The 144,179-nt window shown below is 45.9% G+C and overlaps 1 long non-coding RNA gene across 1 annotated transcript; it reads left to right on the top strand.

Moving 5' to 3' along the window:
• The first annotated feature begins 50,719 nt into the window (after positions 1-50,719).
• Positions 50,720-131,582, top strand: LOC146871570 (uncharacterized). Its single transcript, XR_014981022.1, has 2 exons — positions 50,720-50,771; positions 130,486-131,582. It is a non-coding gene; the product is annotated as an uncharacterized LOC146871570 (long non-coding RNA).
• The last annotated feature ends 12,597 nt before the right edge of the window (positions 131,583-144,179 follow it).

Here is a 144,179-nt window from a genome sequence, read left to right as displayed (position 1 = left end):
GCTGCTCAGGAAGTAAAATATAGCAATTATCAGGGTTCAATGGGCCCCTGAGGGTTTTGGGTCTCAGTACCACTGTACTTGCTGAACCAATGGTAACTATGCCCCTAGTATGGACAGAGAAGGCTGCTTCACCAATTGCAAACTGAGGACTAGTTAAACTAGTTTTCTCTGCTAGTCACATGACAAGCACTGGAATGTAATTAAAGAAATGATCAAGAAGCCAGTCTCCTACCAAGGTCTCTGCAAAAGGTCATTAGATTGAGTTAACATGGGTAGGCACTGCCATTCTATTCCAGGCTTCCATCCATAGGTGCTTGCATTTCATGTCTGCCTCAACACCATATAAACAGACATAACCAAATGCCAAGTACATTCGAACACTCGATGTTTTAAAAGATTTGTGCAGGCAGATCCACTCATTAGATCACAAGTATCAGCTTCATACTCTGTTTTCATGATTGTAATTGTAATCATTTTAATGAATCCTTAACATTACGTCTAACACCTCGTACCCTGCTCTCCTCTTCCCCCAAATACGACCGTGCCTCCCAAGTTACACCTCCAAAAGTCACCATGCCTCCCTTCAGCCACAAGTAAACACCGCCCCTGCACTCCTGACTCACTCTTCCCTCAACATACAGCGCCGATCTGTACCACTCCCTACCCCTGGCACACGGTGACCACCTCTCTGACCCGCGCCCTTTCAGAGATGAATCGTGAGAGAGAGGCTCTCTCTCACGATTCATCATGCCCTCCCTTCCCATGACCACCAGAATACCTCCAGCTCGCCACCTCACATGGCTTACCTCCACCCAGACCCAAAGCACACACCATCTACAATAACATCCTCACCCAACCTTCCCCACGCCCCCGGCTCCTCACCCCCACGGGCTGGGATACATTCCTACGCCTGATCTGCCCTCCTCCCCAGGGCTCCCCACACCCTCGTCCAATGGCTCACCTTCCCTCGGGTTCACTCTGCAGTGGCACACGCTGACCTCCTCACTCCCCCTCCCCATGCCCTGACCCTCGGGCTGCTCACCTCGCAGCTGGATGTATGACGTTACAACGCACACTATTACAACGCATGCACTTACAACGCATTTTTTACAACGCATAATACATTACAACGCATGACATTACAACGCATGACACTACAACGCATTTTTAAAAAATACCTTTACAACGCACTACCATTACAACGCATACTACCTTTACAACGCATACCATTACAACGCATAATATTAAATTACATTTAAGGTAAGTATTAGATAGTATAAGGGTAAAAATTACTATTCTAACTCCAGGGGGTGCAACAGTAGGGTAAGTGTTGGATAGTGTAGGGGTAAAAATTACTATTCTAACTCCAGGGGGTGCAACAGTAGGGTAAGTGTTGGATAGTGTAGGGGTAAAAATTACTATTCTAACTCCAGGGGGTGCAACAGTAGGGTAAGTGTTGGATAGTGTAGGGGTAAAAATTACTATTCTAACTCCAGGGGGTGCAACAGTAGGGAAAGTGTTGGATAGTATAGGGGTAAAAATTACTATTCTAACTCCAGGGGGTGCAACAGTAGGGTAAGTGTTGGATAGTATAGGGGTAAAAATTACTATTCTAACTCCAGGGGGTGCATCAGTAGGGTAAGTGTTGGATAGTATAGGGGTAAAAATTACTATTCTAACTCCAGGGGGTGCATCAGTAGGGTAAGTGTTGGATAGTATAGGGGTAAAAATTACTATTCTAACTCCAGGGGGTGCATCAGTAGGGTAAGTGTTGGATAGTATAGGGGTAAAAATTACTATTCTAACTCCAGGGGGTGCATCAGTAGGGTAAGTGTTGGATAGTATAGGGGTAAAAATTACTATTCTAACTCCAGGGGGTGCATCAGTAGGGTAAGTGTTGGATAGTATAGTGTAATATTATGCGTTGTAATGGTATGCGTTGTAATGGTAGTATGCGTTGTAATGGAATGCGTTGTAAAGGTAGTTTTTAAAAATGCGTTGTAGTGTCATGCGTTGTAATATCATGCGTTGTAATGGATTATGCGTTGTAAAAAATGCGTTGTAATGGTAGTGCGTTGTAAAAGTTGCGTTGTAAAGGTTGTTCCCCCTCGCAGCTGGCACCAAAGGTTGCACACTGGCATGCTATCCTCTGCAAGGCGGCCTTTCTTGCCCAGGGTCTCTAGGCGCGCCGGTGCATGGACTCGGCCGGTCTCGGTGCTGCTCGCTGCACGCCGGGCACGGGTGCTGCCACCCCTCCTGCCGCCAGTGATGCGTGGTGCTTCTGTAACCCCTTCGCTGCAGGACTCGCGGGCACTGCGCATGTGCGCGCATGCGAACCTCCGGAGGTGCCAGATCTGGACTATTAAAACAAGCTCGATTCTCCTGGAAAAAAAGTACTAAACAAGCACAAGACCTACCAGAAGAGCTTGAAACAAGGCCCACCCCACACAAAGACGAGACTGGGTTAGAAAGGAAAAGAGTATAAGAACAACCATTCAGCGTGCATCACATTGGATTTAGCACGCCTCAGTCGTTCATGCGCCAAATCCCTGCCAGGGGCCGCCACGAATATGTATTGTATCCGATTCCTCGTGGTGGCCCCTGGGGTTTGGTGGCCCTGTGCAGGTGCACAGCTTGCACATGCCTAAGGCCGCCCCTGTTGATTGAGGCGATACAGCTGCCTAAACAATTGGCTGTGGTGAAATGTGCTGCCCATAACCAAGGGGAGGATTATGTTACTGTCGGCAACCGTTATGCCAATGACATGGCACAGTACTGTGCCAGAAATCATTATTCAGTCAATCGGGCAAAGGAGAAAGAAATGACTTCCTATTCCTTAATGTTTACTAACATTGTAGGGACATGGGAAGAAGTGAGGCAATTGCAGGAGGAAGCAGGAGATGAGGAAACAAGGCAGTGGGTAAAAGCAGGATGTGCACCAAGGGAAAAGGATCATGTGTGGGTCTATCGAGATGGAAGACCAGTCATGTCTGATAGCATGTTGTCTACCATGGCACGGATGTATCATGGCCAGGGACACATAGGGAGAGATGCTATGATCAGGTCGTTTAAGCAGACCTGGTACAACCCAAAATTCAGAATTATATCAGAGAGTCTATGTCAGAGATGTCTAATTTGTCAGCAATACAATCCTGGGAGAAAGACAGTAGTGAGCCTAGGAACTATAGGCCGAGAAGGAGGGCCTTTTACCATAATGCAAATAGATTTCATTGAGATGCCAACATGTAACAGATTGAGGTACGTTCTGGTCATAGTCTGCCTATTCTCCAGGTGGGTAGAAGCATACCCGACAAGGAGAAATGATGGATTAACAGTAGCAAAGCTGCTTTTGAGAGAATTCATCCCCAGGTTTGGGTTCCCAGTGACCCTTGAATCAGACAGAGGAGGGCATTTCTATAATGAGATTGTGAAATTGGTCAGTGAAGCATTAAATGTACAACAGAAACTGCACTGTGCCTACCGACCTGAGGCTTCTGGTGTGGTTGAGCAAATGAATGGTACAATCAAAAACAGAATTGGGAAAATGTGTTTGGCTACTGGAATGAAATGGCCTGATGTCTTGCCTCTAGTTTTGATGACCATACGTGCAACCCCAGATAGAACTACAAGGTTAAGTCCTCATGAAATAATCATGGGACGTGCGATGAGGCATGCTTACATACCAGTCAACAAACTGATGACGATTTCTGATGACCTGGTGTTGGAGTACTGTAAGGGGCTGGCTGACGCAGTTCATTCTGTGTTTCATCAGGTTGGAGCGGATGCCACCACCCTTGAAAAGAAGCCAGCCCATGATCTAAGCCCAGGAGATTGGGTGAGGATAAAGGTCCACAGAAGAAGAAACTGTTTGGTTCCCAGGTGGGGAAAACCAAGACAAGTCAAGAACAGCCAACGCTTTCGCCATAGCAGGGTGGGGGCTCTGCTTCTGTGATAGCATGCTACATTCAGCGAATCCCTTTTGACGGAAAGATGGACGTTTGACTGGCTGGCTTACAGCTGCTGCAAATGTATCATGGTTTTGATGCCAGGACTGCTTGAGCAATGAACAACTGTGTGCGTACATACAGGTACACTGTGATATTAAAGACAATGACTTACCATTTGATGGATTTTCACGAATGAAGTCTTGGGAAATGCAAGATGGGTCATTACATTGATGCCTTGCAGCTCTGTTAAATTTGGCTTCTCCAAAGTAGCATATTTATCACCCTTTGCAGGCCTTCAGTTTTCTACAGCTAAACAGCTGTCCATAGGAATGCTACAAGCTTCACACAAAAAGCAGAAACTTCGCCAAATCACGTTTAGCTCAGATACTATACACCACCAAGAAATCAGTATTTCTATATATGTCTTTATTGAGCATAGCCAATAGGTCTCGCCTTTGGGACCTTATAAGTGTTTAGCCATACAACAGTTGTTGTTGCACCAAGGATATTGTGCTGCATAACTAAATACGTATAAGGTCCCAAAAGCGAGAACTATTGGCTATGCCAATGCTTGTTTCTTTTGCTTTTATGGCACTGACCTGATTTCATTGAAACCTTGGCTCATGTTTCTTTTAAGTGCATGCGGCGTTAAGCTTTTAACATGCTTTGCTTTCCATCTTAAGAAATCCCACAGAACGTTAAGCAAGCTGTGACAGCACATGCGTGCTGACGTAAACTCTGCATTGTATTGTAAAGTCAGTTTTGTAGAGTGCTCAGTAAGTTGTGACATTAGAGGCGTAATTACCATCTGAATGTAAAGATGTATTTAAAGAATTTTGTACAGCTCTGGAGCGCCACCTTGCGGCCACTGCGTCGTGTAGTACGTCGCGGTTCGCTTAGGGAGAGCCTCAATCATTAGATGGTGTGCGGGGGTCTAGACAGATTTTTCAACTTCTATAAACGTTGCAGCAATAAAAATCGCATTCTCTAGGCGCTGTTCATCGGCCGGAAGTGTCTACATTTAGCGGTATGCGCAAGTCTGCGCATTCCTAGAGCACACCAGATGGCATAGGTGCATACAAGCCAACATTTTAGAAGAGAAAAAAAGTGTGCGATTTGAAAAAAAAAAACATCAGAATGATGTATTTTATTAATTGACCTCTGTTGAAGCAGAGGCAATGTCAGGCGGGAGGCAGCCTAAATAAAGCCGTTTTTGGCTTCATGCATCGCGAGTCTTTCGCCTGAATCGGGTCTATTGGCATCATGTCTGTAGGGGGTCTGCGTCTTTGCGAGAAATGTGCCGCTTTTGTTGATTTCAAGTACATTTGAGCCTGAATATTTTCCCTGTAATACAAATAACTTCCATCAACATGCAATGGGTCTGGCGGGTGCCCCCCCTTTCTGTTCATTGCCGAGGCCTTGATTTCGTGCCATGCTCAACTTGCTTTCAGCCAAGGCTGGGGTGAAAATCTGTGTACAGCTGCATGATTTCACCAGCTTCCTGAACACTCAGGTGCCCAAGAGAAGGGTGGAGGAGTGGTGGTGGAGGGTGGCATGCCAAGAGTAAGTTAATGACTCCTGCAGTGCACAAATCGTTCCCCCACACCCCAAGAGCCGGAAGTGTCAAGAGGGGTAATGAGAGGGCTCCACAGCTCGCAACCCCCCCCCCCCCCCCCACCAAGAGCCGGAAGTGTCACAGGGTTTAATAAGGGGGCTGCACAGACCGTCTCCCCACGAGCCGGAAGTGAGACCCCAGAATAAGGTTAGCGTAGAGTGGCTTCCAGCACCAGTGATCGCCCCGGGGGTCCAGCATTGACGTCTGGTGATATTAATGGGGGTAGACAGTATGGGGACTGTTTTTTAAAAGAAAAGAGGCACTCGGTATAGCGCCTAGAAGTCTAATACATTTAATGCAAAAATAGCTTGCATGCATCGAAATAGGTAACGGCAAAATGACAAACCGGCCCGAGCTTCCCCCGTCAGCTGGAGTAATGCAGCGCTAAAATCTATATATTTCCATGCTACTTGCATGAACTTTCTGTCAGTGTGAGTAAATGGAAGCAGCGCGCTGCGCAGGCGGGAATCCACAGGTAGGCGCTAGTGAGCAGGTGCTGGGCTTCCCTCTGGGAAGTAAGCAAGAAGACCTTGGACAGCTTTGATGTTTCTCGAGTTACGGGCTGTTTCTACTACTTACTGTGATTAATAAAGAATGTATGTATTTATCCATTTTTATACAGCGCAAACTGTACCCTAAGGTGTCAGAGCGCTTTACGTTATAACCAGTTTCATTATATAAGGACTTCAGAGGACATGGATTACATAACAGATACGACACAGATAAACTAAAAATTCGCATAAGAATGGTAGCTGCCCGCGATAGCACATGAGGTTAAAGCTCTAAAGTGTACACATTTGAAAACCAGTTAAAGACTTGTGCGCGAGGCACAGTGCATCAGGTCAGGTCGTGTTACAACCATGTTCAGTTGTGCCATATTATAAACTATTCCTACGTGTATTTCTTGACCCGGATGTGTTGTACTTCTTGACCCAGATGTGCCGCGAGATTATCGCGGATCTGCAACCAGAGATCAGATGCGTGCATGCATGAGAAATCTGACTTTATTTTCCCCACTGTTAAGCATCACAGTAATGGCTCATGGGAGGGGAGTGGGCGAAATTGCTCCGAAAGGCATCGGGCATCAGAGCGCTGCGCATGAGAACCACCTGTGTTACACCAGGAGACACTCACTTCCGCCAGGCATAGAGAGATCAAGTGATTTGCCCAGAAACACTGGACGCTGTGCATCGTTTCCGTGACTCGAAACCGACCTCCCAGACCCGAGGACGACTGCCCCAGCCACTAGGCCACATCCCCACCACTACATTGTCTCCGAATCACTTCCTGTCCCCATGCCCACCTTTCCTCACCTTTCCGCAACCCCAGCCCCAAACGTAGATGCACATCGGTCTCACTAGACATCCCGTGCTATGACATCCCGCAGCAGAAGATGCTGACGCCATCACCAGCCAGGATGCCATGTCCATGGCTGCTGAACCCGGGGGCCGGCCAGCTGGATTCCTATCCCCTGGGGGCAGCGGGTGCCAAACGTAATCTCGCCTCACTCAGCCAGCTCCTTGCACTGCGCACGAAGCCATGGATCCATTGTCCACAAAATAAAAGAAAATGCGGGGCCTCCGACCAAGGCCCGGCCCCCAGGAACAGTACTTCTAAAGCTGGGCGGTACCGCAAAGGCAGCCGCATGTTTACTTTCGCATCGCGCTTTCACTTAAAGTGAAAGCGCGATGCGAAACTAAACACGCGGCTGCCTTTGCCAAAGCTGAGTGAGAAGAAAAAAGTGCTTGGGGACAAATGAAGCAGAGAGTGTCACGCCGCCGGTAAAAGATCAACTCTCAGTGGGCGTGGCCAAAAGGAGACAAGGCAGCAACAAGGAGGGACTAAGAAGCCTCCTTTACAATGAGAAGCTTTAACTGTTATTAGTGGGGGGAGCTGCAAGGACCTGCCAACCCCATGGGCCGCCACCTCCCTGTGGCTGCACGTATTTGAATGCGGGTGCTGTGCGGCCCTCCACAGCCCCGGGGACCACCACTTTCCCGGGGAAACCTCTAACAAAGTAGGGGGGGTGGCGCATGGCCCACCTCATGGAGCCATAGATGGCCCTGGGAAACGCCACCCCTCAGGGCCAGCTCCTGCATAGTCCTAGGGTGCCCACACCCGTGAGATTGCTGTCTGCTAGGGCCATAGCATACACTGCGCCGTTTCTTGTAAGCAAGAGCAGAAAATGCTTTTGCTTACTAGAAGTGGAGCAGAATTGCTTTTGGACAGAGGGAGCTGCATGTTTAGCAGCTCCCTCTGTCCAAAAGCAATGCTTGCTCCTGCACGATGTGGGGAGCCGGCAGGGACCGCAGGGGCCTTCAGGCTCTCCCGCGGTGCATTTGGTGAGTGTGTGCCCTGGAGAATGGGGTCCCCAGGGCCAAATTGGGCCCAGGGAGGGGGGCCGTGCAACCCCCTCCCTCAACCAGTAGTGTGCCAGGAGCCGCGTTTGTAGAGTGGTGGAGAAAGGGGGTATGGCCACTGAAAACCTCTCAGTAATCCCACTGCGTGGGACTTACTGGAGAAAACAGATGGGGTAGTTGTTCCCCAAGGACCCTCAAGAGCCAAGCGGGCTTCATTCTGCAACTAGTAGTGTGCCAGGAACCACTTTTGTAAAGTGGTGGAGAAAGGGGGTGTGGCCTCTGACAACTTCTCAGCAATCCTACTGTGTGGGAGGGGTAGTTGGTCCTTAAGGACATCCTTGGGGGCAACTACCGCTCCTGTTACACCCAGTAAGTGCCACACAGCGTGATTGCTAAGAGGTCTTTGGTGGCCACGTCCTCTTTCTCCACCACTCTGCAAATGCAGCTCCTGGTGTACTACAGGTTGGGGGATGAAGTCCACTTTGCTTCAGAAGGACTTTGGGGGCCAAGAAGCCCTTCTGGTACCTCCTGTAAGTCCTACACAGCAGATTCCTGAGAGCCGGTTGGAGGCCCGCCCCATTTCTCCACCACTCTGCAAACACGACTACTACTTAAAATACTATAGAAATTCATAACAACAAAAAAACAAAGGTTAAAGGGACGTTGTAGTTAGGAATTCACATTTAAAAAAATCTTAGAAATTTGCTGAAAAAAACAATGTTTACAAGGACGTTATGTTAGGCTCAGATTTCACTTGAACAAAACCAGTGAAATTCAGCAGTTAGAGTTAGCTGAGATAGGTATAACTCGTGCCCCCCTCAATGCTCTGCTGATGAGCTCACATATTACATTACTCATGACACTCACTTTTATTGACATCACTGATGACATTTCAAAGTGGCGGGGCGTAAAGCCAGTCAATGAATTGTAGCACGAGCGAGGCCAATGTTTATCGGGCAAGGATTCAGGGGGTTCTCCCAAAGAAAAGGTTTGAAAATGTGTATATTTTGGTATAATTTTCAGCAATATTTCAGTTCTGAATGGACAAAAAATAGAGGGCCTGATTCACAAAGGGCCTCCTCACTCATGGCTGAGGCCCCGCAGTTGTGTAGAAGTCTTCACACTCAGGCAGAATCTCTGTAATGAGAATTCTCATTGCGGAGATTCCACCCGAGTGCGAAGATTCCTCCCATGAGTGCGGGTCCTCCACCATGAGTGCGGAGGCCCTTGGTAAATCAGGTCCAGAGTTCTTATACTGACTTCAGCCTGCCACCTTCCCTATATCCAGGATGTGGTGTTACAGCCAGAGCGGCCTATTTAGGAACTGGGGAACCAGGTTTAATTCTCTGCTTGAATATTTTGTGATTCTGGACAAATCACTTAATCTCACATGTGCCTATAAAATGAATGTGACCTTGTGTAATGTAACTGGTGCATATGAAAGTGCAAAATTACTTCCATTTGAGTTTGCACTATATAAAAACTGCAAAAACAGGTTAAAAACAAAGCCTTAACATAATGAAAGACAAATAAATACTCATTTAGTGTCTGATTTGAGCAAAGTGAAAGCAGTAAATATTGATAAATCATTGCTACCCCACTTAAATTGTGTGATTTAGGCAAATATTTTATTTTAACAAAACTTCATTTTCTTAATTATCGTGTATGAAAGCACTTTTTAAATATGTGAGTTCAGAATATCAGTTGTACAATAGGTGTGGCTAAAAAAAACCAAAATATTCTGTAAGTTTCACTGTCAGGTAGCTACATACAAAATAATGCACAGCTTAAATGAAAAATAAATTTAAAAAGTTGATAATCAGTTGCAACTGCACTATAGTACATTATGAAAGCCTATTACGTAATGCATTGCAGAGGTCTGTGTGTAACCAGAGAGCCACAGAAGTAAATCTTGGTTGGTGCAGTGGAGAATAGGGACTTGTGTATTTTTAGTGCTACGAGGTCACAGCCTGTGACAGAAAGCACTGTGAATATGGAAGTCACTATTTAAAACTTGTATTACACACAATATACGAAAGACTGCTACAAAATTCACAATCATTTTGAGATAAAATGGTGCTTCCAAAATATATATTTCATATATAATAAAGTGACTGTATATATGATTTTTTTTTTTTTACAAAACTGTCCCCTCAACACCTAGTTAGTGGAGTAAGTGCTATATAAATACAATTAAAATTAAAAGTATTCACTTTATAGCTCAGTTGTTAACTATTTGCACTATCACTCAAAAAGAATAACTCTCTTCCATCAAAACCCTTCGATCAATTAAAGCCAGTACCGGCACCCAAAAATCCTTTGAATTTGTAGATTTTACCCTTAACCTTCGCAGATTAACTGGTTGCGCAAATTTATATTTTTTTCAGGCCAGCAGGCACCATGAGGAAGGCTTGTTTAGCTGTCTGTCCGGCTTCAGTTTCACAGCACACGAGAAACACTGAATGACACTTCAGATTGATTAAATAAACCATTGGAATTAACCGCCACCGCTGCAGCTACTTGGTGAGAAGGAGAGGAAATAGCAGGAAAAGGAGAGAGCGACAGGCCAAGTACAATTGGGAAAATGAAGAGGGAAGAGAGAAAGGGCTAAAGGATGGCAAAGGGAACCTAACAGTGAAGGAAAGATAAGAGCACTCCCCCCAGTAGTCATGTTGTCCGGTGTCGCAGTAGAACAGTCCAAGGCACTTCCAATGAGGCCCAGCTGCCAATCGTAAAATAGCCTCTCCAGCGGTGCTGGAATGCTCTTAACAGAATACACGAGGTGCAGAAGCATGTGCAGTGTAACTATTTAGAGCACATGACATGCCATCTTGCTAATGCTGCTACCCCCTCCCTTTCACTGTGACGACTTGGAAAGGGAGGAGTCAGTGGTAAAAGGTAGTTAATGGTAGACAAGCAGCCCCGGGAGTACAGGGCTGATACTGTATACCGTACAACACAACAAGACCTACCCCGAAAAGAAATTCTAATTAAAATTTATATAGTATCTAGGTACTCAATATCTGTAGTGCCTGTCTCACTGTCACTCACTGGTGTTTCTGCCACATAAAAATGAAAAGGTTGCTGTTAAGCACTACCTGCGCATAAATTCACGGGTGTAACAACAACAACACGACCCTAAGTGTCAAAGTGTTTCCCTACACTGTGGTGCTGTAAAAACCTGCTAGTGATCAGGCCAAAACCGAAAAAAGTAAAAAAGGTGTGATAGGACGACAGCGCCTCACGGAAGCAGCCCCAACGAGGTTTATGTAGACAGGTGCTCGCCTACTACCTCCTGTTGTCATCATCGGTCACTGCCGCCCAAACAGAAACAGAAAAGTAGGAAAATGATAAAGAACGCTGGAACCCTCGTGTTAGTCCTAATGACTGGTGTCTACGGGGCAAACTATATAGTGAAATGTGTCTGGTAATCTAAGGAAAAGAGGAAGTGTCGACCCAACTGTTGGTGAACTGAGTCTGATCAGGACTCAAGTCACTCCAATTAAAACCGAGCAGCACTACACTGGCTATATGGTACTTTATTCTAAGCTGTGTCGCTGCTCATTAAAACCAACATGTTTCGTTACCCGTTCAATTTACCGACAACTTCATCAGGGCTTGGGTCGACTGGTCTCTCTGCAACGCTAGTGTAGACCAGCGATTACTTTTAGTCAGCACCTGGGGGAAACACAATTAAAAACACATACTCAGTATCTCACCCATCCGGTCACAACTAGTCCTTCCGAGCATCTGCTCGTCATCCAAGTTACCAGCTTCACGCCTGACATGTGCATTTACCGTCAAAGTGGCTGTCTTTCAGCATACCTGCACCTTCAGTGTGTAAGTATCTGTAAAGTTTTGCAAAGACCCTTTGGCTGTTTCTTCCAAGGCTGCGGAACTGCGTTTCTATAAGTGCACACATAAAAAATGTAACAGTTAATGAAATGGCATGGTGTATATAGTGTATAGTCACCTCTGCTCAAGTATCGTGTATCGACTCCTTTACTAATGACTACATCCCAGTGATAGCAGAGCCCTGCCGTGATGCCTTTGTTCGAAAATCACCCTGGATTGATGCTGTTTATTTTCATGAATGGTCAGATGTAAAATTGTAATTGACACACTGCGCTGCGAAACGCTGTTGCCGCGGCTGCCTGAAGTTTGAAAACCCATGACTGCCCTGATGTTACGCGGCTAATCAGCGTGCGCTTGTCATGCGCTGGCACAGTGCTAAACAAACTGCCCTCGTCAGCCTATATGAGGAAATTACACTGCTCAGCCCGCTACACCGGGTCTTACCTCGTTAGTCTGTGCGCCGGGACTTGACTAATCCTCGATCACTGGGAAGTGGCCTGCTTCCTGTTTAAATGTGTCATTCGCGCGGCAACCGCGCATGCGCACTGAATTGCTGAGGGGATTGGCGGCCATCTTGTGTAAACCGCCGCTGTTGATTACACTATGACTACTGACTCCCTGATTGTTTTTAAATGTTTTTGAATGTTGTTTCAAAAAGGGGGCATGATGTGGTGTGCCAACAACCTCCCTAGTTCATAAATATGTAGTTTACACAATTCATTATGAAAATACGGAAAATAGATGTATTTATATATTTAAACTGGTATATTCCTATGGATGTCTTTATATATTTAAACTGGTAAATTCCTTATCTGCATGGTGCAGATTGTGGGGGCGGTTATAGATGTGCTGGGATCCTACACCTAAGCTCGGCCCCAGTCAGTGAGTTTATAGGTATACCTGACTCCGCTGAATTCTGTGGTCGATGGTGCGGGGTCAGCAGCCTCATGTGTTGATGCCTAACCCTGGCGATTGAGACCTTGTATCACAGTACCACCTTACCTCACGCAAGGTAAAAATCAGAATACAGGAACACCTCAGTACTATCAGGGTGGGCAAATTAACAACGAAGCTGGTACAGCATTTTTTGACAACTGGACATAACCCTAGAGATGTACAATGGGTAGTACTAGAACGGGTGGTGGGCGACTCCCACAATATGGAAGCAAGGCTCTCGACCAAAGAGGCCCGTTGGATTTACCAGGAGAAGGCAGACCAACAGGGCCTTAATGACTTCATTGAATGGGGTAAGGTGGTACTGTGATACAAGGTCTCAATCGCCAGGGTTAGGCATCAACACATGAGGCTGCTGACCCCGCACCATCGACCACAGAATTCAGCGGAGTCAGGTACACCTATAAACTCACTGACCGGGGCCGAGCTTAGGTGTAGGATCCCAGCACATCTATAACCGCCCCCACAATCTGCACCATGCAGATAAGGAATTTACCAGTTTAAATATATAAAGACATCCATAGGAATATACCAGTTTAAATATATAAATACATCTATTTTCCGTATTTTCATAATGAATTGTGTAAACTACATATTTATGAACTAGGGAGGTTGTTGGCACACCACATCATGCCCCCTTTTTGAAAAAACATTCAAAAACATTTAAAAACAATCAGGGAGTCAGTAGTCATAGTGTAATCAACAGCGGCGGTTTACACAAGATGGCCGCCAATCCCCTCAGCAATTCAGTGCGCATGCGCGGTTGCCGCGCGAATGACACATTTAAACAGGAAGCAGGCCACTTCCCAGTGATCGAGGATTAGTCAAGTCCCGGCGCACAGGCTAACGAGGTAAGACCCGGTGTAGCGGGCTGAGCAGTGTAATTTCCTCATATAGGCTGACGAGGGCAGTTTGTTTAGCACTGTGCCAGCGCATGACAAGCGCACGCTGATTAGCCGCGTAACATCAGGGCAGTCATGGGTTTTCAAACTTCAGGCAGCCGCGGCAACAGCGTTTCGCAGCGCAGTGTGTCAATTACAATTTTACATCTGACCATTCATGAAAATAAACAGCATCAATCCAGGGTGATTTTCGAACAAAGGCATCACGGCAGGGCTCTGCTATCACTGGGATGTAGTCATTAGTAAAGGAGTCGATACACGATACTTGAGCAGAGGTGACTATACACTATATACACCATGCCATTTCATTAACTGTTACATTTTTTATGTGTGCACTTATAGAAACGCAGTTCCGCAGCCTTGGAAGAAACAGCCAAAGGGTCTTTGCAAAACTTTACAGATACTTACACACTGAAGGTGCAGGTATGCTGAAAGACAGCCACTTTGACGGTAAATGCACATGTCAGGCGTGAAGCTGGTAACTTGGATGACGAGCAGATGCTCGGAAGGACTAGTTGTGACCGGATGGGTGAGATACTGAGTGTGTGTGTTTTTAATTGTGTTTCCCCCAGGTGCTGACTAAAAGTAATCGCTGGTCTACACTAGCGTTGCAGAGAGACCAGTCGACCCAAGCCCTGATGAAGTTGCCGGTAAATTGAATGGGCAACGAAACATGTTGGTTTTAATGAGCAGCGACACAGCTTAGAATAAAGTACCATATAGCCAGTGTAGTGCTGCTCGGTTTTAATTGGAGTGACTTGAGTCCTGATCAGACTCAGTTCACCAACAGTTGGGTCGACACTTCCTCTTTTCCTTAGATTACCAGACACATTTCACTATATAGTTTGCCCCGTAGACACCAGTCATTAGGACTAACACGAGGGTTCCAGCGTTCTTTATCATTTTCCTACTTTTCTGTTTCTGTTTGGGCGGCAGTGACCGATGATGACAACAGGAGGTAGGAGGCGAGCACCTGTCTACATAAACCTCGTTGGGGCTGCTTCCGTGAGGCGCTGTCGTCCTATCACACCTTTTTTATTTTTTTCGGTTTTGGCCTGATCACTAGCAGGTTTTTACAGCACCACAGTGTAGGGAAACACTTTGACACTTAGGGTCGTGTTGTTGTTGTTACACCCCGTGAATTTATGCGCAGGTAGTGCTTAACAGCAACCTTTTCATTTTTATGTGGCAGAAACACCAGTGAGTGACAGTGAGACAGGCACTACAGATATTGAGTACCTAGATACTATATAAATTTTAATTAGAATTTCTTTTCGGGGTAGGTCTTGTTGTGTTGTACGGTCTTGAGAGGGGGGCTTCCTACCCTTTAACCCCCTAGGCTCCTTTGTTTGAGAGATAAGCGAACGGCAGCTTAGCCGTGAGAGCATTTTTAATTCACAATTTTCTAGGTACACATACCAGATTATTCCCCACAATCTGTGGGAACACTGACTCAGTATTTCTCGTCCCTAGTCATTCCTGTTCTTCTAGCATAGTGTAGCTGAGCCACTGTCTTCTCCCGCTTGGCTGCCCTCACGTGGACAGTCCCGGCCTTCACCATGGACCGCTTCTGTCTGGCTTTTACAGACGACCACATTGCCTCTATTCTAGCAGGCCCATCACTCCTTCCTAATGCACCCTTGAGCGGCATAGGTTCAGCCAGGGAAGAATGGGAAAAACTGTCCAACATCAAAAAACGACAAATCAGGATAGCCCTACATGGCGCCCTCATGACTGAATACCTTAGAGCGGGGGCAGCACCAGCCAGTCTACTGGTCCGCATAGAACCAAAGATCTTCTTAGAGGATAAGCGGTTCCGAGTAGACTGGAGCTATATAGCAAATAAATGCACCCGTGACTGGTTGGTATTGATTATCAACACTGCAAAAAGGCTAAGTGAGGAGTTGCTCAAGGAAATCTTAGAACTAGAAACAGCTCTGAAAGCCGATACCACCATAAAAGATCTTAAGGAGCAACTTACAATCATTCAGAATGATGTGGCGGAATATCAGATCTACATGGTGAACCAAAAGATCAAGGGACTCAAAAGGAATCTCGAAAGGTTCAGCCATGAATGGGCTTTCCCGTATGTTGAGGACAGCCATTACCAGCAACCTCAAGAAGTACCACTCTATTCACGAGGGTCCAGGGGTGGCAGACGCCAAGGTAGACGCACGTTCAACAACTGGACGTTTGATAACACGAGCAGTGAGGACGATGATACCACCGAACAACCCTCTACCTCAAGCTCTATTCCAGTTACCAACCAAAGAGTGAGGTTCAACACCACAGACAGGTCCAATGAAGACCTCGGAGTCTTACTGAGGAATTTTTTAGAACAGCGCCCCCCGGACCAGAGAGGGATCAGCCACAGGGGCAGGGGCAGAGGCAGAGCACGCCACAACAACAACGTACAATGGCAGAATTCCTCACCCAGGATCACACGCAGCAGGGGCAGAACACCGCTCTAACAAAAAAGGAAAATAACATTGTGGTCAACCTATCATCACATGTATTAACAACTGATGAACATAGGGTTTTGAACAAGGGCCTGGGATATGTTCCTACACCCAAACATGACAGCTTCAAGCTCAGGGGTGAACTACATGGCCTAATGAGGAAAATCAAACTCAAACATTTTTTTGAGGGAAAGGAGGCCGAAGCCCCGTCGGTCTTTGCAACCAACCTTAGACGCCCTTCACTGTTCTGTCCCCCCATGCACTCTATAGGTCCAGAGGTCTTGGTTTTCGAACAGAAGGTGATACAGGATATCACCGCCCTCGAGGAACAGCAACACAGTTACAGCCGCAGCAATATGACACACGCTGACTGGCTAGCTATACAATCTCTTCAGCAGAATAATACCATCACCATCAAGCCTGCAGATAAGGGCGGGGCAGTGGTAGTGCTTAACACAGCCGATTACGAAACCGAGGTGTCCAGGCTACTGGGTGTTCGCCAAAATTACCAACCCTTGATGAGGGACCCCACCAAGAACCTCCAGACGACTATCCACACAATGGTCGCAGAGGCCAAAGAAAAGAAGTGGTTGACGGCCAAGGAGGCTGATTTCCTTATCAACGAGAAGCCTCGGGTCCCGGCGTTCTACATTGTCCCGAAGATTCACAAAGCACAAAGGCCCCCTCCGGGGCGGCCGATAGTCTCTGGCATTCAATCAATACTGGAACCATTGTCCCAGTACGCCGACTTCTTCCTCAGGGAATGTGTGATCACGCAACCATCATACGTCCAGGACACCACCGACGTCCTGAGGATTCTCCATGACATCGAGTATGACCCGCAACATCAATTCCTGGTGACAATCGATATAGAATCATTATACACGAGCATTCCCCAGGCAGCCACGCTGGTGGCAGCAGCACGTGCCCTGGGGACGTGTGAATGGTTCTACGATGTCCCTCAATCATTCGTGCTCCAGTGTGTTGAATTGGCTCTCACAAAAAACTTCTTTGCTTACAAAGACCAGCTATATTTGCAAGTGTCCGGGACATCCATGGGAGCTACATTTGCTCCAAGCTTAGCTTGTATCTATGTGGGGCAATTCGAAACTGGGTACGTCCTACATCACGACAATCCCTTCCAGAGGAACATTGCCCTCTGGAAGCGATATATAGATGATGTCCTGTGTATATGGACGGGACCCAGGACCGACTTGGATGAGTTCCTCGTGTGGCTTAACAACTTGGATGAATGCCTGAAATTCACTTGGACCATCAGTGATGTGACAGCCACATACTTGGATTTGGACATCAGGGCAGAAAATCGTAAACTTGTCATCAATGTCCAGCAAAAGCCAACCGACAAGAATTCCCTGCTGCACTACAGATCCTACCACCCCAGGGCCTTGAGAGACAATCTGCCCGTGGGACAGTTCTTACGGTATCGCAGGAACTGTTCCTCCACAGAGGAATTCATCACACAAGCTGAAGCCTTATCCAACAAACTGGAGGAAAGATCATATCCCACAAAGATAATTAAACAAGCACGGAAACGAGCCCTCAACACCCCCAGAGCTGCTCTACTAGAAAGAACACCCAAAATCAAGGGTGATTGCATTCCGGTTGTCACCACCTTTGGCCCCCTGTCTACCAAAATCAGACAGGTAATTAGAAGACACTGGCCCCTGCTCAACACTCCGACCATGACGATGCCACATCCGCGATTTGCCTTCAAGCGGTCCACTAATCTGCGTGACCGTTTAGTGCACTCACGACCCCAGTCTAAGTCCACGGACACTGGCATCCCGCCGGGGCATTACCAATGTGGTGGGTGTACAGTGTGTGAGCTTACCACCCCCACTAAAAATGTCACCTTGAGAAATGGGAAGACCTGGTACCTGAACTCATTTAGTAACTGCAACACACAAAATGTCATCTATAGGCCCATGGTTTGCACTACATTGGTCTTACCTCACGCAAGGTAAAAATAAGAATACAGGAACACCTCAGTACTATCAGGGTGGGCAAATTAACAACGAAGCTGGTACAGCATTTTTTGACAACTGGACATAACCCTAGAGATGTACAATGGGTAGTACTAGAACGGGTGGTGGGCGACTCCCACAATATGGAAGCAAGGCTCTCGACCAAAGAGGCCCATTGGATTTACCAGGAGAAGGCAGACCAACAGGGCCTTAATGACTTCATTGAATGGGGTAAGGTGGTACTGTGATACAAGGTCTCAATCGCCAGGGTTAGGCATCAACACATGAGGCTGCTGACCCCGCACCATCGACCACAGAATTCAGCGGAGTCAGGTATACCTATAAACTCACTGACCGGGGCCGAGCTTAGGTGTAGGATCCCAGCACATCTATAACCGCCCCCACAATCTGCACCATGCAGATAAGGAATTTACCAGTTTAAATATATAAAGACATCCATAGGAATATACCAGTTTAAATATATAAATACATCTATTTTCCGTATTTTCATAATGAATTGTGTAAACTACATATTTATGAACTAGGGAGGTTGTTGGCACACCACATCATGCCCCCTTTTTGAAAAAACATTCAAAAGCATTTAAAAACAATCAGGGAGTCAGTAGTCATAGTGTAATCAACAGCGGCGGTTTACACAAGATGGCCGCCAATCCCCTCAGCAATTCAGTGCGCATGCGCGGTTGCCGCGCGAATGACACATTTAAACAGGAAGCAGGCCACTTCCCAGTGATCGAGGATTAGTCAAGTCCCGGCGCACAGGCTAACGAGGTAAGACCCGGTGTAGCGGGCTGAGCAGTGTAATTTCCTCATATAGGCTGACGAGGGCAGTTTGTTTAGCACTGTGCCAGCGCATGACAAGCGCACGCTGATTAGCCGCGTAACATCAGGGCAGTCATGGGTTTTCAAACTTCAGGCAGCCGCGGCAACAGCGTTTCGCAGCGCAGTGTGTCAATTACAATTTTACATCTGACCATTCATGAAAATAAACAGCATCAATCCAGGGTGATTTTCGAACAAAGGCATCACGGCAGGGCTCTGCTATCACTGGGATGTAGTCATTAGTAAAGGAGTCGATACACGATACTTGAGCAGAGGTGACTATACAGTATATACACCATGCCATTTCATTAACTGTTACATTTTTTATGTGTGTACTTATAGAAACGCAGTTCCGCAGCCTTGGAAGAAACAGCCAAAGCGTCTTTGCAAAACTTTACAGATACTTACACACTGAAGGTGCAGGTATGCTGAAAGACAGCCACTTTGACGGTAAATGCACATGTCAGGCGTGAAGCTGGTAACTTGGATGACGAGCAGATGCTCGGAAGGACTAGTTGTGGCCGGATGGGTGAGATACTGAGTATGTGTGTTTTTAATTGTGTTTCCCCCAGGTGCTGACTAAAAGTAATCGCTGGTCTACACTAGCGTTGCAGAGAGACCAGTCGACCCAAGCCCTGATGAAGTTGCCGGTAAATTGAACGGGCAACGAAACATGTTGGTTTTAATGAGCAGCGACACAGCTTAGAATAAAGTACCATATAGCCAGTGTAGTGCTGCTCGGTTTTAATTGGAGTGACTTGAGTCCTGATCAGACTCAGTTCACCAACAGTTGGGTCGACACTTCCTCTTTTCCTTAGATTACTAGACACATTTCACTATATAGTTTGCCCCGTAGACACCAGTCATTAGGACTAACACGAGGGTTCCAGCGTTCTTTATCATTTTCCTACTTTTCTGTTTCTGTTTGGGCGGCAGTGACCGATGATGACAACAGGAGGTAGTAGGCGAGCACCTGTCTACATAAACCTCGTTGGGGCTGCTTCCGTGAGGCGCTGTCGTCCTATCACACCTTTTTTACTTTTTTCGGTTTTGGCCTGATCACTAGCAGGTTTTTACAGCACCACAGTGTAGGGAAACACTTTGACACTTAGGGTCGTGTTGTTGTTGTTACACCCCGTGAATTTATGCGCAGGTAGTGCTTAACAGCAACCTTTTCATTTTTATGTGGCAGAAACACCAGTGAGTGACAGTGAGACAGGCACTACAGATATTGAGTACCTAGATACTATATAAATTTTAATTAGAATTTCATTTCGGGGTAGGTCTTGTTGTGTTGTACGGTCTTGAGAGGGGGGCTTCCTACCCTTTAACCCCCTAGGCTCCTTTGTTTGACGGATACTGTATACACCTGGGGCTGTTGAGAATGTAATGCTTTTAAGCGTAGTTTGAGGGTGGGTCCACAGGACCCCAATTATTGCAGAATTTGGCTGGCATCATGTCAGCCCATACTGCTTAACTTTCCCTGATGTCAACTGGCACATGCGCAGTAGCGCATGTGTCTAATTGAAACTGTCTGACGTTTGATTTGCAGCATGGACTAGGTGGGCCAAGGCAGTAGATGCTTTTAACATAATTTAAATAGGATGGTAAATGCTTTTTGCAATTACTATCCATAGCACAATTAACTACATGGACGTAGCTCCTCTGCTCAACCCCAGACACCGCCGCTGCTCCACTGTACTCCACTCCACTCTATGCCACTCTACTATACGACACTCTACACACTACTCTTTATGCCACTCTATGCCACTCTATGACACTCCACTCCATGACACTTCACTCTACGACACTCTGCGTCACTCGACTCCACTCCAATCTATTCCACTCTACTCTATGACAGTCTACTCCACTCTAAGACACCACACTCTACTATACTCTACATTCTCAACTCTATGCCCTTCAACTCTACGACATTCCACTCTATGACATTTGACTCTATGACACTCCACTCTATGACATTCCACTCTACAGTACTCTACTCCATTCTACGTCACCCTACTCCATTCTACTCTGCTCCACTCTATACCACTCTACTTTACACTACTCCACTCTACTCCAATCTACACCACCTCACTCTACTCCACGCTACTCCACTCTACGCTACTCCACTCTGCTCCTCTCTACTTCAGTCCATGACACTCTATGAACCTCCACTCTATGAGCCCCCCCTCTACGAGCCTCCACTCCACAACCCTCCACTCCACAGTACAACACTCTACAGCCCTCTACTCTATGACACTCCACTCCACTCTAGTCCACTCTATACCACTCTACACCACTCCTTTCTATGACACTCCCCTCTGCGACACTCCACTCTACAACACTCCACTCTACTTCACAACACTCTATTCTGCGGCACTCCACTCTATGTAACTTCACTCTACAACTCTATGCCACTCCATAGCACTCTACAACACTGCACTCAACAACACTCTACTACACTTTGTACTGCTCCACTCTATGATAGTCCACTCCAGGTGACTCTCCTCTATGGCACTAACTTTCAGCCATGCTAGTATACAACTTTGCCAATGCTTGTTTTCTGTGGAAACACACACAGAGTTTTCCACAAATGAAAAGCTGTACTCAGCTGAACCAACATCGGGGTAGAGCCGAAGTTCCCTCTATTTAATACCACTAAAGCCGCCTATAAGCCCCCCCCCCCCCCCAAGGAGTGTGCTCTTTAGGTTACAGCTGCTCAAGGACACGCGTTTAAAGTACAGCATGATTTCAGACAGGCATGTCCTGTCACTGTTTTGAAGTTCATTGTCGGTGGAACCATTCCAAACAGCAAAGCATGCCTTTAAATCTTATGATCACATATCTGTTTATACGTGTATGTAATGTGATAAGTCTATTTCTTGAATTCTATATACTAACAATAATCGTATAACTGTATACTGAACTAATAATTGAATATCCGAACACAAGGACAGACTTTTGGTGTTAAACGGATGAGAGAGGATGTAACTCTATGTTCTCCGAACCGCCTTCCACACATGACCAAATTGTGTGATGCACAGCCCATCACTATGCTGCATTTTGTACCATTTCACTAACCATTCAATTTGAGAGCACACTGAAGTAACTCAGTGCAGGATCTGACCTCAACAAAAACCCTCAGATCTATGGTTAATATAAAATAATCTTGCCTCACATTTAATAATATAGGCTACATAAACAAAGAACATGACAGGCTGACACATTTTACGTAACACGTGGCAACATGGTCTGAGCATGGGGAGACGTTTCATGTTTAGAAGATATTAATTTTAACAAATGCCACTCAATTCAGTGATATAATTGTATTTACTTAATTGAGACACAGAGAAATAATATTTTTTTTCATTATAAAGTCTTTAGCATATTTTTTCATGTATGTGTTGCCTGTTTTACATATTGTGATGTCTCAGAGAATATAAGCCGTGCGATACCTTTACAACGCAGGCATTACAGAGCAAGTCGTTACAACAACTTGTGCTGGAGGGCGCTGGACTTAGGAATAGTATGATTTACTATTCCAACTCCAGTCTACGTTACAGTAGGGAAGGTGTTGGAATAGTAAATCATACTATTCCTTACCTTAGAGCGACCATCCAGTGCAAGTTATTGTATTGACTTGCGTTGTAATATCCGCATTGTAAAGGTATTGCGATGTAAACACTGCGATGTAACCAATGTTTCCCGTCTCAGATCATGCTTTTGCTGTCCAAGCCAGAACTCTGGCTTTGCTCTCCTCAAGGCTATTCGTGTTCACCTCCATGCTTTTAGGGGCATATGTACAAGCCCCTAACGTCACTTTTACGGACGCTGTGTTGGCGATAGGGGCTGCGCCTTATGTACAAGGCAGCTTCAAGCCACTTAACGTGGCATAACGCTGCCTTGTACATAAAGCCCCCTTTCACCCTATGGTTAGCATGAAAGGGCCATGCAGTGGGTGTTGTGGTGGATGTTCCACCACAACATCCATTGTATTTGACGCTACCCCCTATGTACAAGGGTGGCGTACATAGGAGGCAGAGCCAAAAATAAGACCAGGAAAACCCTGGTCTTAAGTTGGTGAAACAAGGAGAAATGCATTATTTCTCCTCGTTTTTGCTTTTTCATGTGTGCTGTCCTGTGCAGCACACATGGAAAAAGGAAAATACCATGGTTTGTTTATGTGTAGGAAGGTGTCCCTTCCTGCACATAAACAAACCTTTACAAAAAATTCAATTTTGTCACTTTAACGTGTGCTGCATGAAGCAGCACACATGAAAGTAACACAATGGCATTTTAGGATTGTTTATGTGCAGGAAGAGACACCTTCCTACACATAAACAATCCTCCCCTGCACGCAGACACCCTTGCACTCTGGTGCAAGGGTGCCTGCGTTGGCGCTAAGTTGTTAAACTTCCCTCGCAGGGGGAAACGCAAGGCTGCACTACATTCTTGTATATATAGTGCAGCCTTGCGGTTCAGAAGTGGCGGAATGTGTCGTTAAACCAAGGAGGCTAACGACACGCTCCGCCACTTCCTTATACATATCCCCCTGAGTGTCTCCTACATCCTGCCCCCCAAACGTTCCTGCTTACATGACACATGCTTAGCTAGATTATGCATTTTCTTGATGTCACAAGCTTCCAGACTTTTTCTCAACCACAAAGGATTCAGCTCAGTGTTAGCTTTTCTCCCCGTAAGCACCTCCAACAGAGGTGTAAATCCAGTTATATTGTGTGCGGTACAATGGTATGGCCTTATCTTCTGTTTGACAAACCCCATCACATTTTTTTCTTCCAAAGTCAATTGTACAGCTTTCACCTGATTAAATCCCTCTACCAGTCCATTCATGTGTGACAAGTGCAAAGCAGTCCTTTCTTTTGTGAAGAATACACTCGATGCTTAAAAAGCTTCTTTATCTTTTCTGATGAAGATTTAACACCATTATCTTTATTTACAGACTTCGGAAACCAGTCATTCAAAAATGATTCCATTACAAATTCAATCATTGAAGCTGTTGTAGGTTGAATAATCCATTTAATGTTCATCCATCAAAAAAAATAATCAATAAGAGCTCACAGATATCTTTTAGTGCTCATAAAAATTTCACACGGTCCCAATAATTCATAGCCAACTCTTCCCATCTTAGGACAGGGTCTTTGCTCAAATGCAGCAGCTGCCCCGTCACCGACTACTCTGAATGTCTACACTGCACACAGGTTTTCACCCTCCTAACAGTTTGCTCGTCCATGTAAGGTACAAACATTTTGGCCTGACCTTTCTTTTAGTAGCAGAATTCACTACAGGTCCTTGGTGTGCTGCATGGATGATGAATCCTCTTGGCGAACTGGGAGAACGAAGCGCTGGCTTTTCAAAACCACATCACCCTCCGCACACAAATCCTCCTTTACTTTCCAGAAAACTGGAAGACTGGGAACTAAGCATTTTGCTCTTGGACGTCCTTCTTCTGCATACTTCCCTGCTTCTGAAGAATAACATCCTAGCAACAAAATATGGCATTACTAGTACCAACAACCACCCATTCCTCCATCTTATCTTTATTTTAGCTTCCACTTGACTCGTCAGCAATACCATTTTATTGTGTTTATTGTGCTTCAGGAATAAAAGTTACTTCGATGTTATACTCATGTGGTTTTGTCAAAATGTGAACCAATCTTGACGGAGCACTTCTTGTGCCATTACTATTTACAGTTCAGTTAAAGTTTAGTGATCTATTCTGGTGACAAATAGATTCCCCCACAGATACATTTTAAAAAGTTCAACACCCCATGCATCTAATAAGGGTTTCCTTTCTATTGTTGAGTATCTTTTTTTTGCCTTAGATCTTGTGGCAAAAGCTATGGTATTTTCTTGACCCTGCAACTTTAAGTTAAGACAACACTAGGCCTTGGCAACATTTTATTTAAGCCTGCGTAATCTCATGTAATTGCTGTAATTTCACATTGCAATGCAAAATGCTTGAGACGATGACAGTGGTACATGGAAAACACGCAAACAAATGAACATGAATGGTTGTAGTTTATGCCACGCATAATTTTCCACTCTACTACCACGAAATGGACCCAAAAATTAACGCAAGGACACATTTCGCTTAAAAAAATAGTGCGAATTGACAAAGCCGGTATTTCATGTAATGACACATAATTTCACATACTTTTTTGGGCATTTTGAATTCTTTCCACAGGGGGATTTCCCCCAGGCCAAGACAATGTAGCATATTGGCTTTATAAACACTACAACACTTGTGGTTCTGGGGAGGACTCGAGACAAAAACTGCGTAATATGCTGGGAGGAGGAAGGGTTTGGTTATCTGAAAAGTATGATGTGATGCAGTGCATGAGTGTATGCTGAAGAATAAAGAAGTGTTTAACTACAGCTCCCGTGTGGTGTACTTCATCTGCATGCTCCAGGGCTGGGGAAGATGCTACATCTGGTGACGAGTATGGGATACATGCCCAAAAGAAAACGAGACTGCTCTCCCTGAGAGTTTGCAGCGATACAGCAAACTGCTCATGAATGCTACATGTGCCCGCAATTGATGCAAAGCAGTGTGTGACCGGGCCATGTGGCGTCAAAGCCCTGCTTCAGCCAGTACACGGCCGCAGAGGGAATTAAAGGCCCTGCAGAGGAGCACATTCAAAACACTTGCCACAAAATCGCCGGTGAGGCTGGTGGTAAAGATGCTGCACTGCGCCGTGAACACAGAGCAATATTTAGACGAAACAAAGACAACAGCAGAGACAGTCAAGTACAAAAAAGAGAAACTCACTCACTATCAAGAACAAGTGAAGCGCTGCACAACCTCCAATCAGACATGGAGGCCCAGACACAAGCAACAGGGGTGTTGTGTGCAGAGGTTGCCAGTCCCACTAGTGCGATGAATGCTGTCTGAACAGTACTTGCTCTCAATGGGAGAAAAAGAGAGCACGAAATACAATGCAGCCGTGTTCCTGAAGCCACCACTGCCTTTTTAAACCTCTAGGAAGTAGAACATTGGTGCAAGGTGGGCTGCGTGGATTGAAACATTCGATGACTTCATAGATGTGCCAGAAGAAGATGATGAAAAGTAGATTGTCAAATACTTAAAAAACCTTGCAGGTGACTGGGTAAAAGAAGTGCTAAGGAAGATTTCGCAAAGTTAAGCAAAATCATACCAAAAGGTAAAAGAAGCGTTAGTAGGCAAGTTCAATGCAGTGCCGTACGTCGACTATAAAAGGTATATTCTCACCCAAGCACAATGGCAGGGACAGCCAGGTATGAAAAACAGGAACCCACCCACTGTCAAGGACAAGTGAAGCGCTGTACGAACTCCGATTAAAAGGTATACCTTCGGCCAAGCACGGCAACAGGATGGTGAAACAATGTATGAGTTTGTCGAAAGACTTGATGCACTCATGAAACATTGCAAATTCTGTGACTTCAGAGACTAAGAATCCATGCGTCTCAGAATCATAGACAGCTTTTCTTCAGACTTGTTTAGAAGGCACATGTTGAGAGAAATGCACAGTTTGGCAGAAGAACGAGCAGACTGAAAGCTGCTGACATAGAAGCAGGAACTGCTCACAAACAAAGCAGCCCTGACTGTGAAGAGCAAGCACATGCATAAACTTGATGCATGGAATTTGACCTCTTTATAGAAAAAAAAACTATGCTTTCTATGTGGATTTATTTTCTCTATGTTGATGAAAGTCCAGCCATTGGCCCGATAGGTAAACGTTGTTGGAAAGGAAATCATTTCATAACTGTGTGCTGAGCCCAAAATAAATCAAGTGCGTCACGACGGAAAGAGATGATGGACGCAAAAACATTCCAAAAGCACTCTAAACCCAAAACTGAAAAGTGGAGGTCATACAAAATCAATTGTCATCAAGTTCATCATACAAAGTCTCTACAATGCTAATATGAAGTACTGATGAAGAAGATGAACGTGCCCTAATGGTATCAATCAATAGGCCCATGTTGGATTATCTGCTTGTGAAGAAGAGCACAATTCAACAAAAACATGGCAAACAAAACAACAAACTTTATTTGCACACTGTCCTAAAATCAAGTTGAAAGTGAGCGATCACCCAATAACTATCATCATAGACAGTGGTGTGTCGATTATCATTATGCCCAAATGAAAAGTCCTATCCCCCGAGCCTAACCCTACCCCATCAGGCATGAAGGTTCATACCTGGGCCGCATCTGAACCACTCCAAAGTCAAGGGTCGTTCACAGCAACAATGTGACACAAAAGACATTGGTGCAAGTCACCATTCATGTTCTACAAGGACCATCATAGAGTGCCTGTTTGCACAGCTTTGCCACCGCTGCTGATATGGGGTTGATGTCCCTCAACTACAACCTTTGCGCTCAATCTGAGATCAAGAGCCGATTTCCATCATTGTTCCACAGCATGGGAAAACTCCAGAAAATAAATGTACAGCTTCATATCAGCGAAGATATTTGCCCTCTTGCTCAGCGATGTCACAGAGTTGCTTTTCATCTACAAGAGGCCATGGAGAAAGAACTGGAAGCACTCTTAAAACATGACATAATTGAACGCTCCACAGGCCCCACACCATGGGTTTTGCCCGTAGTTATAGTGCCCAAAAAGGACAGTAGCAGATCTGTGTGCATTTGTGCTGACATGCGCCAGGTGAACAAAGCAATTGAGAGACAGAAAGACACACCATGGCCGTAATATAGCTGCTATGGTCATTAAACTGAATGCAACCTAAGTATTTTCCCATCTTGACCTCAATAAAGGAAACCATCAACTTGAGCGAGAAGAGAACTGCAGGTACATTGCTACCTTTTCTACTCATTGGTTTGTTCAGATGCAAGAGACTGAGGTTTGGAGTATCTTCAGCTGCTGAAATATTTCAGGATGCCATATACCGATTGATTCAACCTGTCACGCATGCTTTCAACTATAGTGATGACATACTGGTATTTGAAAAAACACAGAAAGATTACTACAAAACCCTCAACCAAGTGTGCCAGTTATTCATTGATGTGTGCCTCACTCTGAATGCTACAAAGTATGAGTTTCACAAGACCAAACTCAAGTCTTTTGGCATATATTCTCTGATGCGGGACTGACTCCAGACGCAGCTAAGGTGCAAGCACGGTCATGCACTTACTCCTCCTCCAAGATGTTACCATGCTGCGAATCTTCCTTGACATGCCCAGTTATTGCTAAAGATACATTCGCAACTTTGCTACCGTGAATGCCCCATTACTCTTAATAAAGCTAAATGTACCTTTTCATTGGTCTCCACAGTGCAATAAAAGTTTTGGAGACAATAAACATGAGATTGAGAATGCAACTAGAATGGCCCACTTTGATCCCAAGAAATATACCAAGATAATGTTTGATACAAGCCCAGTCGGGCTAGGGGCAATCCTTGCTCAACACAATGGTCATCCAAATGCTCAGAGACATATTGTGCCCTATGCCAGTCGAAGCCTGTCTAAGACAGAACACGCCCACTCTCAGCCAGAGAAAGAGAGTCTGGTTGTGGTCCTGTGAACAGTGTCATGCATTCCTCTATGAAAAGTGTTTACTGCCATAACAGACCACCAAGCACTACTCACAATTTTTGGAAATCTGAAAGCCAAGATTCCCCCTTGCATTGGGAGGTGGGGGTTAAGCATTCAAGCGCAAGACTATGAGATTATACACAAGCCCGGGAAAAATCAAAACACCGCAGACGACTTTTCACAAGTGCCGCTACATCATCACAGCTCTACATCCAAGACAGCTGAAGCATATCTTTTTTTTATCATGAAATCCAGTACACCAGCGGCTCTGTCAGTGGAACAAATCATTGCTGCCACCAATGCTGATAAGGACATGATCATTATCAAAGAAATCACTGCCACGCAATCATGGAGAAGGAACACCTGACCCACTGGCAACAATGTTGAGTTTCAAAAGTTTAAAAATGTACAGGATGAGTTGCCAGTATCCCCAGAAGACGTAATACTAAGAGGTTCGCGAATCGTTATACCTGAAAGCCTACGGCTGAGAGGCATTGAGATTGCTCATGAAGGACACTGGGGTATTGTAGCCACTAAAACAGCCCTACAAGATTGGGTGTAGTTACCTCAACTAAATGAGTGAGTGGAGGAGGAGCTGAAAGTATGCTACATTTGTAACTGTTTGTCTCCTAAGGTGACATAGCGCCCAGTGACAATGTCTGAACTTCCTGCTCATGCTTGGGAAAGTGTTGCTGTTGACTACTTGGACATTTAGAAAATGGACACCATCTCATGGTAGTCATCGATGAACACTCACATTTTCCTTTGGTGGAAGACCTGTCGTCAACAACTCATGACAAAGTCATAGAATGCCTAAATTACATCTTTGTGAGATGGAGCCTTCCTGAAATCCTCAAGTCTGACAATGGACTACCCTTTAATAGCAAACAGTTCACAGAAGCTCTTATCTGACTCAACGTCAAACACCAAAAGAGCACACCTCTCCAGCCCCAAGCCAATGGTGTAATTGAACGATTCATGGGTACCCTCAAGACGTTCATTCAATGAGTAAACCTGAAATGACTCGATCTGAAACAAGTACTCACAGAAGGCATTTAGGAGTCCTAAAGTTAGGACTACTAACTTCTGTGAATACTGAAATTAGTAAGTGCCTTCTGTGAATACCAAAATGAGTAAGTGCCTTCTGTGAATACTAAAATGGTAGTAAGTTTAGGATTTTGTCTTAAGTTAGTGCTGTGAATCGGGCCCTTAATAATTCTGTTATTTTTGGAAGAGAGTAACAAACCGCAAAAATGTCCTTGTTTAGAGAGCCAAGGATGGCACACAACCTGAAGTGAATCATATTTATTTTGCACTAAAACAACAGGAATAAGCCATAGGCACAAATCCGCTGCCTGGATTTCCTCTTCCTTGCACGTGTTCTACGACATTTAAAACAATTCACTCCTGATTATAAATTCCTTAACTTGTGCTCAACAGGATTAGCGTTTTCCTTCATTTCAGCTGTTATGGAAACCCTTCTCCAGCATATACATCTTTGCGAGCAACATCCTTTAGTTTGCGTGAAATGTCATCAATATCCTCCTTCTCGGTGCTCATCCAGTAGGGCTCCCAGCACGAACCGCTGCACCTACACAGAGAAAACAAATATGGCTGCAACGTAACTATGTTGATGTCGGGTGGGCTCGTGAGCTCAAAGGCTCACAAGGCGGCGGCGATCTCAAGATAGGGCTAGTCAGACTGCAGGAACGTTTTGCAAAGGTTTGAAAGACAGTTAAAAGCTAAATCGGAAGAACAGAAAAGTCCACTTGAGCTACTGGCAGATGCATTCGCTGTTAGCCTTCTTGAGAGGGAACTCCAGGCTCCCAGGGGTCAGTGATGCAATGGTAGCTTAGTTATGATTTAACTTGCACTGTACATTCCAAGGCTGGCAGTTGGAGTTCGGGCTCTGAACTATGTGCTCTAATAAACGTGTTTATTTCTCTTGATACGGGCGGCTGTTTCCTTTGGGTGAAATGACTCCACCTCCTCAATTTCCTTCAACATTAACATGCTAAATTTCTAATTATTGTTATAATAATTACAATAGTCATTGGAACATTAGCTCTGTGTGGCATGCTGTCACTCTTTTCCCTTTGCTAGACCAAGACTAGACGGCCTGGTTCTTTTCACAGGCACATGCTTGAATGAGCATGTGCGAACTTAATGATGGGCTAAGCAGGGCTTACCTTGCCCCAGCCGTGGCCTGCAGATCTTCAGGCCTCCTGGTAACAGGACTCTCCAAGCATCACTACCTAAGGTAGCCCTGGGCGCCGTGAGTTTCGGCCATGTCCTGCCGCGGTCTACCTGTCATTACCTCCTCGTCCGTCTTCCCGTCTGTAGTAAAGGTCCGACACAGAAGAAGTTCACTTAGAGCTTTAATAGGAGCATCCACATAGAAAGGCAGCCACAGGTAAACTGAATAGAAAATCCCACAGAGAATGGAATGCTCGTACACAGACCAGTGAAAACAAAGAGACACAACGATAAGGGAGGAAAGAATGTTCATCTAACCAAGCTTGGTTAAATGGACATTACCACATACCTCCCTTCCTTAAAGATAAAACAAAATAAAAAGCAAGAAAAAGAATTCTTAATACATAACAAAATCATTGTACTTTGAAGGTAACTTAACACTTCTCTTAATTCTTTCATCAGATTCAGATTCAGGTACAGTATCACAAAAAAATTCCTTGTTAGAAGAATTACTAAAACAGGATTCACTTCCAAAATCAGGAATATTAGAAAAAAAAAATTGAGAAGATACAGGTAAGGAAGAACCAGCAGAAGAGCATGTTTTAGCTAATCTGGACAACCTTCACCAAGATCCATTGTCCAGTAAAGCTGACGTTTTACCAATTTTGACAATTTTCCTGACATCAGAAAATTTAGAAAAGCCCTTATGCACATGAAAAGGAAGATTGATCTTAACACAGTCATCAATAACTTACTTGTTCTTTGAGACATTGGAATCTTGAACCATTGACTTGGTTTCTACATGATGTTTGGCAACATCATACATATGTTTAAGATTACAAGTATCTATTTTGGGAAATAACCATCCTGGATTAAGTTTATGTCTTGGAGACCTCCCTTTAAGCAACAAGAAAGGAGATAATTTTGTAGTGCAGTGGGGAGTGCAGTGGTACAACCACAATAAATCAGCAATATGTTGTTTAACATCAATTCTAGACTTGCGAGCTAGTTGAATTCCTTCCACTAAAGTTCTATTAAACCTTTCCACCAAACCGTTCATATTCGGTGAATAAAGTGCTGTAGTAAGATGACACTTGTTTAAAAAAATCTTCCATGGCATGCAAAGTAAACAAAGAACCATTGTCAGTAACAATACTGTCAGGCAAACCTTCCTTCTTAAATACTTCTTGCAAAAACTCGATAACCGAAAAGGTATCAGGATGAAAAATCCATTTTAACTCCACCCATTTTGAAAAATAATCAATAAGAACTAAAATATAAATCTTCCTAGAATCAATACCTTCATAAGGTCCTAACAAATCCATGGCCAACTTAGACCAGGGTCTGTCTGGAAAAGCAGATTGAATATGATCGACATGTTGAGTTTTCAAAATCTTGTCAGATTTAATGCACAATGGACAATTTTCAACAAATTTGACAATATCATTGTCCATATAAGGCCACCCAAAAAAATTCCTGACTTTTTTAACAGTGCTAGATTGACCCAAATGCCCTAAATGAACAATAGAAATCAATTTGTTTCTGATACCAGAAGGAGGAACAAAGCAAGAACCTTTAATGATAAGATCATTTTCGAAAAACAAGTAATCTCTGACTTTTCAGAAAACTTGTAACTCCTTAGATAAATGTTTCTCTAAAGGCCAACCATCCAAAATAAATTTTTTGAGAGAAACCAAAACATCATCTTGGGACATAGCTGCAAGCCATTCCTCTTTAGAAATAACTTCACCAACTGAGAGAATAACATCATCGATGGATGCAACAACACATTCTTCCAAAGAAGAACAATTAGGGCTTGAAATAACATCCCCTGTCAACCGAGAAAAACAATCCACTCGGACATTTTGAGACCCAGGAATGTAACGCACAGTGAATTTGCAGTCATAAAGCTTCGATAAGATTCTAACCAGTCTAGAGGAAGCCTTGTCCATGCCATGTTTGGGAAGTAATGAAATCAAAGGTTTATGATCAGTTCTGAGATGAAAATGTTTTCCCCACAAATACATTTTAAAATGTTCAACAGACCATGTACATCCCAAAGCTTCACGCTCAATGGTGGAGTATCTTGATTCTGCGGTAGTTAAAGGTCTGGAAGCGAAAGCAATAGTACGTTCAACACCTTCCTTGATTTGAATAAACACTGCTCCGAGCCCAGTAGAACTGGCATCAACAGTGATGACATTAGTTCCATCTTGTGAAAAAGCAAATAATGGTTTGGACTCAATAATAGCATTTTTAAGGGCATTGAAAGCAGAATTATGCATTTCCAGCCACTCAAATTTGACACCTTTTTTTAACAGTAACCTTAAAGGTAAAACAATGTCAGAAAACTTTTGCACAAATCTTGCATAAAACTCACACAAGCCTAAAAATGATTTGAGTTGGTCTTTACATTTGGGAACATGCATGTCATGGATAGAGTTTAGTAAATCATCTTTAGGAGCAATACCAGAGCTAGATATGGTATGTCATAAGTACTCAACTTCATTTGTAAAAAATGTACACTTCTCTTACCATTGTCCTCCAAAATCGACAACACTCTACTTAGTAAAGAAGCATGTTGATCATTGTTTTTGGAAAAAACAAGAATGTCGTCTTGGAAAGCGACAACCCCTTCGATACTCCCAAAAAGACAGAACATCAATTTTTGAAAGACCGAAGCGGCAGACGCCAATCCGAACAGCATTCTGACACATCTAAATGCTCCATCAGATGTAATAAAAGTGACTATATGTTTTGACTGGGGAGATAGCGTGACTTGATGATAAGCCGATTTAAGGTCTATGGTGGAAAAGACCTTCGCACCATCCAATTTAGATAACAAATCCTGAATTCTGGGAAGAGGATGACAATCAATTAGGATTTGTTAGTTAACAGACCTAAGATCTGAGCAGAGACGAAGTTCCCCATTTTTTTTTTAACTAGAACGATGGGATAAACCCATTCTGATGAGTTGACAGGTTCGATAATACCTTCAGCACACATATTTTTAAGCATCTGGGATAATTCAGAATGAATAGACAGAGGAACGTCTCTCAATTTATGTTTCACAGGAACAGCATTTATTTTAAGTTGAATGTGGTGTGAAAATACTTTAACCTGACCTAATTCTTTCCGGAAAAGATTTTTATGTTTTTCAAGGATAGATTCTAGTCTGTTATCTTTCTCCAAAACACTTTGAATAAAGTCAAGATCTTCAGCAAAACACACTTGTACTTTAGAATTTGGGCGAAAAGTAATGTTAAACTTTCCTTGATGTCTCCAACCTAAGACTTGCAAACCATCAACCGCTACACATTCTTTTCCCAAAATGACTTTATGTCTGAATTTATCCTCAGAATAAAAATAACCGCTTATGGTGATTTCTTTTCCACCAAACCCATAAACCTTTATGTCAGAAGGTTCAAAAATGTTGTTATTCCAATTCTTCTTAAAAAATAAATCAGAAATGATAGTGTATGGCGAACCCGAGTCAGCCATCACTTGTAAAGTTTTATCATCAATACTAATTTCACACATAGGAGAAACATAAGGTTCGCCATCAATACTTTCCAAAGAAACAACAGAAATTAATTGTTTTGCTTCCAAATGACTCAAATCAGAAGATGAATCATTAGTATGTTCAACAGAAACTGAATCTTGAGAATCAATCATGCAAACATTCTTCTGCTCAGAAAAAGTAGGACAGTCTCTAATGCATAACATAACATTGTGTGTGCATTGTTCTTCATTGACATTTTCTTGGATAACGGAAATTCTTTTACCTTTGTTTAAGCATACATTGCCAAAATGACCCATTTTACCACAAGAATAACATTCTCTATTCTTTGGAGGACAAAATTTAAATTGAGCTGAATGAGTTTTAGACCCACAACCTCCTAGGGGACCTCAACTTCCACCTGGAGGACCACACCGACAACAACACCACCGCCTTACTGGATAACCTCGCCAACCTGGGACTGAAACAGCTAGTCAACACCCCCACCCACTACGCCGGACACACGCTCGACCCCATCTTCTCCTCCAGCAAACACATCTCTTTCAGCCACACCACCGAACTCGCCTGGTCACACCACAGCTGTGTCCACTTCAGCTTCAAGAAGACCGCCGTGCACCACCACACCCAGCAACCACCAAGAAGACAGTGAAATCGAATCACCACGGAACAACTCACATCGACCCTCTCTCAGAAGCAACCCACCAGCACCACAGACCCCAACGAAGCCACCAACAACCTCATGAGCTGGATCTCCGACTGCGCCAACCTCCTGGCCCCCTTGAAGACCCAAGCAAACACCAACAACCACAAGAAAAACTCCTGGTTCACCCCCGACCTCAAGGACTCCAAAAAAGAATGCCGCACCCTCGAAAAGACTTGGCGCCTCAACCAGACCGAGGAGAACATGTCTGCTCTCAAGAACGCCACCCGCCAACACCACCAACGCCTCCGCGTCGCACGAAAATCAGCCTTCCAGAACAGACTAGACAACAACGCCCACAACAGCAAGGAACTATTTGGCATCGTCAAAGAACTCTCCAACCCCGGCGCAGAAAACAACTCCATCCCTCCCTCACAGGACCTCTGCGACTCCCTCGCAGCCTTCTTCCACCACAAGATCACCGACATCTACAACAGCTTCACCACAACCAACACGAACCCACCACTGGAACCCGCCACCGACAACACCACCATCCTCACCTGGAACCCAACCACCACCGAGGAAACTACCCGCATCATGAACTCCATCCACTCAGGATCACCATCCGACCCCTGCCCGCACCACATCTTCAACAAAGCCGACAACATCATCGCACCCCACCTCCGAGACATCATCAACGCGTCTTTCACCACCGCCACCTTCCCGGAGAAATGGAAACACGCCGAACTCAACGTCCTCCTAAAGAAACCAACAGCAGACCCCACCGAACTCAAAAACTTCCGGCCCATCTCGTTCCTACCGTTCCCCGCCAAAGTGATTGAGAAAATCGTCAACGCTCAACTCACCACCGCCCTGGAAATCAACGACTCACTCGACCCCTCACAGTTCGGCTTCAGAGCTAACCACAGCACCGAGACCGCCCTCATCGCAGCCACGGACGACATCAGATCCCTGACCGACAAAGGAGAAACCGTGGCCCTCATACTCCTGGACCTCTCTGCAGCCTTCGACACGCTATGCCACCATACCCTGATACGTCGCCTCAGCAACGCCGGCATCAGAGGCAAGGCCCTGGAATGGATCATCTCCTTCCTCTCCGGAAGAACCCAGAGAGTCCGCCTCCCCCCCTTCAGATCCACAGCCACTCTGTCCATCACCACCCCCTTTTTCCCAAATCGATTTTATCCACACTCAGTGTGGGAGGGTATGCTCAGACGTGAGTCCCTTGCTCATTGCACCATCAGGATTCAGGCAAGCCGGGCTGACGAAGGCTGTGATGCCAGAAACCGGTCCCCGGAAGCTTGTTTCCTTCCCAGTATAAGAATTGGCTTGGTAGTTTGGTTTGCCCTGTTCCCATCATGCACTGGGACAGGTACAGACTAATTTGCATGTAGCCAGGTTCTGAGCTGGGATGGTGCAGTGAGCTAAAAAACGGTGATGGATTAAAACCATGATCTCTTGACTTGGTAAGAGTATTCTGCATCATTCAGAAACTCTGTCCATCACCACCCCCTTTTTCCCAAATCGATTTTATCCACACTCAGTGTGGGAGGGTATGCTCAGACGTGAGTCCCTTGCTCATTGCACCATCAGGATTCAGGCAAGCCGGGCTGACGAAGGCTGTGATGCCAGAAACCGGTCCCCGGAAGCTTGTTTCCTTCCCAGTATAAGAATTGGCTTGGTAGTTTGGTTTGCCCTGTTCCCATCATGCACTGGGACAGGTACAGACTAATTTGCATGTAGCCAGGTTCTGAGCTGGGATGGTGCAGTGAGCTAAAAAACGGTGATGGATTAAAACCATGATCTCTTGACTTGGTAAGAGTATTCTGCATCATTCAGAAACTCTGTCCATCACCACCCCCTTTTTCCCAAATCGATTTTATCCACACTCAGTGTGGGAGGGTATGCTCAGACGTGAGTCCCTTGCTCATTGCACCATCAGGATTCAGGCAAGCCGGGCTGACGAAGGCTGTGATGCCAGAAACCGGTCCCCGGAAGCTTGTTTCCTTCCCAGTATAAGAATTGGCTTGGTAGTTTGGTTTGCCCTGTTCCCATCATGCACTGGGACAGGTACAGACTAATTTGCATGTAGCCAGGTTCTGAGCTGGGATGGTGCAGTGAGCTAAAAAACGGTGATGGATTAAAACCATGATCTCTTGACTTGGTAAGAGTATTCTGCATCATTCAGAAACTCTGTCCATCACCACCCCCTTTTTCCCAAATCGATTTTATCCACACTCAGTGTGGGAGGGTATGCTCAGACGTGAGTCCCTTGCTCATTGCACCATCAGGATTCAGGCAAGCCGGGCTGACGAAGGCTGTGATGCCAGAAACCGGTCCCCGGAAGCTTGTTTCCTTCCCAGTATAAGAATTGGCTTGGTAGTTTGGTTTGCCCTGTTCCCATCATGCACTGGGACAGGTACAGACTAATTTGCATGTAGCCAGGTTCTGAGCTGGGATGGTGCAGTGAGCTAAAAAACGGTGATGGATTAAAACCATGATCTCTTGACTTGGTAAGAGTATTCTGCATCATTCAGAAACTCTGTCCATCACCACCCCCTTTTTCCCAAATCGATTTTATCCACACTCAGTGTGGGAGGGTATGCTCAGACGTGAGTCCCTTGCTCATTGCACCATCAGGATTCAGGCAAGCCGGGCTGACGAAGGCTGTGATGCCAGAAACCGGTCCCCGGAAGCTTGTTTCCTTCCCAGTATAAGAATTGGCTTGGTAGTTTGGTTTGCCCTGTTCCCATCATGCACTGGGACAGGTACAGACTAATTTGCATGTAGCCAGGTTCTGAGCTGGGATGGTGCAGTGAGCTAAAAAACGGTGATGGATTAAAACCATGATCTCTTGACTTGGTAAGAGTATTCTGCATCATTCAGAAACTCTGTCCATCACCACCCCCTTTTTCCCAAATCGATTTTATCCACACTCAGTGTGGGAGGGTATGCTCAGACGTGAGTCCCTTGCTCATTGCACCATCAGGATTCAGGCAAGCCGGGCTGACGAAGGCTGTGATGCCAGAAACCGGTCCCCGGAAGCTTGTTTCCTTCCCAGTATAAGAATTGGCTTGGTAGTTTGGTTTGCCCTGTTCCCATCATGCACTGGGACAGGTACAGACTAATTTGCATGTAGCCAGGTTCTGAGCTGGGATGGTGCAGTGAGCTAAAAAACGGTGATGGATTAAAACCATGATCTCTTGACTTGGTAAGAGTATTCTGCATCATTCAGAAACTCTGTCCATCACCACCCCCTTTTTCCCAAATCGATTTTATCCACACTCAGTGTGGGAGGGTATGCTCAGACGTGAGTCCCTTGCTCATTGCACCATCAGGATTCAGGCAAGCCGGGCTGACGAAGGCTGTGATGCCAGAAACCGGTCCCCGGAAGCTTGTTTCCTTCCCAGTATAAGAATTGGCTTGGTAGTTTGGTTTGCCCTGTTCCCATCATGCACTGGGACAGGTACAGACTAATTTGCATGTAGCCAGGTTCTGAGCTGGGATGGTGCAGTGAGCTAAAAAACGGTGATGGATTAAAACCATGATCTCTTGACTTGGTAAGAGTATTCTGCATCATTCAGAAACTCTGTCCATCACCACCCCCTTTTTCCCAAATCGATTTTATCCACACTCAGTGTGGGAGGGTATGCTCAGACGTGAGTCCCTTGCTCATTGCACCATCAGGATTCAGGCAAGCCGGGCTGACGAAGGCTGTGATGCCAGAAACCGGTCCCCGGAAGCTTGTTTCCTTCCCAGTATAAGAATTGGCTTGGTAGTTTGGTTTGCCCTGTTCCCATCATGCACTGGGACAGGTACAGACTAATTTGCATGTAGCCAGGTTCTGAGCTGGGATGGTGCAGTGAGCTAAAAAACGGTGATGGATTAAAACCATGATCTCTTGACTTGGTAAGAGTATTCTGCATCATTCAGAAACTCTGTCCATCACCACCCCCTTTTTCCCAAACAGAGATCATCTGCGGCGTCCCCCAAGGATCCTCCCTCAGCCCCACCCTCTTCAACATCTACATGACCCCCCTGGCGAACATCGCACGAAAACACGGACTCGACCTCATATCCTACGCCGACGACACCCAGCTCATCTTATCCCTCACCAACAACCCCACCTCAGCTAGAACCAGACTACACGAAGGCATGAAGGAAGTAGCGAACTGGATGACAGACAGCCGGCTTAAACTGAACACAGAGAAGACGGAGGTCCTCATACTCGGCCCTACACCGTCCGCCTGGGACGACTCCTGGTAGCCTCCCGCCCTGGGCAGCACTCGCCAACCCACCGACCACGCACGCAACCTCGGCTTCATCCTGGACTCATCCCTCTTCATGACCAGACAGGTCAACTCGGTGACCTCGGCATGCTTCAACACCCTCCGCATGCTCCGCAAGATCTTCCGCTGGATCCCCACCGACACCAGGAAGACCGTCACCCACGCCCTCGTCACCAGTCGCTTGGACTATGGGAACACTCTGTACGCCGGCATCACCATCAAGCTGCAGAGGAAACTGCAACGAATCCAGAACGCTGCCGCACGACTCATCCTGAACATACCCCGCCACCACCACATCTCCGGACACCTGAAGAAACTTCACTGGCTCCCAGTCGACAAGAGGATCACCTTCAGACTCCTCACCCACGCACACAAAGCCCTGCACAACCTCGGACCAAAACTCATCAACCACCGGGTCTCCTTCTACACTCCTCCACGCACCCTACGCTCGACCGGACAAGCCCTGGCAGCCATACCCCGCATCCGCAAAGCCACCGCCGGAGGAAGATCTTTCTCTTTTCTGGCAGCGAAGACCTGGAACTCCCTTCCCAGCCACCTTCGCGCCATACAGGACCACCTCTCCTTCAGAAGGCAGCTCAAGACCTGGCTCTACGAGCACTGACCCCCCCCCTCCCCCCAGCGCCTTGAGACCCTTACGGGTGAGTAGCGCACTTTATAAATATAACTGATTGATTCAGAGGCGTAGCTAGAGCTTGTGGCACCCAGGGCTATCCCTCAGATTGCCGCCCCCCCCCCCCCCCCCCCCCGGGGTGCTGACGAAAAAGGACGGCGAGCACTTGAAAGAGGTCCGAGAGACACGCAGTATAGCCGCTAATAGTTACCTCGATCATGCAAGTTACATGCACATACATGACTTTTGACTTTGTTAGGCCCCTTTATGTAAGTGCATGAACTGTAAGTATCTCAGATGTGTTGGTCGGTCCCAGTATTTACACACAATTTCAATAGCACTATTTTACTTTCTTTTATAACGCTACACATCCCAATGCAGGGTGTCAGAGCGATTTACATAACATACAGATTGAAAATAAATCATGCAAGCGTGTAAATCAGTGTACAAGATGTGTTGCATGAGTCAGTGAGGGTTAAAAGTTGTAGCAGTAACATATCCTACATAGCTCGCTGTGCTATATTAAAAGGCTTACTATTTATGAACTACAAGTAACAAAAGGACCGGTGTTCAAAGCAGTAACCTTACCTAGCTACATTAAAAAAAATCTGTCATCTGCATATTACATGATGTACTTTGCAGGCACATTAACCTTCTATACTACTTTTAGTCAGATCTGGGACTACACAAAACAGAAATTTCTCCAAGAAATACTTTAACCTCCAGGGTTATCTCACCATTTATTATTCCGATAGTTACTGGGCACCTCTGCAGCAGATGCCTTAACCCTACAAAAATATTAGAAAATGCAGACTGTAACCAATTAAGATTAAAAGATCTACTAACATGCTTCTCCTTGTTGCCAATTTCTTTGTGGCATGGTTTTAAAAAAAAAATTAAATTAGTTGAGGCCCAGATTTTGCATTGGGATTGCACCACTTTTTTAGCACAACCCCAAAGCAACATCTAATTTGTTAAATCTCATAATGGGCTTAAATGCACTCATGATATACTTAATAAAAACAAATGTGTGAGATCATAATAGCTGACTGGCGGGCATTAAATTACCAAACAAGCACACAAGGGGCCATGAGAGCCTGCTACAGAAAGGCAACAAATCAAGATGTCAGGAGTTCAGAGCCCTCGCACAGGCAGTTCGTTTTTGCAGTCCGTAAAAAAGTGCCAGGACGCCAAACAGCCCGATAGAGACCCATTTCGAGACAGCAAGCACATCGATGTGCGCTGCTCACACTGCTCACTTCTCACTAGTGGAGAAGTCACGGCATGACGTCATACCAGATGGGCGTTGTGGGGGAAGGGAAATCTTTTAAAGAGTCATTTTCTCTCTGGATTTCCCTTCTCTTTTTGAAATGCAAGAGCAGCAAAAGTGTGGTATTGTCACCAGGGCTTTAAGTGGAAGCTTTTTCAATGTTATATGTAACAAGCCATAGTTGCAGCTTATTTATCATATGCAACTAATAACCATTGACAAAGCCAATAGTCCTGACTTGTTGTAGGCAGGCCCGGCTCTAGGATTTTTTCTTTGAGTAGGCCATAAAGAAGCATGGGTGGGCCATGAAGACGAATGGGTTCCAGTAAGTATTTCAGAGATTCGATATTTCAGGTGTTGGCATCTGTCCTCTTTTGACATTTTTAAGACAATAACTACCACCCAAAGAGCTACTGACTTCGCTTTCTCTGTTGCCCTTCTAGCTTTGGGAAAGGGGAAGGACTTTGCATGTCAGAACTTTAAAATGTAGATGCTAAAAATTCAGGCTGAAGCATGGGTCAAATTATGCAGCAGTGTTGACTAAATTGTGCAACAAGAAAAAGCAAACTATGCAGCATAATGCGGCACATTATGTGATAGTATTAGTTCATTATTTTGATATTTTTACGCTTGCTAACACTAGACATAGATTGCACTTCATTGGGACCAGTTTAACACCTGAATATAGCAATAAGCAATCAGAAGGTGACCAGTCATCCTTAGGAAGGAACCTTCTACTCAGCACCACCACATGTCAATGCAATTTTATAACTTTTGAACCATTTGAGCTAAAAACAACCTCTTTAAAACTCTGCAGATTATGCAGAAGATAATGGATTATGTGGCAAATGCGGCAAATCCCTAGCTATGAGAAAAATGCTACGCCTGCGCAATCACATAATTCCAGTGCCCCTGCCCATAGGTCCCTGCTCAAGGAATCATTCTATCACTTGTAACAATCGACATACAAATTATTGTGGTGTGAATTAATGATGAGTAGAATGTTTTTTCATTTAGCCAATGGAAAGATAAAACATATTTTAGTTTTACTTTTTCCATTAATTAATTTTTTATGTAATACTGCAAGTTAGTAATGGCCTCAGAGTAGGAAGAAATTAAAAAAAAACACCTGAGTAAATCTATATGCTTAATTATAAACACATTTTCACAAACTTTTTGGGGAAAAGGAAATCCTTTGCAAAGCGTTTCTGTCATATCACTTTTTGCAACTGCTAGGTAGCTTTGGATGGGAGCCTGCAGCCTCTTTAGTGTGAGTGAGTGAAAGTGTTCAGGATGTCTGTGCGGTTCATTTGCACATCATAGCAGCTACTATCCCTGCTGATTTCACACCTGTCCCCAGGCCTGAAACTAGAGCATGTCAATGGTTAATAATTAAATAAAACAACGCCGCAGGGCATAATGGGGCTTCAAGCCACTGTGAGACATTAGGATGAAAGACGCTCATTTTCCAGTTCACAATGGCCTTGGGTGGGCCACGCTCTAGAACCGGGCCTGGTTGTAGGTATGATGTTAATTGTTGTATCATATATTTGGATGCAATGACAGAAACAGCAAAATACAAGTCAGGCGGCATACTATGCTAAACAGATTTTTAGCGTGTTTTAAAGCCACGCCCTTAAGTAAATCGGCCACCCCCCTTTGAGAGACCCCCCAGTTTTTTCATTCCACCTAAAGCCCTGTTGGCAGCTATGCTGCCACTCTGCCACTCACTAAATAGCCCCTCTGAAAACTCTCCTCTTACCTCACTTGAGACTCGCTCCAGGGTCTCTATGCCAGGCAGGGGTGGTTGGTTCGAAGTTCGTTCACGGTTCACTTATTCAGCAGTCTCCAGAGCCAGCAAATCGCCCAGAGAGCAGCACTGCCACTGACTGCCCCAGGCCAGAATGAGCGCAAGAGCGCGTAGCGGTGAAGCGCGTGACGCGTCACTGCTACGTCGTTCTCAGCGCGAGGGCAGGGCTGGCCAAAATAAATCCTTTTTTTAATGTTGCCCAAGGTCGTCATTGGTAGCGCTCGCGCGCTAAAAGATTGATTGACGGGAATGACGGCCCTGGAGGTTGGGACGGACCAAGAGGTAATCACTGTGACTGCCACTGGCGCACTAGCAGCAGTTATCATAGCAGCTGAGAAGGTCAGTGCGCACAGGGAGCACTTTCAAACTGGGCCGCGCGCGCGGCACTGGTGGCCCGTTGCGGCCACGGCAGCCTTTATAATTTATTTGGGTACACAGTGTCCCCAAATAAATTATAAAGGCCGCCGCGACTGCAATGGGCCTCCAGTGCTGCGCGGCCGCCCCCGAAATTGTGCCGACTGGGGCGGACCGCCCCCACCGCCCCCCCTAGCTACGCCACTGTCCTGCACCACAGTTCACCTATTCTGTTCCCTTTTCTTACATTTCTGTTAAAAATCTATTCTGCGTTAAGGGCTATGTTTATTTAATGATATTTGCTTGTCTCCCCTCAGGGGGTCTCAGCTGTGTAATGCAGTCTCGCCTGTCCTTGTCTAGGTTTGGGGGTGGCTGGAGGAGAGGAGCTCGGGGTCCCATTTTAATCTATACACCTCCCTGCATGCTCAGCACCATGAATAAAGATTAATAATGTAAGGTTGATATTACTCCTTATTGATTAATGATTTGTCTGGATATTGCCATGGGTGGAAATCAGAGAAATTAAAGTGTAAATTATATATAAAGCCTGTTTAGATGCTGCATTGAAAAATGTTTCTAAATTATTTATCGCAAGGCAAAAGGTAATTGTGGGCTCTGTGCGAGTGAAGTGGCTTGACTTTGGCTGCCTGGTATTACAGTTCATATGGAAAGGCCAAGTCTCCAGGGAATAGTCTGTCTTTGCTGTTTTTCCCTATTTCACTTAGCAGTAGAGTGAAAGTGACTTCGAAAGGCCGACTGTGGTCTTCCTGCAGCGGATTTCCTCTGAGAACAGGACTCCATGTAATGATGTGGGTGGAGGGGTAGTGTACTTCCAAACACAGACCAAAACATTAAGATTGAAATGTTAGTTCGGTAGACAGATGCCTGCGAACACTGTGAGGCGAGATGACTTGCCATTGTGGCTAGTGCTCTTCCCTCCCACCCACAGACACATTCACAAGAACAAACTGTGACCAAGATCCACTTCCTTTCTTCAACTTCCCTATCTCCCAACCCTCCCCACTCTGCCAGATACCCGCACCCTCACAGCCACCACCTCACCTAGCTGCCAGGACCTCTCCAACCCCCTTCCCTCTCTTCCTCCCAAACCTCCTTCATCCCTATGACTCCCCACACCCCTCCCCTCTCCCTCCGCCCCACCGCCCCACTCCTCTTCTATCGCCCCCTAATTTTGTCCTTAATTCCTATCCGTCTCGCAACGCTAACAAAGACAACTCCCCTTCCACCCCTGGTGCACCAACTCCTGCTCTCATCCAACACCCTTCTCCACCTCTGAACCCTATACCCCTACTCCCCTCCCGCTCCCCCACCTCTCCCTGCCTTCAACCGCCAAGTGCACCTCCTCCTGTCTCCATCGAGTCACCCAACATGCCGTGCTCTGCCTTACTCTCACTGGAAAATAAGCTAGGCTCTCTAATCACCTCCATCTCCCAACCTGAAGCTACCATTTTAGCTTTAAGCTCCAAGATCTCAACTTTTCCATACACCTCAATTCCTTTGGAAAACACTCGCCCTCCCACGAGATGCACCTCGCCCCCACACCCCATAATAGCTAAGCATAGCCTGTCATCTGCAAATTCTCAGAAGCACTCGAATGCCTCCCTTCTTCCACTTTCACTTCCCAGTAACCCTGCTATCTACACCATTCCGACCATCTCCTCTGTCAGAACCACTCGTCCACCTAAACCCTCCAGAGCACCCTCATACAGGTACAATATCCCCATCACCCCTCATAGCCCAAGTGCCCCCGTCACCAAAACAGTCGCGACAGAGCTGCGCTGTATGCTCCACAACTGCAGATCTGCAATAAAACACAAACTTGAAATCTCCGATACCATCAACTTGCACAATATTGACATGCTCTTCCTCACTGAGACCTGGTTCAACGATACCTCTCACTCTATGTTTGATCTCCTTGTACCCACAGGTTATTCTATACTTAGAAATGACAGAATTGACAAAGTTGGGGGAGGTGTTGCAGTCATCTTTAGAAACTCCCTTCAACTTAAGGCTCTTCCCAACAGCTCCTTCCACACTTTTGAATGCCTATCTCTTGAGCTTCAATTGCACCACCGCTCACCTCTCAGATTCCATGTTATCTACCACCCGCCTGGAAGCAGCCCTTCGTTTATGGAGGAACTCACGGACTGCATCAGCGACCAATACTCGCAAAGTGACAATCAGATCTTCGTGGGTGACTTCAATGTCCACTGGTGCTCGCCTCAAGACACCTATGCGAACTTACTGGCCACCTTCCTCTCTGCAAACGATCTTATCCAACACTGCACTGAAACAACACACTCTAAGGGCTCAAACCTGGACCTTGTCATTTCTAAAGCAGGCTTGCTGACCATCGCTACCCCTAATCATGTAGACTGGTCTGACCACCTCCTCATCCCATTCTCTCTTCAGCTATCACACTCTATAACTCTCGGCCAGCCTAAGAGGGCTACTTCCTGGTTCCGTGACACTAAAAATATTGACCTCAGTACCCTCTGTGATTCTGCTTTGCTATCACTTCCAAGGCTAGACCCGGACCTAGATGTTAACGAACTCACCTCCCAATGCCTCACAGTCCTTGCAGTCGAAATCAATAATGTCGCTCCTCTCCAAAGCAAAAAGAAAAGGCCCACTCTCTCAGCACCTTGGTTCAACAAATCCCTCTATGAAGAAAGGAAGTACCTAAGAGTCCTTGAGAAACAATGGAGTCAAGCGCCCTCCACCGAAAATCTGGCCACGCTTCGTTCAGCAAGATCCAAGTACCACAAGCACATCTTCCTTGGAAAAGCGTCGCACTTCAAATCCCTCCTTGACTCAGCCAAAAATAGACCCAAAAAACTATTCGACCTCATCAAGAACCCAAACAGCTCTCCCCCAACCTCCAAATTGAAGGATTCCACAAAGAAAGCAGCGGAATTTGCTATATTCTTTGATGAAAAGGTGAAATCACTTGTAGATCAGGTCATTCATCCTGCCCCTACAGAGGAGCGCAAATCCTTAACCATTTGGCAAAACTTTGACCCCATCTCTGATGATGCCCTACTTAAATGCATCCTCGATACAAAGCCCTCTAACCATTCTCTTGACCCCATCCCTAGTGCCATTGCCATTGACTTCTATACCCATTCTCTCTCCTATTGGACCACTCTGGTCAACCTCTCCCTCAGTCAAGGCTCCCTTCCTGTTTCCTTCAAAACTGGGCAGGTCACCCCTCTGCTTAAAAAACCCACCGCTGATGCGAACGACCCTAACAACTACCGTCCCATCATTAGCCTACCCTTTCTTGCGAAAATCACAGAAAAATGTGTAGCGAAACAACTCTCTCGCCATATCAAGGACAATGATCTTCTGGACAACTTCCAGTCCGGCTTCATTCAAAACTGCAGCACTGAAACAGCCCTGCTGCTAGTGATTGATGACGCACTGCGGATACTCGATTCAGGGGAGTCTTGTCTTCTAATTCTTCTTGACCTTTCTGCAGCCTTTGACACTGTCAATCACAATACTCTCCTTAACACTCTGCAACAGAGAATGGGCATGGAGGGCACTGTGCTCAAATGGTTTGCCTCCTTCCTCTCTGATAGATCCCAAATGATCAAAATAGCGAACAGTCTTTCATCTCCTTTAGCGGTCGGTCAAGGTGTCCCTCAAGGCTCTATACTTGCACCCACACTGTTCAATCTCTACTTAGAACCATTGGGAAATCTCCTGAGTAAATCCGGGATCCGCTATCATCTATATGCGGACGACACTCAAATCTACCTTAAGGTGGCCTCCACTCACGATCTCTCCCTCCTAAGCTCTACTCTCGACTCCATTCAAAACTGGATGTTAACTCATCAACTGGTCCTGAATCCCTCCAAAACTGAATTCCTCCTCCTCTCCTCCTCACTTTCTCCTCCCCCAGTGCAATCATGGATGGATCAGATTAATCTACTGAACAATAAACCCATCATTGTCGAGAGCGCAAAATCCCTTGGCGTCATACTCGACAAAAAACTCAATCTACTCTCCCACATCGATTCCATTGCAAAGTCTGCTCGATACCAACTGCGCCTTCTTTGGGGGATTCGTCGCTTCTTCCCGGAGCACGACCTTAAAACCCTGGTCCAATCGCTGGTTCTCTCCAGATTGGACTACTGCAATTCTCTTCTTACTGGCCTCCCCAAGTCCCACCTGTCCCCCCTGAAGTCTGTTCTCCATTCAGCAGCTCGCTTCATACATGGGGCCAAAAGAAGCGACCACATCACACCCATTTTATCCACCCTCCGTTGGCTTCCCATAGAGGCAAGATCTATCTACAAGACTGCCTGTATCACCCACAAAGCCTTGCACTCATCCTCCCCTCGCTACCTGGCGGATAAACTGAAACTCTCTGGTGGCTCCAGACCATCACGGAATGCAGAAAATGTATTGCTTGAACCTCCCACTTTCAAGAAGGAAAGATCGATGGCCCAATCCTTTTCAGGCAACGCGGTGAGAATTTGGAACTCACTTCCGCCTCAGCTCCGGACCACCACCTCTTCCCAGGCCTTCAAAACTGACCTCAAATCTCTCCTCCTTCAAAGACACTTCCAAATTTAATTCACGCCCTATATTTTCTGAAGGAAGTCCTTCCATTATAGGAAATTCTGTTCTCCATGCCTATAGAAGTGCCTTCCCAGTGTGTTTTGTGTTTTGAGTGTCTGCCATATATTGCAGTATTATACTTTTACTTGTATTTTGATCGCTTTTGTAACATGCACACATGTCACTTTCTCCTTTTGTAACGTATCGTATGCTACCTCTTGTATCTTGTTTGCTTTTGATACATGCACTATGGCCACCACTGCCTCATGTAACGTAACTTCTGTTTTAGTGTTCTGAGTGTCGGCCATTTATTGCAATTTTTTTAAAACTTTTTTTTTACTTTTTACCTCTAGGTGTACTTTGCATGCTCTTGTAATCTGCACACATCACTTTTTCCGTTTGTAACGTATCGTTTGCTACCTCTTGTATTTTGCTTGCCCTTGATTCTTGCACAATTGTCACTATTGCCTCATGTAACGTACCGTTTGATTTTGTAACATGCTCACTTGTATTTTTGCTCCTTATGTATCATTACTGCTGCTATTGTGAAGCGCTCTGACACCTTCGGGTAAAGTCCGCGCTATATAAAAACGCATTAAATAAATAAATAAATAAAGACCACCTAGTCATAGACTCTCCAAGGCCCTGACATCTTGCTGCACCAACTCAGACGTGGATCCCTTTCCAATCTATCCTTGGAATATGCATTGATGATATTTCACAGGATGCTCATTTTGTGATCCTGGATTCTCCTTTGGAGGCTGCCCCCTTTTTGGTTTTTAGTCCTGAGGAAGACCCCCAAGGGGTTTTCCTATTGTATTAATTGGGCAGGCGCCCGCTTGCGCCCCAGAGACCACCACCTCACCGGTGTTTGCTTATTTAAACAAGCATTAAAAATGCAATAGGTCTCGCCTTTAATTAAGTTAAAGCCATTTGCTTTGCTATACAATACCATTAGCAAAGCAAATGGCTTTAACTTAATGAAAGGTGAGACCTATTGCATTTTCAATGCTTGTTTTGGGCAGCTGATGTAGCTCAACTTAGTCCCCTGAGTGTTGCCAGAGAACATTTTATTACAGCAGGAGCATTTGTATGGAAGCAGTGCACCGTAACGAGGAGCAGAGGGGATGTATATATAGATAACGGAGCAGGGCGGGAGCGGCAGATTGCTGGGGCATTTAAAGGGATTTATTTTTAATGAGGTTGAGATTGTAAATTCAATGTAACTAACACGGGAACCGAGTAAATTCACTGTACTTCAGAATTTACATGAATCATATTTACATGATGTACTATGGTCCGATTTCCATAGCTAATAGGTCTTGCCCGTTGGACTTTACAAGTGTTCAGCCAAGCAGCACAGTCTCCTGACATCAAAGTTTATGGTAAATTATTCATGATATCCTGGCCCTATTACTTTCAGCCATTAATTAAAGTCCTTTGACAGTGTTGGCATGTGTAGCCTATGGCACTGGTCTCCTGTCATTTATTAAAGTAATTAAAGACCCCAAACTGACTAGAATACCCAGTTTAAGGTACAAATATACGTTTTCTATCAGTCATTACCGCCCTTTTACAGTTTTGGCTTTTGCAATGAATGGCATGGGTGGCCTTCAAATGGCCATGCCCATTACAATGTGAGTCACATAGCCTCTATGGCACAGATGTGCTAATGCTGCACGTTATTTGATGCCCGCAGACTGCCCAGTACATGGCAGCTAAGCTGCAGGGTGCCCATTAATTACCACTGACGGTGATGCCCTTGGCACAGAACTACAGTTGCTAAACCCAACTCTGTTGACGAAGGTGGGGCAGCTGGAAATGCTGCACCCATCCTCCCACTCGCTGTCTCAGCCGAGCACAGCCCAGTGTACAAAGACTGTATGTGCACGGCAGGCAGAGAAGGCACGAAGAGCAGGGCGTGCAGGCGTATTCAAAGAGAGGGCGAGTCCTGCACTACTCAGGGCCAGATTGTGGCAGATCGATAGTTTAAGTGATAGAGGTAAAACAAGGAAGAGGGCTAGATAGACAGAGACAGATCAATAGAGGCAGGCATGGCGATAGATAGACACACAGACCGATATGGGTACCACAGAAGTTGAGTGTAAAGGTGGGGATACATAAACACACATTTATAAGACTGAAAGGTACCAATAACATCCAGACTTATATACTTATATTATGAGTGGGTGGCACACAGAAACATATGGAATCGAGGTACAGTCACAAACAGAGCTAGGAAGAGAGTGGAGGTTCAGAAATGAGTGTAGCCAGCAAGGGGTGTGAGAAGTGGAGCGTAGGAGGTAGAGAGCTCGATAAACACATGGATAACTAGAGACACAGATAGACATAAATAGATAGGCAGTCCGATAGCGATGAGGGGATTCTTGCACCACAGGGCGCCTCTTCCTCTCCTCAGCCGTGCACCACGCCCAGTGCCCATATAAAACTTAACAGCTTCCTTTACTGCCACCCTAATCCGCTTTTACCGTCTTCCCTGTGTCTTTCATCCCCGAGGATGCAGTTGTTTAGCTCCCAGATCAGTTCCTTTTGGCCTCTTCTCTCGGGCACATTTTATTGTGGTTTCTGCTTCCCCAAACCTTTCTTTAATAACATTTTCTGAGAGTTGGAATCGGGAGGTCTCAGTGTCACGAGAAGTCCGTCACAGAGGGACGTTAAGGCTAGCATGAAGTGTGTGTCGTGTTAAGCAGGGCATGCGGTGTACAGAAGGCCAAGGCTGCCCGGGGGCAACGTAGGGGACCCTCCAACAGGGCGGCTGCCTTAGTGCCACAGGAAGGAACACTAGTCAGCACACTAGTGCCCCCGGTCTAGTGACCAGGGGGTCAGTCGGCCGCATCACTTCCGACCGTGGGGGGGGGAGGTCAAGGGTACAAATACCTTCCCCCGCCCACAGTGCAGCCTCTTGTCTGCTGCCCGTCTCGCTGTTTAGAGGTGCCTTAAGATTCCCCAGGAGCTGCAATGCGGTGAGTCATCGACTCCCCTCCCCTCCACTTCCCTTGGCGGTGGAGGCAAGACTCCGTAACCCGGCCAGTGCCGATGGTGCGATCAGCCAGGGGGCCGAGGGTAGCAGCTCCCGGGGGGGCACATGGCAGCTTTTTCACCCTGCGGTGCGTCCCCTCCTCTCCCTGTGGTGTGCTTTGGATGACTGACTGCAGCCTATACGGGGCCTCGGCCCACAGCGGCCATTGTTGCTTTGGGAGGGAGGGCAGCCTGGGCACCCCCCCCCCTTCGTTGCTGACCTGTCAGGGTCTGCCGATGCAGGAAGGAGGCGTGTGGCCCCCTCCGCTGCCGATGCATGGCAGAACGAGTGCCGAGCCCGGCTGCGGGGCCGGTTGGTGCATGGGGGGATTGCAGCGAATACCGTGGTATTCTCTCCACAATCGCTCCCGGGAGGTAGAGGTTGTGACTTTTGGGTCCCGCGGTGGGCCCAATCGCTTCGTGCGGAACCCCCACGGGGTCGGCCTCAGCGGTCATGTAAGGCCTTGCAGGTCTTCGCTGTCTCTACGCGCCGGCATTTCCTCCTGGCCACACTGCCTGTGTGGTCCGCATCGTAGAAGGAGCAGAGCGGGTGCACCACACGGGTCCCAAGCTGCTCATACAGGGAAGTCGTGGCCTGAGGATCAAAGCTCCTGTCTCTACTTTGATGAGCTATACCCCACCCTACCCGCTTGTTGGCCTCATGACCTACTGCGGGGTGGTGACGAGCGGAACAGCTTCCATTGGGCAGCACGTGCAGCCAGCTATGACTCCTCCAGTCACTAGGTTTCACCCGGGGCACTTTTCTGGAATGCAGGGTTGGGCCTGTGGGGCTCCAGCTTTTTCCCGCGCCTTACCGGTCTCGCCCGGGTTAGGGCCAGATCTTCACCCCGGCCTCGCGTGCAGCATGCTCTCCTCGGAGGCTCACCTGGGGGAGAGGTATAGCAGCGACGTTCTACTGCACATTCGCGCCCCCCTCGAGGGTTTGTTCTTCCGGCATGGCCAGAGAGGATGTGGTCCTTTGGCTAGATGGCTCACTTTGGTGCTGGAACCAGGGTTCCAGCCTCGGGTCGCGTTCACATACGGTGATTCTGTGAAAATCACTTAATTCTCACATGCCTGAATGTGTAATGTATAAACTGTGCTCATGTAAGCGCTCCATACTTTTGGGTCGAGTACGCGCTGCCGGCTTTTGTGCTGGAACCAGGGTTCGAGCCCCGGGGTCACGGTCTCATACAGTGATTCTGGGCAAATCACTTAACTCACACTTGCCTTGAATGTGTAATGAAAAAACTGCTCATGAGAGCGCTCCATACTTTTGGGCCGAGTTTGCACTGCCGACTTTGGTGCTGGAACCAGGGTTCTAGCCTCGGGGTTGCGTTCACATACGGTGATTCTGGGCAAATCACTTAATCTCCCCATGCCTGAATGTGTAATGTATAAACTGTGCTCATGTAAGCACTCCATACTTTTGGGTCGAGTTCGCGCTGCCGACTTTGGTGCTGGAACCAGGGTTCGAGCCTCGGGGTCGCGTTCACGTATGGTGATTCTGGGCAAATCACTTAACTCGCATGTGCCTTGAATGTGTAATTAAAAAACTGCTCCTGAAAGCGCTCCATACTTTTGGGCCGAGATTGCGCTGCCGACTTTGGTGCTGGAACCAGGGTTCGAGCCTCGAGGTCGTGTTCACATACGGTGATTCTGGCCAAATAACTTAATCTCCCCGTGCCTGAATGTGTAATGTATACCGTGCTCATGAAAGCGCTCCATACTTTTGGGTCGAGTTCGCCCTGCCGACTCTGGTGCTGGGACCAGGGTGCGAGCCTCAGAGTTGCGTTCACATCCAATGATTCTGGGCAAATCACTTACGCTCCCAATGCCTGAATGTGTTAATAAAAAATAAAAAATAAACGGTGCTCAAAAATGCGGCCCATACTTTCGGGTCTAGTTCATGCTGCCGATTTTGGTACGGGAACCAGGGTTCGTGCCTTGAGGTCGCGTTCACATCTAGTGATTCTGGGCAAATCACTTACTCTCCCATGCCTGAAGGTGTAATGTAAAAACGGTGCTCATAAAGCACTCCATACTTTGAGACGAGTTCGCGCTATTTAAACATGCAAAAAAAAATAAACGGACAGAAGACATCGGTGCCACTCTCACTGGGCAATTCGGGGCATGGGCAGACTTACTCTGGAGCGAAGGGTAGTACCTGGTCATGCGCTCTCAGGACGACTCACTCGGCGTGTCCTGACTTCACCTGTAATGTAAGCATGGCGTTCATAGTGCTATCCCCCCTCCCCCGGGGGCTCTTCAGCGAAGGTGGCGGTAGTTTCACTAACTTTTGAACAGGGTAATACATTGCCAGGTGGCGTCTGCCCGATGGCGTTGGGAGAAATAATTTGTGGGTGATGGCGCATAGCACGCTCCAGTTATGCACGGAGTTAAGTAATTTTAAACCCTATAGGGGGCAGTTCTTAATTTGAGCAGGTGCTTTCCGGGGCTCGGCACCAACACTTACAAGCGGGCACCGGCACTTAGGACAGCTGCACATTTAAAATGAGTAGAAATCAGTTGTTTGATATTTCAACACATGTGCAAAACAACTAATACCTGCCACCCAGACAGTTCTTAAGAGCTTGGGGGGATCGACCCGTCTGAATTGTTACACTGGTAGCAGTGTGATGGTTAGTAGAGGGGTACCCTCTGACATGGGCAGCGCTGACGGTGGCAAAGTGGGGTGCAAATTGCGGTGGCCTCATCACAAGGGCTCAGGCACTTACTCCTTTGCAAATTATGCATTGACAGGGGGCCATCTGGTGACTGTGCCACCAGATGGCACCGCCGCGCTGTTGTTGTCCCCCCCCCCTTTTCACCCGAGTTTTCATTTCTTTATTCATGATTTGGTGGGCGCTCACTCCGCGGTAAGGGCCTGAGTTTGGGGCAGTGGTACTGCTATGGGGGGGGAGACCTTCATTGGGATGTTTGGTTACATGTTTCACTCAGGTCCACGTGGCCCAGGTGACTCGAGCAACGAAGGATCTAGGGGAGATGAGTGATGTGTCATGGCATTTGCCTGGATGGGGGGCACTGTGGGACAACACAGGCTGGGGGAGCTTTGGCAACACGTGTGTTTTGGAGCCGATGCACATGTTGTCCACAAGCAAACAAAGATCCAGAATTTTACGTTCCAAGTTACTCGGTTTCCCAGGGTGATTCCTTTAAGTTGTGTGCTTTGTCACATTTTGGCTGTCAGCTAGGTGTGTCGACGGTGGCTCGCGTTTGGGTGCGCATTGGAGCAATGCGGTGATAAAGTGTAGTTTTGTAGACAGTTGTAATGGGGATGTAGCTTCAAAGTGACTGATTATGATTTACACAGCCTCATCATTCCAGAACCATTACATGTACAACGGAGCCACAGTTGTTGTTTATTTACTGAGGCAACTATCTCCCAATAAGTTTGGCTTGTGGGTGTAGTGTCCTTTTGTAGTACGTAGCTTGAGGCAGTGACAGAGGCCGCAATTTACCACACATAGGCATTATGTTGCTAAGAGTAGGATGTTAAGGTAAAAGCCCAACAGGTTATGATGATTATGGCATTATATCGTTAATTGGCGTTGAGAGTGAGGATTCGGCGGTGCTGGTGGTTTGCCTATAATGGAAAGGGAAGAGCTGGGGGGGCCTTCCTTCTGAGGAGGCCGCTGTATATATTGTGCCTTTCCACCATCCTCGCCTTTTATTAAGGGCTCCCCGGGTGTTGTATAGAATTGGCTGTTTGCTGGTGTGGGGATGCCAGCCCAGCTTTCGTATTCGCAGGCAGTCTGACATGAGGTAGAATAGCACAAATAAGGATATTAGGAACAATACAGATACTGAAAAGAAATCATGCGATGCCTACATATCCCCAGCGTAGGATGCTCCTTGGGCGGCCAACGATAAAGAATTCTTTATAACATGTTCACCATTGGGTCAGGGGATAGATTGTTGGTCAACTTGTGGGGTTGTACAAAACCCAGAGCTTAGCTTGCGTTGGATGTCCGTACATAGGTGTGTAGCGAAGAAAACCAAGAATTAGAGACTCAAAAATATATTAGTAATCTCAGTAACCAGGGCCCCAAGTAATCAGGTGGCCTGTGTTGCCAGAGCTGGTTCAGAGGCCAGGAGGGAGATGTCTCAGCTGGCGCTGCGTGTGAGCCTAAAGAGGTGGCAGGCAGGTCCACAGATGTTTTGGGAATTTCCTTTGAGGGCCAGTGACAGTCTTGCATTGTTGGGGCCTAAATCTCAGCAAACACTCTTACATCTAACCACCACCAGTTTCGGGTGGTTTGGGACCAAAATCTCTGCAAACTAAATTTAAATGCAATCTCAACTGCAGCCCCTGCAGGTTGTGCTAGATTAGAGTGGTTCCTGCCACATTGACCCACTTGCAGATGATTACTCTGAGGTTACTAAAGGCACACTCTGTGAGGAAGTGGCTCTGTATATACTGTCCCCAAATTGGTAAAGGGTGTACAGAGTCCACAGTCCCCAAAGGCTTGGCAGAGGCTAAAGTTAGATATAACCTTACTCTCTAAAGTGGTAGCTTGGTCGAGCAGTAAGGCAGTATCAGAGGACAGTGTAAAGCATTTGTTGTACACACTCAGTCAGCAAATGGTCTCACACACTCAATAACTGAACTCTAGGCCAATGGTTTATATATAAAAAATATATACTTGTTTTATTTTAGAACCAACAATTGGATTTAAAATATACTTTCTCAGAATGAGATGCTTTATATAAATACTTTTGCAATATGCAATTGACTTTTGTAAACAGTTACAAGTGGTTGCAATTGGCAACACTATTTTAAACACAATAATGCATTGAGTTCAATGGAAGTTTCTTGTTATTTACCACAGATTACTTTTAGGATTACTTTTGGAATTCCAGGACTGGATCCTAGATTCAGTCCTGGGTCAGTACTTGGAATCAAGTGATATAAGTCGACTTAATTACTGTGATGATTTTTAGACAATATTTTGCTATTTTAAGTTGACACTTTGAAAATATTTAATAGAAAACAGTCAATGATTCCCTATGGCAGAAAATTCAAGTTACAGGTATAGTATGTTCTCGTTACTTTTGTAATCCAGTACTGGGTGCCTAGACTCAGTACTGGGACCTTTATCCAAAACAGGTAAGTAATTACGTTTTCAGATATTATACGATATTTAAAGAATATTTAAAGATTGCAGAAATTGATAGAAGATATTTCACAGAAAAACAGTCAATGATTTCCTATGGAAGAAAATTGGGTTACTGGTAAGTACAGTTGTAAGTAGTTTTCAGAGTCAGTGCTGGGCACCAAGATCCAGCACTGGGAGCTCACCAAAGAGCAGTTGAGTATTTTCGCTTTCGTTACTCGGCTGATTTTTGGTGAATATTTTTAGTTTTGAAATGTCCACACTTAGAAGAAATTTCAGGAAAAAGCCAGTCAATGTTACCCTATGAAGAAAATTGAGTTATCGGTTTAAAGGTAAGTACTCGACTGGCAGAGTTGAGGTTCTGGGCATAGACTCAGGGGTCCCCCAGGGTCAGGTAGGTACAGTTTGTTCACTCCCAGCGGCACTAGGGCGGCCAGGTGCAGAGAGAGTTAGGCCCAATGTTATCCTATGAGGGATAGGCGGGCCTTGGTTGGTGGCTGCTGACTAGCAGGCCACGCGGCTGTGGGAGCTGGGCTCCTGGTCACTTACTCAGGGCAAGTGAGGAAGTATATAGGTGTAGAGGTTGCACTGCCAGGGCCACTCGGGCGGCTGGGTGCAGGGTGCTTTTGAGCCTTCGGGCGCTCAATTGATTTCAATGGGAATTCTCCGGTTTAGAAAAAGACTGCAAGCTCGGGGCGAGGATTCTTCAGGTGCCCCCACCACTTCGAGAGGTAAGTTGGGTAGTTGGAGGATAGGTAGGTACCCCGGGATTGGGCACAGGGGGGCGCCGGGTGCCGGGAAATCTTACCCTCTGTTGATTGCGGTTGGGGGGGCCCCTTGTTCTGAGGCTGCAGGCTTCTTCAGGAGTGTCGAGGGAGGTCCTTGGGTGCCAGACTCGGGGTCACACTCGCCGTGGGGTCGTCCTCGTGGTCTTTGTTCACTCCGGCACAGGCCAGGCTTGGCTGGTGCAGAGTGTGCTGGGTTTGCGGTTCCGGGCTGCTGCCAGTGATTAGAAGTAGATTTTGAGTAGAGCCTCTACTCATGGGAGTCCCAGTGGGCTTAGAGTCAAAAGGTTGCCAGGTCCTCCGGGGTTTGTGAGGTTGCTGGCCACAAGTGATGCCGGGTTGGAGCAGGAGCAGGTTCGAGGGTCGACAGGCCGGTAGGGCTGGGGCCAAAGCAGTTGGTGTCTTCCTCTTCTTAGCAGCTGCAGGGCAGGTCTTCTTTCTTCTAGCTCTTCTTTGGATTTTTGGAATCTGGGGAAGGAAGGTTCAGGGTGCCCCTAAATACTAGATTTAGGGGTGTTACAGGTAGGTGAAGGGCAGGGGCCAATGGGTCCCTGTCCTGGGGTGGGTACACCCCCTATCCTGCCTCTCTCCTGTGAGAGGGGGGCAGTAGCCTAGTCCTGATTGGGCAGGGCTTCCCATCTTCAAGATGGCGAGAGCCCGGAGATGTGCTTCACCTCGCCTCCCCCACCTGAGGGGTGGGGTTGGCAGGCTGGCACATCCCCTGTCCTCATTTGGGGTTTCCGGCCAAGCTTCCCGCCAGAGTGGGGGGTTGCAATGGCCTGAGGAAGCTCACATAGGCAGCATGCCTTTGAAGCTTCCCCCTGCCCATCCTGGGGGAGGAGATTTAGCACCTTGCCCAGAATGTGCATTGTTGCAGACCCAGGAGAGCAGGGGCTCTCCTACCCAGGGGTCCAGCAACATGTCTGCTGTGTGGCAGCCTAGGCAGCCTCAGAACAGACGTGGATTGTAGGTTTAGGTTTCAGGGGGCCTCTCTAAGATGCCCTCTGTGGTGCTTGGTACATTAAATCCCACACTGGCATCAGTGTGGATTTAATGTGCTGAGCAGTTTGATACCAAACTTCACAGTCTTCAGTGCTGCCATTATGGTGCTGTGGAGTTCGTGTTTGACAAGCTCCCAGCAAGATGTACTCTTAGATGGCAGCACTGCACTTACAGGACCCAGGAATGGACCTGGGTACTGTAGGGGCACATGGCTCCTGCCTCTGTGCCCACACCACTCTCATAGGGCACCCAGCTAGAGGGGTGGCTGATGTATGCCAGGGCAGTGTAGGTTGTGGGCATGGCACACAGGGATGTGTGCCATGTCGACTGTCTGTTTTGTCTTGTATCCAGAAACTCAGCCTGCAAGAGCAGTGTGTGTGAGTTAGGGTACAGGGCCTCTAAGGGTGGCACAATGAGTGCTGCAGCCCTTAGAGGCCTTTCCTGGTCACAAGGCCCAGGGTACCTAGGGTACCATTTACCAGGGGCTGACATGTGGCCAGGGTTTGCCAATTTGGGTTTTGGCTGTTAGGCAGTTTTTAGGGAAGGAACACAGGCCCTGGGCACCTGATTGGCAGGAGCCCAGGGCACAACAAGGAAAAGTGCATCAGCTATTAGGCAAAAAAGGGGGGGGGGGGTTACTGCAACAGAAACCCACATTCTTACACACTCCAGTCACAATGTGATCAGCTGGGTTGGGGAGGCTCTACAAACTCAGACCCCGCTCTATAGTAGCTGGCAACGTGCAACTGGTTGCCCCATGTATGGTTTGCGAGCATCGCACTTTCCGGGAACTATCATGGATCATGGCCACCTATCATACTTTACGGCATTGAACCTTCTGCCGTCTTTTGGCACAATTAGGTTTATTCATTGATGCATAGCGAGAAACCCAGGAGCACATTGTTGTAAGGTCTGTCTCCTAAGAGTTCTTTAGTAACGGGTAGGACAGTCAATTGTGGATCCGTAATGACATTAATTGAATGTTGGCATTTTGCCCACTGCCAACCTAGCAGCTTTGCACATGTACACATGAGGGTCTTTACTTTGTGCCTATTAATTATATTGGGGAGGCAGCCGAACCTCGCACTACAGGTGCCAACAACAGTGGTAAAGCAGCTCCTCACAGCCAAGTCACTGGTACTATGCAATGCCACGCCTCATGGCCTATTCCCATGGACCTGCTGCTAATCCGTCATCTCCAGACAAGTTGCAGTGAAATGCAATAGTCATAGAGGTTGCAGCTCAAACAGGCAACAGCCTATATATAACGACAGGATGAAAGGCCTATGGCGAGGTGCACTGGTAATATTTTGTTCCCTTATACAGTATTTATTTAATGGTTAAACAGGTACTAAGGTGAGGCTACCTTTGGCAGTATTTCCAGGCCTGAACGTACGTTTGTTAAAAGCTTCATTTGCTATAATAGTGCCAGGCTACCGGGGACGACTTGTACAAGAAACAAACGTGAGTGGTTACTCAATTCTGTTGGTTAGAGGGGATGTTGACAAGAGCAGAACTCAAACTAATTAGCCTTGAACACATTATGGCAACGATTTAAGCGACGTGTATAAAAGCTGTAACTATGGTGCTAAAAGGATGGCATGCCAAGGGAGATATCTTCCATATTTCACTGGGTCCCCTCAATCCAACAGGCCTAAAGTAAACAGAGGATGCCTGATTGACTTGTTAGACCTGTTATTAGTTTTATTAAACACACCAGGTATTATGAAGTAATGACATTTGTACTCATATCATAGGTACTTCCAGGGCACATGTTTTTCTATACACACACCTCTAGACAGGACTACCCCCACCCCCCCCCCCCCCCCGAGCAAAAGAAAGTAAAACACTATATGGGTGACATGCTTTGCAGACGGTGGCTAGCTCGCACATGTGGGTGTTCCGCTGAGTTTGGGGGCAGGTTTGTATGCTTCATCTTGTCATCATGTAAGGGGACCATGTACCTAGGTCACGCACATCAGGCAGAGGTGCCCAGTGGAAGCATGAGGGGAACTGCACAGAACATGACACTGCACAGGTTAGATGCCGGCAAACTTTGGCTGCACAACCGCACATGTCAAAGTAAACCTGGACTGATTCACAGGCGGGGTGTGGTGGTGGTGGTCCCTACCTCTTTTCACAGTTTCACTCCCTGTTGTGTCTATCTAACGATCATCTAAATGGGCTTTAAATTGATAGCCTCTCTTGCCTCACCCATACTGTGAGTAGGTTAGCCATGGACTTTAAGATGGTGCTGCAATGGCCCTCTAAGGCTATAGTACAGCGTCTAGTTTACCGGTGATATTGGTACCATCATTAGCACCAGCAGTAGCACATGGGTAGCAGTATGGCTTCCTGCTATTTCGCCCGGGATTGGGGCTGGCAATGTCATCAACTTTGCAGCCAGAAACGGGATAGGCAAAGACATACCTGTGAGGGTATAACGCGCACTCAGCGTAGAGCTAGCTGAGCTTCACATACCCTGGAATACCATCAGTGATAAAAGTGAGGTTATGGGCTACACACGAATAGGCACTTTCTGTCAGCGGGGGCGTGAGTGTGCCAGTCCCAAGAGGGTGCATGGTGCCTGGTTAGGGCTGATAGGGATGGGAGGGAGCACTAATACGGACAAGCACCAGAGCACATTTTGCAGTTAGAGTTAAGGTTAAATTGATTAATTGATGGCATGTTACCAGTTGCTTCAGTTAAGCGAATTTTCCTTGGGAGTAGTCAGCGAACATTCGGACTGCAATGTTGGTGGTTAGCCGGTTGTCAGGCCTTTTAGATGGGTTTTTAGCTCAGGCATGTCCAAGTATGGGTTAAGGTGCCTGAAGTCTGCCCTGGGATACATGTTCTCAGGCATGTGGAGCGGCAGAACTGAAAGAGGCTTGGGTTCGACCTCTGGTTACAGGTTCAGATCCTGGTAGGTCCACTTAGTATCTCGTCCTTCTGAGGTCGATGAAACGAGTACCATTGAGTTGAGTAACAATGACATGGGCAAATTCTCCCGACCGTTAGCCTTGGCTGGCAGCAATGCAGGCTGCGGAAGTTGTCATCCAACGAGTGTGCTATGGGCTAAATTTTGGGGAATTCCCCTGGGTTAAGCACAAATAGGCTACTAAGTAGTGAAGGACACTTGACATTTCCAGTACTCAAGAAAGGGCAGGTATCCATACATTTGGTTCCCCTCCGGTCCACACTGCCTGTCTGCTCCCTGGTATACTAACAGAAGTTTGGGAGGGCAAGGCGTCACCTGGGGTGGTGACTGCCAGAATGTGATGGACATACTCCGACAAGTGCTATACACAAATAACTAGGGGAGAGGAATGAAGGCAGGCTTGTTAACATTTACTTCCACCCGCATTGGCACATCTTGTCAGGAGTGGCTTGTCAAAGCTATTGCTCTTCAGCCAGGGAAGGTTAACAGTGAACCAACACCATACCAGTTGTTTTAGGTCATCCTGGGCGCAAATACATGAAGGTCTGGGCGAGCCAGGTACCACGGATTCTGGGTCCCCCCTTCGAGTTGCAAACTCAGCAGGACATGCTTACAACTGGGGCGATGGGAAACCCAAGGCATTTAAGGGGACAGCCAGCTGGAAGCCACCCTGGGAGGGGTGGTGAAGTGTTCAGGCACTGGAAAAGCTTCTGTAGAAGCAGCGGCCCGGGCAGGGGGGGGGGGGGGTCTCCTCTCTCATCACCGGGGTCTGACAGCTTTGAGGCAATGAGTTGACTTTCCAGGATAGGAGGGTCCTGCTGCCAGAATTGCATTCCCCCTGGTGTAAGTTTGCAGGGGTGGTTGGTTTTATCAGTCTTAAGTCCACAGGGAATTGAGAAAGGATGGGGGCACCTGTCTAGAAGTGGCATGCTGGCATCCTGTCCAGTATAGGCTTGGACTGGTTTTGGCTGGTCCTGGGAGAGGCCCGGGAATCAGCAGGATGTAGGTAAGATGCCTACCTTGGTGGGGGGCCCTGGTTGTGACGGTGGCCACCCCCAGAGCTGTGGAGGAGTTACAGGGCGATCCAGAGTCTGCAAGGTACAGAAGGGTAGTACATGCAGCAGCACATTAAGGGTGCTAAGCCAAGGATACCCATGGATGTCTTAGCTTGTCCCCTGGAAGTACGACGGCGCCCCGTTAGTCCTACGGACGGTTGTGTGCCTGAGCAACTGGGGGCGGACTGGAACGCTCTGCCCCCCTTTCAGTGCATGGACAGGAGGTCCACTGATGGGAGGGGTGGCCCCTCCCAAAACTGGCAACCACCGATTGGCGACAGCCACGGTGTAATTTGGCTCATCAGGCGGGCAGGCAGCATGGGGGCTGGCCTGCCCTCAGATCGCCCGTAAGATAACCCGCGATGTTGGCATATTTGTTATGCAAATAAACCTGCAGCAATTTTCTCCACTAACAATGTGTCGTGTGGTTTATTTATGTATGTTGCTGTATGAGAACTGAGTGTTGCCGAAATTGGCACTATGAACAGTGTGTCAGAGACAGGCAGTCCCACCCAAACATGAAATGGAATCGGCATATCTTTTATTGACTGAAAGTTAGTGTATCAAGGCGCTTTGAACATACGTGAAGCACAATCACAGGCCCAAAAGGTAAAAGGAACGTGTCCTTTGCTTGGAAATATCACGCATTTGGGTCTGTATTTATTTTATATTTTCCTTATGTCTTAAGCCACCATTAAGCTGTTTGAAATCACGATACATTGTTCCTGCGACAATGTGTTTACGAGTTGGCTGTACATTCAGATGTAGGAAAGTAAAATTTTGACAGTTAAGCATAGTCACCTTTAAAACACGAGGACACTGGCAGCTGCACATTTATAATCTCAAGTCAGAATACACAATGCTCTACTTACTAAGTCCGGTTTGGACTCCACACTGTGTGATCTTGGGCAACCCTTTGCTGCGCTGAACGGAACACTGGTCTCACAGATTAGATGTAGTATGGACGCAGGGCGAGAATCTCCTAAAAATACATTATTCACGTTAAAATGTTTCCAAAACCGAAAACCTTACATTTTGATACAGAAAAGGTACGACGTGAAGAGAATGTTGTTTGTGTGTAACAAACAGGGATGGAGCACTCATTTTAAACAGGACTGGAGAAATTAAAAAATCTATCTTTATTTATTGAGTGGTTTTGGCACTAATATAACAAGCCTTGCTAAAGTGTGACGGCGACCCGGTCGTGGACGAAGAGAAGAAGGTGGTCCCAGGATCACCTCAGCCCTGTGTGGAATCTGCAGAGTCTGACCTGTGCACTGACTTGTAGTGTTACCATTGCAGCCAGACACGTGCAACCTCTACGTGTCTTATCACGTGAGATAAGGGTATGTGTACAGCGCACACATGCTTGAAATGATTCTAGGCGCTAGTCTTGAAATATGCCCTACGAGTGAGAACCTAGAAAAGAAACTTCTTACACGTGATTTAAAATGCACTGAAGTCCCCTCCCCACCTAGTGAGGCGTAATGAAGGGGGCTGCACAGCTCGTGCCACTCCCGCTCCCCCCCCCCCCCCCCCCCAATGCCAGAAGTGTCACGAGGGGAAATGAAGGGGCTGCACAGCTCGTACTCCTACCCAAGAGCCGTAAGTGTCACGAAGGGTAATGAGGGGGCTGCACACAGTGGCGTAGCTAGAGCTTGTGGCGCCCGGGGCTATCCCTCAGATTGCCGCCCACCCCCCCACCCCCGCGGGAGGGCATGCACTTCAAAGAGGTCCGAAAAAAACGTAATATCGCCTCGAATAGTTACCTTGATCATGCAAGTTACATGCACATACATGACACGGTCCAAGGCTACACAGTTGAATACACCGGTGACTGGCAGTACAAAAGAGAACACACAGACTGCATGATCTCTCTGGGGACTCAGAAAAACCTCATATGACATCCATCAGAGAGCTGCGTGAACAATTACCTGGTAATCCCCTCAACACAATGCAAACATGCACACACATGACACTGTTCATGTAACCTTCATCTACAGCTGACATTAAATGACCATACATCATGGTCCCACCATTAAAGCAGTGGGGACCTGCACGAACGTGATGTGCTCTGGGGACCCAAAACCAACTTAACAGTGTCGAAGCCTGTGATTCTTTATCTTTCAAAAACAGCAAATTAATTATTCACAGGGAATGACTCACTGTGTGCCCTTAAAACTAAACGCAGCACAAAGGGGTCAGTCAGCTCCACCTTGCCAACACAGACCAGATACAAAGCCCACTCTGGTGGCCCAAAGGCAACATCCAGGGGCCGCTCCCTGTCATTACTTCAAAGCAGCAGCAACCAACTCCCTGGGAATGAAAAGACGTGTGCTCTTGGTACCCAAAACCAGCTTGTAATAGTGCATCTCTCCTTCACAGCAGCCTCAGCACACACATGGTGCACAGCCTGCCTGGGGGCCCAAAGCTAAAATACAGGGAGGGCCGACACATTATGATCACACTCCTTAAACACAGTTGTGGGGGCCATGGGGACTTGTTCAACTCTATCCAAGACCCGGGACAAACTGTTCCGGCGCTGCGGCACTCCTTGAATATTCAGAAGAAACAAGAAATATTAAACCACAGTGATGTCGGCCAAGAATGGTCAATGTTTCGAAATAAAGAAATGTGCAGGGCAAATAAATAGATACAAGACAAAGACGACATCAAGCATGTTAAGTGTGATTGTCAGCTGCTAAAATTTAAGTGAAATACATCTAGATTAAAGGAAGTAGATGTACAGAGGTGAGTCTTGAGCATACCAGGTAGGCTGCATTATGCTAAACTTACATGAGATGCTGTTAGGTGTGTCTATTTAAATATATTGCCAAACTAATACCACACATACATTATGGCTAAATTAAAGAAGACAATAACAATCAAACTGAAAATTAAGGGATGTAAAGCCAGGGAATCGAACCCTGGATGTACATGAGATAATCATGGAGATTATGGGATGGGCTGTATTGTGCTATACTACTGTGCCCCCCTGTTATATGTGCCCATTAAAATCTATTACCAACATAAGTTAAAATAATTTGAGTAAGCTACATCTGAATTATACATTAGAGAAGAAAATTGTGCAATCTATATGACTTATATGGGGGTACTGCCAAAGAGATCCAACCCTTGATGTGCATGGACAAGTCACAGATGATACACAGTAAGAAGAGTTCTACTGTACATTGTTGTTTTGAGTAGTTCCAACGTCAGTTGGTAAATAGCAGCCTCAAAGTGCATAGCTGCCAAGCTTTCAGATTGCTGGGTGTGATATTTTCATAATTTTATTGCAATTATGAGTCCGCCGCCGCAGACATTTGTACCAGTTTTAGTCTTCTTAGAGTTTCTCATTGCTCAAATGGGTGTAATTACTTATATATATATATATATATATATATATATATATATATATATATATGTTTCCCTCGTCTTCATTGCTTGAGTTTTGCTCGCAAAGAAGTGTCACTCATAGTCGTTGAAATGTCACTCACAACTACAATTGAATTATGAAAATGTCACACATAGCAATTTGAAACCTTGGGAGCTATGCTCATAATCGTTGAAATGTCAATCATAATTACACTGAAGTTATGAGAAAATGTCACACATCTGAAACCTTGGCAGCTATGCTGCCACTCTGCCACTCACTAAATATCCCCTCTGAAAACGTTTAGCTCTTACCTCACTCAGCCTCCAGCAGCACTCCACAGTGGTGGCAGCCAGAGCCAGGGTCTCTATGGCAGGGGTTGGTTCACGTCTGGGGACGGAGGACACAAAAGAACCTGGGAGGGCAATGCACAGCAAGACACACTCCGGACAGGGAGGGAACCTCATGGAAGAGGACGCGATGCAGGAAGAAAAAAGAACGTGCAATTACATGGTCAGGCTTGTGTCAGAGAGCAGCGGGAGGTAATGAAGGAGTAGAGGCAGGCAAATTGGTAGAGGGACTGTAGATGCACATACTTAGGGGGGCGACCAACAGGCGAGACAGGAAGAGAATGAGGAGGGCCAGTGTGAGGGAGAGAGGCCAGGGAGTGATAAAGAGAATGAGGAGGGTTTCCAGAAAACGGCATTAGCCGCTCGGGCAACCGGAGAGGGGTCTTCATTTTCCTAATGGGCTGGAAGTGCAGCAAATGGTGGGAAGCTGAGAGCCGCCTGTCCTGTGGGCTGAGCCTGTAACTTACCCCCAAGTCTACCCAGGACACAGGAAGGGAGCCACTGCCGAGAGAGACACGGGCTGGGAGGCAGTGCCAGGGCAGGGCTGCTCTGTGGAGTGCCATGCTGTCAGCTCCAGACATCCATTGTTTGAATGTAAATGGTCGAGGATCAACTAAGCCCCTGGGTCCAAGCTGTTACATTCTTCCTCAATGTGGAGTGGGATTTTAATGTGTGTAATGGGTCTTAATTTTGGAAGTACTGCTCAGATGCTGGAACCACAAGATTTGTCTGTTAACATTATTATACACCCAGTCACTGATCGCTTATGGAATGCTTTTTGAAGCCCCATGCCTCTTCTCTGTGGAGAGCCTTTCAGCTTCAAACCGTTTAGAGCTGTGCTCACCCATTCTTTGAACGTAAAGGGTTGAGGATCTTTAACACTGTGTGGCCATTCAACCCTAACCATACATATCACTATCCCCATCGCACATAAATGTTCATTGTAAAATACTAGCATGCATCGTAGCCAGCAGGATAAACCCACTGAGGCCCAGTCGGATGCCTCCAGATGAGGCAGCTTAAAAACAGTCACCACCACAGAGCAATGCCACATAACAAACATGCACAAATATTTTTGCCACACATCAGGCCTGGCTCCAGGAATTTTTATTTGGGTGGGCCAAGGGTGCATTTGGGTGGGCCACTGCGGGCTCGATTTGTCGCATATATGTCTGGGCAGGCCTGCTTCAGAGCCCTCCTTTATCTCTTCTTAGCCTTATAAGGACCAGTAAAACTCACTCTTTTCCAAATCTTTTTCCTAAATATTATCACTCACAAAAAGTGCTTTTTCCATGTAATGTTCCTTTGATGGGAAGAGGATTTTTTTGAGGTGGGAGTATCAGGCAAGTGATACTACTCAGGCTCCATCTGTTTGAGCCTTCATGGAGGATCCCTCTTCATTACTACCTCCAGCTGACCCCGGACTCGGCAACGCTCTCCCTTACAGGCTTGATTATCCACTACTCCTCTCTCCAGTGCACCTTTTCTCACAGCTGTCCTTGGGCCCCAGCCCCATATCAGACACTATCGAGCTCCACTTTGCTTTTTCCCGGTAAAAACATTAGTAAAATCACCTTAAAACTTAAAACATTGAATATAGCAGTAAATATAATTAGCAGCACTTTAAAGCATGTTCCACAGTAGCCCTTATGACCCGACTGCTAATTAAATAAACAAAAACAGAAAGGCCATGACAGGGCCGGCTTTAGCGCTGATGCGAAAGTCTTTTTTGGCGCCACACTAATAACCTCTTTCTCTGTAAATACCTTTACTACCACCTTCCAACAGTGCCCCTCGTCCCTCCATGGCCCCCCTAGTGACCTCCTCCTCAGATTCCCTCACTGCCTCACGCCACAAGTGCCCCTCATCTCCCCATAGCCCCTCCCCCTCATGACCTCCTCCTTGGACTCCCTCACTGCCACCATCCACCAGTGCCCCTTATCTCTCTGCAGCCTCTCCCCCTCATGACCTCCTCCTCAGACTCCCTCACTACCACCCTCCACCAGTGCTCCTCATCTCACCCTAGCTCCCCCTCCACACCATGACCTCTTCCTCGGATTCCCTCACTGTCACCCAGGGCACAAGTCCTAAAAAAAGAAGTATGGGGACGCTGACGTCACAACAGGAAGTAATGTCACGAAAGTGGCTTGCACCATCAGACTCATTGCCTCCCCTCGCTCACCCCTTAGATGCCATTGCATCAGAGAAGCCAGCGCGTGAGCAGCGTTCTGAATGAGCTCCAATCTCGCCCCAGAGATGCCAAAGAGTAAATGTGTGGCTCCATTTGCTCCAGTAATCGAGCTCCCGTTAAAATAAGTGAGGGGACACCGTCCACCCGCCTGGTACCCCGACTCGAGCCCTGCAGTCACCCTCCACCAGTGCCCCTCATCGCTCCACAGCCCCTCCAACTACCTCCTCCTCAGATTCCCTCACTGCCACCCTCCACCAGTGCCTCTCATCGCTCCGTAGCCCCTCTCTCATATGCATTTGTTGTTTAGCGCTACTCATATCAGTGTAGTGTAGTGTGTCAGCACTTTACACCACAAACACATTATACAGAGACAATCAATCATACAAGTATGTAAATCAGTCTACAGGGAATGTCACATAAGCCAATGAGGATTACAAGGTGTAGGAATCACATGTCATCCATACTGGTGGGCAGTATATTTTGAGAGGATTTGGTCTGGGGAAACACAACCTTAGGATTTAAAAGAGTATTCCATGGGGATCAGCTTTACTGATAAAAATGTATCTCTGCTCAAACATACTCATTTTAGCAACATTAGAATGATGAAAGACTGAGGAAGCTCTAACTATATCACAAAACAAAAAAAACGATACCATTCATGTTTGTATGCAGCTCTTTGATGACAGTTCATTGGTCACTGTCCTATGTTAGGATTGTAACTTCTGAACTGCAAGTAACACAAGGATCTCTGTGACAAAGGCAGTAACCCACTGAGCTATCCACATAAAATACAGTTCATCTGCACTTAAAAACTACCAACAGACAAACGATTGCTCTCCAGCAGGATCATTAATCACTAGCGTTATCTGGGCATTCTGAATTGCGTTGTCATATTGTGTCCTGCATCGGCCATGAGAAGGATAAAAACTGTTTAAATGACGTGCACAGAAGTATGTGTCCTGCTGGGCCTGCACATATTTTTAAAAGAAAAAAAATAGTAACACATTCTCTTACCTACTAGTCGAACTCTGTGTCACCGTGCCAGTGCCTCCAATGTGCACAGCAGTCAGTTTGTAGACGGCAGCACATCTGCTCCGATCACTCAAGTCACAACAGGTGAAGAGCGGTTAAAAACTGCAACCCTCTTCACACTCTTATCCACAATGAAAGCGAGGACAGGGTTCATTTTATTAGCTGTCTCGGAGCACCTAACCACAATGCTGATGTTAGTTAGCGATTATATAGCGCACAAAATGAAACCTGTTCAGCATCGAAGCACTTTCGATAGTCTGGGCACTAGGGACTGAATATTGATAATCCTCACTAGTAATAGTTCCAGGGTTTCTAAACACAGTGTTCAGGTTTTTAGCATCTATACAGCAAAGTCTGCCATTAGTACAGCATGGCAGCGCATCCGTTGGTCCAGGTGCTGCAGAAGGGGCACCAGGCTGAATGAGGCATGGCGACTGCCCACGCCCACCTCCTCCTCCCCACCCAGCCATGAACAATCCATTTTATGGAGCATTCGATATCTAGCACTTGCTCGCTCTGGAGTAAATAATCTGCGTCTTCGGGCAGTGATGATAATTTTGGGTTTCCCAACAGAACAGAGGTCTAAAAACAATTGCCGGGCATCCCGTGTTTAAGAATGCAATCCTGGCTGAGAAAACGAAACCCCACCTCAGAGGATCTGTAGGGCCCTAGGGGTCAACAGCTCTGTCATAGAATGAATGCACTCCCATAAAGATTCCTGTGCAACTCGTGCCTCAACAGCTGCACTACCGTCTGTGGAGGTACCTGTCTCAATCAGTGACAGCAACCCTGCATGGTGAGTCCTATCCTACCCAAGTGAGTGCAATGTGGTTTGAGGCAGCGAGTCTGCCGGGGGAAGCTGGAATCCTTCCCGGTCACTGTAATAATCACGCCCCAGTGTTTATGGTTCAAACAAGAAGCAGCTAGAGATGCTCCCGAGTAAAAGCAGCAAGGAGCCCTTTAGCTGGCTGGAGAAAAAGGGGCATAGATATGAACTGCAAGGTAAACAAAATTTATAGATTGAGCATGCCAGGCAGTAAGCTAAGCACGCTCAAAAACTTCGAGCAAATGGTAACAGTAGGAAAGCGATTTGGTGAATTTCAGGAAGATATATACGGTTCTGACTGCGGGCCCTGCCTGGGTGAGGATAGTCCTGTCGTAGTGACTTATATCATGCCTCACGGACGGCAACCCTACTCCACAGTCATCGACCCTACTTGAGCATCTACAATACTACCAGAGTGGTAGCAATTGTGTGAGAGCAGCAGTATTTCTACTGGCAAGAGTGACCACAATCTTGTAACTGAGTGCGATCCTGAATCAGGGGGTGCGGTTCTGTCAGAGTGACAGTAATCCTGTATTAATCCTGAGTTATTAAGTGAAATCCAGAAAAACTGCAGTCTGTCTTGTTAAAGTGAAAACATACCTGCTTTTGTGCCCGAAGTTCTAGTTTTACTTTAGTACAGAAAACAGAGCGAATGCGCTTTTTTGTCAGTGACAGCAAACCTCCCTTAGTTACTTTAATTCTGCTTGCCTGAGCCTGATGCGATAAGCAGCTGCAGGGGTCAGGAAAGGGGAATAGGAATAAACAAACTTATTTTCTCCGACAATCCGACTCCGACCTGTGCAGCACAGAATTGGGTCCTCACGAGTGCGTAGTGGTGAAGCGCGTGACGCGTCACCACTACGTAACGTTCTCATCGCGAGGCCCTGGAGCAGGCTGGGTGACCAATACGAAGTCCTGGCTCTAGTCTTGCCGAACCGGAACCGACCGACGTCATGATGGCAAGGCAGCACTGCAGCAGGCGCTGACGCACTGGCGCACCACAAACAAGTAGGTCTGCTGGTCAGCGTCAGGTGCGTGCAGTGCGCAGCGCGCTCACCGCGCTGCTTGAAGACAAGTTTAACTTTTAACTGGGCCGCCGGCCGCGCGCGCTGTTGCGGCCGCGGCTGACTTTATAATTTATTTAGGGACAGTCAAATCTGTCCCTAAATAAATTATAAAGGCCGCCGCAGCCGCAACGGGCCACCAGTGCTGAGCGGCCGCCCTAAAAACAGTGCCGCCTGGGGCGGTCCGCCCCCACCGCCCCCCCCTAGCTACGCGCCTGGATTGATTGATTGACAACGATTACACCCCATTTTCGAAAAAGAATTATTATATGGAGTAATCGGCTTAGAAAATGTTGTTCTGGAAAAACTAGTTTTGTGACTATCTTTAACAGATAATGCTGCTACTCCATCAACAGTGGAGTCAACATTAATCGTTTTGACAGAACTAATAGAACGTTCTACACTCTTAGCAATGTCAATAGTCTCTTGGAGAGAAGGATTGCGTTGACGAAGGAGCTGTTCTTGTATCTTTTTGTTTGAACAACTAATTATAAGCTGATCTCTGATATAGCTATCAACCTCAGCGCCAAACGCACAGTCAGCAGCCAAAAGTCTCAATGTAGAAACATAAGCATCCACATATTCCTCAATCAATTGATGATGAGTGTAGAAGTGAAATCTCTCTAAGACTATGTGTGGCTCCTCCTTAAATCTTTTCTTTAATCTATCAAGGACTTCAGAAAAACAGTCATAATCCCCAGCTTCTACTGCGTGTGGGGGTGCTGAAGCAGAGAAATGCTCAAAAATGTCCTCAGCATCATTACCCATAAGATTAAGGAGTAAGGCTGTTTTCCTTTGTGGAGAAAATGTAGCGCCATTTATAGACAATAAGTAGTTGTTAAAATGACGAAGCCATTTGTCCCATTTAATGCTGGGTTTTTTGGGACCTTTAAAAAATGGTGGTGGAGGATTACCACAACTTGAACTTGCCATGTTGAAATTATAGATTTTTTTTTTAATGAAACAGAGCAAAAATCTATGACACACTCCGAACTTCCAAGAAGAATTGCTTCATATAACAGCATGACTCCAAGGCGATCTGTGATTAATATCCAGGAAACACTTGCACTTTCAAAAAGAATAGCTTCAAATAGCAGCGTTATCCAGGAAACACTTCACAGATTCATGAAGAATAGCTGAAATGACAGGGTGTCTCCAAGGTATGCTGTAGCTTGGCAACACAGTATCAAAAGGTTAGCGTAGGCAGAATTCTCAGGAAAGATATGCCAAAATAGTGGGTTGATACGGAGTTGAATCCTTGAAAAGTAATTGCTTGCAGAACACCAGGGAATCCAGATCTTCGATTCACCGTGTCTCTATCAAGTGAGCTTTCCTTTTCCTTACATAACCACTAGATGGCACTGTTGAATCGTTTCTATAAATTGAATGTTGCTTAGAAAATCATAAACATAAGAATGTTAGTATTACGAAAGACAATACTTCGTGGCTTGTAGTGGTTGCCAGGTAACACTCTCGAAGATTCAGTCTTGAGGACAGATGCACGAGCGTAACAGTGTGTTATATCCTGCTAATGCTAATGCATTGCCAGTCTACCACCAGTGGAATGTTAATGTGATGATGCTGCCTTTGTTTTTTTTCCTTATTTTGAATATATATATATATATGTACTAATAGAGCTACAAAAGACTGATAACTTAGCATACGTCTCTGAACAGGTTCAACATATCACCATCAAACTAGATCTACAATTGGAAAGTTATTCAAGACCTATACGACACAATGTATAAAACAGGCTTAACCAGGGTGGTGAGCGATCCCTCACCCGAGTAGTGTGAACGGAGCACATCACTACACCCAGTTACCAAATAAATTAAAAGCTTACCGCAACACCACAAAATGAAAGGGAAAGCGGCAGCATGAAAATTCATCCAGAGAAAGTGGAACAATCGTTCCGTCCTTCAATATGTCTATGCTTCAATGTAGACTCCCGAATAATTGTTCCAGCGATGCTTGAAAGGTGGATGCTCCTGCCAGATCCCGCTCGTCGTCAAAATGTAGTAAAGGTCCGACACAGAGGAGTTCACTTAGAGCTTTAATAGGAGCATCCACATAGAAAGGCAGCCACAGGTAAACTGAATAGAACATCCCACAGAGAATGGAATGCTCGTACACAGACCAATGAAAACAAAGAGACACAACGACAAGGGAGGAAAGAATGTTCATCTAACCAAACTTGGTTAAATGGACATTACCACACCATCCCATACCTTAACAGTGAGCAGCTCATCTGCTCCACAGAAACCCTATACCTAGCAGAGTTTTAACACTTCCCCTAATATGGCGCCACCTAGCTGGTGTGCATAAAGGGGGAAGTGCGTCCTGAAGACATCCTGTTCATTTTTTTTCTGCCTTCGTCAGTTTCCATGTGCCTAGCAGAGCGGGAGGTCGTGTAAGTGTTTAGGACATTTTTTGTTGTAATTACTTATGTTTTCTTAGCGGCCTGCTCTAGCGACCGCTTTTCTATGTTGTTTCCCTTAGCACCCTGCTTTCAGCGGGTGGTTGGGTATGTGTTTATGGGCTTACTTGTGTTTTTTTCGGCAGCCTGCTTTAGCAGCCGCTTCTTCTCCGTTGTTGCCTTTGCGCCCTGCTTCAGCCGGTGCTGACTCTCAGGCTTACAGGCTGTGGGACGGAGAGTCCTCTGCCTGTTTGCCTTCGTGCCACTTCTATGGGTGTTCCCCACCTGGCTGGCTCCTATTTGTGGAGACCGTGCACATCCTGCTTGCGGCACCTCCGGCGAGAGCTCGGGCCGCAGGACTTCATTTCCTCATAACAAGTCTGTTGCAGGAGGTGCCCGTCTTCTACATTCAGTGGTCATGGAGCAAGGTGCTTCTTGCTCTACTGACCCCACTGTGGATGCCCTGCGCCTCCTTATCAATTAGGCTCTTGTAGCTGCTTTCAGGGCTAGGGAGGCAGACGGTCCTCCTGCTCAGGTGCCTCACCCTGTTCCCTTGCCTGATGTTGTGGACCCCGAGAAGGAGCATTGTGTGCATGGTCGTTTTGTCCAGGGAGCGGAGCTCTCTGATTTATTTGGCCATGTCAGAGGCAATCTGGGTTTCACTCCTCCTTTGGTGGATGTCCTGGAGGATGACTTTTTCATGCAGTATCATCAGCCTGATCCAGACTCTTTGCCCCTGCATGGCGCTGTGCGCAAGGTACTTACCCATGAGTGGCGGGATGTTGACAAATACGAAGAGTTCCTTCAGTCGGTCAAGGTTGATAATTTGATGGCTGGCATGGTTCTATCCTATGATGCCCTTCCTTCTGACCCTGTAGACAAGAGTATGCATGGGGCTGTGAAGCTTCCAACTTTGCTGTCCGGGCTACGACCTATTCCAACTATATGATCCAGTCCCTGTTGAAGGATTTTCAGGCTCTGGCTCTTCTATGGCAGGAGGGGGAGGGTGCCTCCTCTCTCTTGGCTCTCATGGAACTGAAGGTGCGATACCTCTCTGACGTTTCCTTTGATAATTTGTGTGCAGTGGAGGCTGCTTCTGGGACTTCCATTGCTGCATGTCGTCATATCTGGATGAGGTCTTGGAAGGCGGAGTCCTCTCATAAGTCTGTCCCGCTTATGTTGCCGTTTGTCGGTTCCAAGTTGTTTGGGCCACACCTGGAGGACTTGGTCAAGCAGTCAGCTGAGAATCGTAAGCTCTGACTCCAGTTTGACCTCCTTCTCGGGGGTGTGGGTTTGGTCTTCGCCGTGCTTTTGGCCTTCCTTCCGTCAGGGTGCTCAGCAGCCCTTTTGGGGCATGGGTCATGGCCAGGGGGCCCCTGGTGGTGGCAAGTCCTGGTCCCAGTCCAATGTTTCTGCCTCCGCTCCTTCTCCAAAGCAATGACTATCCGATTGGAGGTCACCTTCGCTTCTTTTATTATCGCTGGCTGAGTCTTCCTGATGCCTGGGAAGTCCAAACGGTGCCTTTGGTTACCGGATAAAAATTTCCTCTCATCCCCCTCTGGTGTTCAGGGAGACTCCTCTGCCACGTCATCCTCTGAGGCGGGCGGCCTTGCTGGAGGGCGTTCGGCTTCTCTTGGAGAAGGCTGATATTGTGGAGGTCCTTCCTCTGGAGAGGGGGCTGGGTTGTTATTCCATCCTCTTCCTGTTCTCCAGAAAGGATACAATGGAATTGCCCCCTGTGTTGGATCTAAAAATGTCAATATCTACATTCCTCATAGTCATTTCAAGATGGTGACTGTGCTGTCTATCCTGCAACTGGTGCTGCCGGGGTGCTTCCTTGCCTCCCTTGACCTGATGGACTCCTATATGCAAGTGCCCATCCATCCTGCAGATCAGCAGTTTCTTCACTTTGTGGTGGACTCCCGGCACTTTCAGTTCCAGGAGCTTTCTTTCGGCCTTTCATCAGCGCCAAGGGATTTTACAACGCTCTTGGCCCATCTTGTGGGTATTCTCCCTTCCAGGGTAATTCAGGTTTTCCCTACCTTGATGATTGGTTGAATGTTTCTCCTTCTTTCTCTCAGGCACAGAAAGATGTGGAACAGGTCTGTCATCTTCTGGAGTCCTATGGGTTCCTCATCAATCACAGGAAGTCCTCCCTGCAGACTCTGAAGTTCATGGGGTCTCTCTTCCAGATGGATCTGGGGATGGTGTTCCTCTCCCAGGAGAGACAGGTGACTTTGTTCAGGCATCTTCCGTGGTTTCTGTCCCAGTCCCAGGTGACTGCCCTTCTCTGGTTGCTGAGTCAAGGGGAGATGGCTTCCACTCTGCATCTCCTTCCTTGGGCCCGTCTACATTTGCATCCCCTCCGGCATCAAATTCTGGGCCACTGGGATCCTGCCTTTCAGAACTAGAATGCCCTTATAACTGTATCTCTGGGGATTTGAGCAACTCTTCAATGCTGGTTGTCCCCTTAGAACCTCTCCCATGGTTTCGACCTTCTTCCTCCTCCGGCCGTGGTGGTGTTGTTGACCGATGCCAGTGCCATGGGATGGGGTGCGGTTCTCGGGGTTTCCAAGGCTCAGGGTCGGTGGTCCTGGATCGAGGCTCTCCAGTCCTGAATGCTGTCTATCTTCCGGGGTGGGAGAATGGGCCTGTGGACTCGTTGAGCCAGGTGTTTCCTTCCTCGGTGACCATGTGTCTGTCCCCTCTTCTGTTCAGTCGGATTCGCTCCCACTTCGGCCTTCCTTGGCTGGATCTCTTTTCCTCAGAAGACTCTGCCCTTCTTCCTCATTTTTGCACCCTTGTTCCATCTCGGCTGGCCTGGGTGATCGATGCTTTCTCCGTTCCGTGGTCCCAAGGACTCCTGTTTGCCTCCCCGCCCTTTACCTTGATTCCCAGAATCCTCCGGAAAATTTGGGTGGATCGGGCGGAAGTTCTTCTGGTTGTGCCGGAGTGGTCCTACGGTCTTGGTTTCCCCTTCTTCTGGACTTGTCAATTTCCCACATTGGCGGTTTCCCCTGTGTCCTTCTCTGCTGCGTGCTCCTCTTCTCAGCGTGTCCTCTCTGCATCATCTCCAGCTGGGGGTTTGGCACTTGAGAGGTTAGGTTTTTTGGGCCAGGGTTGTTCTCTCAAGGTGGCCCAGAGCATCCAATTGTCTCCCAGTCCCTCAACCCTGAAATCTTAGGGACGTCATTGAAAACACTTTACCTCCTGGTGCCTGGGGAAGGGTCTATCGTCCTCCTCCTGTGCTGCTGTGCGGACATTGGACTTTTTGCCTGATGGCTTTGTCATGGGTCTGGCTGTCTCCCCTCTCCGTGCTCAGTGTGCTGCCATTCTTGCCTTCCAGGGTTCTACTGTGGCTTCTGTCTCCCCCTTGGTGGCTCGCCATTTTTGGAGCTTTTTGCTTCAGCGTCCTGTTTTGTGCTCTCCTGTTCCGGCCTGGGATCTTCCCTTGGTCCTGCAGGCTTTGACTGGTCCCCCTCCTTTTGAGCCGTTGCTCTCTGTTGACCTTAAGTTTCTTTTGGCAAAGGTTCTTTTATTAGTGGCTGTTTCTTCAGGGGGGTGTGTTGGTGAGCTTTGGTGCTTTGCTGACTTCCCCCCCTTTTTTGCGCTTTTGCTCTAACAAGATGATTTTGCGTCCTAGTCAGTTTTTTCTGCCCAAGTTTTTGTCTTCTTTCCACTGTCAGAAGGATATTGTCCTTCCTGTTTTTTTCCTGACCCCTCTTCCCCTGAGGAGGAGGTTCTGCATTATTTGGATGTGTTGCGGGCTCTCCTCATCTATCTGGATCGGACCCGTACTTTTCGGAAGGTGGGTTCCTTATTTGTTACCTGCAGTCTCTCTGGGAAGGGTTTTCATCCTTCCTTGTCCGCTTTGACTCGTTGGGTAAAGTGTGCTGTTTTTTTGGCTTATGAGTCTGCTCACTGTCCTCTTCCTTCTTCTGTCCAGGGTAGGTCCACCCGCGGTGTCTTCTCCTCATGGGGCATGTTTAAGGGTGCCTCCTTACGTGACATTTGTAATGCTGCCACATTGGCCTCTCCCCATACTTTTGTTTCCCATTACCATCTTCAGTTGGGGATGGCGGCCTCGGCTGCCTTTGGCACTCATGTTTTGTCTGCTGTACATGATTTGTAAATTGTGCTGCTGTCCTTCATATTAAATGGACCTGTTCTATGATGCATTTCGTGGTCTTTGTCTTACAATCACCTTGCGCTTGGGTATGAACTCACTGTTAAGGAATGGGACGGAAAGGCAGATGGGGGGGTAATGCCCGGTTACTCACTGGTAATGTTCATTACTCTGATTCCTGGTCTTCCCGTTTCATTCCTGAGTCCTTCCTTCCCTCCCTCCCTCTTTTTGTTTTGTGTTTGGTTTTCTTCTCTGGGTTTCTTTGGTATTCTCAGGATGTCTTCATGACGAACTTCCCCCTTTTTGCACCCCGGCTAGGTGGCGCCATATTGGGGGAAGTGTTAAAGCTCTGCTAGGTATAGGGTTTCTGTGGAGCAGACAAGCTGCTCACTGTTAAGGAATGGAACGGGAAGACCGGGACTCGGAGTAATGAATATTACCGGTGAGTAACCGTGCAATCATGGAGAGCTCAAGTGAGGTATAGGAGGCTGCCTGTGTAGGAGGCAGGAGGGCAGGTCAGGATGTCACCATGTGACCTGGCTTCATCAGACTCAAACCTCCGATGACTCTGTGACGTCGTTCCACAGGCAGTAAACAGATACTCTGAACATGCTTTAGCTGTGCATGCACAATGTGTCTGTTTACTTTCAGTTTCTCCATTGTGGTAGAAACTGAGCTTCAAAAGATTGGCCAGATCTCCTCTACATAGGTGAGCCAGCCCTCCCATCTGTGCGGCCTGTACCGTGGCCTCTAGTCTCTTCCATGTAGGGCCGGCTCTAGGGCAGTGCGACCGGTGCCACTGCACCGGGTGCTGACTCTTCGAGGGGGCGCCGTGTTTGGAAGTATTTTATGGTTTTAAAAGTCCCTTCTGCTGCATTGCTGGCCTCGGGCAATTTTCATACAACAATAAACATGTCAAGATAACTCCGGTGATTAATGTTCTTCCTAGAGAGAGAGAGTGAATTTTGTCTAGTGGAAGTTTTAACTCATTTTATGGTAGCACATTGGGTTAATATGCTTGCTGCAAAGAACGTGTACCATGCAGATCACAAAGTGCACATAGTTTAAATAAGTCAGTGCTTTTGTCAGAGAGATCCTTTTGTTTCTAGAAGTGTAGATGTTAAAATCCTAACATGGAACAGTGAGCTAATATTTGTCATCAAAGAGCTGCATGCAAACTGCAAGGTATAGATTGCAGAACTATGATATTTTCCTCGGTCTTTTATTATTCTAATGCTTCAAAAAGGCTTCATTTTGGTAAAAAAAAATCCTCACTATTAAATTTAACCCCCAACCATGGGGTTATGTTTTAAATGCTGAGTCTGTGCTTCTCCAGACCAAGTTCTCTTAAACTATACTGTCTACCAGTATGGGTGACATGACTCACCTTATAGTCTTCTGGCTTATGTAACATTTCCTATACACTGATTTACACACATATGATTGATTATCTTGGTGTAATGTGTGTGTGATGTAAAGTGCTCTGACACCCTACACTGGTATAGGAGGTGCTATAAACTAATTAAATACATCTGAGAGAGGGTGGTTATGGAGTCTTGAGGGGGCACTGTTAAAGGGTGGTAGTGAGGGAGTCTGTGGGGGCACCCGTGGGGAACACCAACAAACATTGTCGCACAGAGCGCCACCAGCGATTAAGCCGGCCCTGCCTCCATGCCCACTACTACCTCCCACCCCAGGAGAGGTGGGTGAGCCACTGAGAGCTCGAGTCAGACGCCTGGCTAAGTATGTTTGAGACAAGAGGGCATAAAAAGTTAAGAACCAGTTACAGATATTTTTTCTAAATGTATGTACTTAGTAAAATGTTAATAGCATGTTACAAAAAAAAGAAACAATTTTAAATAGTTGAGAACATAAGGAGAGCACATGCCACCTGTTGGACTTGGCCCTTTTGGGCTAACATTCCCTAAACTTTTTGCCTTCCACCCACACCTTTTTTCTGACATGTTGTTGCCAACTTAGATGCTTTGGGCACTTTGCCACTGCTGATCAGTGTCAAAGTGCAAGTGCTCCCTGTATAAAGTAGTATGGATTAGTGATTCCATGATTGGTATATTTGTTTTACTAGTAAAGTCCCTAGTAAAGTGCACTATTTGTGCCAGGGCTGATAATACAAATGCTACTCGTGGGCCTGCAGCACTAATTGTGCCACCCACATAAGTAGCCCTCAAAAGAGAACTCAGGCCTGCCACTGCAGTGCCTGCGAGCAGTTTGCTAACTGCCATGGTGTCCTGACAAGTGCATCCACTTGCCAGGCCTTACCCTTCCCTTTCCATGCACATCTGACACCCCTATAGTAGGCCCAAGGTACCCCCCTGGGCAGGGTGCAGTGTCTGTGAAAGGTAGGACATGTACTGAGGTGTGTAACATGTCCTGACAGTGAAATACTCGCCATTTCGTTTTTCACTGTTGCAAGGCCATCTTGCCCATAGGACAGAATGGGTAAGGCTATGTAATGTTCCTAGCCTATCTTCCCATAGGCTTAAGATGGAGAGGTGAAGTTTAGTGTGCCTGAACTCACAATTTAATAACACATCTTTTTGTGAAGGTGGTTTTTGAATTGTGTGTTTAGAAACCACGCTTTTAGAAGTGGCTGGTTTTTTGTTCTATCAATTCTGTGTGTCTCTGCCTGTTTGTGGATTGACTGTCTGGATTTGAATGTGATAGGATCTGGGAAGTGTCTTGACCCAGGGGGGGAGTAGGTGAGACAGTAACAGGCTGACCTGCATCTGGAGTGTAGGGGGAGGAGTAGCCCCCTGGATGTGAAGAAGCCTGTGCTGCTGCCATACAAGAATGGCTCCACCTCCTGCTGAGTGTCTTAGGAACCAGACCCCACTATTAAAGGAAGAAGGTGCCACTGGCAGGAAGAAACCCAGGACTGGTTTGGACAGGGGTCAGTGTCCTCTGAACACAAAGACTTCAAAGACATTTAGGGGTATAACTATGAGAGCTGAAACCCCTGGACTTTGGAATTGGATTGTTCATGACTGTAAAGGATTGAAACTACTCCGTGGTCAAGAGGATCCACTGCTAAGGAAGAACAGCTGAAGAGACTGAAGAGAAGGACTGACCCTTGCTGTGTTTTCTGGGGTTGGCCTGCAGTTTGCTGATTTAACTATGGAGAGGCTAAAGGACTTTGCTGTGTGCTGTGTCCTCCTGCTTGAAAGGACTTTGCTGTGTGCTGTGTCCCGAAGTAACATGTCTCCAAGGGCCCGAGGAGAGCTGTTGTGGAAACTCAGGAACATCAAAGTTTCCAAGTGTGTCTCAGTGACACTGTGTGCGTGTGCTTTTTTCAGCCTGAGACCTTCAGAAGCATTGCCCCGGGACTGTGTGGCCCGAAGCCCAACCGAGTCTCAGCGACGCTTTGTGCGTGTGCAGCCTGAGACTGCCGTGGGGTCCGTGGTGCTGGTTGGAAAGTGCCCCGTGACTGCAGTGCCCCTGCAGTGTGATTCATCGTCCACGCTGCTGTGTAGCTGTTTGTGGCCCGAGCCGTCATCGTAACTGAGGCTGTGGATCAAGATTGCCGCTGCCGGCCCGAGCCGCAATGTGCTAAAGGATTTCGTAAAGCTAAGGAAGTTGTGAGGTAATTGTGATCGTTGTTTGCAAGAGGAATCTGCCCAAGATCTTCAGCAACGGAGAAGGCAGCGCCGTAACCTGTCCGGCTACAGCGTCGCCTTGCATCGGAGCTGCGTCGTCATTGGGAGCACCCAGCAGGACGTCCGACGAGCGTGGAGAGAGAGAGATTGAGGCAGCGCATCCCCCAGGTAATGCTTGTACTCCGGTCAGGAGCCGCAAGCTTGTGTAGCCTGGGGAGGTGTGCAGGAGGAGTACAGGAGTGCTCCAGTCTCCCTCCAGCTGCATTGCGTTAGACGCGCTGAGTCCTTGAGCGGCCCAGACCTGCCCAGCAGTACCGGGGCCGCCCTCGGAAGTTCAGGACTGTTGTCTGTGGTTGGTGCCTAGTGGTGCCTGCGCTAATTGCGTCGATTGGCCTGGTATTCTTCCTTCATTACGGACTGCCTTATTACATGTATTAGAGATTGTATTATTCCTGCATTACGAACGGCCTGATTACGTGCATTGAGGATTGAATTATTCTCGCATTACGAACTGCCTTATTACTTGCATTACGGATTGCATTATTCTTGCATTACAAACTGCCTGATTACTTGCATTGAAGATTGCATTATTCTTGCATGACGAACTGCATGATTACTTGCATTGAGGATTGCATTATTCCTGCATTACGAACTGCATTAGTCTGACAATACAAACTGCATTACGAACTGCATAGCATTGCATTAGGACTGCATTTGAACATTGTGAACTGCTCATTAATACTGCAAGAACCTACAAGTGTTTTTTGGCCCAATAACCGGCAAAGTGGAATATTACGAATATGCATATGTGGATTTTTATCGTTTGGTCTTACCGTATTTTTCATCTTAATAAAGATGCCGCTATTTTCATACATCAGTGTGGTGTCCATTTGTGGTGTTATCACCGTGTCACTGGGAGTGTGGTTGCATATACTTTACACATTGCCTTGAAGATAAGCCTGGCTGCTCGTGCCTAGCTACCAGGGGGTGAGCAGGGGTTATCAAAGAGGGAGTCCCTCCTTTCCTTGACTAGAAGCAAGGGTCCCTATTTGGACTAAGGTAACCACCTCTAGAGACCCCCAGTTCTAACACCGCCTGCTTTGCAACAAGTGTGTTTGCAAAGTGTTCGTGGACCGACATTAAATATAAAAAGAATTAAAGAAAATTAATTAACCTTTGATGTAAAAAGTGTGTTTTTAAGATATTCTTGGACCTGTCTCAAGCATAAAAATAATTGTAGACAATGCAATAACCTTTGATGCAAAATGAGGCACAAATTACAATAGATATCCAAAGAATGGCTGCACGACATAATGTGAAACAAGAAAACCTGCAATCAATTCTGGCTATCCTGCTAGCAAATGATGTGATCTTCGGCAAATATTTTATTTAACGGAGCCTATGTAATAAAAGAGGGTCTTCAAAAACGTGTGCAGATATTTCTCCATCTGTAATAATGTAGGCCTCATTTGGGCTATATATAACAGCTCGCTTGCCTCTTATTTCACCAATTGCATTGTCATCACAGCAGGGGAGTATGCATGTTTTTAAACGTTCATGAATAAACAGTGGCACTTTTAACAAATACTTCTAAATATGGTGATATACAGGGCTTTAAGTGGGATGAAAAAAACCTAGGGGGTCTCTCAAAAGTGCGTGGCAGATCGAATTAAGGGCGTGGCTTAAAAGCACTGTAAACTCAAAATCTGTGCTTAGCACAGTGTGTTGCCCGACTGGTAATTTGCTACGCCTGTCATTACATCCAGATGTATAATACAGCAAGTAACATCACACTTACAACAAGCCAGTACTATTGGCTTTGTCAATGGCTGTTTGTTGCATGAGATAAATAAATAAGCAACTATGGCTTCGTAGTATAGTTTATTGAAAATGCTTCAGTTCTGAAATGAGACTGTGAAATAAATCTAACGAGTCCCTTTGAAGTTACATCAAAGGCAGTGAAGGGCGGCACTGCTGCAGAGTTAAGAATTACATTTTTTCACCCCGAGTGTGAGGGCAAAAATGGAGAGCCCGATAGGGACCCGTCTCAGTCCCTGCATTTTAGAACTGCGGGGCTCCGCGCCGGCAGGACCCGGTCCCTTTAAAGGCCTGGTGATATAATCTGATGAACTACGGTACAACGTTTCAGTTTGTTAAACAAATACACTTTTTTGAATTCTGGAAGACTTTTCCGTATTTTTACAATACGTTTACATGATTTACATGCCACAAATCTACAGTGTTCGGCTGGTAAGCAGGCTCTTAGAACCAATCCTGTCTGTTGGCTTGCCCACCTCTACACCTCAGTAGCCTTGTTTGCCAGGTGATGTCTAATATCTGGTATCCCTACGGTACCGTGTATCCCCTGCACTTCGAGACTTTTCGGAAACGAAACTCAGCCCGGGCAGGTTGAGACAGAAGCAGGTGATCCCTCCTCGGGCTGAGTTAGGGGATACACGATTCAACAGGATGCCAAACTCTGCTCAGGCAATAAATCACCTGAAACTTTTGCACGAAGCGAGACAGATAGAAATAAATGGAGAAAATGAATCGTAATGAAAATAGAAATTAAGTGAATAAACATTATGAAAGCAAAGAAACTATCTCTGAAGCATATCGAATCGTAACGAAATAACATGAGGAGAAGAGAATATAAACAACAGGGGGTTCAAAACGAGCGAAAGATTAAAGGGTAAAGGTAAAAAAAAAGGCGATGAAAAAAGCAAAGTATTAAAATGGGGAAAGAAAGTGTTTTGATTTTCATAAAATTTAATATGTTACAAGGTGTTAATGACAAACATATAACTTGCACAATAAGTTGAATAACAGTGCATGTTTACTTTGACCCATACATGCTTGGCATTTTACCAGCTGCCCTATCTTTTTGTGTCCATGCTAAATAAACAAGCATTGGCAACACAATCTGTCTCCTACTTTTGTGAAAGTTAGAGCATATTCACGATGTAAATGACAATGTTTTTTACTTATTTTCTAGGTCGAGCCTGGGCAGCGCATGTGCTACTCTGTGGCATGATGTATTGAAGCATGGAATAGAAGCCCCGTACACTCTCCTCCCATATTTGCAATTGGCTTGTGTCATTGTCCTTCGTAAATGCTGGCTTCTGATTCATTAATAGGCTTGTAAGTTCCTCCTTAATACCGCATTGTCTTCATTTGTAACCTCCCATGAGGACTGGCCCTTTTACTTCAGTTGTTACACGGTACGACTTTTTAGGTCTCGCCTTGGCAGCGCATGCGAGACCTAAAGTAAGACGAGACCTAAAGTAATCTGTATATTGGCTTCAACTCTGTGTGATTTCTCCTGCTCCTCGCGATTGGATGAAGTCTGGCATTGCTGTTGTTTTCTTGATTTCTGTTGACTGTTGATTCTATGGTAACTTCCGTGTAGTCCCTGAGGCAGCGGCAACTAATTACTGTTTTCGTCCGCCTCGCTCGCACTTAATTGCCTGCAGTGTGCCATCTGGTTGGGGGAGTGGGGCCTACTCTCCCCCGTTCCGGCCGCTTGTCTTTGCAGTCTCCTGTTTCCTTGTATCAGAGGATACCTCACTTCCATTCAGCCTACCTTTGATTCTTACCTCGTGGATGCGTGTTTCCTTTCACTTTGTCCTAGCTTTTAACTTATATTGGGCAAATTGAAGGTTTATTTTTTGCTTCCTGCCGCAATGACATATTCACTGCTGAAGCCACACAGGAGGCTGCTCACAGCATTTGCAGTGCAATACTTGTCGTATTAGTCAAAATACCAGCTCTTGACATTGCAAATGCAAATTTTTATTTCATTTCAAAGTATGCCAGTATTAGCATAAACAAAGAAATTATTTTCAAGAAGAAAAGGGTGCAGTACCACAGGCTGTCCCTAGGTGTCCCTGGTCCTGCACCATTTCCTTCGTGAAAGATATTTCTTTGCGTACTGCTGGCATACTTTGAAATGGAAAAAAAACAATTAGCATCTGCAACGCCAATCGCTCACATTTACATAATGCTTTATTTAGGATTCATCTCCACCTAGGGAGCATATCTTTCTCTCCACTAATTAACCTCTGGAGTGATTGCATTTTTTCACACTTGGGAGGTGTAAGTGTTCCTCAGAAAGTGGAGCGCTCATCTGATGTCATTAATATGCTTTTATCTCGATAAAATTAATAGCCCTGTGATGTGTGCTCTTTTAGGCTGTAATTTACATTAATTCCCCGGTAGTCTAGGATTTCTGACCGGCCTGTCTGTTCGCCCGCCTTCTGCGTGTGTGTAAAATGGTCTGGAAGTTACGCATGTTTACACTCATGTGTAAGGTCTGCTAATGGATTGTTTTCGTTTTAAAATTAAATATGCTTCTGCGATGGGGTCACCGGCACATGCGACCGCTGTGACCTGTGTTTTTAACGCATGTCTCGGGGTGTCATGCATGTGAACGCCGTCTGCATGTGTCGAGAGCGAGGCCAGGACATGGGGAGAGGATGTGGTCCGTCGGATAAACTGACGACTTTGGTGCTGGAAACCAGAGTTCGAACCTCGAGGTCGCGTCCACATCCTGTGATTCTGGGCAAATCACTTAATCTCCCCGTGCTTGAATGTGTAATGTAAATACGGTGTTCATGTAAAGCGCTCCAATACCTTCGGGTCGAGTTCGCGCTATATAAATATGCAAAAAGAAAAAGACATGGGTTGCACCGCTGGGAGCGGCTCAGACTCCGGCACGTTCTCGCCATGCTGCCTGCCAGTTGTTTCTGAGTCGGGCGTGAGAGCAGACACCATCAGCAGGGGTGTAGACGGAAAGTAATCTGCAAATTATATCACTGTAATCTAACACACACTGCACAATTGAACGAAAGGCACCCTCACCGGCCACAAACAGCAGCACTGTTGTAAACTGCGGCACGGGCACACACACAGGAGCACAGCGACTCTGTAATTATGTGCGTTTAATAAGTGCTCATAGTGCAGTAGCAGGCACACGCATTACGACTCACTGCTTTTTAATAAAGAGCTTTATATATAGCAGAAAACGTGCGGCGCTGCAGAACCACAGCTGCTGTCTGTGTGTACACCAATCCCACTGACCAGAACATCAGGCAAAACTGAACGCACGCCCATGGTGTCACCCTCCCCTGCTACCGATCAATAGTACAGTGGCTGCAGTGGCACTATAAAGAGTTCCATAACTTTCCGATTATTTCCTGTTGTCTGCATGTTGGGATCTCTGATCACACAAGCCATCCATCTGCTCCCTATGTTTGTGGTTCCCTTTTATCTAAACATATTTGATCATAACCGCTAATCCTAAAAAAAAATAATAATAATACGCAAAGAAATTCCTTTCACGAAGAAATGGGCGCAGTACCACAGGCTGTTACTAGGTGTCCCTGGTCCTGCACCCTTTCCTTCGTGAAAGAAATATCTTTGTGTATTATGCTACTGCTGGCATAATTTGAAACGGAAAGAAGCATTTGCAATGCAAAAGGTCTCGCATTTACCCTAGTTTGAGCTATTGGCATTGTAAATGACAATGCCTTTTATTTATGTTTTGGTTTTTGAAACATAAATAAAACACAATGTCTTTTACAATACCAATAGCTTAAACTCGCATAAATGCGAGACCTATTGCATTGCAAATGCTTGTTTAGTCTGTAAGCACTATTTTCTTTATTGAGTTTCTTCTACTGCAGGCACAACATGCTTTACTGCAACATTCAGTGCGCCATGCGTTCTTTCACTTTCTGAGCAGCCAGGGATAACAGCGGCGGCTTCCTTGAATAATCTCGCATTTACAAGAGTTTGAACTATTGGCATTGTAAATGACGATGCCTTTCATTTATGTGTTAATTAGCAAAACAGATAAATAGAAGTCCTTGTCATTTACAATGCCAATAGCTTAAACTCTGGCAAATGCGACACCTATTGCATTGCAAATGCTTGTTATACATGGCTCCTGGTGCACACTGGTGGCACACATTCTGATGTTCGTTTCTCACATTGCTGTTTTTCGTACGCAGATACTGGTGCACGCTCGTTTCTCAGGCTACACAGCACACATTCTGTGACTATCTCCCTTACTGCCTTTGTTCGTACACGGATCCCGGTGCATGCTGGTGGCTCACGGCATACATTCTGGTGCCAGCTTCTTAAGTGGCAGGTTTTTGTACAGGAATTCTGGTTCACGCTCATGTCACTCACTGCACAACACACTCTAATGCTGGTTTTCCACATAGCAGGGCAGGTTTTCCTACACAAATCCTGGTGCGCGCTTATGTCGCATGCTGCACAGCACACTCTAATGCTACTTTTCCACATGTCTGGTTTTTATGCATAGATTCTGGTGCACGCTCATGTCTCACAGTACACACTAATGCTGGTTTTCCACAGGGGAATTTTTCATGCACTTATCCTGGTGCACGCTTGTGTCTCACGTAGCACTGCACACATGTTGATGCTGGTTTTCACACACGGATCCTGGTGCATCCTTGTGTCTCACGCATCACAGCACATTCTAATGCTGGTTTCCCACATGACTGGCTTTCGCGCACAGATCCTGGTGCACACTCTTGTCTCACGTTGCACAGTACACACTAATGCTGGTTTTTCACAGGGCTGGTTTTAATGCACGGGTCCTGCTGAACCCTCATGTCTCGTGCTGCACAGCAAACTCTAATGCTAGTTTCCCACATGGCTGTTTTTCGCACACGGATACTTGTGCACGCTCATGCCTCACGCTGCACAGCAAACTCTAATGCTGGTTTCCCACACAGCTGGTTTTCGTGCACGGACCCTGGTGCAAGCTCATGCCTCACGCTGCACAGCACACTCTAATGCAGGTTTCCCACACGGCTGGTTTTCGCACACGGATCCTGGTGTACTCTCATGCCTCACGCTGTAAAGCACACACTAATGATAGTTTTCATATATGGACCCTGGTGCACGCTCGTGTCTCATGTGGCACAGCACACTCTAATGCTGGTTTTCCATAATACTGTTTTTAAGGCACAGGTCCTTCTGCACACTTGTGTCTCACGCTGCACAGCACACTTTAATGCTGGTTTCCCAGTTGGCTGGTTTTCACTCACAGAACCTGGTGCATGCTTATGCCTCCTCTGCACAGCACAAGCTAATCTAAAGGTTTTCAAATGAGTTTCTCTTACTGCAGACAGAACAGGCTTTCCTGCAACATTCAGCGCGCCATTCTTGGTTTCACTTTTCAAGCAGCCCGGGACAATGGCGGCTGCTTCTTTGCAAGGAAATAGGTCTCGTATTTAAAAGAGTTTGAGCTATTATCATTGTAAATGACAATGTTTTTTATTTATGTGTTAATTACAAAACAGATAAATAAAAGGCATTGTCATTTACAATGCTGATAGCTTAAACTCTCGAAAATGCGGGACCTATTGCATTGCTAATGCTTGTTTTTGTTTGCAGTGGAGTGATCAGTCAGAAAACGAGAGTTAAAGCCAATGGCGTCGTAAATGTAAATATTTATGTGTTATAGAGTAGTGTCGGTGTATGTGGTGTGTAGTAGAATTATGTGGCTACCATCAAGATAATGTGAGCATTTAAGAAGCAGAGGTGCAGTTAGGATGGATGGGTTGGTGGAATGATAGCTATTTGTATGAATGCTTGAATGGATGGATGGCTGTACATGCATGGATGTCTGGGTGATCAGTTGAATGAAAAGATGGTAGGTGATGCATGGGTAGGAAAGTTACAGATGGTTGGTATGGAAAGAAAAAGATGGACACATAGGGAAAACATTTATAAAAAGGAAAGCTTTGTACTTTATTGGACCTTTGGTCAAGACTGGATGATATACCAGACTACATGGTGGCCCAGATCTCAATAAACATAAAATCCCATTTACAATTCAGAAGTTGGTGGTGGTTTTGTGCCCTTACCCCGAAACTAAGCTTCATTGTCAGATGCTTGGATGCCTGCCTAATCTGCAGTCTTCCAACACAGTATTACACTTGGACGCTGGTTTAACCCATTCAAATCTTAAATACTGTATTCCATCAAACCTTACAAGAGACAGTTACTAATTATGACTGATGAAGGAAAAGTCTGATGACTGGTCCCATTTATAGCACTTGCATGTGGTGTTCTGCACGTTGCAAGGACACGTTGACAATGCCCTGTTGATGAACACAATTATGCCACTCTCTGGCATTGAGACTGCCAAATATAGGCCTATTTGTAAACTCTCTGGTGCATGACATGCACACAAAGGGCATTCTACATGTTTACGGAGCCTTGCAAATGGTAACCGTGTGAGGGCAAGGAAGGGATGGCACGACTTGCACAGCAGGGGCAGCATTACCGTCTTTTTGTTCTGAGGACTGCAACATTTCCGAGTGAGCCTTCACAGCAGCAGCTTCCCAGTATCTCTGTTGCTTACTTGATTGGAAGACCAAACAGAAGATATCATATTCTGGGGCCGTATTACAGATGACTGCGCCAACGCTAATTGTCACTGTGCGCCAGATTGTGCGCCCAACGGCATTACAGAGGATCAGTCTGTAATGCGCCGTGATATTGGTGAAGACTTTGAACTCTGTGTTTATAAGCGTTTGCGTCTTTGTGCATATTGTATTAGCGCACAGACGCAAATGCACATAAGCACAGACATACTCTGGAGCACAGCGACAATTAGCGCTGGCGCACTCATCTGCAGTACGGCCCCATAATGTTTAATATACTGCTTTAGTTGATGGGCTAGGTGAAAGTCCTTATTCTCTCACCAAACACCTGAACCATACATTCACTGAAGCACTACGAAGAAGAAATGAGTCTGCACTGCGCTCTGAAAAAACAATAGTCTAGCCTCACAAATCAGAAGTATAACTATACCCAAAGCACACTCCAGAAACATTTTGTATGCCTTGCAAAGTTGCAGATAACAGTTTCAGGTGTTCAGCATGTATTGTATTAAAAAGCACTCCTGCCGAACTTGTGATGCTGTACCTGCCCAGACAGCCCACCACCCTGCCCTACCTGAACAAATGGAGCTCCAAGGCCATGCGCGTTTCCTGCTCCAGCTTTGCCAGGCCCAGTTTCACCTGCTGCTGCTGCAGCAGCGTGGACCCCATGGTCTCGTTGCTGTCTTCCAGGGCCTCCAGCAGCTCAGCAAGCACCGGAGGCAGAAGGAAGGCAAAAACTGGATTATTTTGACCAGCGCAGCACCCTTACTTTGTCACCCTAAGGGCGCCATATTAGTTAAGGTACTTTCAATGCTGAAGATCTGTTTAGGATGCGCCATCTTGGTTAAGGGATCGCAAACTGCGTAATCATGGTTGAGGGCTCGCGAACCTAATACAGCGGCAGCAACACAAAACAAGTACTAGCGAAAGAAACTAGGCGGCTCTTAGCAGAGGCACTGTCACACGGAGGGCAGACTTCATGCATTTAAGTTCACAACATCCAGGCGAGCCACCACTATTTTATTCTCACCACTGACTGATGAGAGAAATGGGGAGTGGTGGGCTGGTAATGAGAGAAATGCAGGGGTGGGCGGCTGTTCATATGAGCTGGGCTTTACATTTGTTGCACAGTGATAAAGCATGGCATGCCGCGCTGCAACAATAAGAAAAAATAGTTCTCCCCAACAACAGATGAAGAATGCAGTGGGAAAGAAACTGTATTTAGGCGGTGCTCCTCTGCAAAAAACTGAAGTGAGGTATCACTGCATGAACCACTTAGGAGGCAACAAAAAAGAGCAACACTGGACTGAATCAATGTTAAGCAGCAGGCAGGAGCAAACTCCTTTATCAATATAACAGGTCTTCCAGACAGCACATGTGTGTTCCCTAGGCTCAACCTAAAAGGCAATACAACTATGTATTTTTTTTCCTTTTGACATTTACACCTAAAACAAGAAGCATACAAAGCAGTCCTTTAAAAATATGCATTTCTTCTATGATTGCAAGAAATTGGATTCATATTTGGGGTGGACAACTATACATCTCAAGAAATATTCACAACTCGAAACAGCGTGGACCTTCAAAGTCACTAATTAACCTAAGCTCCACCCGCTGATAGGAAAGGTGTAAATAAGACAGGCTTAATTTACGGCAATGTGTGACTTATTTATGCACTGTCAGAACAGTAATAAAGTAAAAAACACCAAGCAATAAAAATACCAAACCGAATTATAAAAATAGAGTAAAATTTAATAAGCCACATGACACCAAAACAAGACTAATCCATTAAGAGATACATCAGATATGAATTTTAAAGATTAACGTGATAATAGCACTGAAAAGGATTACACACCATTGATAGTCAATGGCCACAGTAGAGTTTTTCCTTGGGACTCTGTCTCTGAAATTGAAGTCAAAATCCTTCAGTGGGTCAAGCCCCCAGACTGTATCCGACGGTGAGTTCCATGAGGCCCGGTACCTTATCGATCAGGGCCCACTGATTTGCTGCTGCGGCGAAGCTCCAAGTGGGAGAAACCACTTTCTTTGTGTGTTACGGTCCTCTTGAGAACTGGAAATATAAAACCTTGTAGGTACCAACTTTTCAGAGGTGGTATGACAAGTGCAGTTAGACACAGCTCAGGTTTCCAGGACCTGAGAAACAACAGTTGGGAGTCAAGACTCACTCCAGGAGAGGCCATCAGCAGGTATCAAGTCAGGTCCAGTTGCTATTGGTCAGCTCAGCACTTCATGGAAAAGTCCTCTTGCAGCTTGTTGTGGCCCTATAGCTATACAGGTCAATAGGCGTCTACTTTTTTGTCCCGGTTACAAGGGAAAGCAAGCCCAATCCTTCAAGGCTCTGCTCTAGTTACAGAAATCAGGTCTGGTACTCTTCTCTTCTTCCACAGGTCCATAAAGTGTGATTAAAAAGGGTGTCTTGAGGTTCCATATTAACGCTTGGTACCAACGAGTGTATTGCTCCTGATGGCGCTCAAAGCGAATGGGTAAAAGTTCCTAGGGTTAACCCACCCGCTTTTGAAACTGTTCCTGTTTGCCCTTCTGTAAACAATCCCACAGTGCCCCCTCACTCTCAAAATCCAAGATGGATAAATCCTTTTCTCTTTATGCAGAACATGTGTGCACTGCCCTCCCAGATGTATGACCAGGGAAATAAACACTCTCCTTCTCTGAGGTCACCCTCCAACAGTTCTGGAGGTAGCATTTGGGGCCAGCCTAATAAGAAGGACATAAGCCCGGACCTCTCCAGGTGTTACCAAACATTTGCCTGTTACAGGGGATACCCCTTCGAACTAAATTAAGTTCCTGGGCCAACCCCACTGGTCTTTCTGCCAGGGGAAGAGAAAAACAACTCCTGATTCCAAAGCCATTGTACCTGCCCTATGATCATTTTTCATACCATTCATCATGGCTTATTCCTGGCTGTTTCAAAAAGGAGGAGGAACCAAGAGCTTTTTAATGAGGTCCTGCACCGTGCTCCGAGGAATATAGAACAAAACCAAGGGATGCAGTTCCTCAAAAGGAACTGCATCCCTTGGTTTTGTTCTTTATTCCTGGCTGTGCCACTGCTTATGAGAGAATGCAAATTAACCCGAGCAGCTTCAAGCAGAGAAAATGTTACTTTAAAAAATATACTGTTTCCTAATATTCATTAAAAATACAACTTCACACCATTGAGTTGGGATTTTAATAACTAATAGAAAATAGTTGTTTCATCATTTTTGTAGCTGGACCCTAGCTGGAGATACAAACATTTATTTTTACAATCGCTTCCCAAAGGGATAGCAAGAGCCTTCTCACAGTACAAATAGCTTTTGGGTGCAATCACTATAAGGGCCTGTTAACTGTATATTTCTACTGTTAACTGTATATTACTACTGTTCTACTTTCATAGACCATGCACACTGCCTTGTGAGCTATACAGCCTAAACAGGAGTGACTTTTTGCTATTCGAAATAAATGATTTTACCTAACAAAAAACGTTTTGTTGAATGAATGCACAGTACATTTTTACAGTGCAGCAGTCAGGAATACACAGGGTAGGCGTGAAGCCATGTTTGCCCTGCTGCTGTGCTTGATGGCACTATAGGCACTGCAGTCCTCTAGTGCCATTACATTTCCGGACCCTGTGTTCACTTTCTACATCATATAGTAAGGACATCCAAGCAAGTTAAATATTCCAATGAGAAATAAGCCAAATTAACCATATCTAAGAGGGCACACAGGCACCCTACTAGCAGGGGTAAATTGCACAGAGTTGTAAAGCCAGCAAAGCAGATAAGGGAGAATTCTGGAGAGACACCACACAAAATATGGACATTTCCTACAATGATTATTAAAAGGAAGCATAATTGTTACAAATGAAGATAGGGCATTTTACACAAATACCTTTTCATGTGCCAACACGTGGCTGTTTCAGAATAGTAAACATAACCAAATGATATTTGTTTCTGGTGCAGCCCCAGTGTCAGGTCTCTCTTTATTATGAGAGATGTAAATCTTCACTTTTTAGTCTACATTGAGCATTCTGGGACTTTTAGTTACTCTTTTAAGATTGACAGTATGGCTGAAAAATTGCTGCATGCAAAGTGCTCTTGTAATTTATAAGAGAAGACTGACTGGCTTGGGAACACTAAAAGTGCTGTGTGTAAATGAACAGTGTAATGGTCAACAACCCAAAGAGAATCTAGACATTCAAATACCTGCAGTGCAAGCTTCACTTTAACAAATAAAAGTAACGGTCAGAGTTTATAAGGTGTACTAGGCGGTTGCTTCAGGTGCAAAGTGAAGGGCATGCCAAATTCAAGGGGAAACATTGCAAATTAAAAAAATAATTGAAAGCTAAAAAATATCCTTAGCTTCAATATGTTATTTGGTTTTAGGTGGTGGATACTCCCTCTACTTGGTCTGGTTAGTGACTATCAGCCAATCTTGGGTGCTACCGGTTACAGCACATTCTCCCTTTGCTCAATAGCATTTTGTATTTCACATTTAGAAAACATTTGCAATGGGTAAGTAACAAGACATTTCCATATTGGTTAAGTGAACACAATATTTTTTTCTAACAATCTGTACCAATCTTTCTGTTTTCCAATATCTTTTTGTATGGGGGTAGCAAACAAAATTGCTCATGCATTAATATATCTTTGTCCCCACTTTTCAAAGGTTTCCTTTTAGCCACTGACCAGTTTAAATGTCCTTTTATTTGTTAGACGCCTACAGTTTTGTTTTGCATTTTTGATACAATTTCACAGCTTTCACATCTGCTTCCTTTGGAGTCTACCAAATATAATGGCCTGTACAGCCTATAATATTTGGTAGCCCCTATTTTTCTGAAGATTGAACTTGCCAGGATACAATTTGACATGGCCTTATGTTGGCTGTATGAACACATTACTTTTTCTACCAGATAGAATCCTTGCTTGAGTTTTCCAACATCTTTTCCTAAAGTGATACCACATATTACAGCTCATGCATTTCTGTAAAATCTGATTTCCCCTACTTTTCAACTCAAGTTGCCTTTTTTTAATTCCAGACTGCTATATCTTTTCATATCTGTGATTTCATTCCACACGCTTTCACATCAGGGTCCTTCTGGGGATATTAAATATAATGCTTTATAAGGGCTGTAATATTTGGTGTTCCCTATGTTTCTCGGGTTAAAGCTTACCAGGATTCAATTTGACATGGCATACTTTGGGCTACATGAACACAGTATATTCCTGCCAAATAGCACCCGTTACTGTGTTTTCCAACATCTTTTACTGTGGGGATATCACATATTACTGCTCCTGCATTGCTGTAATTTCTGATATCCCTTACTTTTCAACGGTTACCTTTTAGGCCCTGACCAATTCAAGTTACCTTTTATATGATAGTAGATTACACTAATTCTTTGCATTTTTCATTTGATTCCAAAAAGCTTTCACATCTGGTTCCTTTCGGAGATACCAAATATAACGCCTTGTTTGGGTTATAATATTTGTTCCCCTTATATTTCTTGGGTTAGAGCTTACCAAGATTCAATTTAACATGGCATTCTGTGGACAAAGTATCTTCCTGCCAAATAGCACCCTTCCCTATATTTTCCACAATATTTTACTGTAGGATACCACATATTGTGGCTTCTGCAGTGCTGTAATATCTAGAATCCCCAACTTTTCAAGCGTTACCTTTTAGCCACATATCAACTTAAGTTGCCTTTTATTTGCTAACAGACAGCTATATCTTTTCACATTTTTAAATTCACTGCGCAAGCTTTCACATCTAGTTCCTTTGGAGGATACCAAATATAATGTCTCATAAGGGCTATAATATTTGGAATCCCCTATGTTTCTCGGGATAGACCATACCAGGATTCAATTGGACATGACATTCTGTTGTCTGGGTGAACAAAGTATTTTCCTGCCAAATGTCATCCTTCCCTCCGTTTTCCATAATATTGTACTATGGGGATACCACATATTACAGCTACCGCATTGCTGTAATATCTGGTACCATATATAATGGACTCTACCGCCTATGAAATTTGGTATCCCTTGTGTTTCTCGGGAAAAGAACTTACAAAGATTCATTTTGACGTGGTCCAATGTTGGATGGCTTAGCACAGTATTCGTTTGCCAATAAGCGCCCTTCCTTTTGCTTTCCAACATCATTTACTATGGGGATACCAAGTATTTGGGCTCACGCATTACTGTAATATCTCGCATCCCCTACTTTCCAAGGGTTACCCTTTAGCCATTGACCAGTTGAAGTTGTCTTTTATTTGATAGCAGATTACAGTATCTTTTCACATTTTGTACATCATTTCATAGAAATTTACCAAATATAATAGCCTATATGCCTATAATATTTGATATCCCCTGTGTTTCTCGAGTTGGAAATTACCAGAGTTTAATTTGATATAGTCTTATGTTGAATGGGTGAGCACATTGTTTCTATGCCAAGTAGCACCCTTTTTTTCGCTTTAAAACATCATTTACTATGGGGATACCAAATAGTATGACCCACGTATTGCTGTACTATCTTGTATCCCCTATGTTTCATTGGTTACCCTTAAACCATTGACCAGCTGAAGTTGCCTTATGTTTGATAACAGACTTCAATACCTTCTCACATTTTTACATCATTCCACAAGATTTTACATCCGGTTCCCTTAGGGGATGCCAAATATAATGGCCTTTACCGGGTACAATATTTGGTATCCCCAGTGTTTCTCGGATTAGAAGTTACCAGGATTCAATATGACATCACCTTATGTTGCATGGGGAGCGCAGTATTTCTATATCAAATATCACCCTTCCTTTTGCTTTCCAACATCATTTAATATGGGGATACCAAATATTATGGCTCACTCATTGCTGTAATATCTTGTATCCCGTATGTTTCATGGGTTACCCTTTATCCATTGAATAGTTGAATTTGCCTTTTGTTTGATAGCAGACTACAGTATCTTTTCATATTTTGTACATCATTCCACAAGATTTTGCCTCCGGTACCCTTAGGGGATACAAACTATAATTTCCTACACTGCCTATAATATTTGGTATCCCCAGTGTTTCTCGGGTTAGAAGTTACCGGGATTCAATTTGACTTTCCCTTATGTTGGATGCAGGAGCACATTATTTCTATAGCAAATAGCACCCTTCATTTTGCTTTCCAACATCATTTACTAAGGGGATACCTAATATTATGGCTCACGCATTACCATAATATCAAGTATCCCCTATGTCTCATGGGTTACCCTTTAGCCATTGACCAATTGAATTTGCCTTTTATTTGATAGCAGATTATAGTATCTTTTCACAATTTGTACATCAATCCACAAGATTTTGCCTCCGGTACCCTTAGGGCATACCAACTATAATTGCCTATACGGCCTATAATTGCCTATACGGCCTATAATATTTGGTATCCCCAGTGTTTCTCGGATTAGAAGTTACCGGGATTCAATTTGACTTTCCCTTATGTTGGATGCAGGAGCACATTATTTCTATAGCAAATAGCACCCTTCATTTTGCTTTCCAACATCATTTACTAAGGGGATACCTAATATTATGGCTCACGCATTACCATAATATCAAGTATCCCCTATGTCTCATGGGTTACCCTTTAGCCATTGACCAATTGAATTTGCCTTTTATTTGATAGCAGATTATAGTATCTTTTCACAATTTGTACATCAATCCACAAGATTTTGCCTCCGGTACCCTTAGGGCATACCAACTATAATTGCCTATACGGCCTATAATTGCCTATACGGCCTATAATATTTGGTATCCCCAGTGTTTCTCGGATTAGAAGTTACCGGGATTCAATTTGACTTTCCCTTATGTTGGATGCAGGAGCACATTATTTCTATAGCAAATAGCACCCTTCCTTTTGCTTTCCAACTTCATTTACTAAGGGGATACCAAATATTATGGCTCACGCATTGCCATAATATCTTGTATCCCCTATGTTTCATGGGTTACCCTTTAGCCATTGACCAAATGAGTTTGCCTTTTATTTGATAGCAGACTAGAGTATCTTTTCACATTTTGTACTTCATTCCACAAGATTTTGCATCTGGTACCCTTAGGGGATACCAAATATAATAGCCTATACGGCCTATAATATTTGGGATCCCCAGCATTTCTCGGGTTAGAAGTGACTAGGATTCAATCTGACATTGCCTTATGTTGGATGGAAGAGCACTGTATTTTTATACCAAATAGCACCCTTCCTTTTGCATTCCAACATCATTTACTGGGGGATACCTTATATTTTTCTCACGCATTGCCATAATATCTCGTATCCCCTGTTTCATGGGTTACCATTTAGACATTGACCAATTGGATTTGCCTTTTATTTGATAGCAGGCTACAGTATCTTTTTACATTTTGTACATCATTTCACAAGATTTTGCCTCTGGTATATTTAGGGGATACCAATTATAATTGCATATACGGCCTATAATATTTGGTATCCCCAACGTTTCTCGGGTTAGAAGTTACCAGGATTTAGTTTGACATCGCCTTATGTTGGATGGAGGAGCACAGTATTTCTATACCAAATAGCACCCTTCCTTTTGCTTTACAACATCATTTACAAGGGGGATACCAAATATTATGGCTCACGCATTGCTGTAATATCTCGTATCCCCTATGTTTCATGGGTTACCCTTTAGCCATTGAATAGTTGAAATTGCCTTTTGTTTGATAGCAGACTACAGTAATTTTTCATATTTTGTACATCATTCCACAAGATTTTGCCTCCAGTACCCTTAGGGGATGCCAACTATAATTGCCTATACGGCCTATAATATTTGGTATCCCCAGCATTTCTCGGGTTAGAAGTGACCAGGATTCAATTCGACATCGCCTTATGTTGAATGGAAGAGCACTGTATTTCTTTACCAAATAGCATCCTTCCTTTTGCATTCCAACATCATTTACTGTGGAGATACCTAATATTTTTCTCACGCATTGCTGTAATATCCGTATCCTCTATGTTTCATGGGTTACCATTTAGAAATTGACCAATTGGATTTGCCTTTTATTTGATAGCATGCTACAGTATATTTTTCCTTTTTGTCAATCATTTCACAAGATTTTGCCTCTGGTATATTTAAGGGATACCAATTATAATAGCATATACGGCCTATAATATTTGGTATCCGCAACAATTCTCGGGTTAGAAGTTACCAGGATTTAGTTTGACATCGCCTTATGTTGGATGGAGGGGCACAGTATTTCTATACCAAATAGCACCCTTCCTTTTGCTTTCCAACATCATTTACTAGGAGAATACCAAATATTATGGCTCACGCATTGCTGTAATATCTTGTATCCCCTATGTTTCATGGGTTACCCTTTAGCCATTGACCAATTGAATTAGCCTTTTATTTGATAGCAGACTACAGTATCTTTTCACATTTGTACATCATTCCACAGGATTTGGCATCCGTGCCCTAGGGGATACCAAATTCAATAACCAATATGGCCTATATTATTTGGTATCCCCAGTGTTTCTCGGTTTCGAAGTTACCAGGATTCAATTTGACTTCGCCTTATGTTGGATGGGGGAGCACAGTATTCCTATACCAAATAGCACCCTTCCTTTTGCTTTCCAACATCATTTACTAAGGGGATATCAAATATTATGGCTTACCCATTGCCATAAAATCTCATATCCCCTATGTTTCATGGGTTACCCATAAGCCATTGACCAATTGAATTTGTCTTTTATTTGATAGCAGACTACAGTATCTTTTCAAATTTTGTACATCATTCCACAAGATTTTTCATCCGTACCCTAAGGGGATACCAAATTTATTAGCCTATACGGCCTAAAATATTGGGTATCCCCAGTGTTTCTCGGGTTAGAACTTACCAGGATTCAATTTGACTTTGCCTTATGTTGGATACAGGAGCACAGTATTCCTATACCAAAGACCACCCTTCCTTTTGCCTTCCAACATCATTTTCTAAGGGGATACCAAATATTATGGCTCAGGCATTGCGGTAATATCTTGTATCCCGTAGATTTCATAGGCTACCATTCAGCCATTGACCAGTTGAGGTGGACATTTATTTGATAGCAGACTACAGCAGCTTTCACAGTTTATACATCATTCCACAACATTTTACATCCGATTCCTTTAGGGGACACCATATATAATGGGCTATGCCATCTATAACATTTGGTATCCCCTGTGTTTCTCTGGTTAGAACTTACCAGGATTCAATTTGACATGGTCTTTTGTTGGATGGGTGTGCACAGTATTTCTGTGCCAAATAGCACCCTTCATTTTGCTTTCTAACATCGGTTACTATGGGGATACCAAATATTATAGCTCACGCATTTCTGTAACATCTCGTATCCCCTACATTTCATGGGCTGCCATTCAGCCATTGACCAGTTGAGGTGGATATTTATTTGATAGCAGACGACAGTAGCTTTTCACATTTTATACATCATTCCACAAGATTTTGTATATTTGTATATATTTGCGAAGTAAAAGCATGCACACTAAAATCATGCGTAGTAATTTGCGAAGTAAAAACTTCGAGGTAAATACCTGCGGAGTAACGGTATACTAAGTAACATCGTATATTCGTCAAAACCAGGCTGGGATCCCCCACGAAGTCACCTTATATTGGCCATTCTCCCTATTAAACGTAGACTATAAGATATTAGGGAAGGCCCGGGCTAATTGGCTGCTCACTGTTGCTAACACCCTAGTGCATTTAGATCAATGTGGGTTTATTCCAGAATGCAATTCTTTTCTCAACATACAATGACTACTCAATCTGATGAAACCTGGCTTGAGTGAGACGGGGGAACAGTTGGTGGTGTCGCTTGACTTAGATAAGGAGTTTGCTATACTGGGGTGGGATTACCTTTTGGCGACTGGAGGAAATCGGCATCGGGCCGGGATACCTTAATTAGATATGCACCCTCTATAAGAACCCGAAAGCAAGAGTCAGGATGGTACAGTTAATAATTGAAAGGTAGAGAAGTGTGAAAAGTGGCACAGAGAGGATGAAAACGGGGGAGAAGAGACCCAAGTATTGAGACGGAGGAGAACAAACTATTCAGAAAAAAAGCAAATGTGGACAAAACTTCTACATGCATTTGTCCCTGTGCTAATAAAAAAATTGACCAAGGGAAACTTGCAGGGAAAATGTCTGCAACATTTTTCCATCTGAATCACATTTTATTAATGCATTTGGTTAGTGAGGAAGTTTAGCTGAGCAGAAACTTTGCAAACCTTATGAATTGTGGCAATTGTGAACATCGCATGACCTTATGACAGGTTTCTCCATTTCCTGCACAAACGCTCACATAGATTCCCCCATACTGGTGTCTGGTATGCACAGGCATAAGACGTGGACGATGTTCTCCAGTTTTTGCAGGCATAACCGGCAACTGGCTTGCCCTGGCCTTCTTCTCCATGGGAGGAGTGCTTTAATAATGGTTATAAACCCAGCCTGTACTTCAGGAAATGCACCTTGGCCCGATTGCAATAGGTTTTGCCAAGGTAGCCCTGTGATTTTAATGTGGTGTAGTTTTGAAGTGTCATCCACCCATAACTATGTTTAGACAGTTTATCTTTATCCTTAAACATTGATGCCAACTGTGCTCTAGATTTGGTTAGTTTTCTAAGCTCCCGGTGGACTAGAGATAAGCCCCAAACATTTGTTAAGCTTTGTGAACTTAATGCCTGGTTTACATAGACATGTGCGGGGAGCTCGGCCTGAGTTCCAGTTCTTGCCAGAGGTGGCCGCCCAGGGAGCCCTCTGGAGCCTTCCTAAACTTGTGGCAACGGGACACACAGTCCACCTTCCGAGCCCTTGACTGTTTGGGGATACCAAATTCCAGCCTTATTTGAGCAGGCGATGTGTTCGGAGGTAGTTGGAAAATTCACCCTTATATTTTGAGAATCATTCTGTCCAGATTTGCACTGTCCTGGCCGTGAGAGCCAAGAGCCTCCCTCCCATATGTCAAGGTGGGAAGATGGGGTAAGATGGGGGTAAGCGTGTTGCAAAGAGACCTAAAACAAAAGGCCAGCGCTTTGCCCTTTCTTCCTGATTTCCTCCAGTTGGTCGCTATAGCTTCCATTCCCATTGAAATAAACTCCAAGGTCCTCGAAGCTTTTTACTGATTCAATTCTTTCATTCCCCAGACGCCAGGTATGCTTCTGTTTCATTTTTCTTTGCACTGGTAATATTTTTGGTTTTTTTCTGTTATTCACAGTAGGCGAGGGTTTCATTGAACGAGCGCTGTAGGCCGACCTTGGTTCTGTTTGCAAGGACTAAATGATCTGCATACCGTAGGTTTGATAACTGGAAGCCCACCACTTTGGTGAGTTCACTCTCCTCTCCAGGGAGTTGACATTAATCTCTTGATGTTCCCTGTTTATTGAGACTAACTTGACTGGTTTTGCAGTCAGATCTGTGAGTTTTGTAGTGAATCTTTCCCAGCTCATCAGTGGGTTTTCACCAGAGGCAAATGTGCATTTTATGCGTTTGAGGTTGATCGTGTAACCTGGAGTCCCATTATCCTTTGCGGGTACGAGTGCTTCTAAGCCTAAGTATAGAAGTATTTCGTGGGACCGGAGGTCACTTTCCAATTTCTTGCCATACTCATAAGCACTAACAACTTGCAGTAGTGAGAAACTTACAAATGTGTAGTCAGTGAGTGATGCACCAGATCTGGACAGAAACAAAGGCTCAGGTGGTTTGCCGGGGTTGAACCAACCGTTTAATGCTCTAAGGCCTAAATGATCTAGGTTTCCTTGTAGGCTTTGACTTCTCCTATCTTCTTTTTGCCACTGGGGGCCACCTGAGTTGGTATCATCCAAAGGGCTTCTTGGACCTCTGTGACCTCATTTTTCGGTAGCTAGCTCATTAGCCACATGTTGAAGTGGCCTGTAACTATCATTTCAGTCTTGTTCATTTAGCCTTAGAGCCAGGTTTGTCTCAGTCAGCTTCTCTGTTAGCCCAGCCTTGGTTGCGGCGTTGGGGTGAATGTAGACTTTTACCATTATAATTTTCTTTGGCTGGCTGTTTGTGGTCGTGACCGTCATTACTACGATATGTAGGCCAGCTTCATCAGTTTCTTGCTCTAGGCTTTCAATATTGCTTGAAGCTCAGACTTCTATTGCCAGACCACCCTTACTGCAGCCATGTTTGTGTGCTTTGACTGCAGGAGTATGCCCTCTAGACGAGATGCGACCTGAGCCCAGGTTTCTTGGAGGAGAATTACATGGAAGGTGCGCAGGTATTGGTAGGTGTCTAGTCCTTCAAACTTATTAGCCAGGCCATTAATATTCCAAAAGCAGATCCTAAGTGCTTTGTCAATACCAGTAGTAAGAGCAGTGTCTTGTCATTGTAAAATTCCGGTTCTGTTCAAGGCACCAGACAGCCAACCCCACTCTGTGCAACATCTGGTTCTGTGGCATACCCAGCACAGGGCCGTTCAGCCCATTCAATTTGCTTCTTGTACATCTCAGGACAGAGTAGACAGTTCTCGGTCAGGTCGATGTTAAGGCAAACTTTTTTTGTGACTCAGGACATAGGATTATCCTGTTCCCTTGAATGGTGTAATGGTAATCCCCCAGCCTTGGAATATATTGGCTGCACTCAGGATCTTCTCAGCAATCTCAATAGAGCCCCACACTACTTTAGTTGATTCATTTCACTGACCAGTGCCTGGGTCAATACATTCCATTGATACTATATTATGTGAGGCGGCCTCCCCCGTCTCATCCATTGTCCGAATGAGCTTGAGAATGTCACCTCTATCTGTTCGCAGGGCTGGTTTGTTTAAAAGTGGTCATTAATGTTGGAACATCCTCCCTGTCCTGAGTCGTCAGTTTCTCATAGAGATCTGCATCCCTTGGGGTGGAGTGTGGCCTGAGTCTTGTATTGAAGACTGGGTAGGCTGCCAGCCTACTAGGCCGTAGGAGCTTTTTGTTGCAACCCTTTCTCTTCCTTGCTCCCTGCTGTTTTGGTGGTTCGTCCATGTTTTATTGGGTCCTGTCAAAATCTGGTGAGCCTGCCATTGGCGAAGGTGGCATCCCACTGTTGGATCCAGCAGTTCCCAGGCATTCATTGTTGCAGCAGGAAAGGTGGCCACACTTCAGCTCCTCTGACTCTACTGGAAGTGGTGCCTCTGAGTGGCCTGCCTTAGTGTTCAGGGGTCCTATGCTCATTTGGGGCCTGTCTTTATTCATGTCTTTGAGGTCAACCAGTAGATTTGACATCGTCACCAGAAGTGTTGACAGCTTGTCTAAGACAGGGGAGCACCCGCACCTCTGACCTATTCCCTGCATGTCAGCCTGTGCTCTCTTTTGGTTTGCAATTTTCGATTTGCAATTTTCTCATCAATGTCTGACACATACATCGCTAGAGTGTTCAGGAGGCTAATTTGTATGTCCATTTGCTTGTTTGCTTGAAAACTGAGTACCTCTTCTGAGCCCTGCAGAATCCTTAACATGGTTGACCATAAGGTCCCTTGTGAGTTCTTGCTTCCTTGTGGGTTTGGGCTGGAATTTGTTGGTGCCTCGATGCCCTATGAGACAAGCATCCTCTCCCATTCCTTTGAGTAGAGATATAAAGTATCATTCACAGCTGCTAATGAGTCCTCATTGTCAGTACCAGCCAAATTGTCAGCTGTTTCCTGAGGGCTCAGCACAGTGGGGGGGGGATAGTCGCAGCCACAGCATGACCCAGTGGAGTTGAACAGTTGCTATGGGATCCCATTCTTAGCCCTGGCGGTGAGTCAGTCCTGAGCGTTTGACATTTCCTTTCTTCCTCCTTCAAGTTGGTGTAGGTATTCCCGCTCCCCAGTGGTTGACCGAGTGTTGGCTGCGAGAAATGTTCTGCTGTCAGGGGTGATATCATTTTTCATCACTGTTTCCTCGGTCTGCTCAGAGTGTTCTAAGAGCTCTAGGCATAAAGGGTTGATTTTGACTCTCAGGCTGGCTCGAGCTACCGGCATCATACCCTGGTTATCTAAATTGTTCTGCTTAACAGGGAACCTATGGATTTCTTGAAGTATCATGGTGCCATTGCTAGTTGTGGAAACCACCGCCTGCCGGGGGATAGCTGGTCCTCTCAGAGGATTTTGTGCCAGTACTGTGGGGCTTAGGGAAACAGGAAACCCTTTGATGTTCAAATTGCTTGAAAATAAGACTCCTCCAGCATCTTTCAAGAAGGTAAACTTAAACGTAATCTTTGGCTGTAGCAGCCCCTCATTGGCCTCCCTAGGGAAGCATGAGGAGTCCAGGAGTGAAATTGTTGCAATTTAGTGTGGAGATACCAATATAGGTGTCAGTGCCAGTGGCTGTATTGGCTGCTTTGGCACCTTCCTTTTCCTCTTTAAGGTCACCACTGGAGCCCCGGATTTACCTGATCACATGCTGGGATCTTTTTCCCCAAGTTATTCCAGTGAGCATCAGGAGGGCTCACCTCCTGTTGATTTATGCTGCGCCCGATCCCAGTCATCTCACAGTAAAAGCCAGAGCCGATGTCTCCTTCCTCCTGTGGCTACACATAACCCTTTATCACTCACTGACTACTGGGAGAGGCACGAGCACACCACTACCCAATATGAGTTGAGGCTCGTGTCCTTGTTAGATACTTAAAAGTATCGGATCTCACTACAATGGTTCTCAGTTGGCTGTTTTGAGCACTTGTAGCCAATTCTTAGCCTGTGGCTGCCTAGTGGGGATGTGCAGTGTATCCCAGCAGGGATTGCAACCAAAACTGAGCTTACTGGCTGAGATCAAGGGCGAGGGGGAGGGGATAGTGGCAATGTTGCAGTAAAAATGGTAAAGGAGGAGCTGGTATGTGGTTCTAAAAAGGAAGGCACAAGCTGCACCGACCTAAAGCCGGCCACCTCCGCACATACCAGTTGTGTGCCACAGCACTATGGCCTTACCTTAGCTCATACTCCACCCTCCACATCAGACCTCAGCAATCTCTTCCATCCTAGTTTCCTTCTTCCTTGGAGCTTCTGTGGACATTGACTTGCATCGCCCTCCATGTGGGATTCGCCACCTTCTCCACTCGCAGCCCTGTTGTCATGCAGGCTCAGTATCTCCAATGCTTGCTCTGCTGACCTTCAAGGCAGACGCAGGCCTGCAAACTATGCGGGAGGTCCTGGTAGTTCTGGCACTAACCTCCCCTTCCTGGGAGCTGGCTGCAGCACAGTATGTGTCTCTGTCTTATATCGCACCTCCGTACTGCAGCACCCCACCAGCTGGCATGGTGCGTAATGTTCGGCAGTAACACTGGGGGACAACAGCCCCAGAATGCTAAGTGCTGTAGGGGTGAAGGGGTGCCTGTTTGGCAGGTATATTGATCACTGGCATTAGCAACCCTCAAATACTGTGGAAACTCGTGTACTCCACCAGTGATGTGGAAGTCAAGAGCTGCGAGGGACTGGTGTCAGCAGGGCCCCAGTCTGGGGGCCACAGCTCCAGAGGCCTGTGTGGACTGGGAGCCCCGGGTTGACCACATGTGAGCTTCAGATGTCTCTTGCGCTGCCACTTGCTGGCACCGTTCTCCTCAGCCTCACCTCAGAAGCTGTAAACCACAAAAGCTTTGCGTTCGACCTGCGCCCTCCAAGGTCCTGCCTCGGCTTCTGCATCCTACATCCTGTGTGATACTCTTCACTGCTAACCATGAACTCTTGATTCTGTTGTGTAATGTCAGTGGTGCAATATATATAAACTATGCCTATTTGAAAGTCCATCAGTACTCTTTTCTCTTCCATTCATTTTTACTTTCTGTTTATGAGATTATCTGTCCATACTGTTCAGTCGACACATGGAGTCTCCCCACTGCTTGGAGGCACTTATTTTTAGGGACAAGCATTCATTTTTCCTCAACAGGTTTTGATCTAGAGCAAGGGAGAGAAAACCCCCAAAAGAAGGGAAGGGGAAGAGAAAGGCAGACAGTGACACAGCGACAAAGCAGGGATAAACAAGCACCTGCAAGAGTGAGATAAAGAGGCAGGGAGTGAGGTGGAAGCAAGACAATGCAATGTTGAATTTAGCACACCAACATTTAATAATGACAGCCACGGGCATCTGAGCAAAACTTTGGTTACAGAAAAGGATGTCTGGACAAGTTTTTGTGTTTGTTCTGATTCAGGAAAAAATTCCAGTAGGCTGAGTTCAAGGTGAAAATTCTTTATATAAAGGTGATTTAGGAATTCTGTATATGTTAAATAATGAGTGAAAAAACAGCCAACATGTGTTTCGCCCCTTACATGGCCATCTGGCCTGAGGCTTCTTCAGGGCGTATCAGATAATCAATTGAGCTTTCGAGTCTTCTAGAATTAATACAGTCGGAGATCCTAAGTCGATCTATATGTCTCGGGCAGAATCCCACCGGCGTGTCTTCGAAAACAATGCAAAACATTGGGCCCTGGGACTTATTCTTTTACAAATTAAGCACTGCCTATTGCTCTTCCTTCTGGAAATCTATTCACCGTTTGTCTCCTTTCCTACCTGATTCTTTTTATTTACGATCCTACTGCCAATGCATGTCTCACTTCTTTTCGCCATCTGAGTTCAACAGAAACCTAATTTCTCAACTTTTCCTCGGAAACCCCCAACGCATCATGTTTTGATGCCTTTATAAATTGTGTGCTGCTCACATGTGCAGAGTGGATAATTTCTAGTGATGCCTTACTAGTGAAAATTATAAACTTAATACAATCCTGCAATTAGGAGTATACTAATAATATGCTAAATTAATAGCAGGCATTCTCTTAGCTGAGACACACAGAATCTTATTTCGGGTTTCTCAGATGTGAAACTTTAACAAAACGTGGCGGGTATCCACTCTGCCATATTACAAGTGCCAAACAAAGGCTGTAATGCTCTTTGCAATAAAGTGAATGCAAAATCCTCCATGGCTGTCATGTAATTGCAATTGTAATTATATAGTGCTTACTACTCCTGACGAGGCATAAAAGCGCTTTACATCAAATAGCACACTACGCCGAAATGATTAGTCCAGTGGTTATTGTTGGGTATTTTGATTAGTTGTGTAGTTTCCGGTGAACTGTTGGGTGGGATAGATAGGCTGGCAGATATTAGTTATTGTTAGATCACAGGGATAGGGATTTAAAGAGGAAAGGTTGTGATCTATGAAATAAGGTATCAGCCAAATGCAGAATTACAATAAAAAGGATTGAGGCAGACAGGCAAGAGACAGAGGAGACTATTGTTTAATTAAACTACTATTCTCAGAAATAGAAGATATGCAGAGGATGGAAGCCAAGCAGAGGGGCATTCTGAAGAAAGAAAGGAGAGGAATCAAGCAAGAGTTATTGAATGACATTTTTTCAAGCAGTGTTTAGGAGTATAGTAGGAGAAGGCTTTCTGTGTTCAAGTAGTTAGAGAATGTAAGCTGTAGAGAGTAACATTATACATAGTGTTCTATATCCAGGGCAAACAGTTTAAACATGTGATTGCAAGTGTATACATCATTCAAACATTAAGAGCCCTAGATATTGCAGCGGATCACTGACTAAATATCGAAGGTCAAAATATCGACCTACAAAAATATCGGAACAAAAATATCGATGTCAAGAATATCGACATCCTATCTACAACATGGTAAGTACAAAAATATCGATAATTAAATATCAATGTCAAAAATATCGTTAGTAAAAAATATCGTTTTTTTTTAGTTTAAAAATATATGTAAAATAAACCAAATAATACTTATAAATAAAATAAACATAATTAAATATATTTTATAATATTTAAAATTAATAATTAATATATATAATTTAATAAAACATTAATTAAACATATACATATAATATATAATATATATACTTACTTAATAATTAGTTTTAATAATTATTTTAGTAACGTATAAATTATTAAATGTTTTTAAAAATTACCAATACATCTATACAAATAAAACAATAACATTAATAAATATTAAATATTTACATATAGCAAATAAAAATAAATCAATTTAATTTGAATATTTTTTATTATTAATGATATATTACATTAGCTAAAATAATACAAAACATATTAAATATCAGAGAGAATAAAACTACTAGTCCAACTCCAACAAAAACAACAGTAAGGAAAATGTTGGATAGCGTAGGGCTAAAAATTACTATTTCCACTACAGGGAGTGTAACAGTAGGGAAAGTGTTGGATAGCGTAGGGGTAAAAATAAATATTCCAACTCCAGAGAGTGCAACAGTATGGAAAGCGTTGGATAGCGTAGGGGTAAAAATTACTATTCCAACTCCAAAGAGTGCAACAGTAGGGAAAACGTTGGATAGCGTAGGGGTAAAAATTACTATTCCAACTCCAGAGAGTGCAACAGTAGGGAAAGTGTTGGATAGCGTAAGGGTAAAAATTACTATTCCCACTCCAGAGAGTGCAACAGTAGGGAAAGTGTTGGATAGCGTAGGGGAAAAAATTACTATTCCAACTCCAGAGAATGCAACAGTAGGGAAACCACTGGATAGCATAGGGGTAAAAATTACTATTCCCACTCCAGTGAGTCCAACAGTAGGGAAAGCGTTGGATAGCGTAGGGGTAAAAATTATTATTCCCACTCCAGTGAGTGCAACAGTAGGGAAAACGCTGGATAGTTTAGGAGTAAAAATTACTATTCCCACTCCAGTGAGTGCAACAGTAGGGAAAGCGCTGGATAGCGTAGGGGTACAAATTACTATTCCCACTCCAGTAGGTGAAACAGTAGGGAAAGCGCTGGATAGCGTAGGGGTAAAAATTACTATTCCAACTCCAGAGAGTGCAACACTAGGGAAAGCGCTGGATAGAGTAGGGGTAAAGATTACTATTCCCACTCCAGATAGTAAAACAGTTGGGAAAGCACTGGATAGCATAGGGGTTCTATGAACATAATAACCAATTAAATAATTTGTTATTAAAAAATAGCATATTAATAATTAATTTACAAAATAATTATTATTAAATACCAATAATTTAAACTAAATATTTAAATAAATAACATTAAATTATATCCCTTATCAGGATTCCCTATTCTGGCCAAGTCCAGCTTAGAGACCTGCAGGGCAGAAGCAAACCATTAATTGACAGAAGGGGGTGAAGAATCCTTCCACTTCTTGCATATCTCCCTTCTAGCAAGTAGTATAGCGTAGAAGACTAACTTTTTCGCCAATGTGGAAACCCCCTCTAAGATTCCGAAAATCACCAACTGAGGATCTAATATTATGTTGAAGTTTACTGAGGACGACAGAATCTTGCAAATAGCTTCCCAGAACTGCGACAAAAGAGGGCACTCATAAAACATGTGGATATCCGAGGCTGCCAAGAGTCCACATCTAGCACACACCACCATATTCCCCTGAGTAAATTTAGAAAGTCGAAGGGGAGAGTAGTAAGCTCTGTGAATAGTATAAAGGTGGTTCCTGCGCAACCACGCCGGTTTCACAACATCCCACATCATTCTACATGATGTACTCCATAGCTCTTGCAAGTTAGTATTGCTTATATCTGGCCCCCAAAGCTCATCTGGTAACAAGAATACTCCATCCATCTCCTCCAAGATCAGATTATACCAAGACGAAATCTCCTTCTTAGCAGGGGGTTTGACAATCAACAAAGTTATAAGGGTACTATAACCACCTAATGGGAACTTACTTCTTCGAGAGGCCTGTGCAGTATAAGATCGAGACCAGCTGGACATCTGCAGATATTTTAGCCTAGCTAAACCAGGGCCAATCCTCCTACTCAAACACTCCCAGGAAAGCAATTCCCCCTCAACAAATAGGTCTCCCCAAACCTCCATCCCTGCCTCTCTGATAGGTACTGCAAGTGAATCTCCCAACCAGGGCGGATTATCGGGCAGATCCCATAAGGGAGTCCTGCAGCCATAGTACCCTATTTTAATAGCTTTTAGAGCCTGGGCCCAAGTCCTTGCCATTCCCAATAGAATCTTCAATTTAATTTTTTTAAAGAACTTGGGATCACCAAGTTTTAAAAGGAATCCAAACTGGCTAACCCCCTCCCCACTAAGCAAAGTGGTGTATAGAGTTCCCACCCCATACTCTAATGGTTTCTTTAACAGCATCCTGGCATGAGATAACTGGAACGCCCAGGCATACACCTGGATGTCCGGAGCAGCCAACCCCCCCTTTTCCCTACGCCTCCTTATCTTTTTCCACAAAATTCTTGGAAGATGTTTATTCCAAATAAATGTGTTAATCTCAGCCTGAAATGTTTTAATAGAAATTGGATCAAAATACAGGGGGATAGTGTTGAAAAGAAAAGAAAGCTTTGGCAAGACAGACATCTTGACCAAGTTAGCCCTTCCTAATAATGACAATGGAAGATGGAACCAAGACTGAAGTAATTTATGGCAGTCCTTAACTATCTTGGAAAAATTAGTATTGACAATCTGGTCTATATCTTCTACAATATCAAGGCCCAGATATCTCAACTTCTTTCCTGGTCGAATACCAGCAATACACAAACTCTGGTCCATACCCCAGGTCATCATCTCGGTTTTTGTGGCATTGATCTCATACCCAGATACTTCCTCAAATGCCGAGGCTAGCTTGAATATTTCCGGGAGAGCCATATGGGCGTCAGATGTAAAAATGAGGACGTCATCAGCGTACAGGGCCACTTTTCTCTCCCAACCCCTGTACGCAAACGCCTTGATATTAAAATTATCCCTCAGACTTTGGGCAAATGGTTCAGCGTATAGATCAAAAAGAAGCGGGGAGAGGGGGCAGCCCTGCCGTGTGCACCTCGAAATGTTAAAGGGATCAGATAAATTGCCATTGACCAGTACGCAAGCACTTGGGTTCTGATATAAAAGACCAATTGCCCGGCGAAACCCTGCTCCCACATTGAACTTTGCCAGGGCCTCCGACAGACACAACCAATTGACTCTGTCAAAGGCCTTGGTGGCATCCAAGGTAAGGACCGCCAGGGGGAGAGACTCCAAAACTGCCAAGTCAATAGCCCCTATTAAGTCAAAGGTTAATTCATATAGCTGCCGCCCCTTGACGAACCCCTTCTGATCAGGGTGTAAGATGTTAGGGGCAACAAGAGCTAATCTATTGTCCAGAATTGAAGCAAATATTTTATAATCTATGTTCAGTATGGAGATTGGCCTATATGAGCCACATGCCGTGGGTGGTTTCCCCGGTTTTAAAATTGCTGTAATGGACGCACTGTCCCATGACATCGGAGGACGGCAACCATCCAGTAGAATATTATTAAATAGTAAAACCAGGAAGGAGACAAGTTCCAGGTCCAGTATTTTGTATATTTCTGCCGGTAGGCCATCTGTACCAGACGCCTTCCCCTTTTTGGCATTATGTATGGCCTTAATAACTTCCTCCTCCGAGATTTCACCATCTAACATCTCGCTTTGCTCAGCAGAAAGTGCTGGAAGGGTGATCTTGCTGAGCCAATCTTTAATGGTAAATAAGCTGATGTTCTTGTCTTCACAATAGATATTTTCAAAAAATTCTCTAAAGGCAGATCTAATATCGTCATCTCAGGAGAGTGGGGAGCCATTGACATTAATCACCTCGATGTTATTCCGGACTAGGTCCGTTTTGGTTTTCCATGCCAATAGCTTCCCCGCTCCTTCTCCATACTGAAAGTGTGCAAGTTTGCTGGCCTCCCACCTTTCTTGTATCCGCTGATTTAGGATCGAAGCTAGATGGCCCTTTAAGGAAAGTAATCTTTCAGACAAAGAAGAGCGGACCGCTTCTGTATTATAATCAGCGACTAGATCTAATTGGGTCTGGATCTTAGCAATATTTGCTTCCACTGATGTCACGGCCTCCCTATATTCCCTCCTCCTGTAAGCCGTTTTATTTGTAATAAGGCCTCTCAAAAATGCTTTCAGTGAGTCCCACACCATTCCGATGCCTGCCGATCCTACATTTATATTTAAGAAATGGCTCACCTCAGACTTAAGGAAGAGAACATCGTCTGGGTGGGAGAGTAAGGAACGATCAAAAGACCAACTCCTGCCCGGCACCCTTAGCATTGATATAAGTTCCAAAACTACGGCAGAGTGGTCAGATAGATGTAGTGGGAGGTATTTAATGTCTTTAACAAAATCCACTAAGGAATAGCTGATTAGTACAAAGTCTATTCTAGACTGATGGCGGTATTTATAGTTTCTATAAGAGACAACCTGCTGTTCACCTGCCCTTAACCTCCAGATGTCTACATATCCATACTGCTTCATTGCGTTTAGCAAAAGGGACCTTGATTTTGATGGAATTCGAGATCGACTATTATGAGATTTATCCAAAGTGGGGTTTAAAACAATATTAAAGTCACCTGCAAAAATTACAGGCTCTGGAAAAGACAAAAGGTGAGAGAAGATTGCATCCAAGGATGACGGATCGTCCTGATTAGGACCATAGTACCCCACAAAAGTAAACTGAGTACCCAAGATGGAAAGAGAGGCAATAACCCATCTACCTACAGGGTCAACCTTGAAATCTAACACCCTAGCCCTGAGATGTTTTTTTAAAAATAAGCGATACCCCTCTACAGGTCAAAGACTGAGAAGTAGAAATTGCAAAGTCGATCCACTTATTCCCTTTAACTAACGCATCCATTTCATCCTGGATCAGATGCGTCTCTTGCAGTATGATGACCTGTGCCTCTGAGTCTCGAAGATATTGTAATATTTTCCTAGCCCTAGTTTTAGTACGCAGGCCATTCACGTTCCAAGATATTATCTTTAGACTAGCCATAGCCATAGCCATAGCCATAAAACTTGTCCTGACGACTGACCCTAACACCACCAAACCTTATATAAATAGCAGCATATCTAAGGTTATCATACACCGAGCAAAGTACAATAGAACACTAAGTTGGCACATGAGGAGTTTTATAAAACATTTTACCCCGTGACCCTCCCAACCACCCTTCCACCCCCCTCCCTCCCTCCCATGGAGAACCCTTGGTGTATCTAACCGGATCAAGTCCAGCAGATGGCACCCCCATCTCAAGCTCCCGTGAAACCCCCGATCTCTGAGCCGAGTTTCCCCCCAAAGTGACCAAAGTGATCAAAGCAACCGTTTATGCTAACGCAAAACGTATGTGCAAACGAACGTGCATGAAAAGTGTATTAAAAAAAAAAAAAAAAGAAAGGAATCATGGACATATGTGTATATCTATTTCATCTTTTCTGCCCTTCTCCCTACTCTATTCCCCCTTTTTCCACCTTTTTCTTCTTCACTTTATATATATATATTTTTTTTTTATATTTAGCAAAGATTATTTGTTTTTTCAATACCTGCAATTATGCATTTATACCTAACACTCAGAATCCTTCCTTGATCTATAAGTTACAAGGCATATATTTTAACCCGCCGTCTTATTGCCCAAATCTAAAAGGAGCTTGTCAGCAGCTTGCACTGTCCTAATATTAAACATCTTATTATTGAACATCACCTTCAAGGCGGCAGGGAACACCAACTGAGCAGTTGCTCCCAACTTTCTAAATGCATCAAGCCATCTGCCAAACTCCCACTGTTTCTCTAACGTAACTCTAGAGAGATCAGACCTGATTAGAAAAGTATATCCCTTACCAGGAAGAGATTTTTGTTTTAGGGCTAAGTTGAGGATCTGCTCTTTAAGGGCGTAGGTATGACAATTGACAAGGATTTTGCGGGGCTTAGATCTTTGTTGATTTCTCCTAAACGGGTCTCTATGGACCCTTTGAATGTCGATGGTCAATTCCTCTGAGGATTGATCTAGACACAACGACTCTTTCAGTAATTGCACCACATAAGTTTTGACATCAGAGCCTTCGGAACCCTCCGGTACATTAAGTATGCGGATATTAGATCTTCTGGCACTGTTCTCTAACACCTCCATCCTGTCTAATAGGGCCTGATCCTCCTTCCGCAACTTAACAATGTCCTCCTCAGCCTTATCTCCCTTCCTGGAGATTAGCCCATCGATCTTTTTGTCTAGAGATTCACAATGGTTACGGATGTCCATCTGATTGGCAGAAGATTCTTCAAACCCTTTTTTAATATCTCGGGATAGGGATGAAACATTGCCAGTAAAGAGGCCGCAGAGATTGTGCCCTCTGTATCAGGATTAGATATACAAGCTTGCTGCTGGTCCAGATGGAGGGGATCTTCCATCCCCTCCCTACTCAACTCTGTGCCGTCAGATTCCACTTGGGTTACCAGGTTGGGGGTAACAAAAACCCCTACTCCTCCCCCTGCTCCTGCTAGATCATGCCTTCCACTCCCCGGGGGTTCGCGTACTGATGGACCGGACAAGCCACTAGACAATAAGTCTCCCTTAGATGGAACCTACTCCACCTCGGAGGAAACATTCACAGAAGTGAGTAAAGACCCCGAATCTCCTCCGGAGGGGCCACAAGATGCAGGGACGAAACCTGAAACTGGGACATCCATGACGTCCAGGACATCTGAAACAGGCAGATCTGCAGCCCCAGAATCCATTACTGTCAGGGGGCAAACATGTCCTGCGCCTCTGTCAAACAGAGCACCTGTGGTATTACTTTAAAATAGGAGCGCAGGGACGGAGTTATCTTAGTGCCCAGATCCAGTGCCGCGTTCAAATCCCTTTTAAGTTTAGCTTTACATCTGGCCCCGTTTGATCTTATGCCCTTTGACTTCACTTCTGCAGACAAATAAGACGAGGCTTTCTTAACTTCAAGGGGTGTAGATCCATTTTCCACCAGTTTAACCAATTTTACCTCATGTGGAGTAATAGGGGCAGGCTCCTTCCACAGTGCCTTTGTAGGCACCCTGCCTCTTCTACGAGCACCTCTACCCCTATTTTTGGGTGACCGCTGGTGTAGCTGCAAACACTCCTCTGCGGACTCCTCCAAGACCCCCTCCACACTGCTTCCCGTGTACTTCGTGCCCGCAGGACACTCAACAGCCACTTTGCCCTCCACTGCTCCTCGAGAAACAAACTCGGACTTTTGAGCCTGGGACTTAGCTGAAACGCTACATGCAGTAAGCGCCAGACAGCGTGCCTTCCTGCTCCGTCGCAGCTCCAGGGCGGCCACGGACCACAGCCTCAGAACGGCCGGTACTTCGATGTGTATTTCTCCGTACTTAGAGCCTTGCTTAGAGCCAGTAGCACTCACTACACCCCTGCTGCTTCCACCACCGAAGATGCATGACTCGCCGCCTAAAGCTCCCGTCATAGAGAGGGAGGACAGACAGCCCACGTCGAGCTATGCCGAACGCCAGGTACTTTGGTGGGATACTTCGTTTTCCTTTCTACTTTTTTTTGTGGAATCCAAAACTTTGGTCATCGAAAAAGTATAAGCATCAGCTTATAGAGAATTTCTTTCTACGCGGAGGCTATTCATATTTCTTGGGCTTCAGGCATCTAGACGGAGTACAACGGGAGCTTAATCCCGGAGCACCGCAGCAAGTCAGCCGACTGCCGCCATGTTCTCCCTCCTCTCTGCTGTGTGTTAAATATTTTAATTTAATTACATCCCACCCTATTCCCCTATAAACCCACAACCCACTACACATAAAAATTCACATAATTAATTTAATTATCAATTAATCACTTAATAAAAATAAATCACCAATTAATTATTAATTAACAACTAATTAATTAACAATGACAATAAATAAATATTAATAATAGAGTAATTATAACTAATATAATTAACTAATTAATAAAATTAATTTACAATTAATAATTAATTAATCATAAATACCAATTAAACAATACAGATCAATTCATTAATTATAATTAAATTACTTCCCACCCTATTCCCCAATAAACCCACAACCCGCTCTGATACTAAAACGCTAAATTTACTTTAAAATAATTATTAATCTCTAAACATTTATTTTTAAATGTATTAAAATACATTACAATAATCTTTAACATACAAATAAAATACATATTAAAATACATAACACTAAAAAAATATCGATATTATTGACATCGATATTTTTGCTTACGATATTACTTACATCAATATTAATTACTTCGATATTATTTACTTCGATATTACTTACCTTGGGGTCGATATTCTGTCCATCGATATTCTTGACTTCGATATTCTGTCCCTACGATATTAAAAACTCGATATTATTGTAGGTCGATATTAAAAACTCGATATTTTGACTGACCACCATTGCAGCAAAAAAGTGTGATGCTCATTTAAAGTGCTCTAGTGCCCCCGAACCTGAGTTTGCGCAATATAAAACTGTAAAACAAAATCAGTACGCCTTGTAATGCCCTCTTTCATTCACGCTAAGAGAGGGTGTGAGGCAACGGACAGAGATGCTGAATCCAGAGCCGGGGAACAAGGCGCGAGTCTCCGCGTCGACCCAACATCCCTTGACTCCGGGAAAACCACTCCATCTGCTCGTGCCTACAAAATCGGTGTGTTCCTATGCAATGCAACTGGCGTCCATGCAAAACACTCCAACACTGCCTGGTGGAGCTCACGTAACACAATATGAAAGACAAATGGAGGCTGAACCCATGGCTATGCAGATGTGGGCCAGAGGCTTGCTGTTTACGAGGCTGATAGGAAGACCCATTTGTTGGGGGCTTCTACAGGGAACGTCCTGGAGGGTAGGGGGTGAGATGGCATCTGAGTTTATTATCCTGTTCCTCTCTCCGGTCTGATCCTGGTTCAACCCCCTACCCAGGGAGAGGAGGCCATGACACCCATGCAAAGAAACAGGGAGCTTAGTGGGAACAGGAAGAGTGGGCAACACTCCCATGAATGCTACATATGTATAGCCTCTGGAGTCATAGGGGGTCTTTAATCCTTGCAAAATGGAAATGCACGAGGACCACAGAAAAGAAAGGCAGACAACTGAATTGAGGGGGGAACAGGACACAGGGATGGAACTGAGGCAGAAAAGATCAAACAATGCAGGAACTGAGTGAGAAGTAATAGAGACGACAGAGACAAAAGCAAGTGGGAGAGAGCAAGATGGTGCCTGTGTAACCTACCTCACTGCGTATCGCCCCACCCCACCTCGATAGCTTGGTGGTCCATTCCAGTACCTGAACAGTGTGAGGAAGTCCGGCGGGAGGGTGAGCCAATGGTGGTGAAATGTGAGAGGAGCTCTGGTGACTCACGTTATGGATGCTTTAGACGCGGTCTCCTCAAATTTGGCGTGGATTATAATTTGGCTGTGAGCCTTATGACGTCGAAGCAACTGGCTAAGATGCTACAAACACGGGCCTTTACGGTAACCCTAAAGGAGAAGCGGTTGGCAAAGATGGCAGACAGAGGGGCAAAGTCCACGAAAACTAAACCTCCATCATCAACCGTCACGGCGGCTCTGTTAATGTTAATGTTAATCATAGATTTATAGAGCGCACAGCTACTTGACACAGTGTCCCGGCACTATGACAGAAGAGACAAAGAGCTAAGACTCAGAATCCAATATTAGTTATGGTAATAAGTTATGGTAATTGTTCAACCGGATGGGCCAGGACAGGTGCACCAACTTCAGCTCAAGTACCAAGGAGCCGAGACACAGCAATAGAAGGAAGGATGGTGAGAAAAGGTGACAATTAGACAGCTAAAGGATAAGGAAACCCAGATGCTGGCAACAAACAGGCACAACAGCTGTCTCATGGTATTAACCCCATGGAAGCTGGGGATGGCCAGCCATCACTTGTTGATATGTTTTCTGCTACAAGGAACAAAGAAATGAAAAAGGCAGATATCTCAGCGGTCCAGTTGGATTTGGACACCCCTGTGATGTCATCAGAGGAATTTCCAATTACGACGCAGAGCGAGGCAGACGAAGAGACAGTAATCCTGGTGCCCTCATCAGCACTACAGTCTGATGCATTGAAGTTGGCACCCCGGAGGGGTCATATAGAGTGGGAAAAAAAATGGGGTTGAGATGTCAGCGGTTGTTGTGTCCCCCAATAAGGAGAGTCCTACCCAGATAATCCAAGGCAGTTTAACGGGCCCAATAACTTTATGCTCCCCCAAGCTTTTGGGTGGAAAATTCTCCTCATTGATGGATGACTCGGAATCATCACCACCAGGAAACGAGTCCTCCACTACTACCTTTTTGGACCTAAGCATCAACAGCTCATTGGAGGAATCAGTGGTGGCTGTAGGGAGAAAAAGTAGGTCCGAGGGTGGGGAGAGAGAAAAAAAAAGTCTCACTGCAGCAGAGAGGAGAAAGAAAAGGAATTGTGAGAAAAGAGAGCTCTAGACAAGATGGATTGAGTCGGGGGAACTCACCCAACCTAAGATTTGATTATCCAGACACACAGTTGCTGCCTCAGGAATATGAAAAACAAGATAACGGAATAATGGAGGGTCCCAGCGGCACAGCTGATTCAGAAGTACAGAACACGGGAGAACCTTCACCCTCTGATATTTTATTTCCTATAAAACAGATGCAGGAGGAAGTGTGAAGTGACAATCGTTGGGCACAGCAAGCCTCGGAAAAATTGCAGGGTGCAGTAAGGGAGATCAATAAAACATGCACAGACATATCAGAGAGATTGACAATGGTTGAGGCCCGTACAGAGTTTCTCGAATGATAGGCAGCAGAATTAAAGAAGATAAAGATATCTCAAGCTCCCAAGATAACTGACATGATGTGGAAATTGGAAGAGAAGGAGAACAGGCAAAGAAGAAATAGCCTCAGACTCCTAGGAATACCTGAAGGACGTGATGGGGGGATGCAAGAGGGTTTAGAATAAAACTTTTGGAGGGGGCCTTCCCAGATTTGATAGGGTGGGACTGGGAAAATGAAATTCAAAGGGCCTATTGTGTTCCCTTAACTCTTAAAATTAATCATGCAGGCAATCAAGAGCAACCTCAGGCAATGCTTGTATTTTTAGGTAAATTTTTGCTGAGGGAATATATATATGCGCAAGCACGGCCAAATGCAAAAAAGGAGTTTGAAGGGGTTTTCTTTTATGTAAGACCTGACTTCACTGATGCCACAGTGGAAAGGAGGCAATTATTCACACCATTCCAAAAATTGGGGTACTGTAAATATACCTGCGCTCCCATTCCAGAAATTGGGAGCGGAGGTATATTTACTGTACCCTGCGAAACTGAAAATAGTTTTTAAGGGGAGTGTTCGTAGCCTTACCTGATTGAATTGTCGGGGGAGATCTGAAGGGCCTCAACAGAGAAGTGGAGGGCGGGAGCCGAGTAGTTAGATGCAGCTGTTGAGGAGAGAGATTCCCCAATGATTTACTATGAGATGGGACCATCAAGCTTATGATGCTTTGAAGCAGGACTAAGTATGGAGAGGTTGTAGCAGATGGATAAGTTGGGAGGGTGGAGAGAGCAGTTATACAGATAACCTCACACAGGCTAGGCCTGATTGCCCACATGTGTGGGGTGGGCGGAGGGAAGGGGTGTGGGGGTTTGAAGGGAAAGAGGGCTTTGGGTGATGGTTTGGGGTGGGGTGAGGATAGGGGGTTCATACGCTCAGAGGTGTAAAAGTTGGAAATTAGGACAGAGCCATTTTTGTTAATTGTATCCATGTATAAGAGCTATAGGCGGGCTATGAAAGGCATGTAGTAGGTGGACAAGGAAAAGTGTGTATAGCCTCTATTAATATTTGTGGGTTGAATTATGCCAAAAAAGAGCGAGAGTGGCAGTTCGTCTGCAAACATTGAAAGCAGATGTGGTTTACTTGCAAGAGACCCAAATTGAAGGCTCACGTAGAGATGTCCTAAATCCTATAGGTTGATTTTGGGGACCTCTCAAGGTGTTCGAATAGGGGGGCTGGCGATTTTGGCCAAAGGTAATAAAATACAGTTCATGCAAGTTCCAGCTGACAAGGTAAATTGGTAATTGTAGGATGTTATATTAAAAACTGAGGCGTACTGACGTTATGTTCTGTGTATGGGAGTATTTTGGACATCCCACATATTATTAACAACTTATCGAATGAAATAACTCATCAGCCTCTGCCAATAAAGGTATGTGGAGATCTGAATATCAATCTGCCCAGTGGTTGGGATAGGGGCAAATGTAAAAAGTATGTGTGTCAGAAAACGAAAGTTTCTCGTGCCATAGAAAGCATCTGTGAAGATCATAGGCTTATTGATGTCTGGAGTAGGAAGAGACCTCTAGAGCATGGGTTCACTTATTATTTGGGTCCACATGGTTCGCATGCCGGTCTAGACAATTTTTTTAATCTCAAATACATTGTTGACGAGCTGTAGAATTGAACGATACCCGTGTTTTTTGTCAGATCATAATCCTTTAATGCTGGAAATTCAGGGTCAGGGAGACTGAAACTAAAACAAAGTGGAGTTTTGAGCGGGCCTTATTAACAAATGTGGATTATCGCAGCCATATGAGGAATTGATCCCAATATTTTTAAAGGGAAATAGTGGTAGTGCACCAACAGGGGTAGTTTGGAACACACTGAAGGTGTGTTTATGTGGGGGGATGTGGGATTCTCGTTGGATAGAGAGAAGGAAGATAAACAACTCATTCAGCGTAAACAAGATATGTTAGCCACTGCTGAGGAGGACCTGGTTGGAATAGTCAAGCAGGGAGGAGAGATAGGGGAGGCTCAACTAGGGGTCACCTTAGCTAGACCAGCACTTAATCAGATTTTTGCAGATAGAGCTGCAGAAAAAATGGCAGCCCAGACGGAGGAAGTGTATGAATGTAGCGAGCAAGCCGGGCATCATCTGGCTGCAAGAGTTAGACAGACATCTCAGCAAATGAAGTGAGAGGAATATGTGATCCCACTTTCGGGGCAGTTTCTGAGCCCAGGAAGATCAGGAAGGCATTTAGGGCATATTATCGATAGCCAGCTCAGATCAGATAGCTGATACTTTGAGAGGAGTGCCGCTAAGGATATTGTCCCCGGAAGATAAAGAGTTCCTGGAAGGGGACATATGTTGGTAGGAGATTTATACGGCATTAGCTGGTATGGCTACAGGTAAGGCCGCAGGGCCTGATTCGATCCCAGTGGAATTTTATGCAAAGTTTGCCCCCCAATTGAAAGTACATCTGACTGATTTATTAAACCAGATCTATAGAGGAACTCCCCCTCCAGGATCGTGGTCTACAGCAAATATGGTTGTTTTCTTAAAAAAAGAATAAACCAGCCACAGTTCTTAGTTCATACCGACCAATAACTTTAATGAACGGGGATGCAAAGGTTTGTCCTAAGATTTTAGCTGCACGGTTGGCACAGGTTATGCCGCAGATAGTGTCCAGCCGACAACATGGCTTTATAGCGGGCGGGACATGACAGATCAGATCAGATCAGAAGAGTGGTCACACTGCTCGATGCAGTACAAGTGTCATGGGACCATATGGCTCTGGTCTTATTGGATGCAAAGAAAGCCTTTGATAGGGTCTCCTGGCACTTTCTCTGGCAGATGATGCAGATTATGGGCATTGGGTCAGAGTTTATACAAGTGGTTAAGGCCCTATATTACAAACCAGGAGCTAATATTTTTGTCTCAGGTGATTTGCCTGACAATATAGAGATCACAAAAGGGATACGCCAAGGGTGTCCCTGCTCGCCCTAGCTGTTTGCACTGTATATAGACCCTCTGAAACATAAATTCGAGCTAAATTCAGCAATTACACCAGTGGTAGTACAAGGGTATGAGAAGAAAATCTTAGCGTATGCAGACGATATAGCCGTGGTGACCCCTAAACCTGAAATGGCCCTTAAAACAATTGAAAGGGAGGCAGTACTCTTTGGGGAGGTTTCTGGATACCCGTTGAATATGGATGAGACCCACGTGGTGATAAATGATAAGATAACGATGGTGGATAAAAGAATGATAAAAAAAGCTGTCTATATGGGTGTTAGCATCAACTCGGAGGTGGGCTAAATCAGGACCCTCTCATAGGAAAGATGAAAAAAGATCTAGGCAGATTACACAATTTACATCTTACAATTGTGGGGAGGTGTAATTTAATAAAAATTATTTTTTTCCCTAAAATTCTTTATTTGTTTAGGTCAATCCCTTTAGAATTCTCAAACCATTGGTTGAAGACGCTTGAGGCAGTGTTCTCAAGGTTTTTATGGGCCTACTCCAAACCTAGAAGGACATTGAAATACCTTTCACTTCCAAAAGAAAAAGGAGGGGGGCATTACCAAACCTCAAATTGTATTATTGGGCTTCTAAATTGCAATATAGCTCTACATTACTTGGACAACCGCACATTAATAAGCCTCAAGAGGCTATACCTTCAACATATGAGTTATTGATTGGCAATGAAGCCTGGGGTTGCTTCTGGAGACAACTAGAGTTTAGCTATTACAAAAAAGTTAGATTCAAGTGCAATTTGGGTGCCTATAAAGTCTGGGCCGGGGTATGCAAACTGCTGACTAATGAAAATCTGCCCTTAATTTTTGGGGTTTAGTGTATACAAAGATGGTCGCAATTTGGTATCAACAGTCTACGGGCTTTTTATTCCTTCACTGGGATTGTCTCATTTGAGGAGTTAAAACATAAGTTTGGTATTAACCATAGAGACTTTTTTTAATATCTGCAAATCAGGGACTATCTGCAGCGTAAGGGGGGTGGCTCAGTGGGCTTTGGTATAATTGAGCTGGTCGAGAAAATAACCGCACGATGCGAAAGCAGAATTGGGAATTTATATCATATTCTAAATTCAGAGATGAAAGGTGATCTCGTAAAGTTCTTGTCAAAAGGGGAAGAGAATGTATTGATATCGGATTTGGATCTCTATAAAGCTCTTAATTTCTCACAATCCGTTTTTATGTCAGCTAATTTGCAAACTCACTTCTTTAGGACCTGCTTTATGTTATACCACACGCCCACTAGGATAGCAAAATGGGGCAGGGCTGAGGTGTGATCTGTCCTCGCAGTTTCATGTGTGTGATGATATAGTGCATATGTTTGCACCTTGTAGTGCCCTGTAAAAGACTAAATCGCCCGTTTTCTTGAATATAAACTAGAGATAAAAGTCAGTCTGACCACACATCTTATTTTATTGGAAGTTCAAAAAGAGGGATGGTTATGAAGCAAAACCTTTTTTGGCAGTGGCAATGGCTTTTTTAAGACTCACTATAGCATCGGTCTGGCTAGATCCGAATCCCCCGTCGTTCCAACAGTGGTTGAGCCAGCTCTTGGTGAACCACAATCTGGAGAAGACTATTTATGCTGGGAAAGACAGACAAGCAAAGAAATGGGGAAGTAAACTTTGGGCACCCCTAAGTGGTTGGGTAAACAACTAGATATGTAAAGGGCTCTTGGGGGATTTGTATTTAGTATAAATGGCAGTGGGAGACCCAGGAGGTCAGGCTATAGCCTTTTCTAAATCTTTTTAAAATAGCCAAACTATCTTTAAAGGTTACATTGTGTGGCTAGCAAGACAGTTAGGAATTTGTATATATATATAAGGATTGCTCAATTGTTTGTATATCCTGTGGGCAAATTGAATGCAAATGGGGTATGAAACCCTCAGGTTGAGGGGGGTCTGTCACTTTTATTGGTATTTTTGGAGGGATGTTATTTAATGTCAATTTTTATTCTTGCACAATGCACTTCAAAGTAGGACAGCTGACTTTGTTAGGGGTAAATCTGCCACCCGGTTGGTCAGCTCCAACTCTATGTTGTGGTAAAAGAGAAAAGATAGTATTTTTGGTTATATAGATGTTTTTTTTTATACTCGTCGTGTATAGTGATTAACTCTGAGTGTATGGGGCAGGGCACGGGGGGGTGGGTCCAGGGTGTTTATATTGATAGAAAATGTGCAATAAAAATATTTACAAAAAAAACCAGACAAAAGCAAGTGGGTTGAGGGGCAAGCAGAAGGGTGGGGCGAGGAAGCCAGCAGATGTAATGAAGAGAACAGGGACAGAGCATGCAATAAGCGGATCTCCAGCATAAGTTTCACTGTGCAACCACGCAAAACACGCATCTGCCCGACCGATAAAGTATGCTTAACCTCAACACATGTACACATGCACAGATCTCCCTGTGAAACTGGAACACAATCAGCAAGGCTGCTATTACACTGTCCATCCACAGCTGACTCTTGAACACCTACTCTGCACTACACAATAGGATTGTACGCCACATAGACGCACAAAGCAGAACTGCCCTGCAAAGCTGCGGATTCACAAAACACGACCTGCTTACATTACAAAAAATGGTCACTACAACAATTTGGCGAAATTATAAAGTAGCATCAAAACACAGAATCCCCTCCCCCCATAAAGGGATATCATGCCGGTTTCATTCAGATTTAGGAAACGTTGAGCTGCTGCTGTCCATGTGGTACCTTTATTGCGTTATGAAGCTTAGTATTATACTTTCCACTACACAAAGGACAAAACTATTTATATTGCCTATGCTTATATTAATGCATGGTGTGAGTAAACCCTCACAAAATACATGAGCAGAATTTACTTTTGGTTTTATGTGTGAAACAAACAGTTTTTAAGTTATCTAGATAAGGCCTTCATAACCTTTTGACTTCTGTAGACTCCCACTGAGCCATTACTGGAATGTGGTGGCCCCAACTGAGTCATTATTGGAAGATGGGGTCCCCCGAGCCTAAGCAATTTTCATGATTTGAATCTCAAAACAATGCACAAAAATAAAAAATAAACATATACCAAACAAATGCTCAAATATTTAGTTTAATTCACAATCAATATTAACTTTTACATTTTCAATTTTGCTTCCTTTTTTGTATACACTTTATTATGTTTAATGTATTCATTTTAATATTATCTCATTTTGTAACACAATCATGGACCCCCTGAGTTTGCCTCGCTGACCCCCAGGGGTCCTGGGACCACAGGTTAAGAACCACTGATGTAAATTGCTTTGATTTGATTTTTAAACATAGCTGACAAGTGTCTCATGGGGATGTATAAAACGCCAGGCCAATTCTGGCATTTTAGTCAGCAGCACTTTGAATGCTAGGATAATGAGCCCTTAATGAAAGTGTAAAAAGGAAAACTACATGGCCCGCAATGCTGTGGTCTTCAAAGCCAGGAATGGCTGATAGTATCATACATCATAGTGCTACTTGGCAGGCTTGTGAAATGCAAAAAAGAAAATTACATCCTGACTGACTTTTTTCTTGCAGGGCATCAACAGCCAAGTAGGTGAGAGGACAGAGATAGCCTTTCAAAGGCAAATACAAGCTACTGCTACAAATGGGTTAACATAAACACTCACTGGAAATGAACATGCTAGCAAAGGATGCTATTTACCAGAACAGTGCAGCAGTAGCGGAAGCTGGACATGTCTAAAGACACATTTGGAAAGAAAAAACAATATGCTGGCACCATTCTTCCCAAGGTTATTTTTGCGTGATTTAGATGGGGCAGCTGCATCTCCACTATGATTGAGGCAATCTGCCTTGAATAGGTGCGCCACTTGCTGCAGGTGTGCCATGACTATCTCTTGCGCTGATGACACACCAGTGTTATATCCTCAACAGGGGTCACAGTTCACCATGGACGAGGGTGAGACTGGTGGTCATTGGGACGCCTCTATTCTTCCTGTACGAGCACTGTCACTGTGCATGAGGCCCAGCCCATGCAGCCTACTGGTTCAGTAGTAAAATTAGGACCAATTTAAAATGATGATTTTAGTTTTGTACTGCTCCTCTGTGCTGTCAATCGATAGGTGCCTGTGTGCCAGCTTGCATCCTATCCACTCAACACCACCAGACCAGTCATCTCATTCGCCAGGTGCGGCACAGACATGCACTTGGGCTCAGCCTTGATTTGCTGAGTGAATGTTATGATGGATGGTGGCACTTGTTAGGGACGATGACAAGTGTCAATGACGGTAAGTCACTTGTGCCTTCTGGGAAGGCTGAGGCAGCACACATTGGTGTCACATGTTATAGTGCTTGTGAAGTGTCAGCAGGAATACCTGTACTTTCCTTGTTCCCGCACTGGCCCGCCTATGTAAGCGACACCAGCAGTCATCACATGACCACCATGAATGGATGACTGTGGGTAGTGCAGTTCTAACTCTATCTAACCAGGCTGACAGCAAGGAATTGCGTATGGACAAAGCAGGTTCCACTCTTGCTGGCCAATCAAGCAAAGTACTGAATTACTGAGTCTGAGTTCCTCTGCAAGCAAGACAAATACAACATATATCATTTTATTTAGGTATGGAAGCGCAACTAAAGTGCAGATCAAGCGCCTTCCTCATTTGTCAGTGTTCTGGGCTTTTGATGAATGAGCTGTGGAGCACTGTCCGATCATGAGGTTTTCATAGGTTGGTAAGGTGAGGCCAAATTCTTGACTGTATGATAAACAGTGACTACTTTCATCTGAGTGCGGATGAGTGACTGAATGGATGAAAGCATAGAGGTACTTTCAGCTGTAAGCCAGACTAATTGACTTAGACAATGCCTTCTCATAGTGCAGACACATCGATACAAGGTTTAGTAGTTCCAACTTGATTCTAATTCATTATTTGTTTATTATACACAGGTTTCTTTTGCAGGTGCACTAGCCCACCATATCGGATTGCAACAGGTATCCCTACCTTTGAATATCTAGTTTCATATAAAGCACCCAACTCCTTGGCTCTGTACATTCCCAAGGAAGTCCAGGTTCACACTTGCTCCCACCATTCTGAAATATGAGAAAGCTTTGTGCAGCATGAACGAGTTTTCTCACTAATTCCTCTCGCATCTTGTAAATAGCAGGGCTTTGCTCCCCTGTGGACCTCTTCTATGGCCCACATGTGGAGGGGCACTTAAGATGTGACAGGAGCTGGGCTTTCCCATAGAGACTTAAAACAGAGGGGCCGATTCTGATTCCATCTGTAAAACGTACCGACCAACACCGACCGGGAACGGAGACTGACCGACACGGACCGATGCCGTACGACCCGCGCAGTATGATGCAACACATGTGAATTACAACCCACTCGCACGGAACACGAGCCGAACAACCAAACTGTACGAACATCAGTGATTCGCCCGTAAAAGGACTGGGAATCCTACCGACCGACACGCACCAGGAATTGACACGACCATAAAGTACCCGCGATGCACGAGCCACGCAGTATGATGCAAAACGTGTGAATTGAGACCGACTCGCACCGAGCACGATCATGAAAACCGAGACGCACAGCAAATAGTGACTAGCAAACAACGTCGAAAATAGCAGAATGTCAGTGCGACAGACTCCGGTTACCCCGTGCGAGCCACTGGCAGCGTCCGACACAGTCAAACGAACATCTCCATCATGCACAACAAAAGCAAAGGAAAAGTCACAAAAAAAGCCCAAAAAAACAAATGACAAAGCCAATAAATAAAAAATAAAAAAGGAACAAAGACACACCCACAACTCCACCTATATAATGGCAAGAAATCTCTACCATGATCCTTTGCAAACTACCGGCATAGGACAGCAGACACCACCACCACCACATTGCAGAGACACACCACAACTCACACAACACACAACACCTACACCATTTGCACCACTTAAAAACTAAATCACATATTCACTGACAAACTCACACCCACCACACTCACATACACCCCCCATCAATCCCCACAACCACCCAGCACCATGCCCCCCAAGAAGAATCCAAAATTCACAGATAGTGATTTGGAAGTCATGATTGACGAAATACTCAGGGTAGAGCCACAGTTGTTTGGCACATTGGTCCAACAGACCCCCATGTCACAGAAAACCAAGATGTGGGAGAGGATTGTCGACAAGGTCAACGCACAAGCACCTTGTTTGCGCACAAAGGATAATATACAGAACAGGTATTATGATGTGCGCAGGAGGGTCAAGAAGTTCATCGACAGGGAACACACCCTGAGCAGGCAGACTGGCGGTGGCCCTCCTGCCAAACCAACGCACTTCAGGTCCTGGGAGGAGAAGGTGCAGGCCATCCTACCATCGGAGAGCATACATGGATTAACAGGAATACCAGAGCCTGGTGAGTACAGAACTAATTCACTCATAATTGTGTGGCAACACACATATAGCACTGTCAAGGGGACTGTGAAACAAATTACCGCCAGCAAAGCAAGCAACGGAAAGACAAGTATGCTGTGATGTGTATATCAGTTATACAAACACAATACCTGCCATCCCACAGTAATATGGAACTACGTCCTAACATGTGCAAACCTAAAGACCAATACTGCAAGGCGTGACCATAAATAACCAGCAAACACTGTCATCCATTTTGCCACCAGTGTCACACCACCTAACAGGAAAGCTGAGTCAAAATGAAGGAAGGTTGGGCTGCTGGGAATGTGCATGTAGCAGAAAGCATGATGGGAGTTGCAGTCACAGCCACCTGTCCCCCACCCACATGTCCCTGCAAGCTCACACTGAACCATGCTCACCTCACAAGGAGTGCAAAAGTACTGCCAAGATGGCTGGCACTTGGCCCTGCTGTGGGGAGCACAAGGCCCTGCTGGGTCTTGGCCTCTGACAACAGGAAAACCAATGCCAGACATCCTGAAAGGTGACCACTACTCCCTACAATGGAAGCCTGATGCATGGTGGGAGGTCTGGACTGGGGGAGGAGGACTGCCAGCTCTGACTACAACTACCAGCAGGCACTTGCACACACACACACACCCCTTAACACAAACTACACCCAACCCATCTGGTCTAATGCAATCCCTCAGAATCCATTGGAATTTCCCACAAAGATTGACCACACTGGGTTCTGCTGTGTGAAGGACATGGGCTTTTCAGGACTTGAGTGCAAACAAACACCAAGACACCACTGCCTGCCAAACTGTCAGCACAGGCCCACCACCATATAGGGAAAAAGATCCACAGGAAGGAAGCTCAGGTATTGTGGGGAGGTGGGTGGAGCCAAAAGCATGATGGGAGTTGCAGTCACAGCCACCAGTCCCCCACCCACATGTCCCTGCAAGCTCACACTGAACCATGCTCACCTCACAGGGAGTGCAAAAGTACTACCAAGATGACTGACACTAGGCCCTGCTGTGGGGAGCACAAGGCCATGCTGGGCCTTGGCCTCTAACCAACAATAGGACACCAAGGCAAGACATCCTGAACGTAAATTGTGACTCCCTGCAATGGAAGCATGACACATGGGGGATTCGGTGGCCTCTGTGGGTGAAGGAGGTCCTGCAATACCATCAATGCAGCCTCAAAGCACACCTTCTCAGCCAGAACAAAGTGCACCCTTGGGACCAGTCACTCCAAAAGTAAATGTCTTGGCAAGATGGATGACACATGGTCATGATGTATGAATTGTCTGCAAGTCACACCTATGCACTGGCCAACTCAAACACATCTACACTCACACCCATTGGAACTGTAGGTATCCTCCCACTCTCTGGAGATGCAGTGTCCCTGTGGTGTCCCCTGACCTGTCTGTGAAGATGTGTCTTGTAGATGACAATTGGGGAGATGTAGACATAGTACATAGCAACAAGCACACACAATGTCACCTATACATCATTGACAGTGGACACCTGACAGTGACTAGAATGGACACACACATAGCTGACACTGTAGCATGGTGTCATTCAAAGAATGTGCAGTTGTGAGCTGCATTTCAATCTCACATCGGTCTGCGTTGTACGCAACATTCATGCAACACATTATTCACTGTCATGGAGACCCCAAACACAATGACTAACCTGGACTGCATCTGAGGAGGCATGCAACTCACAACAGCTGAACTGTAACACACACACCTCTGCCCATCACTGTAATGAGCATTGAAAAGCAAGAGAGCTTCTGTGCCCAATCCCTCTCACTGTGGAGGAATTTGACAAGATAGAAGGCGTTAGCACATACAAAACTCAGCACCAACTTCATTAGCTATGCTAACACCATGACTTGTATGAAAAGAGATGTGAACTAGGAATACAGACAACAAATTAGTGTCTCACATTGGATCTCAGGAAACCATACTACAACCATGTTGCACAGACACACCAATGTGACGAACAGAGGAAAGAGAAGAATCACACAATACATGCCCCAAGCTCGCCACATACCCCAAGTGTAATTGTACGTATGTCATTGTTAAAGCACAAATGTGGACAGGGATAATACAGCGGTGTCAGGCATATAATGGAACCTGAGTGACAATGGGAATCTACAGACAATTGATCAATACATGAACTGGGCATGCACACAGCTTGACGTGCACATCGAAATGCTCCAGGTTGCCATTACAAAGTGCTCCAACAATATCAACCTCTGTCTGTCACAACTTAGGAAAATGCAATGTACAGACTCTCATAATGATGTTCAGTGTCAAATGTCATGTGTGTGAAACATTGAGGTCTGTAGAAACATAACATACATTGTGTGTCTCCTCCAAACACAGGGGATGCTGGGGACACAGCAGGTCCTGAGGAACAGTCCCAGTCCCAGACTCTGGCGGACCCTGAGCTCCCCGGCTTGGATCACTCTCCGTCCTCTTTGGACGACGACCTTGACTGACCTGGCACCTCCGGCGTGAGCCATCGTGCAGCCCCAGCAGCAGTAACATCAGCATCCCCCTCAACCACTCCTGCCACATCGGACACCAGACAGAGTCCCCATGCCGACACGGACAGGCCCAGGCCCCAGAAACAACAACCGGAACAGGTACACAGGCCCCCCCAAAAGCAAGAGACAACACGACCGGCGCTAACACTCAAGGGGGCCCAGTGTCGGCTGGGCCGGCCACGGCAGGTCCTGCCTGTGTGGGTCGGGGCGGTGGGAGGGTGGCCAGGTAGAGGACACAGCCTGCCGAGGGGGCTGGACTGCATGATGAGCCACACCTGGAACGCATCTTAGATGCATACCAGGAAAGCACCGGAGGGTTTGGACAGGTCATGGGGATCCTCAAGGAACTCAAAGAACAGCAGGCTGCCCATCATGCCCGCTCGGATTCCCACATGGCCCGGGTGGAGTCCAAGTGGGACAAATTGGATGAACTAACAGCAGTGCATAGGGACATACTGGCATGCCTACGCCAGATCAGCACCAACCTGACCACACCTCTCTGTGCGCCCACAACATCTGTTACCACAACATCCGCAACAGCCACAGGGAGGGAGGAGGACTCTGGCGGAGAGTCCTCAGCACTGCAGCAGCCTGCACATGAGGGCCCCCCGAGGAAGAAGAGGGGTCGTCTGAAGAAGGGCATTGAGACGCTGATGGCCATGAACATCCTCCAGGCACCCAACACCTGCTCCTGTTAACATCCTTTGTGTGCAAACCAGTTGACCATGTCGACCTACATCTAAATCACCCACTTGACATGGAGGGTCAAAGTTGTGACAATGCACCAAATGACTGTGGATTCTACTCTGGACATTTCAACTACCAAGACTACCAACTCACCTGTGAACTTTGGATTACCATCACATTGTACAGCACTGCAACTTCCGTTCACCATCCTTACACATGTTTGTAAATAAATTCACAATCACACAGTACTTGCCTCTGTCGTGATTCCTACTTGCTTTGTGCCATGGCGATGATGAGCTGCTAAGGAACACTGTGCATGCAAACTAATACAGCAATGTGAACACAGTTATGTGAGTCATGTGAATGTGACACATATGAGGAAGACACACCACTAGGACAACACAAAACATACTCACCAGGGCCCCTAACTCCACGTCAACACTGATGTCAACAGGAAACACAGTGGAATGCACACACACAACACCCATCCTGGGTCATTGGCAAGCAGCCCACAGGTACAGGATCCGAATTACTGTTGGATGTGTGGACACACACGGAGCACATCACAAAGTGAAGGGCAGGTTTATTAAATATTCACATTGTGAGAATTCCACAACTGATGCACGTTAACCTAACGTGACAGTGATCAGAAAATTAAACATGTGGTGAACGATGAAAGTCCAGGGGTGTGTGGCACATCATTGGTTGGGACAACAAGTACTTGCACTCTGGAACAAGGATCTGTGTCTTGGGGTTCAGACTGCACCACACAGCATCCAAAGTACCCTCTGAAAGGCAGACAGAAAACTCAATCAAAAACACAGATTTGCAGCAGACAACAACAATATACATGCCCAAAACAAAAAATTAACTACCCAGACACATCCTTACAATCAGGTAAACACTGTTTGGGAGTACAGACTACCAGAAAGGACACATCACAGCAAGCATCCTGACAAGTAGCATACAGCCACACTCAATCAGCACCAGTGCACCGCCAACATAGGTCATGCTAACACAATACTTTAACAACACATACCTGTATACTGACATTCATGAGAAGAATTTCTGGATCAGCTGGCTCCGAACATCACCATCACCCTCATCATCACTGGAATCATTCCCCAGGCCAGGATCCTCCACGGCAGATGGAGGTTGGTCATCGTCATCTGCGCACTGCCAGGTTGTGTAGCATGCAGCACACAATGATGATCCTGCACACCTTCGCAGGTGCATATGGGATGGCCCCTCCTGTCTTGTCCAGGCAGCGGAATCTGCTTTTCAGGAGGCCAAATGTCCGCTCAATCACTCTCCTGGTCCGACCATGTGCCTCATTGTAGCGCATCTCCGCTGGTGTCATAGGGTTCCTGAGGGGTGTCAGCAACCACGGCATGTTGGGGTATCCAGAGTCACCTACAGAGAGACAATTGCACATTAGTTGAGTGTGAAAATAGGGTGCGAATCAACTTAAGCAAACACACACAATGCTAAGCAGTCAGTAGACACCGACAAGCCAAGAACGCTAGTACTGCATCTGTGCCATCATCATAGGGATGCGAGTACTCCTCATTATGTAGGCGTCGTGCGCTCAGCCCGGGAACCTTGAACACACATGGGAAATGGTCATGTCCGCCTAACAAACCACAAGAGCATTTATAAAGTGGAAATGCTTCCTGTTCCGGTATGTCTGCTCATGTGCCTGCGATGGTGCCAAAGCCACATGTGTCCCATCGATGGAGCTAATGACATGTGGCATCCTGCCCAGGGCATAGAAGTCCCCCTTGATTTCAGCTAGTTGTTGTGCTTTGGGGTAATGGATCTACTGGTCGAGGATATGCAACATTGCCTCCAACACATCCCGAAGCACACAGCTGAACATAGTCTGTGACATCCCACCAGCTGTAGCAATAGTGTGCTGGAAAGTACTGGTGGCAAAAAAGTGTAGGGCTGCCATCACATTCACCTTGGGGTCAGCGCTGTAGGGTATGTCCGGCCAGGTTGCAGATGTGGGGCCAACTGCTCCGCCAATTCTTCGATCAGTTGCCCGGTGAAGTGGTACCGTCGCATGCAGTCACGTTCAACCATGGTTTCCAGGTCCGGGAACGGTCTGTGGACATTTGGTGTCCTGCAGTACATAGAAGAGCAAAGACAGTTTGTCATTCCCCCTATCTATGTTCCAGTGTACATGACAAATAGCACATGATACCACATTACAGGAAACAAGAACATGATGTGTGTGCTGTGGGTATGGACACACATATCAGATACATGCCCATCATCTGACATCTCAGCACTACAGGGCCACACAAGGTCCCTGTTGTGCCGTGAGCAATCAATGGTATCCGTCACAGTACATCAGTACGAGTGTCACATACCAGACACATACGACAGTGACTAGTGAGGACAGATGTCTACATCACAGGATCCTGACAGACACACACAGGGACCTTGTGTCGCAACTTGGACACCATCATGATGTGGCGTCCCATATGAACAACACAACGCACACATGACACACAAATCTAGTGCCCCCTGATTTCATGCCAGCTCACACATGGATGTCTGTGACACACAGACGCAACATCAACTCACATTGACAATAGACAGGGATGTTGTGAGCGTTTGACATTGAGCACATTAAATCTGAGTCATCTCTGCATGGAATTACACACATACTTTGGATGAACATCACATATGTGGCACTGTGACACCCTGTGAGGCACCTACCATTCCACTGAAGAGTCAGGGTGTGTGTCACATGGCATACACAATGTACAACGGGAATTGTGTACATGCCTCATGCACTGAAATGTACTGTTGTTAAACACAGTGGTTATGTGTCCAGCCAACAATTGCATCTGTCCCCATGATAACCTGTCCTGCCTGGGAGTGGGTGCCACTAAGTGAAACACACAAAATCACATGTTTATCCACATACACACACAGGTAATGCAGCCTGACATGCACTTTGAGTTACTGTGTCACAGACTGTATTGTTGTTGTGCCCATGGGTCAATGGCAAGCTATGGTGTGTTGCACGCCTTAAACTGATGCGGGTGACCAATGCTAAAGACGCGTTGGGCACCTAGGGATGGAGCCGCACACACGCCTTGCATGCACACCTTGCACAATGTCTTCAATGGGGACTGACGTGGGTGGATGGAGCCGCACGCACGCCATGCACAATGTCTTCAATGGGGACTGACGCGGGTGGACGGAGCCGCACGCACGACTTGCAAGCACGCCTTGCACAATGTCTTCAATGGGGACTGATGCGGGTGGACGGAGCCGCACGCACGACTTGCACGCACGCCTTGCACAATGTCTTCAATAGGAACAGATGCGGATTTGAGCCTGGTATGAATCGGTTTCTTGAAAATCTGTTGGCTGCCTGCAACAATGTTTCAGATTCGTCATTGCAATGCTTTTGAATATTTCAAATGATGTGGAAGGCGTGTACGAGGCGTGCAATGCGATGGATTGGCCAGATTCATAGGATGCAAACGTGTTGGACCTATCGCTTTTGACACATGGGACTGAATCTGCCTCTGCAGCACAGATATGTCTGTCTGTTCACCTGGGAGCTCACTTGCCTACAGTACATGATCAAGATTGACATCTCAGCTACCACTGCTGCTGTCTCTGCATCCTCTGGCTCCAAGAATGGCACGTACTGTGGAGAGGGCCCCAGCCTTCACAGAGGAGGAGAACAAGGCCCTGCTGGACAGCCTCCTTCCACAGTACAGCAAGCTGTATGGGACACCAGGGGAGCAGGTGAGTTTGCACTCCACATCCCTTATTCATTGTGTATGTTGTCTGACTGGCACCAATGAAATTGTGTTTATACCCCCAGGGTGTGTGGGTTCCTGTAGTGGACAGGTACTGTGCATGAAAAGTGCATGTTCACACAGTTGTAATACTCAGACAATGTTTCCCTGTTGGAAATTCAAGACAACTGTCAATCACCATATCTGCACTACCTGTGTCCATCATATACCCTTGCGAGAAAGACATGTATATCCAACTGTGTGATGCACAAACATGTGGCATGTGTGGTAAAGGACTTTTTCTTTCCTTGTCATCCTCACAGGTTGATGCCCACCAGAATTAGGAGATCTGGCTGACCATGGCCCGGGCTGTTCGTTCTGTGGGGGCCCACAGACGCCTCATCCGCTCCTGCCAGAAGAGGTGGCAGGACCTTCATGGCTGGACCCGGAGGATTTCCAGAGTCCAGCTGAAGCTGTCTCCTCCTCGCAGAAGGGGCGGACGATGGACACGGACCCCCACATGCTCAAGATTCTGGCGGTGGTCTTCCCGGACCTGGATGGGCAGTTAAAGGCCAGACAGCAGCAAGGAGGGGGTAAGTGCATGCATTCTCTGTGTCCAATGTCTCACATGCTCTTTGCACTCCCACATCCTGGCTACACTTCCACAGATCTCCTGTCTGCGTGTACAGGAGTCATGTGGCAAAAATAGGTCATGTCCCATTCTCATCTGATACACAGGTGTGCCCCTTTCAGTCTGTGACTTGTGTAACTTGGGTTGTGTGTCCCTGCTGTTGTACAAACTTAACGTTGTGAACAGCATCTGCGACCGGTGCATTGTTTGGTCTTCATGAGTGAGGCACATGATTTCCATGTGTCTGCACATTGCCAGAAAAAAAGAAATGCACTCTGTGTGGGCAATTGATATGTGTTTCAATTGATGTTTTGGCACACCATATGTGTCAGGGGTATTTGACACACAGCCATGTAGCAGCATCGACAATTTATGGGCATCAGAAAAATGTACATCATGTGTTTCACACATGCATGGACACATGCCTGGTGTCCAGAGTAATTCCATGTTGCACATGTTCCTGGACAGGTATGCCTACTCCGGACATGAAGTACACTCTGTTCATCTACTCCTGTGTGTCAGCCTAACATTAGTGCATTGTGAAGTGTGCTATATGGTGTCTGCATCGGTGTCATTGTGAGGTGAACTAGCCTCTTAGACTCCTGTGGTGTTGGTCATTTTGGTTTGTGCAGCTAGCTGGGGTGTGGCCAATGGATCATCACAATGGGTTCATGCATAGGTGTGGAGTCACTTGACGGTGCATAATGATGTATTGTACATCACAGTGCAGGCAGTCTCAATTAATTCTCATCATGCTGTGATGTCATCATGCTTACAGATTTGTGCTTGCAGTCAGTCATCTGTTGCATTTGTATTACGTGTGAACATCAGATGCCTGAAGATGTGGTTAGCATTGGGTGTACCTGTGCACTTGACATCTGCAGGGCTTAAATTCTCATACATGTTAATGGTTGTGACACAGGTTTGGATGCACTGCCCCTGAGACAGAAGCCAGTGTTGGCTGCTTAGCACTACTGGGCCGTAGCAAGGTATCCCATTTGCTGATGTGTATCCCGCAGTGATATCAGTTGTACAGCATGCACTCTATTGTGGCCTTGATCATCAAAACATGTGCACATCATGGTGTTTTGTGAGTGAAGCATATCCATTTTAGTGACAATGAATTTGGCCATTCCTTCGCATGACACATGTACTGAGTCAGTGGCAGGAGATGGCATGTGTTAGTCCTGGCAGATTTAAATCATGAGTCCTGCAGTTCTGAGATATGTCCATGTGGTGCTTGTGCACACATATGAGAAGTGGCATACAACATGTCCCAGACAGATGGGTCCATGGAGGGACAGGATATGAGGGGCATGGTTGACTGTCAGACTGACAGGTGTCATTTCCCAAAAATGTCTCAACTTTTCGCAATATCTGGCACTTGATGCCAAGGCGTACGCTGTGATGTGCTGTACTGACTGTGATGTGTCGGGTGAAACAGGTGACTGATGTGGATCTGTTTATCCCGATTGATTGCGGATACATCTACGGCTACTGGAGGAGACAGTTCCATTGACCAAGAGGAGCTACAGAGCCAGACTGGGTCAGCTTCAGAGGATTTTGCGGGACCCAGTGGCACTGAGGGTGAGGGGAGCCACACAGGAGAGACCTCAGCTACAAACACCTCTGCTGAGGAACACAGCATCTCCAGTGAGGACTCCCTTGTGGAGGCAGGTGTCAGCAGACCCCAGACAACACCTAGCGAGTCTGTCCCCGCCACCACCACCATCTCCACCCTCCCATCTGCTGCCATTTCAGATGTCCGTGGAGGCCCCCGTGTGAGGGAACATGTCTCCTTTGGTCCAGGCACCGCACCCCCTGCCCCTGTCTCCCCTGCTGCCCTGAGTGTGGAGTCTGTGCACTTACTGAAGCAGCTCCATGTAGGGCAGACTGCGATGCTGAGTGTTCTCCATTCCCACACCACTCTGTTGACTCAACTGGTGTCCTTCATGGACGGCATCTCATCCAACATGTCTGCCCTCCATCGGACCATTCAGTCCATGGCCTCCACACAGATGGCAGCAGTATCCCTCCTCCTTCAACAGTACCTCACCCCTCCTACCTCTGCCACACCCACAGTCCCCACTACCCTACCTGTCCAACGCACACACACAGCAGCACCGGCACGCACCACAACAGGCAGCACACAATCACGCAAGTCAAAATCAAAATCCGCAGGCACGCACACTCCAGGGACTGATGGCACACACACAGGGGATGGGTCACAGACGCACAAACAGGCATCCACGAGCACTCCCCAGACCTCAGATGCCACTCCCTCCAAAAGCACTTCCCCTGCCTCACCTGCAAACCCCCTTCCAAGCAACTCTTCCTCTGTGACCTTGGCCTCTTCCCCACCGATCCATCTGCTCAGACGCATAAGGGGAAGAGGAAATCACCACGCACAAGGGGGAGTTCCCCTGCCACACAGACACCCACACCCAGGTGCCCGGACACTGAGGCCCCCATCCGCAAGCCCCCCGACAGGGGCGGCTGGCGACATTTGAAAGTGGTGAGGAGTAAAATGATTGGCATACTGCACCGTTGTGAGCGAGCGTAGCGAGCGAGCGAGCCCGAACCCCCATAAGGGGGTGTGAGAAGTTGGCCTGGTATATGATGCTCACTAGTTAAAGTGATCACCTTGTACCATGCCAAGCAACCCTTATGGTGTGGTTGTAAGTCAACCTTTTCGGACTAGCTGCCCTAGTGGTAGCGTAGGCTAAGCAGTCTTTGAGGCTAAACTCGTGAAGCGTGTTAAGCCAGCTGTTTTACCAAATGTAACCCCCTTTTATACCAATGAAAGGACACCACACAGATATATATTCAAAATATATATGTATTTATTTCTCAAAGTAACCCCTAGTCTCTTTATGAGCACAGGAGCACAAATCGTCAAACAAGATTATCACAGAATACACAGAAGTTGCACGTTATATGGATAGGCCCTGGTGGCCACTCAAACCATATACTAAAATAGTGGTATAAGTACCACGAACAGAAAAGGGAAAAGGCCTAGGGCCTCTAGAATCGCTGGGCCTACAAGGAGCTAACGTCAGTTAGTGACCAGGAGGTCCACGGGTGGCGTGTGCAGAGCAAATAGTCACACGCGTGCTCCCATAGGTTTCAATGGGTGCGTAAAAAGTACAAAGTTACTGCAAAAGGAATCTTCCGGATGACCTAGGAACTTAAGATTTGGAACACAGGCACTAGAGATGTAATACTACACTTGGGCACAGGTGTGCCAGCTTTACCTCACCCACAGGAAGCGGGTGCATAGGCCTCGAAGTGCGTCGGGTTTCTTCTATCTGTTCCGTGGGGCCTGTAGACAAAAGTGCTGCAGGCGGTCGGTCGGGAAGAGATGCAGTGGATCCAAGAGTGGATCGGAGATGTTGAAGACCTGAAAGCAGAGGGGACAGTGTTCACAGTCACTAGCCAGTGACCAGCGTGGCACCAGGTGGGTACCAGGCGATGTCGGGTGCAAACAGGAAGGAAGGTGTAGCTTGACTCTGCAGCCACGTGGTCCCTGAAGGTCGACGACGTCCAGGAGTCGAGTCACGAGCTGTCCCACGCAGGCTCTCGCTGTCGGCGGTGTCGGCGACTTGATCGAAGCAAACAAGCCTTGGCAAAAGCAATTGTTGTAGGCAAGGAGTTTAAGCTGATGGTTCTGACCAGCAAGGTCAGAGGAACTGCTCCTTTGGAGGGGAGCAAGGGCCAGTCTGGAGCAACCAGACCAGCGGTGTTTGTCGTAGATTTCGTCGCCAAGATGGCCACTAGCCAGCGGGCCAGCAACCGGTTAGGCGCGTCGAGTGGCAAAATGCAGAAGGGCCCCACGCAGATCGTGGAGATGCTGGAGGGCTCACCTTTGGTGCAGATGCTGCTCGAGGGTTGGGCTTCTCAGGACCCAAAGCACAACTTGGAGGGAGCCTCGGTTGTTGCACTGGTCAGCTTGTCGTAGTCGTTTCAAGATGGCTGGCTCCACGTGTCTCGGTGCCTCCACGGGTCTCCTCTTTGCAGGGACTGTGGATCGGGCGGTGAGAGGTCTGGAGGTCCAGGTCTTGTCAGTCTCTGGGCTCGGGCTCCGGCGGGAGGCGGCGGCAAAGCAGACGTTGATTCGCTGGATGGTGCTTGCGTTAGCAAGGTGGTCACTCCCTGACCACAGGGGAGATTGGCTTCAGTCCTCTGTGCAGCAGAGCGTCGAAGTTCCCGTCTTCTTCTTAGTTTTAAGTTGATTCCAGGATGTCTGAAGTCTTAGGACACAGCTCCTACCTTTAAGCGGATTCTAGGGGCCGGACTACCTGCTAGGTCCCTCCCTATGGGTGGGACCAGGAAGGGGGTGATTACACCCCCAATCCTTTGTCCAGCTCGCCCCAGGCCCGGGACTGGTGTGCCCCAGGACCGGTTTGAACTGGCATATGCACCGAGGCTCCTTGTGAGCCACGGGCATGTCTGGTTTCTTTCAAGCCCTACCTGACCAATACACAAAATCCTGTCTGGGGTGGTGCACGCACCTCCCCTGGCAGGAAACCCTTTGTCCACACCTCCCAAGCTGGAAGGACTCCCAGCAGCAGGAGGGCAGACTTGTGTCTGTGGTGGCAGCATCCATTTTGTGGAGCTGAGGCTATGTCTGATTTTACCCGGGTTTCAGGCACTGTACATGTCGTGTCCCTCTAGAAGGGTGGAATGCTAACCCCGTCGCCAGAATTGGCGAGGGGTTAGTATTCCAATTCGTATGACACCTTACTCGACATGTTTTGATAAAGCCAAACCAAAGTTAGCATTTAACCGCGAGGTTCATAATGCACTTAAGAGTATATGGTATGACGATATCTGGAAACAGTAGAAGGAAGTTGTTCCGACCACTGCAGACAGGCTCAGCTCATGCCAGAGCACCATCTCACATGGAACCAAGCACTCTGCCTTCAGGATTGTTAAGGCCTGCCATAGGAGTGACTTATAGGTTACCAGGTGTCCCATTTAAGGTTAGGTATAGGAATACTACACCTAAGTAAGAGGTGATTACACCAACTTACCCCAGCTGAGTGATCAGCCAGTTGTGTCAGATTGTGAGGCCAAGCCTGGGGTGGCATAATACATGCTGCAGCCCCTGGCAGGCCTTGGGTACACCAATGCCCTGGGTACCTAGTGTACACTGGTACAGGGGCTGACAGGGTGATCCAACCAATTGGGTATGTACCTAGGGTACATGGAGTCCATTTTAAAGAGAGAACAGCCAGGCTGAGATCCTGAATGGCAGGATTTCAGGCCAACTAAGTCGAAAAACCAGCTAGACACTAGGCAAAAATTTGGGGGTAACCATAGTCAGATATCCACCTTCCTACAGGGGGGTTCGTTGCGATTCTCTTCGAGTGAAAAGTTTGAAAAAAGAGAAGAAAAATGGTGCATTTTCAAGCAAAGTTGAGAAAGCAGGAAGGTTAATAAAGCAATTGTGAAAGTGCCTCTGTGAACTGTCACTTTTCTCTTTACCTATCTCTCTCCCAGAATTCACTACCTTCACCTGTATGTGGCTGCGAGCTGCTCGGCGTCACTCTCTTCCAGTGACACTCTCACTTTCCCATCATCTAAGTATCCCTTCCTACCTTATCTCTTTCGCTATCTCAGCATCTCCCCTCCTCTGTCACTGGCTGGGTGCTGCTGACACTGCCCGGTGACTGTCTCTTGCTGCCCCTTCCATTGTCTCGCAACCCCCCATGCTCTCCTCTCCCTATCTTGCTATCTCTTCCAATCTTGTTGTTGTCACATCCATCTTGCTTGCTATCCCTCTCTACATCTCAGTATCCCTTCCTCCCTCGTCTCTTTCTCTGTCTCCGCACCTCCATTCCCCCGTCATAGCAAATGACAAGTAGTTACGACAGAGCACATCTCACACAAGAATCGGATGAACTATCTCTAGACTCTACTATAGCGCCTAATATGTACCGGTGATTGCAGGTGGTGGGCGCTTAGTGCTGCCACTCTTTTTAGGTCCGGCATCCGGTCCGGGGCGTATTTCTCATCATCGGCCTTCACCCCCAGAGCAAGAGAGAAAAGTCAGTTAACTGAGGAATAGAAAGAGAAGGAAACAGTGACATAAGGGAATGAAGGTGCAGAAAGGAACGTGTGAGAGTAACGGAGCTGACCTAATGCCCATTGCTTATATCATTACAAAATGAGAGCAGAATGGTTTCAAAAGACCACGTTTGTGAATACAGAGCCGCAGTATGCATTTTGTTTTCCAATGCATGCACCCAACAAGCAGGTATTTCAGTACCTCGAGGAATAGTGTGCTTTCCCACCCAGGGAAAACATGGTTGTTCAAAGAGCGAGGAGGCGACAAAAGTAGGGCTTCACTGGCAAACACTGTAATGTGGCGCTAATGTGTTTAGGTGTGAATAAATCAATATGGCCACCTTGCTTTAGTTAGTTAGTTATTTTTCATATTTTGAATGTTTTATTTCTCTCTACCCTGAGGCTGCACTTAGAAATTGAAAAATGTCAGCAAAAAACTACGTTTCCAGCAAGTGTTTTTTGGATCCATTTCACAAGGAAGCAAATAAACGAAAGGAGGAAAGAGAAGGTAATACCTGTTTCTTGAAGTCTTGGACCAGTTTTTACTACATGAGGAGGAGCGAGACAGAGAGGGAAGAGGGGGAACAAAGGAGTGGGGGGGCCAGCTGCCAGCAGCAGGAGAACTGGACACTGTCCTTGTCTTCTTTGGGCACGAAGGAAAAGACAGAGTTCTTTTCCTTCTCTGTCCGTTTCGCCCATCCCCAAAGGCCGAGACTTAACCATCTGCCTTGCCCCTTGGCAAATTCCGCTGTGGGGAAGGCATGTTTAAGAAAGTAGGAGAACGGACTGAAGACAAAAACTTACCTGACCGCCTCTGCTCCGCGTTGGCAATGGCGCCTCTTGAGTTCAACAGCACTGGAGTGGCAACCCCTCAGCCAATCCTGGCGCTGCTGCAGCACCAGGATTGGCTGAGGGCACAGCTTACTCTTTGCCCGCCGCCTGCTCATTAGGAGACCGAGGGGCTCCTAATGGGCATGCGCAAATCAGTGAAAACACAAGTGCGCATGACTTGGCACGGGCAAAAAATGTGCGCACCGTCCCCACTCATGCGCACTTGTGCTGCAGTGCTGCCTGTCCCTGCCTGGTCTGACAATGCATGTCAGTCAACATGACACCGGACCGCCCACGGTCCGACGTCATGCTGACTGACATGCATTGTCAGTTCTCCCTCGCCGTCTCTGAACTTAAGTAAACTAAGTTCAGAGATGCCGAGGGAGCTGCGGGCAACGCCCCAATGGATGCACTGCGCCTTCCCCCGGAGCAGGAAGAGCAAGACCCTCCCAATCCCACAGCTCAAAGTCACAGTCTACATCCTGCAGCCCCCAGGCCACCACTCCACAGGTCCCCCGCCACACCCTGCCCCAGTTCCCCCACACACCGATACCACATCCCCAAAATGCTTAGGACAGCCCCTCCTACCACATGCACTTCCACCCCCACCTCACATGCTCAGCCTGTTCCTGCCACTGATGTGGGGACTGTGTCCCCCCCTCTGTCCTGCCAACCGCGCCTGAGCCCCATGACACTCCCTTGGAGTTTTGCACTTCAGTGGAGGCCCCGTCCCAACCATCTGACCTGCCCACTGCAGTGCTGCCAGTAACAACCCCATCTGACTTGGGCCCTGCATTGGTGTCAGCACACACCCCATTGGACTTGGGCCCTACCGTGGTGACGGCGCCAACTGTGTCAGACACCTCTAATGCAGTTGCCAGTGACACTCCTGCACCCACCAGCACTCCCCTGCCCCATTCTGCTGTCCCCTGTTCCTGTTACTGCGGTGCCTGGCCTGCCCTTGTGTATGCCCCCCCAAGGGGAGATGTCCCCTGCCCGTAGCTGTGCAGGCAAGCAATGGTTGATGACTTGTCACATCTCACCCTGTGAGGACTCTAGAAATGGACTGGCCATTGGCCTCTTGACATTGTGGTTAAACGGTTTCAAAGAGTTATGTCCCCAATAAAGTCAATTGTTGTTATCCAGTGTTGTTGCATCAAATGTACATGATGTTGATGATGAGTGTCAAGGACTTGCTGCTGTACAGGTGCTTTAAAGGTATAACAGAATGGTTTTTTGATGGGATGTACTCCATGTGGTCCCTGAAATCTGTGTACTTTTCAGACATGTATCCATGACATCCTCAGCTGCAATTTCAGGGTGTGATGTTGGCTACATGTTGTGGGCCGGATTTTCTCTTTGGGGTTGCAACTTTGCATCTTTAGCATACACTGTTGCACATAGGTTGTGCTTACATTTGGGCACATGGAAAGATTCCCTGACTTGGACAATCTCCACTGGACAGGCATGTTTGTGCATCCATGTTACACAAGTCATCTGTGTCATCAGTCCAACTTGGTTTACATGTGTATTGCATATGTGCAG

This window comes from Triturus cristatus, chromosome 1_1 (genome assembly GCF_964204655.1).
Source record: "Triturus cristatus chromosome 1_1, aTriCri1.1, whole genome shotgun sequence".
NCBI classification, from domain to species: Eukaryota; Metazoa; Chordata; class Amphibia; order Caudata; family Salamandridae; genus Triturus; species Triturus cristatus.
This window is presented reverse-complemented; position numbering and strand designations above follow the sequence as displayed.